The sequence below is a fragment of the Bos grunniens genome, chromosome 2, assembly GCF_055505025.1.
Source record: "Bos grunniens cultivar Pamir isolate PY7600 chromosome 2, Bosgru_T2T1.0, whole genome shotgun sequence".
Taxonomy (NCBI): domain Eukaryota; kingdom Metazoa; phylum Chordata; class Mammalia; order Artiodactyla; family Bovidae; genus Bos; species Bos grunniens.
In genome coordinates, this window is record NC_141166.1 from 41,542,758 (window position 1) to 41,686,936 (window position 144,179).

General features: G+C 41.0%; 1 protein-coding gene and 1 pseudogene across 1 annotated transcript; one reads left to right on the plus strand and one right to left on the minus strand.

Annotated features, from left to right (window-relative positions):
- Positions 1 to 18,502: 18,502 nt before the first annotated feature.
- CPO (carboxypeptidase O) lies at positions 18,503 to 82,172 on the minus strand. The gene is made up of 9 exons (XM_086323656.1): positions 82,114 to 82,172; positions 37,821 to 37,920; positions 35,741 to 35,842; positions 31,396 to 31,500; positions 30,174 to 30,284; positions 28,683 to 28,773; positions 25,760 to 25,962; positions 19,677 to 19,761; positions 18,503 to 18,864 (listed from the first exon to the last, which is right to left on the minus strand). The coding sequence occupies exons 1-9, from the start codon at positions 82,170 to 82,172 to the stop codon at positions 18,602 to 18,604; spliced, it is 1,119 nt and encodes a 372-aa protein (XP_086179782.1). The 3' UTR covers positions 18,503 to 18,601.
- Positions 82,173 to 113,487: 31,315 nt separating this feature from the next.
- Positions 113,488 to 114,046, plus strand: LOC147377962 (large ribosomal subunit protein uL14 pseudogene; annotated as a pseudogene).
- The last annotated feature ends 30,133 nt before the right edge of the window (positions 114,047 to 144,179 follow it).

A 144,179-nucleotide genomic window follows, 5' to 3' on the forward strand; every position in this document is an offset into this window, starting at 1 on the left:
GTTTTGTTTATTCTCAGCCTCAGGCTTCCATCCTCCCTACACCAATACCTTTCTAGGACATCCCCTTTTGCTTTATTTAGCTCACTAGTTTCTGTTGCCTACAACCAAATAACCCCAGGTGGATAAAGTTTCATTAAGATTGGTTTTTGTTTATTTTTTACCCAGTTCCACTGCTAAAATATTAGAGTTTGGACAGGATAATTTTCGATGTTGTTCCTAGTCCCATGTATTTAAGCTTGAAAAACAACAGGAGAAAATGCTTATTGCAGATCTGGCAGCTGACTTAATGCAAATGTTACAATCAACAGGAACCACAAAGAGACCTAGGTCAGTAATAGGCTCATGTAAAAGATTTCTCAATAGCTTTCCCACCAATCTTCCGGTGCTGGCCTCTGAAATTTAACCCTTTCTAACATCCAAATGCTGCAGACTTGCACATCTGGAACTGTGTAATCTCAGTTTTGCTTGTGAATTTCATTCTAAATTTCTCTCTGTAATGGAGGAGAAAGAACATTGTTCCGTGTGCTTGCTGAATTTGAATGAGGTTTGTATAGGCCATTTCTGTAAAATAGAGACACCATTTTTGGTGAATGATTTGTATAATCCTGGCACCACCTCCTCAGTCTTCCTGGCTGATATTTACGAGTTTAAATATGGCTAATGATATAACATTCCTGCCAGATGGTCAATAGGAACTACATGGTTTCAGATATTTGAGCATCAGACAAATGCTTGATTCCTTTGATGGAGACTCAAACATGAAGTCTTTTTTGGAAAATAATTTAAGTCTGAGCGTGCGTAAACATTATGAGAGGTAAACAGAATTAGCCAGCAGAGATAAATGTAGCAAGAATGTGCTTAGCATGGACCATACATGCTTCTCACCTGGGCTGGTAATTGGTGTCTCGTCGTGGCTGGTCCATGTCTTAGGACTCTATTTGTGTGTTTTGTCTAGAACACCTGTTGTTACATAGGTTGCAGGGTGTTACCATGCAATTCCTCTGTGATCTGCCCAATGTTCATTTATTTTGTTTATAGGACTTTGCTCTCTCCCACTATAAATGTTTATAGGTTTTGCTGATCATTTTCATTGCCTCCACGGTCTCCACCGCCTTCCTCCTGTAAAGCATTCTTTGGCTGTAGTCTGAAAACTCTGTCTCATGCTGCCTAGAGAATACTCCACTTCATTCTATCCCTCTGCTGAGTCTCCACCCTGCATGTCTGTCTTCCCAGCCTCCATCTGCCTACCTCACTCACTTGATTATTGGTAATACTCCTTGAGGGCTTCTCAGGTGGCACAGTGGTAAAGAATCTGCCTGCAATGCAGGAGATGTGGGTTATCCCCTGGATTGGGAAGATCCCTTGGAGAAGGGAATGGCAACCCACTCCAGTATTCTTGCCTGGAAAATCCCATGGACCGAGGAGCCTGGCAGGCTACAGTCCATGGGTTCACAAAGAGTTGGACATGACTTAGTGACTGAGAAACAACAATGCTCCTTGAACAGCCACCACCCACAGTGAACAGCCTGGGTATTCTCTGAGAAATATTTCTCACTCTCTGCAAAATGTTTACTTCTTCCTCCTTACCCAGAAAGCAACCTGGTTTCCACCAGGAAAGACTGACCTCTTGGAAAAATATCATCCCAATCCTCAAAACAAAATTTTGTATGTGAATTTTTGTTTGCTTGCTTCGTCGTCTAACTTTTAAAGCATCACTTGGCTGTGGCAAATGCAGGCACACTTCAAGTGCTAACAGCAAAGAGTAGAAATACTTCTGTGTGTTTCCTGCCTACTCTTTCCAGGTTCTAAGTGAGGATGACTCTTGAACTTAGGTAAGAGGGTGGAATAAGAGAGAGTTTCATGGAAGACAGGATTTGCAGAGAATACAGAACAGAGTCTAGTGGAAGAGGGTTAAGGAAAACAGAAAGCAACTAGTTTTGGACAAAAAATTAAAAGGAAGCCACACACAGACTCTGGAGGTGTTCAAAGCCGATTAAAGACTGGCCTTTTTCTCTTTAAGGATCAGTTTCCTTTGCAAGGATTTCCCAAACAATCCACCCAGCTGACCTCAGTGCTGTCTCCTCCACATGCAGGTCTCTGGCAAAATCCAAGGAGCAATAAACAAAAACTACAAATAAGTGCCCCGAAAGTAGAGGTTCAACTCCTGAACTATGAACACATCTAGTAAATTACATGACATTACTGAACAGTCATTACTGTCCTTCTGACCTTGATCTTATCAGGCTCATTCATTCCTATAAACGTGCCTATATAAATTAGCACTTCAGCCAACAGTCTCTTGCAGGGGAAAGGTATTTGCTTACCCTGTCTCTCATCCCTCTGTCCCTAGGTCTGTCCTGAGATGTCATTGTCAGGTCCTGGGAAGTACAGGATCTGCTTCATCAGTTCTGCAGTCACGTGAATTCATTTCTTACGTGTGCGTCACACAGGGCAATTCTGTCACTGGCCAGTATTCTCCAATGGCTCGTCTCCCCGCTCCATCACCCCCACACCACCATTCCCCTAGCTGTCTGGAATCTGGGGACAGCTTCGGGAATAGCCCTGCCTCTTAGGAGAGAGAGTGCTTTGCTATGCTCTTCACCCTGAACAAGGAGATCTTTCATTTCCAAAGGGAAGATGTTTTATTTTGCCCCTGAATTAGAATAATGAAACATTTCTTGTAAACCTGGAAATTAAAATGCAGACAATACATGTCCTTCAATTTCCTTTTATTGGTCTTCAGAGGTGAACCAAGGAACAGTTGTAAATATGTATCAGGGTAGCTCCTGGCCTGGAGGTATTGAAACTCCACTGACAGCAAAGCTGAGCCACTGTCTGGCGTCTCCACGGGCCCCCTCCCATGTGTCCCCACCCTCCATCTCCCTTCCATCTCTCTTCCCTGTTTACAGTGACTTTGAGGCTGGTAAGAAGCATTTTGAGGTGACACTTGAGCAGCTGTGTGGTCCAGAATGCATTATCATGTTATGTCTCAATTACAATATTCTTCAGTGGATGGGGAAGGCTGGCACAGCCAGGATCCAACCTTAGAGAGCACTGCCATCTCCTGGAAAACCCTCTATCCTTGGGGCCTGCTGTCCCAGCTCCTCCATTGCCATCAGGAGGGAAACAAAGGCTTAGTCATGGCCTTCTATCTTTAGAACCCAAGATAGGTACACAGAACCATTTTCTCCTGCCCCTTCCACTTGTAACGCTCCAATTCCCTGAAGGACATGTAAAGGTGTGGCATTGTCCTCTTAATTAAAACAAGTAACTAGGTTGGGGAGGCCACTGGTGCTGAGACAGTGATCACTGCTCCCGCCTTCTGCTCCCAAGGCTGGTAGCAGACGCCGCTTCCTGTAAATGAGTGCCTGGCACCAGTACAATCCTGCCTCCGGGATCTTCGGAAGAAGCTGTAACCTTATTTACACCGCTAAGGATGGTGCTGAGGACTTGGGACCGAAGTCACCTGCTCAGGCAGAGCTTGGGAGAGTTCTGTGGCAATTTCTTATTTCCACCTTACAGGTGTGATGGGATAACTAGTGAGATATTTTTCAGAAAGCACTGAGGACATAGAAAAGCCTCTCTGTGTTTCCACTGAAACTCAAGGCACATGAAAGCCAGCACACATGATTGTGTCTTAGAGGTTCAGTGTATCTTCTGAAACATAGCTTTATTGATTAGATCTGGCTCGTGGTCAGGCTTGGCCTAGAAGAACAAAATACATTTGGGAAGATATCAGCCTCATTGTTATGAACAAGAATGGGGAAATGGATTTGTCTACCAACAGCTTTGCTTTGAAATAAAAAAGGTTGTCAGCATAAAGACAAATAAAAAAATATTCTCATTAACTGAATTAATTGATTTCAGTTAATTAACTGAATTGTCCAAATTCAACTAGCATCCCTCTGAATCAGTAGTTCTTATCTTTTGGAAGACCCTTTGAAAACTGTGAAAATGTCCGTATCCTTTCCCCAGAAAAATACAGACACATTCTGCTTCGATTTAAAAAATTTCATCACCACCTGGACAAAGCCAGAGTGATCTTAAAAGTGAAGTGAAGTCTCTCAGTCGTGTCCGACTCTTTGCGACCCCATGGACTGTAGCCTACCAGGCTCCTCAGTCCATGGGATTTTTCCAGGCAAGAGTACTGGAGTGGGTTGCCATTTTCTGCTCCAGGGGATCTTCCCGACCCAGGGATAGAACCTGGGTCTCTCACATTGTAGGCAGACGCTTTACCGTCTGAGCTACCAGGGAAGCCCAAGAGTGATCCTGGAGACACTCAATTTAAAATGCCCTTTGTAGCTTGACTTTGCAAACCTAGGTTTAAATAGTGGGTTTCCTGATTATTTGGGGGAGAGATGGAGGCCCGAGAAATATTTACAAATGAGCTGACCCCTAGACTGGCACCTACAAGGAATGGCCAGGTATTCCCTTCTCTTTCACTCCCTGGACTCATATTGAAAGTAGGTTTAAATGCTCATCTTTTGAAAATTCTGGGCTTGTGAAAGTACACATCTGAAAAGCTCTGATAACGCCTTGTTTTCAGCCTGGCTCCAGGAAAACAAAGCTGAATCAAGGTTTCTGCCACGGCACCTATTTAGACAAGCCCTGTGTCTCTGCGCCTGGAGAGAAACCCTAATGAAAGTGATTTGGGAAAGCAGCTTTCCACTTGGCTGGAGGATGGGACACCACCTCTTCTGACACGGTCATGTCTGTAATCCTGCAATCCTTCCAGGGGACTGTTGTGTATGAAACAAAGGGCAAATTTCATGGCACCAAGGTGAGGTGAATTATCAGAACTCCATTGAAATTGCAGTAAAATATGGACACACAGGATTTATTCCCGGGATCCAGGCTTCTAACCCAAGAAGTGTCCTTGACTTCTTGTTTTTATCTTTATCATCAGTTTCTGCAGAGAAGCCTTCTCTTTCCTTTCCTGATTTGTTAGCAGATGCTGTGTGGTTACAAGGGTAGTTTCTGGTTTGAGTTTCCAAAGAAGTTTCACCCTCCAGTTTCTCTCCTGCCTGGGCCACTTCAGCAGGTCACTGGGAACTCACTTTCATTTCTGTATTTCACTATTTAAAACTCATCTCTCTCCACTTAACAGATGGAAAAGTGAAGCACACATAGATAAGGATAATGAACATAAACTCCTGGCACTTAATAATGATAATAACAGATAAGTACCAATTGGTTCTTGTGTATCAGGCAGCTTATTTAGCACTTCGTATGCTTTTTCTTATTTACTCTCCCCAACAACCCTATAAAAGACACAATTATGAGCCCTTCTTTTCAAATTATATAAAAGAAAGTTCAGACATTGAGAGAAGATTCAGTTAACTGTTATGCAATAATGCTGTATGACAAACAGCTACAAATTCTCCACGTCAGACAGCAGTAAGCACCTAGTTAGACTGTATCTCTGGGTTTACAGGAGGTTGGATTTACACTAAGCTGGATTCAGCTGGGGCAATTCTATTACTTGTGTTTTTCATCCTTTTTAGATCAATGTGCTGGCTGAGGCATGGTCTTCTCATAGGGATGGTGGAGATGAAAACAGTAAAGTGGAAACATATGAGGCCACTGAAATCTTAGGCTCAGAACTAATACAGGGACACCTTTACCTACACAAAATTAGCCAACACACATCACATGGGTGAGCCTAAAGTCCAGAAATGAAAAGGACACTCTGCCCAAGATGGAACTATGGCAAAGTGGATGTAGAAAATGGTGAAGATACCCTGAGAAAACCATAATTCAAAAAGTTACAGATACCCCAATAGTCATTGCAGCACTGTTTACAATGGCCAGGACATGGAAGCAATCTAAATGTCCATCGATAGATCAATGGATAAAGAAGATGTGGTACATAATTACAATGGAATATTACTCTGCCATAAACAGGGATAAAAGTGGGTCATTTATAGTGATGTGGATGAACCTATAGTCTGTCATACACAGTGAAGTAAGAAAGAAAAACAAATATCATATATTAATATATATATGCAGAATCTAGGAAAATTGTACTAATGAAACTGGTTGCAGAACAGGAATAGAGACACAGACATAGAGAATGGACATCTGGACACAGAGATGGGGAGGGGAGGGTGGGATGAATGGGGAGAGTAGCACTGACATATATACATTACCACTTGTAAAATAGACAGCCAGTGGGAAGCTCTACACCACAGGGAGTTCAGCTCGGTGCTTTGTGATGACCTAGACAGGAGGAGACGGAGAAGGCAATGGCAACCCACTCCAGTGTTCTTGCCTGGAAAATCCCATGGACAGAGGGGCCTGGTGGGCTGCCGTCTATGGGGTCGCACAGAGTCGGACACGACTGAAGCGACTTAGCAGCAGCAGCAGCAGACAGGAGGAGAAGGGAACGACAGAGGAGGAGATGGCTGGATGGCATCACAGACTCAATGGACATGAGTTTGAGTAAACTGCGGGAGCTGGTGATGGACAGGGAGGCTTGGCGTGCTGCAGTCCATGGGGTCGCAAAGAGTCGGACCCGACTGAGTGACTGAACTGACTGACTGAACTGAATTGAGAGGGGTGGGATGAGAGGCGTGGGAGGGAGGCTCATGAGGGGAGGGGATATATGTGTACATATAGCTGATTCACTTTATTGTACAGTAGACACTAATGCAACATTGTAAAGCAATTATGTTCCAACTAAAGAAAGAAAAAGGTGAAGAACTGGAAACAAAACTAGCTAAGCGACAGGGTTGGAATTTGAACCAAGGCAGCCTGGCTATAAAACCTAAGTTCATAACTACTGTGTTATATCAGAAAGGCCACTATTGCTTTCTTAAAAACACAGCTTGTCCCTCACAGACTAGTGGGATTAATGTAGACAAACAAATGAGAATAGGAGTGGAAGGCTATTAATAAGGAGAAAAAGTGGAAGAAGAAGAAATAGGACAGAGAGGGAGGTTGTAACTATGGTGTTAAATCACAATTACCAATATTTACCAGTTACTGACTACTTGCTTACGTTTTATATCATCATTTCAGAGTAAACAGACTCCTGAGCATGTATACTGACATGTGTCAAATGTTTTGAGACTCAGAGTCACTTTTCAGTAATTTGGGAGATGTATCCCATTGTGGTAGCAACATTCATTTGGACAGGTCAGGGACACCGTACTCTTTTGGAAAGGGTGCTGGGTCAGAAATATGAGGATCCAAGCTCGCAAGGAGCAGCAAGAGAGCAATACCAACATCAGGAAATCAGCTGAAGACAAATCGGAGGGACAATGCCTTAGAATGACCTTTGAGAACCAGCAGGATCAGACATGACTGAGCGACTTAGCAACAGCAGCAGCAGGATTGGGATAAAATAAAGGTGATGAATAAAGGTAGATGACTGAGCACAGATGAAACCTTTGCCTATCAGGGAAAGACAATCTAGTTTCTCTATATTTGTACCTCAACTCAGAGCTAGATTTCTGGTTGTTGCTGTTGTGGTTGAGTCTCTCAGTTGGGTCCAACTCTTCGACCCCATAGATGGCAGCACACCAAGCTTGCTTCCCTGCCTTTCAGAATCTCCCAGAGTTTGCTCAAACTCATATCCATTGAGTCGATGATGCTATCCAACCATCTCATTCTCATTATTCACAGACTGCTGGTGGCAACTGCAAATAATCTGACAAGGGAGAGCAATCTATGTCAAGGCCAGGTATCCAAATTCCTGGTCATCTTCAAGGAGGCCCATTCAGTCCGTATTTGGAATTTAATTGAAACTGTTGGAAAATAGAAGCACTTTTCCTCCAGTGTTGCAGAGAGGGTAAAATGTAGGCCTGGAGCTGTGGGTGGTCACTGGCGTCTATGTGGAAAGAACCTGCTTCAGTCAAACCAACAGAAAAAAATGCTGATGCAAAAGTAAAAAATGAAAAATTACTAATTCTGATAACACTTGGAATTGCCAGATCCTTTTTTTCCTGAACTCCCTCTATACATTTCTATGATCCAAACCAGTAAATCCCCTTTTATTGGTTTAAAGCCAGACCGTTTGGGGTTCCAGTCCCTTGTATCTGAAAAAAATCTCCCTAAGACACCTGTGGTTCCTTGGAAGAAGGCATGCCCCTCAGTCCTAGGGTTTAAGAACTCCATTCCTGCAAGGGCCGGATCCTGAGGATTTCCTCCTGTGACCGGGGAGAGCAGCCAACATCAGATGCTTGGCTTTTTATTTTAAGAAGCAAACATCCAGAGACAACCAGGTGTTTCTTCATTCTTCTCCCTGACTCTGAGAGAGGGTTTGTGCAGGCTTGTCCCCGCCCCACCACTCTCCTCCTAGCCCCTGACTCCCAACCATACTCCTCCTCCCCATCCCACCCTGCCTCATTCTGCTTCATAAAAGACTGAGAATACTTCCATTACAAAAGCATAACTGAATGGAAAATCCATGGCTATTCATAAGCTCTCAAATGAAAGAATGTGTCTTGCATAGAACACATATCATTGAAGCAATCAGACCCTTTCCAAGTATTGCTCCAGCTTTAAGGCAAGTAGGGGAAACCTCCCCGGGCCACTTTAGATACTGTCATGGAGCCTGAGGTCATGGCTCATCTACTCTTAGCTCTGTGCACATGGCCCATGTGAGATGTTTGCTTGTTTTTCTGTATTTTGAGCTAGACTCTAAGATCCTTGAGGGAAGAAACTTCTTCTTTTCATGCTTTATCCCCTTTTACTTAAGAAAATAAATCAAGGTAACCCTTGATTACCCAGTGGCATCTATATCCCAATGATGAGCCAAGTGCTCTTGATTAGGGTTCTGCAAAGTATGTTTCCTAGAGCAGTAGCAGCAGCATCACCTGGGAACTTGTTAGAAATGCAAGTTCTCAGGCCCTGCTTGCTGAATCAGAAACTGAGCTGAGCCCAGCAAGCCATGATTAACAACTCTTCCAGATGATTCCACTGCCCTAGCTGATTGCTATTCAGTGTGTCATGGTCCAAAGACCAATAGTAGCAGCCTCATCTGGGAGCTTGTTAAACATGCAAAATTTCATGCTCTACCACAGACATGTTGCTGTGCCTGAGAATCTGTGTTTGAACATGCTTCCCAGGAAATCTGTAGCTTCAGTCGCATCCAACTCTTTGTGATCCAATGGACTGTAGCCTGCCAGGCTCCTCCGTCCATGGGATTCTCTAGGTGAGAATAGTGGAGTGGCTTGCCATACCCTCCTCCAGGGGATCTGACCAACACCGGGATTGAACCCACATCTCTTATGTCTTCAGCATTGGCAGGCGGCTTCTTTACAACTAGCACTTACCTGGGAAACCCCATACTCTAAAGCAGTGTTTCCTATATTTTTAAGAACATCACTTTATTTAAGGAAAACTCAAGTTCTGATGCCCGAGAATTGGAATTTTTAACAAGCTGCCAGGTGAGACTGATGCTGCTGGTCCACAGACCACACTTCAAGTAGTAAGTGCCTAGAGAGAAAAAGGCAAGTTCTTCAAGACTCAGGGAAATTGGGGGCAGGGAGAGCAGAGAAACATCTCCAGACGTACTCACTAACCGTCCTCCTCCCAAGATCAGGCAGAGCAAATCTGTTTTTATCTGATTTTAATATCACACTTTAAGGAAATTTTTGATTTCAAATAATAATTCTGCTGCAAAACAAATCTTCTAGGCAACTGCATTACAGAAAGTAGTCAGCCTTTAAAGTGATAGACGTGCAAACCTAATTCTAAATTAAATGTCATAGGGCAAATTAGTATACGTGCAGGAAGAAGCTGGTGGATTGAAATGAAGCTTGCTTGTTCCTGGAGACTTGGTTTAAAGTTGCAAAGCAAACCTTAAGTTTTAACTGATACTTCAGTGAGATAATTTTGCATTTCCTATTTCCTGTCTGAAACGAAATGGCTCATCATATTTTCATACTGCTTCCTTTTGGGCTCCAGGGTTCTGTAAGTCTGTATTCAGCATTGGTCTGTTATACCTTTCTTGGTAGAGATGAGGTAAAGATGAATTAAGACAAAGTCTTATGATCTTCTAATATCACTATTTTTCTGTTTGGCCATGCCCAACAATTCAACCCTCCTTTTTCCACACCCCCATAATCAAAAAGACCCCACACTGAATCTTTCTGAACAATATCTCTGATGTCTGTTTCCATTTTTATGGCCACCAACTCAACTGAAGTCTTACTCAATTATGTATGTGCACCATACACTATTTTCTTAACTGTTTGCCTAATATGTCTCTCCTCCAACTGTCTCATTCTAATCCATCCTTTGAGACTGATCTTCATGTTAGGAAAAACACACTGACTGAAACCGCCCACCCTGGCCAGGCACCATGGTAACCATTTGCATGAGTTATTTTACTGAAAGGAGGTCCTAGTAAGGAACATGAAACTAACAAGCCACCCACAAGCGTAAGAATCTGGGAAAGGTCAAAAGGAGACGCCATATTTCCTACCATCTCCTAGAATCCTTCTCTCTGGCAACCGTTTTGGCTGAACAGTGTGTATGTCCCATCAGTAAGGACCCTGAGTTAGAGTGATTGGCCAAAGACAACCTGGAAACTAATCCCATCACCATAAAACCTGAGACTGTGAGCCACTTGGCAGAGCAGTTCTCCCGTGTTCCTTTACCTTACTGCTCTCCACCTGGGCTGCTGCTGCTGCTAAGTTGCTTCAGTCGTGTCCAACTCTGTGTGACCCCATAGACGGCAGCCCACCAGGCTCCCCCGTCCCTGGGATTCTCCAGGCAAGTACACTGGAGTGGGTTGCCATTTCCTTCTCCAATGCATGAAAGTGAAAAGTGAAAGTGAAGTTGCTCAGTTGTATCCGACTCTTCGTGACCCCATGGACTGCAGCCTACCAGGCTGCTCCGTGCATGGGACTTGCCAGGCAAGAGTACTGAAGTGGGGTGCCATCGCCTTCTCCACTCCACCTGGGCACCTTCCCAAAAAAGTCTCTTGCTTTGTCAGCTCATGTATCTCATTGGACAATTCATTTCTGAGTGTTAGACAAGAGCCCACTCTCAGGCCCTGGAAGGGGTTCTGCTTCCTGTAACATTTACACAACGTGTGTTTAATTACCCTCTTTGTGCAAAAATATGGGGACTACCTGAAGTCTATAGGGATAATGGCTAAACTATCCAGTGCTCAGGGCCTTCAACAAACTGATTCCAGCTTGACTTTCCACCTCACTCTCTCAGGATCTTCCACCTAATCAACCAGATTTTGCTGGTGGCAGGGGGAGGGGTGTGAGGGGGTGGGATTCAGCCCTGTGAACACACATTCTTCTTTGCCTCCTCTGTGTTTCTGTGGTTGCTTTTGTACCATTTATGTAAAGAGGGAGGGAGACTTTTTTTTTTAATTGGCACCATTTTTAGAGCTGACTTGCACAAGTGTATTTTTTTTTTTTAAAGAACAAATTCTCAGAAAAAAAACATAAGAGCTCCAGAGGAAAGGAACATGCAGGTAGGAAAGGAGTTAATACATTCACCATTTAAGCTCTTTAGAGCTTTGTTTTTTATTAGTATTATTTTAAATGAATGACTCCTTGGAAAGAAATAAAATTCTTTTTTCAGGGGAGCTAAGAAAAGACTATGCAGTCTTGATTATGGCATAGTGGAAAACTGTTATGAGTGGCTATTATTTTCACATAAAGTCTTATCATAATACCAGATATTTCAAAATTTACAAGTCCATAAAGGCTAATCTTTTTTTTACTGTGCCTTCAATAGAGACCAGACTGGAAATGCATATGTTTTCCTGAAGTGAAAGTCTTTTCTGGAACAAAATTCCTCATCTTCCAGAATGGTTACATCTTCAAAATAGGAAATATTTCTGTCCATATGATGTTGTAATCCCCAGGCATATTCTGAATATTAAATATAGTAATACTTTAAAAAATGTATCTCTAGGTTTTTAAAATTAAAGTATAGTTGATTAACATTCGTTTTCATTTCAGGTATATAACACAGTGATTCAGTTATATATATTTAATTTATTATATATATAACACATATGGAATATACATGGGGCTTCCCAGGTGGTGCTAGAGGTAAAGAACCCATCTGATGCAAAAGACCTGGGTTTAATCCCTGGGTTGAGAAGCTCCCCTGGAGGAGGGCATGGTAATCCACTCCAGTATTCTTGCCTGAAGGATCCCATGGACAGAGAAGTGTGGCAGGCTGCAGTCCATAAGGTCACAGAGTTGGACACGACTGAAGCGACTTAGCACATAGGCACACATATAATATACATAATACATATATATATATTATAGATGTATATGCTTTTATTAAAAGCCATTTTAGGAAATTAATAAAGTATTATGTTTTGGTAATAATTCCCAAGGAGATTGTCTTATGTTGAGTTCCCTAGAGGTAGATCCAGAAGTGAGGATTCATGTACAAATGACTTGTTTAGGAGGTACCACCAAGAGGAAGTGACACAGGACAAGGAAAGGTGGAAGCCAAGCATGACTGTAATCTCAGAGAAAGGCTTTGGAGGGTCACATCAACCATATCCCACAGGAACCCTGGGAGGCGAGTGATGCTTTGAAGTTTTTCCCAACCCACTGCCAGGGGCTGGGTTTCATATTATTGGAACCACGAGTTTCTATCCAGGCAGAAGCTGGGAGTTTCTGGTGGTGGGTAGAACTCACAAATGCATTTAAGCTCTCTGTCAGTTCAGTTCAGTTGCTCAGTCGTGTCCAACTCTTTGCGACCCCATGAATCGCAGCACTCCAGGCCTCCCTGTCCATCACCAACTCCCAGAGTTCACTCAGACTCACATCCATCGAGTCAGTGATGCCATCCAGCCATCTCATCCTCTGTCGTCCCCTTCTCCTCCTGCCCCCAATCCCTCCCAGCATCAGAGTCTTTTCCAATGAGTCAACTCTTCTCATAAGGTGGCCAAAGTACTGGAGTTTCAGCTTTAGCATCATTCCTTCCAAAGAAATCCCAGGGCTGATCTCCTTTAGAATGGACTGGTTGGATCTCCTTGCAGTCCAAGGGACTCTCAAGAGCCTTCTCCAACACCACAGTTCAAAAGCATCAATTCTTCAGCGCTCAGCCTTCTCTCACATCCATACATGACCACAGGAAAAACCATAGCCTTGACTAGACGAATCTTTGTTGGCAAAGTAATGTCACTGCTTTTTAATATGCTGTCTAGGTTGGTCATAACTTTCCTTCCAAGGAGTAAGTGTCTTTTAATTTCATGGCTCAAATCACCATCTGCAGTGATTTTGGAGCCCCCCAAAAAATAAAGTCTGACACTGTTTCCACTGTTTCCCCATCTATTTCCCATGAAGTGATGGGACTGGATGCCATGATCTTCGTTTTCTGAATGTTGAGCTTTAAGCCAACTATTTCACTCTCCACTTTCACTTTCATCAAGAGGCTTTTGAGTTCCTCTTCACTTTCTGCCATAAGGGTGGTGTCATCTGCATATCTGAGGTTATTGATATTCCTCCTGGCAATCTTGATTCCAGCTTGTGCTTCTTCCAGCCCAGCGTTTCTCATGATGTATTCTGCATATAAGTTAAATAAGGAGGGTGACAATATATAGCCTTGACCTACTCCTTTTCCTATTTGGAACCAGTCTGTTGTTCCATGTCCAGTTCTAACTGTTGCTTCCTGACCTGCATACAGATTTCTTAAGAGGCAGGTCCGGTGGTCTGGTATTCCCATCTCTTTCAGAATTTTCCACAGTTTATTATGATCCACACAGTCAAAGGCTTTGGCATAGTCAATAAAGCAGGTATAGATGTTTTTCTGGAACTCTCTTGCTTTTTCCATGCAGCTCCCTGTAGCTGCAGGCAAATCACAGGCAGTAGCCCAAAAGCAGACATTGGATAAAGAGTCACAGAGACACATCAAGGACAGAGAGAGATGCAGGAGAAGGGACCTGACAGGATCTGGAGGATGCTCTGGCCGGGGCCACTAGACAGTACTTTTAACATGGTAGAACCAGGAAGTCCCTATCCCAAGAAATTATTTCATCAATCAAGAATGATTAAGAACAGTGTGACCACATGAAGGATGCAGATGTGTTTTCTTGGACCTGTGTGGCCTTATAAAAATAAAGACATCTGGGAACTGCCCTGGTGTTCCAGTGGCTAAGACTTTGCACTCCCAATGCAGGGTTCTGGGGTTCAATTCCTGGTCAGGGAACTAGGTCCCATATGTTGCAACAAAGAGTTCGCACGCCCAAGAAAAAGACCCCTGCATGCTGTAATGAAGATCAAAGATTCTTCATGCCTCAATTAAGACCTGGAGCAGCCAAATAAATAAATAAATGTAAAAAAAAGTTTTTTTTTTTTAAATTAAAGCAAGGACATTTGATAGAAAAAAAAAAGAAAAAAAGAACAATGTGACCATAGATATGCTACTTACATTCTCTTCATCTCAGGCTCTTCATGAAATTTAATAAAAGTGCCCAACTCAGGATTCTTGTGAGTATTATGCAAAGGAATACACACAAAGGATTCTAATCACTACCTATAGTATCAAATTAATAATTTAATTTTTAAAACTCCTTTGTATTTAATATTGTAATTTTATATTCTTGGGCAGTGGGCCTCTCTTAGTGACATAATAGTATTATACTAGATTCAAATTATATGCAGAAGATAAGAATAATACCAGGCAATATGAAGAATGTATTTTCAGTAACATATCAGAAGATTGCTAAACTGTATAAGAAAAGGAAGGGAAACACAGCTTGGCTATACCTAATGTAAGCAAAAATATAACTCATTTTGACACTGAGGTAGAAAAAAGAGCTAGAAGCTTGAATACCATCTGAGTTTATCATTTTGCATTATTTTAAACTCTAAATTCACCTATGGGTCAAGAAGATCTCAATCCTTTGTAGGAATTGTTATGAGAAAAAAAGCATCAAACAAGTGTAATGGAAAGAAAGAGACAGTAAACAAAAAAGCAAAATATTTAAACAAGAGTAAGGTGTGTGTGCGCACACTCAGTCCTGTGACAGTAAACAAAAAAGCAAAATATTTAAACAAGAGTAAGGTGTGTGTGCGCACACTCAGTCCTGTCTAACTCTTTGTGACCCCATGGACTGTAACCTGCCAGTTTCTCCGGTCCATGGAATTTTCTGGGCAATAATACTGGAGTAGATTATCATTTCCTTCTCCAGGGGATCTTTCCAACCCAGGGATCTAATCCATGTCTCCTGCATCTTCTGCACTGGTAGGCAGATTCTTTACCACTGTGCCACCCAGGAAGCCCTGGAAGCAAAGGAAACAAATGTAAATATGCTGATGTTCATGCTGTTTCCTATGCTGCATGTGATAACTTCCTGTCTCTGACTCAGGGGGTTCATGTTTTCTCACAATCATGAAGCAGCAACAAGCTAACTTTCGAGCTTTAGAATGTGTCTTGTGTGTTCAGTCACATCAGTCGTGTCCAACTCCTTGTGACCCTGTTGCAGCAAGGGGGACCCCTTCCAGGGCCTGAAACTAGGCTCTTATCTAACGCTTGGAAATGAATTGTCTGAGGAGACACATGTGCTGACAAAGCAAGAGATTTTATTGGGAAAGGGCACCCAGGTGGAGAGCAGTAGGGTAAGGGAACCCAGAACAGCTCTGCCACATGGCTTGCAGTCTCGAGTTTTATGGTGATAAGATTAATTGTCTTTAGCCAATTATTTTGACTCAGAGTCCTTCCTGGTGGTGCAAGCCTTGTTCAGCCAAGATGGATGCCAGAGAGAAGGATTCTGGGAGGTGGTCGGAATGTGGTATCTCCTTTTGACCTTTCTGGAACTCTTCTGGTTGGTGGTGGCTTATTAGTTCCGTGTTCCTTAGCAGGACCTCCTGTCGTAAAATAACTCATGCAAATAGTTACTATGGTGCCTGGCAGGGTGGGCGGTTTCCGTCAGTGTGCTTCCCCTAAATACAAACCCTAAGGATTGTAGTCCGCCAAGCTTCTGTCTGGGATTCTCCAGGCAAGAATACTGGAGTGAGTTGCCTTGCCTTCCTCCAGGAGATCTTCCTGACCCAGGGATTGAACCCATGTCTTTCCTGCATCTCCTGCATTGCAGGTGGATTCTTTACCCACTGAGCCACCTGGGAAGCCCTAGCTTTAAAGTAGGGTAAAATAAAATTTCAGACCCAGCAAAGTCTCAGTACAGGCTGCTGCTGTTGCTGCTGCTGCTAAATTGCTTCAGTTGTGTCTGACTCTGTGCAACCCCATAGATGGCAGCCCACCAGGCTCCTCTGTCCCTGGGATTCTCCAGGCAAGAATACTAGAGTGGGTTGCCATTTCCTTCTCCAATGCACTCATGCATGCATGCTAATTCGCTTCAGTTGTGTCCTACTCTGTGTGACCCTATGGACAGCAGCCCACCAGGCTCCTCCGTCCACAGGATTCTCTAGGCAAGAATATTGGAGTGGGTTGCTATTGCCTTCTCCAGTACAGGATACTTTCAAAATTGCATTAGTTGCATCAACTGTGAAGTTTTTCCAAACTACTACCATTTAAGACCAGAAAGCTGAAAACATCCTTGAGAAAGATCAGTGTGGTCATTCATCACTGTTCTAGTCTTGCTTTTAGTATCCTTTCATACAGAGTAAAACACTTTCAGAAGAAGTGAAAAACATGTCATGGCCCTCGGTCTCCCATACCCTCAGAGAGATGTGAAGCCCCTGAGAAAGCTACAATTGTATCTGAAACTTTTGGAAAGATCCCTGTGGGAGGTTTCAGGCAAGCTGATGGCTTGCATTTCCATCCATTCCCTACCAGCTTTATTTGGCCATGGACTCAATCTTTAGACATGAATTGAGCTTTGTAGCTCCTAAAGTACTCAGAGGTCCAACTTGTTAACAGACAGCCTTAGAAACTAAAACACGGGCTGAATGAAAGCTAATAAACTGAGTCTCAAGCCTCAGCGCCTCAGCTCTTTTCTAGGATATGGCATTGGTGACCATACTAGTTTTCTTCCTTCACAAGCTGACCATTGATGAAACCCAACCATTTGCTCCCTGACAATGCCACAATTGTGAAGCTGGCATTTTTATGTAAATAGCTGTTCTCTGATTCATTAAGCCCCTCTGCCCCTGACATTTTCCTTTCTGACCCTTATCAGCCACACACTGGCAAAACACAAAAAAATAAGAAGGACAAAGAAAGGCAATAAAAGGGTTACAACCAAGAAGTATATTGTGACTGTGATCAACAAGGAAATTCAGAAATGGGTGACTGAACACCCAAGGATGCCTTGTCACTCAGTCACAGCGACAACATTTGTTCAAAGCCTGACAAGTGCTTAGCATCATTTCAAGGTGTCACATAGAGATACATAGGAAATGACAGTCATAGGTGCTACCTGAAGAGCATGTAAAGTGTCACAGACAAGATGGCACCATTAAACGGCTGTGTACCTGGAAACATAAAATCTGGCCCTTACTTACCTCTCTACTTACTTTTAATTTCTTTCCTAGCCCCTGTTACAAGCTGCTATGGTTAGTTTATATATTTGTGTTCTTGATTATAATGGCTCTCCAGAAAGGAGATTTGCCTGGTAAGCAATACTGTCCATTCCAGTCAATCTCACCCATTGGAACAGAAATTCTATGAGAACAGGGACCATGTCTGCTTTATTCACCATTGTAAACCCAGAGCCTAGCAAAATGTACCTCGTAGATTCTCAAAAAAAAATTTTTAATAAGTAAAATATTAAGTAAATAAGTAAAACAAGCAACAGCTATAGAGAAATTATATAACTTTATCTTCTGACTGCTGCTACTAACACAGTTACACAAAATTAAGAGTAAACTTGGGTCAAAGGCACAAGCAACATTTTCAAAGAATTTAGATGGGAAAAAATTTTCCAGACCCTAAGGCAGCTGCCTTGAAACTGACCACAGATCAGTTTCTGTGAGCACAGGCAAGATCAGAACTTCCTAGATGACCTATAGCTGTGTGAGCCACTGAATTGTAGAGTGGTAGCTGGTTGGAGAAGGCAGTGGCTACCCACTCCAGTACTCTTGCCTGGAAAATCCCATGGACGAAGGAGCCTGGTGGGCTGCAGTCCATGGGATCGCTAAGAGTCAGACAGGACTGAGCGACTTCACTCTCACTTTTCACTTTCCTGCATTGGAGAAGGAAATGGCAACCCACTCCAGTGTTCTTGCCTGGAGAATCCCAGGGACGGGGGAGCCTCGTGGGCTGATGTCTATGGGGTCACACAGAGTCGGACACAACCGAAGTGACTTAGCAGTAGCAGCAGCTGGTGAAGAATCTGCCTGCAATGCAGGAGACCTGGGTTTGATCCCTGGGTTGGGAAGATCCCCTGGAGAAGGGAAAGGCTGCCCACTCCAGTATTCTGGCCTGGAGAATTCCATGGACTGTATAGTCCATGGGGTTGCAAAGGGTTGGACCCAACTGAGTGACTTTCACTTGTAGCATTACTGTACCAATAACTAATATTATACTCTTTTAGAATTAATAAAAATTAACTACAGCAGAACAAACATGAAAATACAAAGATGATTCACCTTTATTGAAAGTATTTCTAGTTAAATTATTTGATTTCTCCATAGTTGCAAAAGCACCTGTTGGGCAGCCATGTCCATGTCACTGGGGCCGAGCAGGTCTGGGTAGGATGCACTTAGAGAAGAGACATGAAGGACATCAGCAAGCTCAGCACCAGAGCAGTAGATTTGGCCTTTCTGGCACTGTTTGTGTACCAGTACTTCTCATATACATCATCTAGGACTGAAAGCACAGCCTCCATGGTTTCCTCACAAGTGGCCTGAATCTGAGTTTCTGGCAGGACAAATCCATAGGTACCATTGTCCCTCAGTTCAAATGTGTATGAAAAGGGGATCCCAATGTCCCGAGCCCAGTCTCTTGAGGATCCTGATGTAGCATCTACAAATAAAACATGGAGGCAGAGTTAGAAGTTACCCTTGGAAAAGATAGATTTCTATAGGGACATTTAAGGGACTAAAGGTTCAGCCTAGCAAAATCAACTCTTTCATATTAGGATCTATGGACAGCTGCCTTCTTCCTCTCTTCGATATTTTCGGCTTTTGTCTCCACTTACCATTCCCACGATACCTGGCATTATGCCTGGCACCTAACAGAGGTTTGGTTAAAATTTCTCAGCTGAATCAAAGAAAAGACAATCTGATATTAGACAGTAAGAGTCAACTGACATATCAAGGACAGAAACAAAATGACCTATAGGAAAAATACTCGGAGAATACCATCTTGTTGGTTCTTCAGTGCTTGGAGGGGGTGGTAGCTGGGGATTGGGAAAGCAATGCACTGTTCTTTCAAGTAAATTGTTTTTTTAAAAAAAACTCCAAGCCCCACCTCTTTTGCTTTCTTAACCTGATAGTCCTCTGGGAACTAAATCAACTGATCAAGGATCACTGGAAACGGTCTTTCCTGTTAACTCCTGTACCTTCTCATGGCTAGCTCTTTATAACTGAAGCCAGAGGGAGTACTGATCTGAGCCAGTGTATTTTTTACTTTTAGTTAGCTTGCACCTTATCCCTAGAGAACACAATTCTGGATTTGTACAGCCTGCCTTTTATCCTTGATCATTTTGATTTGTACAACTTCCTGTTGATCCATGGAACACTTTTATCCTGTCCACCACACCCCACTCCAAAGTCCACTGATTTCTTTTGTGCCTTAGATACTATTGAAGAAGTTAAAAAAAAAAAGATACTTACATAAAATATCTGCACTCGATCCAACTCTATAATTGGTTCCATGCTTTGCTTTCAATGCATTTGCTGCCTTCTGTCCAACTTGGATCTGTAGGTGGGAAATGCAGAGACAGATATCTGGTGTTAAAAATAAATCTAACAATCCAGAGTGTTTGCTATTTTGTCCAAATCCATCCTCTGAGTTCCAGACTATCTTTCTAACTTCCCACTGAACACCTATACCTGGGTCATCTGCTGATACTTCAGACTCAACATACTCAAATCCAGTTTCATCATTTCCTCCACTAATAAGGCTGTTTTGATTTTCATCATTCTGTCTTATTACGTGCCCCATATGTAAATTCCGACAATCATCTTTGACTCTTCTTTCAAATAATGACCAAGTTGCACTTCTAACATCATCACTCTATTTCAGTTTTATTAACTCTGAAATGGACTGTTGTCATCTTCTAATAAGTTTTCCTTCCTCTTACCAATCCTTAACCCCAGCTGATCTTCCTGACTTCAGGGTGAGCTTTTGTAGAGCAGGACTGTGATCATGGTCCTGCTGAAAACCCTCACTGACTCTTGGTTTCCCACTGCGTTAGGGTACACTGCTCAGTGTAGTATTTAAGATTCTCTACAATAAGGACCTAACCCACCTTTCCAGCATCATATTTTCTTGATCCTACCCTAGATTATAGTCAAACTCCAGTTCTCCCACAGTTCCCCAGATGTGCCCCATGTTCTTCAGCCTCTCTGCCTTTTCTCAAGATATGCCCTCTACCTGGGATGTCTCATTTCTTTGTTGAAATTCTGCACCACCTCAAAACCTTCTCAAATGCTAAGTTCTCTTGAGCACCGTGACTAGATTATATCTCCTCGCTTTTTTTTTTTCTTACATAGCCCTTTCTTCATACTCCTCTTATTGCTTCCCTCTTATTTTTCTTTAAAGGTATTTGATATTTATCTTTCACTCATAGATTTTCAGAACAGGAAATGACACCCTTCTCTGTACCTATCACCATGTCACCTGACTGCATTGGAAACCCTTCAGAACTAGATGATGTCTAAGGTCTCAGCCTTGCTCTCTGAAGACCCTTTCCTGAGATCAGAAACACTAACTGAAGTCTAACTGTATTGGCTATGTTTATTGACCATGCAATAAATCTCCTTTCATACCCTATGGACAGTCTAAGTATTCCCCACCCTAGATTCCCTAGTGCTATATTCTAGCCACCTGATGACTTACACCATTACTTCCCCTTGGGTTCTACACAAGACACCATGAAAATCCCCTTAGCCACCACCTGCCTGGATCCACCATTCCTTCACCCCTTAGGGCAGCCAGACTACACTTTCAGGAGCATCAGTTCCCGACTTCTTCCCTTGATCAGTGACAGATCTTATTTTAGATTCTGTTTTTGTTTTTTTTTGTTTTTGTTTTTCCTGCTCCTGTACTGCCCCACTGAATCATAATGTGTGACAGTGTGGTCTTTGGGTAGAGTGGATTTAGGCACAGTGACATTCAAAACGAAAAGCAGGAGAGGTAATAAGTGGTGGGAGGGTTCCATGCAACAGTGGTAGGACTTAGAACTTTAAATTGAACATATTTGCAAGCTTTTTGCCTCCTCTCCACTCACTACTGAGTTTTACATTCTCTCTCTCTTCCTGAAAGATTATACATCTGCCCTAGTTCCTGGTTCCTAGTTCCTGTTCCTGTGTCCAGAACTGAAATGATGGGTAGGAAGGGTTAAATAAGTGCAAGGAATAAATCTGGTTTTAATCACTTACACTGGAAAGAAGTTGTTTTTGTTGTTCAATCGCTAAATCATATGTGACTCTTTGTGACCCGCCAGGCTCCTCTGTCCATGGGATTTCCCAGGCAAGAATACTGGAGTGGATTGCCATTTCCTTCTCCAGGGGATCTCCCTGACCCAGGGATTGGACACTTGTCTCCTTCATTGGGCAGGCAGGTTCTTTACCACTGAGCCACCAGAGAAGCCTCTGGAAAGGGGTACAAGAGCTGTCTGCAGAAAGAAGAGGAAATTATAAGAAGGAGAAGAGAGTCAGGGAGGGGATTTCTGGAGAGAAAAAATCCATTAAGGAAATCAGAAAGAAGAGTAGAGAGAAAGGAAGGATTCAGAATAGTTGCCGTGTGTGAGTGAAATTAAAACACGCACCCTGGAGAAAGAGTTGCTAAAATTTAGCAGCTCACTCCTTTTTGTAGTTCTTTGGGAGTCTCTAGTAGAGATGTAAATTGCTTTTAATTATTCTTAATTCCCATGTGTATCTGTGTTTCTTTGAATGAAACTCTGCTAACTTGTCCATGTGGGGTCTTAACCGTTATTTGGTTTGCATGAAGCAGCTCCAGGCTATATTTTCTATTCAGATAGGTTCTTGCACTCATTTTTTATTTCTTGAAACTCACTCCAGATCAAGATTCTTTCTTCTCATGGCCAAACTTAATTTTATATAGTTCCCTCTCCTTAAATCCTGCCTATTGGGTGGGAAAGAGTCTTTCCAGTTTCCTTTTCTTTATTGACAAAAGAACTTGTGATTTCTGTCTCCTTTCAACACTATACTGCAAGGCCATAGAGAGCCAATTTCTCTGCTATCCTTCTTCTCAGCCTTAAGGTTCCTTCTAGTCAAAATAATAAAAAATCTCTTTGCTAGTAGTGTGTAATTTACATTGTTAAAGACCTCATGCATGCTTAATAACTTCTTTCCTGGGCCCAGAAAGTTTCCTATACGCATATATTCACGGGCAAGTACTCAACAAGATTGATTAAGGCCCTGGCATCTGTGTGGGAGGATAGAGCTTGGAATGGGATACAGGGGTTGATGTGGAAAGAGTTCAAATGGAAAGAATGTCAGCATTTGAAACATTAGACTTCTTATAGCTATTCTAATTTCCAGAGAAGTTTCGAATGAGGCTATATATAGTTCTATTTCCCCTACTTAGTGATTGCCAAGTTGTCTATCACGCAGTATAATATTTATCATGATTTATACAAATTTTTCATTTTGTAAATACATAGAGATTAATTACTAGTCTCTGGTGGTTGTAAATATACCAGAAATGGAAAACTCCTGAAACAGTTGGTGTGATTCTGTCTTTGTGTGCTCTATCAAAGCTTACCACTGAGAACCTAAAAACACTGCTAACTAGCTTCAATGAGTTTGACACATGGTGGTAACATTTTCAGTCTTTTTATGGAGAAGTCTTAGTGATGAATGTTATGCTAACTTTTCAACACCTGATACTGTAAGAGACACAGAATTGAAGCAATCTTTGTCAATTCAGTTTTCCAATCTCTACATAGAGTATTAAGAATTGCCAGTAATTCTCATCTTAGAGTTCCACTTTCCATTAGTGGTAAAGTCAGTACTCATTCTGTGGTCAGAGGGTTCTAAGGAGACAGCCCTCAGTAGCCCAAGACCCTGTGACCTTTGAATGCAAACCTTGCAACATGGCGATGTAGTATCTGTTTTCCTGGACTAAAAAAGGGAATGAAATTACCTAGAAAAATACTGGGATATATGAGCCTCTTTTTTTTTTTTTTTGCTGGTAGAAGACCTGTCCCATCAAAGATCTATAATGGCCTGTCTGTGGTGGTTCATTTGTATTTGTCATAGAATCCTTTAAGCAGAAATCAAACACCCATGGCGAGATGGTTGGATAGTATCATTGACTCAATGGACATGAGTTTGAGCAAACTCTGGGAGATAGTGAAGGACGGGGAAGCCTGGCGTCATCCATGGGGTCACAAAGAGTCAGAAACAACTGAGCGACTGAACAACAACAACAATGGCAAATATCACAGGAACTGGGAGATAAGGAGGGGTCTGGGCTTCTTGACTGAAATCCCTGTTTCAGTACATTACTGAAGAAATAGAATTTCTGGGGTACAGAAATGAGGAGAATATAGGACACAGTGGCCCAGGCATCAAAGTCAATGACAGCTTCCAGAAGTTGCAGACCCTTCTTACGTGGAGAGGAGAGGCAGTGTCCTGTGGCCTGATAAATGTGACGCTTGGAATCTGAAGACGTGAGCTCCAACCCAGACTCCACCATTTACCGTCTACAGGGATTTTAGATATACTATTAACTCAAGGTCTTAACTTCTGCATCTCCAAAGTGAGCTTACTATATTGTCATGAGGATCAGATAAGGGTCATAAAATCTCCTTGTAATTTTTAAAGTTCTAGGTAAATGTTATTTCTACCTTGTACAAAATAATCAGGTAGTACAAATGCCCAAAAACAACTGTGGAAAGACAGTTGGGTACTATTGGATATTTTTGACTCCTGGAGGAAGTATTCCCCTCAGCAAAGATCTATAGTGGTTTTTCTTTTAGTGCCCAGACATGTGTTTTATAAGTGATGTTCCAGGGGGAGAGAAACAAGAGGAAATGACAGAGTCAATAGGCCACCCGCCTTCTGTGATCTTAAGAACAGAGCAAGCCAGGCCCCCGTCCAGCCCAGCATTTGTTGATAATGAGAAACTTGTTTAAAAAATATTTTTAAAGGGTATACAGAAACTAACAAGTGTTGGTGAGAATGTGGAGAAATTGGAACTCTTATTCACTATTGGAGGGAATGGAAAATGGTGTACTTGCTCTGGAAATGATGATTCCTCAAAAAGTTGAAGACAGAATTACAACACGATTCAGCAATTCTACTTCTGGATGTGCCATATGCTCAGTCATGTCTGACTCTTTGCGACCCCATGGATTGTAGCCTGCCAGGCTCCTCTGTCCATGGAGTTTTCCAGGCAAGAATACTAGAGCAGGTTGCCATTTTCTCCTCCAGGGGATCTTCCTGATCCAGGGATCGAAAATGTATCTCCTGTGTCTCCTGCATTGCGGGCAGATTCTGAATGGAAAGCAGGGTCTCAAGGAGATATTTGTACACTTGTGTTCAGAGCTGCATTATTTGCAATAGGTAAAAGATGGAAACAATTCAATTGCCCATTGATTGATGAATGGGTAAAGAAAATGTGGTACATACATACAATGGAATATTATTTAGCCTAGAAAAAAGAACTTCTGATACATGGTACAACATGCATGAAGCTTGAAGATATTATGCTAAGTGAAATAATCCAGTTACCAAAAGGACAGGTGCTGTAAGATTCCACTTATATGAGCTACCTAGAGTAGTCAAACTCAGGAGGCAGAGAGTAGAAGGGTGGGTGCCAGAGACAAGGTGGGTGGGTCCGGAGTTGTTTGACAGGTAGAGATATTTGATGATGCAAGGTGAAAGTTTTGAAGATTGGTTGCACAATAATGTGAATATATGTAACTACTGACCTGTCCACCTAAAAATGGTTAAGATAGTAAATTTTATATCGATTCTATCACAACTAAAAGTTGAAAAAATAAATTTTAGGAAAAGATAACAAATACTACAACAATTCTAAATTGACCCTTTCTTTGACTTATGTCTATTGTTCTCAGGTTCACAAAAGGGCAAGAGCCCAGTACTTTCCAGCAATTCTGCCCATCAGGGCTTGGGTAAACAGAGCTTCAGAAAAGGACCCCAGATAAGACAAAGCAGAATTTCCCTGCCCCGGTTTGAATTCCACTGGCACTTCCCCTTACAAATATTCCTAGGCAAAAACTAGAGGCAGAGTTCAGAGGGAAATAAAGCATTGTGTTGAGCAGAGAAGAGAGCAGATATTATTTAGCCATGTTATTTTAGATATGCCATATTCCACTAACAGCTGGCAAGTTCTTTAAAGCACGGTTCAGAAGCTATAATTGCTGAACTGAGCTTCAAGAGAATTTACAGAAATGAAAGCACATTCCTACAGATTATTAACATAATCATCTCATTTATATTATACACGAATACCTAAGATGTCTCCCAACTTGACACTTTTCGAAACAGGTAGTTAATTAACGTAGGTAAAGCAGCATTTAACCTGAAGTCTTCCCAGCAGGCGTCTGGCAAGGTGAGAAAAGCGGGAGAAAGAAAATAAGGAAAAGCAGAGGGAACAAAAGCAGGGCTGGAGCCAAAATCCTATTAAAGGAAACGAGGGGGTAAAGAAGGCAGAGTCCTACTGAGGCCTCTCAGGGCTCCGGCACTGTGTATGGGCTTACCAATTCCTCATGGTTATTTGATTTATTTTTGGTGTAGCCATAAGGCACGAGAATGAGCTGTCCATAAGAGTGCATGGTCAGGAAGCAGGCAATGTTCTCCTTCTTGCTCTCGATAAAGCTGGAAACAGCTTTCGTCTCTGGTTCAGACATGGGTCCCATTCCACAAAATGTTAAACTTTCACAGTTGTGAGATGCACCGATACCTGAAATATACAGGAAACCCCAAGGAAGGCATCATGGTCTCCGTTTAGCACCAACCTGGGTGGGGGTTGAGATCGGGGGGTGGGTTGCGAGGATTCACTCTTACTCAGGGCATCTGTGGGTGGAATCAAGGCTTGCCTTTGCTTGTCTAAGTTTGTCCTGGTTAAATGTCATTTAAGGAGGAGCACAGAAAGGCAGGAGGGCTGATGTTCAGATTTAGAAGCAAACTCCCTGCTTATGTGGCTGGGAAAGGAAGATGCAAAAAGGAAAAGCATTTTCAGCAATCTTTCACTTAAATTTTTGGGGAACCCTGAAACGAATGCTTGGGAACCAGTTCTTGGGTTCCAGGGTCAGCCTCTGTCATAGTCTTATTGTCCTAAGTGTCTCTCTTGCTGTTTTACTGGCATGAGTCTCTCTAGAGCTATTTTGCAAGGATAGAAAAACAGCTATTTTCAGTCAGTTGTCTTCACCAGTAATAATAAGGACCATCAACAGAGTACCTTTTCCATGCTGGGCACTGTGCTCAGCCCCTCCTGTGAGACATCTGAGAAATGGGATATTTCCTGCCATATCAGTAAACAAGGATATCATCAGATCAGATCAGTCTCTCAGTCGTGTCCAACTCTTTGCGACCCCATGAATCGCAGCACGCCAGGCCTCCCTGTCCATCACCAACTCCCGGAGTTCACTCAGACTCACGTCCGTCGAGTCAGTGATGCCATCCAGCCATCCTCTGTCGTCCCCTTCTCCTCTTGCCCCCAATCCCTCCCAGCATCAGAGTCTTTTCCAGTGAGTCAACTCTTCGCATGAGGTGGCCAAAGTACTGGAGTTTCAGCTTTAGCATCATTCCTTCCAAAGAAATCCCAGGGCCGACCTCATAGTCATCACCAATTGCAGCCCTTCAGTGTGAGCTGAGCCCTGGGGGAACTCGGGAAGGAGAAGAATACTTGCCATCTAGCAGCCATCAAAATGCAGCCACTCTCTGCAGTGAGCCCCAAGGAAGTTCAGGAGGTGAAAAACAGACAATACTGGCCCCAGATAGCTGAGGTGCATATCAAAGGAATGGTTTCAGTCCAGACTCTTGCATCTTCCCATACACAGAAAGGGTTAAATTCCTTATCTTGGTATATCTGTCTTCTTTCATTAACAATAATATTTTGACCTTCAGACCACCTGCTCTTTATTGCGAAACTCTACATAAACCTGGCTTTCCCCCTCACCTGCTCAGAGTAGCTCTCTCAAGGTCACTTCATACACTGTCTCCCAAGCTTGAAGTCCTAAAAATTCTCTCCGAATAAAACATAATCCTCAACTTTTAGGTTGTGAATATTTTTCAAGTTGATACATCTCATTGAATCCCCACGACAACCTCCTGATAAGATGGTATTATGTTGAGCCACATTTTTTAAAAAAAGAGAAAACTGAAGCCGAGAGAGCAATTTTTCCAAGATCACACACACAGCCACCGAATCTGAACCTTTGTCATTTGGTTTTTAACCAGACTGCTCTTATCCATCCTTATTTCTATTTGCTTCCAATCTATTGAGTCTGTTCAGATTCAGAAACATGAAAATGCCTTGATGAGAAGAAAATGTTTGTTTTGTTCTGCCCTCATGTTGTAAAAAATATCTGCAAGGATAATTCTCTGACTTTTCTTTATACCAATTCCTAAAGAGATCCTTGATGAAAGTGAAAAGGGAGAGTGAAGAAGCTGGCTTAAAATTCCACATTAAAAACTAAGATCATGGCATCTGGCCCCATCACTTCATGGCAAATAGTTGGGGAAACAATGGGAACAGGGACACACATTTTCTTGGGCTTCAAAATCACTATGGATGCTGACTGCAGCCATGAAATTAAAAGACACTTGCTCCTGGGAAGAAAAGGTATAACAAACCCAGACAGTGTATTAAAAAGCAGAGACATCACTTTGTCAACAAAGGTCCATATAGTCAAAGCTGTGGTTTTTCCAGTAGTCATGTACAGATGTGAGAGTTGGACCATAAAGAAGGCTGAGCACCAAAGAATTGATGCGTTCAAATTGTGGTGCTGGAGAAGACTCTTGAGAGTTCCTTGGACAGCAAGGAGATTAAACCAGTCAATTCTAAAGGAAACAAATCCTGAATATTCATTGGAAGGACTGATGCTGAAGCTGAAGCCCAATACTTTGGCCACCTGATGTGAAGAGCTGACTCATTGGAAAAGACTCTGATGCTAGGAAAGACCAAGGGCAGGAGGGGAAGCGGGCAACAGAGGATGAGATGGTTGGGTGGCATCATTGACTCAATGGACATGTGTTTGAACAAACTCTGGGAGATAGTGAAGGTCATGGAAGCCTGGCATGCTGCAGTCCATGGGGTCACAAAGAGTCAGACATGACTTAGTGACTGAACGATATATTTTTAAAAAGAGTGATGAGTTTCAAATATATGCACACTGATCAAAGTCATCGTTGCCCTTTTTTAGGCAATCTCACTTGAAAAGAGTCCTGCATATGAGTGTTGCTGTTCTTATTGCATAGATAATATCATCTCTTTAGACAGAGTAACACCGACCAGGAAGTCCAGAAAGCTATACAATATTAGATGTTTATTTCAAAAGTTGCATACATAAATAGTACTAACTCTAGTAATGCACCTCTTTCCTAGCTTCTCTGCTCCATTTTTTTGCTTTTTGTTATTCATCTACTTACTAATGATGTACTTAGTAAGCATGTACTTACTACACCAGGATGCATCAAAGTTTCGATTGAGATCTGTTCCAAAACATGTGCCATTATTATGGGATGAACGGGACTTCCTCCAAAGCCGATCCTGTAACAGGGAAACAAACAGGGATGTTGTCATTCTAAGGTCTCATAAATCACAGTGTTAGTGATGATGGGTGGTCCTTGAACATGAAAAATAGTTCCTAGGACTGTCTGGAAGAACCTGCCTCAACATTATGAAGCTAGTGCATTTAATTTTTAGTCCCCCAGATGGGTTAGTAACCCCCAATAACAGGAACATCTGTACAACCCTAAGTGCACATGTGTGTAAACCATCACTTTGGAGGGGTAATTTGGCCTCTCCCTCATGGGCAGATTAATAGTGCCTGGTGGATGTGATCTGCTTAATCAGGAAAAGCTTCAGAGAGTCATTTTTTTAGGTTCAAGTGATAAAGAATGAAAGAGAAATGGCTTGGCAGATGGAAAAAGGCTCTTGCAGGTGCATCAGAGATGGTTTGTGCACATTTCTGGAAGCAGACAACTGATGAGTAGAGATAGGGATAAAGACATGTTTCACCAGACAAGCTGGAAGGGAAGGGCTTGATTCATACTGGGCCAGAGAGGCCGTTACAGAGAAAGGGGTCCCTTGAAGGTCTGGGGGAGCTGGAAGAAGTGGGAGGAATGAATACTCCCTAGAAACAGGGCTCTGACGTCTGGAGCGGTATGCTTTAGAAACATTTTAAAAGAGGAAGTTGTCTATTAAATAAAAATCTTGGATTTCCCTGGTGGTGTAGCGGATATAAATCCACTTGTCGATGCAGGTTTCAATCCCTGGTCAGGAAGACCCCCACATGCTACAGAACAACTAAGCCTGTGCTCCACAGCTACTGAGCCTGTGCACCCTCGAGTCTGTGCTTGGCAGCAGAAGAAGCCCCCGCAATGAGAAGTCCACACACAGCAACGGAGAGTACCCCAAGCTTACTGCAACTAGAGAAAGCCTGCACAAAGCAACAAAGACCCAATGCAGCCAAAAAAAAAAATAATTTTATGAGATGTTCCCCTGTCCACAACTCCATATGCATGACCACCATGGAAAAATAAAGGTTGGGTTAGAATTTATAGATTATTTGTGCCACTCATGTTTCAAGAACTGATTTAAGGATACACAGTAGTGTAGGAATTTTATACCAACATAATCCTTATCAGGTGACAGGCAATCCACAAATGTTAAAGAGATGGGGTTGAAGAAAATTAAGTCTGGCTGAAACACTGGGAATAAGTCAAAAACAAACAAACAAAAATGTTCAAAAAAGGCCTTCAGCCTCCTTGATCCTAAACTTAACTTAGATTGTTGACTTAAAAATGTGGATTTTAATTCCAAATGAGGTTTCCTCCTTTAAATGACCACAAAACATTTTTATAGTTGCAGTGACTGAAGTCAGAAAATGAACCTGAATCAATATCTAGTTCGTGAACCCATCCCAGGACCAAACTCAATGTACTCACAGTCGTCCAAGTGTAGATGTAACCATCTATGTTAAAAACCGGAAGCACGTAGAAGTCCAGGTTTTTAAGGAGCCTTCTTATCCTTGAGTTGTCTTCATAGTTCTGTAGAATCTGGACATTTGATAGAAAAATATTTGGAATGATCCTGGGAAGAGGTCTTTTCTCTCAATTTTCTGACAATTTCAGCTTAATCATAGGACGTGAGTGTACACTGGCCTTTGCCCATCAATCCTGCCTCAACTGTCCTGTTCAATGTGTGGTCTTTCTGAAACCTCTGCACATATCAGAATCACCTGGAGGCTGGCTTGTTAACATACTGCCCACCTGGCTATACACCCCCCATCTCCACCCCTAGCCCCAATTCACTAGGTATGAGGTAGTGAGGTGGAAACCCAGAATTTGCATTTTGAACAAGTTCCCAGTTATGTTGATGCTGTGGGTCTAGGAACTACACTTTGAGAACTACTCCTTGTGGATGTCATCCTGTTTGGGCTTCTGAAAAGGCTTGACACAAAAGTATCTTATATTAATTTTAAAGTCTTATTCCCTAAGGAGGGGTATAGGTAATATGTGAGAATTCACGGTGCCAGGTATTGATAGTTTCTGTGTTAATCTCTTAATCCACACAACAGGCACTGAAGTAGTCATTTCATACACCTTTTGCAGGTGAAAAACTACGGGTCCTGGTGTTAGAAATTGTGCACCAGACTATTAGAAAGAGATGGCTCTGGGATTCAAATTCATCTCTGACTCCCAAGATATATTTTCTTCTCCATTTAGATTTGCTTACCTTCCAATAAAAATGATTTTGGGTGCACTAAAAAGACACCAGAACATCTAACTCAGTTTTCAGTGAACCTACTTATGAATTCCATTCACTTTGAGGTGAAGGAGCAGCTCAGTGGAGAGCTGCCTTGCCAACATGTGAAAAGAAACGTGCTCTCCAAATAGCCGAGACGTGACAGGTGTTTTGTAGGGTAGTTAACCACCTGGTGTCTCAGACAGTAAAGAATCCGCCTGCTATGTGTGAGACCTGGGTTCAGTCCCTAGGTCAGGAAGATCCCCTAGAGGAGGGCATGGCAACCCACTCCAGTATTCTTGCCTGGAGAATCCCCATGGGAAGAGGAGCCTGGAGGGCTACAGTCCATGACGTTGCAAAGAGTCAGACACGACTGAGCGACTAAGCACAACTAGCCATTGTGAGAAAGTTAAAAACACTTACTTCTTTCACAAACCACTGGCAGAAAGCAGGGGCAATCCATTCCCTGGCATGAATTCCACAGTCCATCCAGATAATCTTCTTGGGGTTACTGGATGGTTGGCTGATCTGGAGGGGACATTTGTGTTCCATTATCAAATAATTGCTTATGATTGCAAGCCACTGTGAAAAGTTATTAGATCTTTTTTTTATTCCCCTAAGGGCACCTGTCTCCCTCCATTCCGTGGTTTCAAGGATGAGGCAAGGCTGCTGGTAAAGACACCCACCAATATGACCCTCCTATAGTTATGAGATGGCTGGATGGCATCACCGACTCAATGGACATGGGTTTGGGTGAACTCCAGGAGTTGGTGATGGACAGGGAGGCCTGGCGTGCTGCAATTCATGGGGTTGCAAAGCATCAGACACGACAGAACGACTGAAATGAACTGAACTGAACTGAACTGATGGTTACGCTTGCTCTCTTATTTTTCTTAGGACAACTTACTGACTCCCCTGCGTCCCCCACACAAAGCCTGGTCTTCCCTATACCTTAAATTATTCCCTAACTTTAAATAAAGGCCAAAACTTCCAAGCCACAAACTGTGACGCTAAATCTCTATAAACTGTATAAAACCTTCCCACATAGAGTTCACTCAGAGTAAAAAAGTACACAAGCAGTAACATTCAAGAATCAAAAGAACTTAAATTGAATCCCAGTCTACATTTAAGGGCTTCCCCAATGGCTCAGCAGTAAAGAACCCCCCAGCCAATGCAGGAGACATAAGAAATGCCGGATCAATCTCTGGGTTGGGAAGATACCCTGGAGAAGGAAATGGCAACCCGCTCCAGTGTTTCTGCCTAGAAAATCACATGGACAGAGGAGCGGCGGGCTATAGTTCACAGAGTCTCAAAGAGTCAGGCACAACTAAAGCGACTTAACATGCACACATGTACTACATTTAAACTTCTTGAAAACTGAGAAAGGATCCAAATACACAATGTCCTGCAATGCTTATTAAATTCATTAATTTCCTCTTTCTTTAGAGACTCCTCCAGTCCCAGCTGACCCAGTCTTCTTTCTCCTCTTCCCACTTGTCATTCGTGTCCAGCCTCACTCAAAGCAATAGAGATCCCCTCCTCTTTTGGGGCAATTATGGATTAACCTAGCAATTACAGATCCTCTTTGGTGGAGAAGCTGTGAACATGCCCATGTTTGTAACAGTCACATCTGGTTCTGTTTTGTAAACGTCCTGGACTCTTGTTCATTGAAAGCTCCTGGGAGTTGGACTGATGAAGGTTCTCCCTCTGTATCTACGAGAAAGTTACGAATTTTGAAATATGCGGCTTGAACTCATTATATTCAAGGAATTTTTCCTTTTAGCCTCACCCATTTTCAAAGCTCCTAATGTACCTTTCACCTTAATTCTGTCTTATAATTCCCTCTTTTATGAATATATATATATGACCGTAAGTTTACCTTTATTGTCTCCTTATTACATGTCAATTCTCTTTTTTAAAAGATGTCCTGTGCAAAGGATGTTTAGATATCTTCTTGGCTGACTCAGCTCAGCTTGACAGCCTATGGAAAGTCACGTAGGTAGGTGGCCCACGTTTAACATAGCAGTCAACTCCTGGGTAAATTCTGTTTTGAAGTCAATAGACTTCTTTGTAACTGTGAGTAACTAAAATTTGAGGATGTGCTTTGCAAAATAACATGTCTATAGTAAGTAGTAAGAGGACAGCAAACAAATAATGCTAGTTTTTAATGCCAAACTGCTTTGGTGATGGTTCTTGAAGAGCAGTCCTGGGCCAGTAATATCAGCACCAGCTGGGAACTTGTTAGAAATGCACTGTGGTCCTGAAACTTGTGTGTGTGTGCTTAGTTACACAGTCATGTCCAACTCTTTGTAACCTCATGGACTGTAGCCTACCAGGTTCCTCTGTCCATGGGGATTCTCCAGGCAAGAATACTGGAATGGGTTGCTGTGCCTTCTCCAGGGGATCTTCCCAACTCAGGGATTGAACGCCGGTCTCCCACATTGCAGGTGGATTCTTTACCATCTGAGCCACCAGGGAAGCCCTCTGAAACTTGAGTGTCCATCAAAATGACCTGGGGGAGGGCTTGTTAAAGCACAGATTGCTGAGCCCAACTCCAGAGTTTCTGATTCAGTAGACTGGCAGTTAGGCCCAAGCATGTGCATTTCTAACAAGTTCCCAGGTAATGCTGATGCTGCTGGTCCAGGGCCGCCCTTTGAAAACCCACTGATTAGGTGTAGCAGTTGTCAACCCTGCCTGTACCTTAGGATCATCTAGGGAGCTTTCAAGGGGTGCCTGGGACCCATCCTGGAGCAATTAGCTCAGAATCTCTGTGAATGGGACCCAGGCATCAGTATTAAGCAATCAGGATTGAAAAATCACTGGTCTGAACCTGAGAGTCTATGGAAAAGTGGTTAATCAGCCTCAAACATTTTTCATTATGTCATATGCAAAAGGGGCAGAGAACTTTGGGAATGGCTTATTCCTCTGGCTATGCTATGATCTGGCTTTGTGACTTTGCACAAGTCACTTTACTTCTCTGGGTCTTTGTTCCCTCAGAAAATGAAAAGTGAAAGTGAAGTTGCTCAGTCGTGTCCGACTCTTCGCGACCCCATGGACTGCACCAGGCTCCTCCGTCCATGGGATTTTCCAGGCAAGAGTACAGGAGTGGGGTGCCATTGCCTTCTCTGTTAACAGCGGCTAGGCATATAATATTTACTTGGAGCTGGTATACTTGGTGACAGCCTTAGTGCCCTTGGACACGGCGTGCTTGGCCAGCTCCCCAGGTAGCAGCAAGCGCACGGTGGTCTGGATCTCCCTGGATGTGATAGTCGAGCACTTATTGTAATGCGCCAGGCGCGATGCCTCGCCAGCGATGCGCTCGAAAAAGTCGTTGACGGAGTTCATGATTCCCGGGGCCTTGGACGAGATGCCGGTGCCCGGATGGACTTGCTTCAGCACCTTGTACACGTACACGGAGTAGCTCTCCTTGCGGCTGTGCTTGCGCTTCTTACCGTCCTTCTTCTGGGCCTTGGTCACAGCTTTTTTAGAGCCCTTTTTAGGGGCAGGAGCCGACTTAGCCGGTTCAGGCATGTCTATAATGACAACACCCAACAACACAGAAATATCTTGGGAAAAAAAAATGAGGGAACCAAAAATAAAGGTTGTCCATAATGTTCAAATATTTTTATGGAAAATAATGTGTTAAAGAAAGCTGAGTGCTGAAGAATTGATGCTTTTGAACTGTGGTATTGGAAAAGACTCTTGAGAGTTCCTTGGACTACAAGGAGATCCAACCAGTCCTAAAGGAGATCAGGCCTGGGTGTTCATTGGAAGGACTGATATTGAAGCTGAAACTCCAATACTTTGGCCACCTGATGTGAAGAGCTGACTCATTTGAAAAGACCCTGATGCTGGGAAAGATTGAAGGTGGGAGGAGAAGGGGATGACAGAGGATGAGATGGTTGGATGGCATCACAGACTCAATGGACATGAGTATGAGTAAACTCTGGGAGTTGGTGATGGACAGGGAGGCCTGGCATGCTGCAGTCCATGGGGTCGCAAAGAGTCAGATACGACTGAGCAACTGAACTGAATGTGTTTAAAAAACAATTTTGTAAAAACTCAAAAGCATGAAAAGTGAACTGGGGATGTCACCCTTATGCAGACCATCCTTCCTGCCCCCACCACCCCAACTGTGGGAGCGCTAGAGGCATCAAGGCCTTCACAGAACACAGTCTGGAAACCTCTCCGCCAGAGCGTCTTAAGTCCTTTTCAACCACCATCCGTGATTCTAAGTTCCTCGGTTTTAGCAGGGACAAGTGAGGCCCAGCAGGAAGAAAACTAAGGAGTAAGTTCTTACTTCTGGGCCTTAGGTAGTACAGTGGTAAAGAATCCTAGCGCCAATGAAGGAGTCTGAAGAAATGCAGATTTATTGCTAGGTCAGGAGCATCCCCTAGAGAAGGAAATGGCAACCCACTCCAGTATTCTTGCCTGAAATCCCATGGACGGAGGAGCCCAATGGGCTACAACCCATGGGACTGCAAAGAATTGGACACAACTGAGCGACTGAGCAAGCAGGCCCGTGGTGTCACCCAGCCATTCCAAGTTCTCTTTACTTCCGAAGTTCTCTTTACTTCCGAATATGATTCCACCCAGATGATTAATATGTAAGCATTTACAAGTTGTTAATTTTAAATGCCCAGTTTAGGGTGGAAAAGTCAGCATCTCTCTGTCCTGTCTCTTTAACCTTGTCCGTACTTCTGAGTAGCCCCTGAATAGTAAGCCAATATCCTTGGATAAAGCTGTAACTCTCAGCCTTCTCACTCACCTTCAAATAGTACATGGGCCGGCTCTCATAGGTCATTCCTAGGAAATGCTGTGTCACCACTTCCGTGTACTTCTCCCTTATCTCACTCATCCACTGGTAGATCTGAAACAGCCAGGGAGGGCTGAGGTTATCAGTTAGAAGATCCTTTGCTTGCCTCTAATTAAGATAATTGTTTCTTTCATCAAGATACTGAACTCTCAGCTCTTGGCTGTTCATTAGCACACAAATGAAAGACTAAACCAATGAATTGTAACTGTCCCTTCTCCCTTATTCTTTAAAGATCTACTCTACCCCCAGGCTAGGACACCCTGTTGAACTTCACAAATAAATGATTGAGAATATCAAGTTCAACAATGCAGAATAACACTTCCGAAACATTGTCCAATCACACAATTTTCAGATAGCCATCAGACTTCTGGACTTTGCTGTGGCACTCAATCATGCCAGAAATTTCAGGATAAGCTTATTTTGTGGGATCTTCTTTGAATCCCCAAAATATCCTTTGTTAATGTCCATGGATCCAAAATTGGAGAAGAGTCTGGGTATGCCCCTTCGCAGAACAGTGAAATTTCTAAATCAAGACCAAGTTAATAACTTTAAGGAGAGAATGAAATAAAGTCCTTTAAGGGTCCTTTAAGGGAGAATGAAATAAGCAATTAACCAAGATAAGACATATTAGGACAGTCCTCAGCATATGATACCCTCCACATTCAATTTCTGTCTAGCAGAATTATCTGAATGATAAGAATTATGGTAAATGATAATAATTAATTTGGCATAACAAATTCTATTTGAATTTCTGTGTCTTAATTGACTTTGTCTCAATTTTCTCTCAATTCTGAGACAAATTTCTGTGTCTCAATTGACTTTCATCTTTGGCATGGAATATCTATGGATAAAATGCATTATTATAACAGTAATAATACTTAACTGAGGGAAGAGATTAACAACTCATCACATGGGTACTATATGCTTTTCTGTGATGAGACTGGATCAGATGCAGTGCCCTGAGTCCTGGGAGAGATATAAATAGCACATCACAGTTGCAGCTATCATTTTATTTATTGCTTCATCAGTAAAAGTGTAGCCGATTTCATTTATTCTCACAACCAAACTGCAGGAGAAGTACTGCTATTCCTTTTTCACATATAAGGAAACTGAGGAACATAGAGATTAAATGTCTTGGACAAGGTCACAGAGCAAGTAGCCGAGCCAAGTATATCTCATCTCTGATACCAGCACATACACTTCTCATGGATCTTACTGGATCTTGTTTAAAAAAGAAAATCTAAGAGACTTTAGTATTTTGGGGTGAATGTTACAGAAGAAAGTGTAAATTCTTTCTTGTACTCTTTGAAAAAAAAAAATCTGGAAAATATTAATATATTCCCCAAGACTGAGAAAATAAGTGGCAAAGCCTTGCTGGAGGGCAATTTGGGCATTTATATAAAAAATGTAAATGATTGTTTAACCCAGTAATTCTATTTTTAGAAATGTTTACTTCGAAAGAAATAATACATAATACCACATACACACACCACATATATGCATATATACTTTTTACTGTATCCAGTTTCAAAAACCATTAAACATATCTTCATAGCAATACAAATATTTCTTTCGAGAGCTGTTGCCTGTCTTTCTTGTATCCTACCAGAAATACCACCCTTTCAGCTAAACGGGAATCAATCAGAAGGCTTCTCCACCTGTGTTTTACATCCATATACACACTGATCCTGCCCTACTTAAAGCAGTTAAAAGACTTGATGAACGAGAGTAACATTTAATTTTGATCCATGTTTACACTAGAAAAACTGATTGGGGCATCCTTTTTCTTTTTTTTGTTTTCTTTTGGTTGTTGATTTGCCTTTTTATTTCTATCACTAGATTTGTATCTGTAATGTTGATGGTCACAGGATGATGTTTGTGAATCCCTTGGCCTCAGTGCACAGACAAATCTCACCTTCTCATTCTGGGGCCCTCTGGTCTGTAGATATTAACAGGGATATGAACTATCCCTTGCCCACCGTAAAGCAGTTGTAACCGCCACCAACCCCACCCCCCATGTGTCCGTGCTTACCTCCCCCATGGGGTGGTATCTGTTATAAGAATATGTCTCCAGGATCCTCCACGGACTCACTACTTTATCCACAACTTCTTGTCTCTGTTGTGTGAGGGATCTGCAAAGACAAAAAGCAGCCATGAAACCAGGATACCATGAGGGTTGGAAGGTTGATGATAAAAGCAGTGGAAACCAACATGCACAGCACCTTGAGGACGGAAGTCAGTCCTCAAGTCTCGTCTCTGGAGCTTACAAACTGTGAGACCATGGGTACCACTGAGCCCCTCTGAGCTGCAGTTTCTTCATCTGCGGGTTGGGGACTTTGCAGGGAGGCTGGGATAATTCAGAGAGATAATAAATCTCTTACTTTTTTTGGAAAACTCTAAGATGAGGTTTTTTTTTTTTTTTTTTGCCACACCCTGAGGCATATGGCGAAGGCAATGGCACCCCACTCCAGTACTTTTGCCTAGAAAATCCCGTGGACGGAGGAGCCTGGTAGGCTGCAGTCCATGGAGTCGCTAGAGTCGGACACGACTAAGCAACTTCACTTTCACTTTCATGCATTGGAGAAGGAAATGGCAACCCACTCCAGTGTTCTTGCCTGGAGAATCCCAGGGACGGGGAAGCATGGTGGGCTGCCGTCTATGGGGTCGCACAGAGTCTGACAAGACTGAAGTGACTTAGCAGCAGCAGAGGCATATGGAACCTTTGTTCCCAGACCAGGGATCAAACCCACGTTTCCTGAACTGGAAAAGGTGAAGTCTTAGCCACTGGACCACTGGTTAAGTCCTAGGATAAGGTATTCTCTTTTTAAAAAATAATTTTATTTATTTATTTTTGGCTGCACTGGGTCTTTGTGTTGCTACAAGTGGGCTTTCTCTAGTTGTTGTGAGCAGGGGCTACATTCTAGCTGCAGTGCTGGTGTTTCTCATTGCAGCGGCTTCTCTTATTGCAGCTCCCAGGTTCTAAAGCATAGGCTCAATAGTTCTGGCACACGGGCTTAGTTGCTCCACAGCACACAGAATCTTCCCAGACAAGGGGTCAAACTGCATCTCTTTTTTGCAGGTAGATTCTTTATCACTGAGCCACCAGGAAAGCCCCAAAGTATTCTTATTACTCCCATTTCAGAGATGAAGAAATTGAGTCACAGGGGAAGTATTATTAGGACTTAAACTCTGACAGCCTGAGTGAAAAGCCTGAAGTATTAACCACACTACTGTATACAGTTGTAAGAATCTTAATGCAGTGGTTTATAATTTTTAAAAACAAGCTTTGTTTTTTAGAGGAGTTTTAGGTTCACAGCAAAATTGGATGAAAAATACTGAGAGTTCTTATATACTTACTGTTCCCTGCCCCTCTCCGACACACACAACCTCCCCCATTACCAACATCCCACACCAGAGCAGTCTGTTTGTTATAATAAACCTACATAGACACATCATTATTTCCCAAAGTCCACAGGTTACATGAGGGTTCACTCTTGCTGTTGTACATTCTATGGATCTGGACAAATGTATAATGATGTGTATCCACCATTATATTAATAGTATCATACAGAAGAGCTTCACTGCCCTAGAAATCTTCTCTGATCTGCCTATGCATCTTTCCCTCCCACCTAACCCCTGGCAACCACTGATCTTTTCAGTTTTAGTTTTGCCTTTTATAGAATGTCATGTAGTTGGAATCATACAGCATGTGGCCTTTTCAGATTGGTTTCCTTCACTTAGTAATATTTTAACTTTCTTCTATGTCTTTTTAGGGCTTGATAGTTCATTTCTTTTTGTGCATGCTAAGTCGCTTCAGTCTTGTCCAACTCTGAGCAACCCTATGGACTGTAGTCTCCAGGCTCCTCTGTCCATGGGGATTCTCTAGGCGAGAATACTGGAGTGGGTTGCTGTGCCCTCCTCCAAGGGATCATCCCAAAGCAGGATCGGACCCAGGTCTCTTATGTCTCCTGCCTTGGCAGGCAGGTTTTTAGCGCTGTCTGATGTTCTACTGTCTGTATTACCACAGTTTATTTATCCATTCACCCACTGAAGGATATCTTGGTGGCTTCCAAGTTTTAGAAATTACGAGTAAAGCTGCCATATACAGCTGTGTGCAGTGTTTTGTGGACGTAAGTTTTCAATTCATTTGGATCATACCACGGAGCATGTTTGCTAGATCATATGGCAAGAGTATATTTAATTTTGTAAGAAACTACCAAGTGGTCTTCTGGAGTGACTGAAGGGACCGTGCCATTTCGCATTCTCTCCAGCGATGTGTCCTCTGTTTATCTGCCACCTGTGTATCCTCTTTGGTGAGGGGTGTCCATTCAGGTCCTTTGTCCATTTTTAAAATCAGGTTGTCTCTTTGTTGTTGTTAACAAAGAGTTCTTTGTATGTTTGAGATAACTGTGCTTTATCAGATATGTCTTTTGCAAATATTTTCTCTCATTTTGTACCTAGTCTTCTCCTTCTCTTGACATTATCTTTTGAAGAAGTTTTTAATTTTAATAAAGTATAGGTTATCAATTATATACTTCATGGTTCATGTCTTTGGTGATGTATTTAAAAAATCATCACTATTCCCAAATTTATCTAGGCTTTCTCCTACATTATCTTCTAGGAGTTTTATGGTTTTACATTTTACATTTTTTAGGTCCATAATCCTTTTTGAGTTAATTTTTGTAAAGGCTGTAGGTCTGTGTCTAGATTCACTTTTTGTGTGTGTGGATGTCCAATTGTTCCAGCACCATTTATTGGATTTTTTCAAATTTTTTTTCCTGCATCTACTGACATGATCATGTGATTTTTAAATTTTTAGCCTATTGATGTAATGGATTACATTATTTGGTTATCAAATGTTAAACTAGGCTTGCATATCTGGGATAAATTCAGTCAGTGGGCCTGGTGTAGAATTCATTTTATACATTTTTGGATTTAATTTGCTAGTGTTTTGTGGTGCATTTTTACATCTATGTTCATGAGAGATATTAATCTATAGTGTTTTTTGCCTCATGATGTCTTTGACTGGTTTTGATATTTCAGTTCAGTAGCTCAGTCATGTCCGACTCTTTGCGACCCCATGAACCGCAGCACGCCAGGCCTCCCTGTCCATCACCAACTCCCGGAGTTCACTCAGACTCACGTCCATCGAGTCAGTGATGCAATCCAGCCATCTCATCCTCTGTTGTCCTCTTCTCCTCCTTCCCCCAATCCCTCCCAGCGTTAGAGTCTTTTCCAATGAGTCAACTCTTCACATGAGGTGGCCAAAGTACTGGAGTTTCAGCTTTAGCATCATTCCTTCCAAAGAAATCCCAGGGCTGATCTTCAGAATGGCCTGGTTGGATCTCCTTGCAGTCCAAGGGACTCTCAAGAGTCTTCTCCAACACCACAGTTCAAAAGCATCAATTCTTTGGTGCTCAGCTTTCTTCACAGTCCAACTCTCACATCCATACATGACTACTGGAAAAATCATAGCCTTTACTAGACGGTCCTTTGTTGGCAAAGTAATGTCTCTGCTTTTCAATATGCTTTCTAGGTTGGTCATAACTTTCCTTCCAAGGAGTAAGCGTCTTTTAATTTCATGGCTCAAATCACCATCTGCAGTGATTTTGGAGCCCAAAAATATAAAGTCTGACACTGTTTCCACTGTTTCCCCATCTATTTCCCATGAAGTGATGGGACCAGATGCCATGATCTTTGTTTTCTGAATGTTGAGCTTTAAGCCAACTTTTCACTCTCCACTTTCACTTTCATCAAGAGGCTCTTTAGTTCCTCTTTGCTTTCTGCCATAAGGGTGGTGTCATCTGCATATCTGAGGTTATTGATATTTCTCCCAGCAATCTTGATTCCAGCTTGTGCTTCTTCCAGCCCAGAGTTTCTCATAATGTACTCTGCATAGAAGTTAAATAAGCAGGGTGACAATATACAGCCTTGACATACTCCTTTTCCTATTTGGAACCAGTCTGTTGTTCCATGTCCAGTTCTAACTGTTGCTTCCTGACCTGCATACAAGTTTCTCAAGAGGCAGGTCAGGTGGTCTGGTATTTCCATCTCTTTAAGAATTTTCCACCGTTTACTGTGATCCACACAGTCAAAGGCTTTGGCATAGTCAATAAAGCAAAAATAGAGGTTTTGATATTTGGTTGGCCTCAAAGAAACTAAAAAATATTCCCTCTGCTTCTATTTTTTGGATGAAATTGTAGAGATACAACCTTTTCCTTAAATATTTCATAGAATTCACCAGTGAACCCATCTGGGCTTGGTGCTTTCTGTTTTGTAAGGTTATTAATTCAATTTCTATAATATATATTCTTTGTTGCTTAGTTGCTAAGTCATCTCTGACTCTTTTGTCACCTCATGGACTGTTTAGCCCACCAGGTTCCTCTGTCCTTGGGATTTCCCAGGCAAGAATAATGGAGTGGATTGGGTTGCCATTTCCTTCTCCAGTGGATCTTCCCAACTCAGGTATAGAACCCAGGTCTCCTGCATTGGCAGGTGGATTCTTTACCACTGAGCCACCTGGGAAGCCCATAATAGATATAGGCCTATGAAATAGATAGCCATGTATGGCTTATATTTTAACAAACAGTTTGATAAAAGTATTCAATGCCTCTCCTTTGTGCCAGATATTGTGCCAGAACAATAATGCACACTATATGATTTATTCTCATTTCAACTCTGTGAAATGTCATCATGCATGTTTTACAAATAAGGAAACTAGGCCAAGAGAAACCAAGTAACTTGCAGACAGTCACAGAGTTAGTAAGTCATAGAGCTAATTCTCTGTCTCCAATCCACACAAATGTTTGAGGAATGTTTTGGTTCCCTAACTAAAAGTTTTTACCTAAGTTAAATATAGGGTTATATTTTCATTATAAGAGCATAGTAATTGATCATTCATTTACCCAATAACTATATTTGGAGTGATTTCTTTCTATGTTAATAGCACTCAGTTCAGTTCAATTCAGTCACTCAGTCGTGTCCGACTCTTTGTGACCCCATGAATTGCAGCACACCAGGCTTCCCTGTCCATCACCAACTCCCGGAGTCCACTCAAACTCACGTCCATTGAGTCAGTGATGCCATCCAGCCCTCTCATCCTCTGTCGTCCCCTTCTCCTCTTGCCCCCAATCCCTCCCAGCATCAGAGTCTTTTCCAATGAGTCAACTCTTCGCATGAGGTGGCCAAAGTACTGGAGTTTCAGCTTTAGCATCATTTCTTCCAAAGAAATCCCAGGGCTGATCTCCTTCAGAATGGACTGGTTGGATCTCCTTGCAGTCCAAGGGATTCTCAAGAGTCTTCTCCAACACCACAGTTCAAAAGCATCAATTCTTTGGCACTCTGCTTTCTTTATAGCCCAATTCTCACATCCATACATGATTACTGGAAAAACAATAGCTTTGACTAGATGGAACTTGGTTGGCAAAGTAATGTCTCTGCTTTTCAATATGCTATCTAGGTTGGTCATAACTTTCCTTCCAAGGAGTAAGCATCTTAATTTCATGCCTGCAGTCACCATCTGCAGTGATTTTGGAACTTAGTTAATGCTTAATGTATGTTAAAACAAAGTAGCAATTCAAAACAATGCTAAGTAAAAACCCTATTTTGCTACAATAATATTGAAAATAATAATCATATGGAGAATAATTTAGCCATCTAACTGATATTATCTTCAAACAATATCAAACTACAAAATATTTTGATAAATTAATTAAAACTCAAGTTCCATTCACATCAATATAACTCCAATGTAGAACTGACTACATTTAATATTTTAATCTGCTCAATTAACACCATGTACCATAATAATCACCCACTGTAGTAGAAATCAATTTCTCTACACAATTCCATGATTTTAATTGTTACCATATTAATAATAATAATCTGAACTTAGCAGAACCTCTTTATCTTCAAAGCTGTAAATGTTTTATTGTTAAATGAGCAGTACTTCATTTAGCCTGTCCAAGAAAAGCTCACAAGATATGATTGTCTAGATAATTAGTTAAAACAATGAAATTAATTTTGAAAGGAGATTACAAGAAACAACTGCTATTAAAATTGTAATTTTTGTGGAGCAATACACTTTTCCACTCAAGGATGAATTTCTAATGCTTATCATTTATTCGATTTTTTAAGAAAATCAGAGTGCTTCAGAATGAACAATTTCAGTTTAAAAATACTCTAAGTGTAATATGTTGAGGCTGATTATTTACAAAACATATTAACATTTTATAAAGAAAACACATACATCCCTTGGTGTTTAAAATTTTTTAAAATTCAACTTACCCATAAATTTTCAGAAGCTCATTTCATCTGCTATTATCAAATAATCATCTAGTATATATGTGTTATAGTAACATTTGTTAACCCTTATTGGGCACTATATTCTAGGCACCAGACTAAACATTTACATTATTATCTTACCTAATTCATTCAACAATCCAATAGGCAGGCACCCTTGGGACTCTATGCAAAAGTGATAACATAGTAATAGTAATAGAATGTAGATTTCTTCTTTACAGAGCTTAAAATCTACTTAAGGAAGTGAGATATAAATACATGAAAAGCAAAATAACTTAGCTATTAAAAAATATAAAGTGAGGTATGATAAGCTAGAGCCTAATTACCAATTAAATAGTGCACTAAGTATATTGAGGACAGGAGAAGGAGAATTCCAAACTGAAAAGTAGCTGGTTATAATAACAACCAATATTTTACAAGCAGTTATGTATGTCAGCACTGTTCTAACTCTATGTATAGTTCTAACAACAATCCTTAAGGTAAATATTAGTGTCCCAGGTTGTTGGATTTTTTTTTTTCTCCTCTGAAGATTTTGTTACAGAGGCTAAATTAGACATTTGTGTGCGTGCTAAATCGCTTATCATGTCTGACTCTTTACTTCCCCATGGGCTGTAGCCTGCCAGGCTCCTCTGTCCATGGGATTCTCAGGCAAGAATACTGGAGTGGGTTGCCATGCCCTCCTCCCGGGATCTTCCTGACTTTGGGATCCAACCCACAAATCTCACATCTACCTGCATTGGCAGGGGGGTTCTTTACCACTAGTGCCACCTGGGAAGTCCAATTATACATTCATTATACTCTAGAAAATATGCATAAAAATGTTTATTAGCCTTTTTTAAAAATTATTGATCTCTAATTTGGACTACAAGAAAGCTAAAAAAGTATTAGCACTATAAATGCGTTGGGACCTATTTTCAGTGCTTTTGCAGAATGGGGAGAGGAGAGGAAATGAAGCTAATGAGAAGAGTCCATTCAGCCCTTCCTTCTCACTCCTCACACTGACTATACAACTGGGAAAGGAGATCACTGCAGATGCTTTCCTGTGCGGTTGGGACCAGGGATGGTGGTTGTTCAAGGCAACATGGTTATTTCCATCACATAGTTCAGCAAAGGTCTGTTTCGATCACAGTCATCTACTTGGTAACATAGGAAAGTGAATACACTGAAAAGCAGTCCTGGCAGCTGGTGAATTTCTGTTTCAACTGAGCTGGTATTCCCAAGCAATTTTACAATATGGAAGGGAATAAATGAAAGGTCACTGGACACTATCAAGCACCGACCTTCAACTTTGCCCCAGTTAAATGTCTGGAAAATGTCCAAGCCCAGCATTGAATGACTGGGCCCATACAATATGCAAAAAAAGTGAACCATATGAGATTTGAATGAAAACCCCTAATATTAGAAGTGCTGATCATTTTACATGACATTAAACACAATACTTATATCTCAAAACCCCAAATGTTACTTAGTTCAAGCAACATATAAACCATATACTTAGAAAAGGCAGCTTCCTGTTTCCAGGCAATTTCTTGGGTGATGCATAATACATGTAGATAGGGAAGGAAAAAGCTGTCTAATCCCCCGGATTATCACCAGTCTCATCTCACGATCAAATGAAAAGATTATTGTACGTTGTGTATTCTTTTTGAATAGGAATTCATAAAATGTTTAACAGAGAAAATGATCTCTTGGGGTACATTATTAATAAATACTGCAGATCAAAGATTGTTTGATGAAATTTTTTTTGGAATGTTGAAAGAGGCAAAAAATCCTAATGTATATTGAGGCAAATTTTGTATTTAAATACTTAGGAAACAGTTACATGAATATTTCATGACAGTAATGTATTTTCAATTTTTTTTCTCTCTTACAAAATTAACATTTGCTTATAAGTGGAAAGTTAGGAAGTACAGAGAGAAGAAAAATAGAAGAGAGAAGGAAGGAATAATCCCATCTTCTTCATTCTTCAGTTAACCACTGCTGATATTTTGACATATTTCCCTTCAGGCTTTTATCAGTGCATATTTTTTAATAAACACAGTGCAAATTATATCTATATATAATTTTGTTTTGCTTCTTTTTATTATATATTCTACCAAAGACATTTCCTCAAACTAATAGAAACTCATTATAAATATTTTTATTGACTGCATAGTATTTTACAGTAATTACTGGAGCATCTCAGGTGGTGTTAGTGGTAAAGAACTCACCTGCCAATGCAGGACATGTAAGAGATGGGGGTTCAATTCCCGGGTTGGGAAGACCCCTTGGAGGAGAGCATGGAAACCCACTCCAGTATGCTTGCCTGGAAAATTCCATGGGCAGAGGAGCCTGGTGGGCTACATTCCAAAGGGTTACAAAGAGTTGGACATGACTGAGCATATGGATATCAAGCATATTCTTGATCCATAGGCTTGATCCAAATGATTCTACATATTGGGAGTATGTAATATATATAATAGACCACCTCCCTAAATGATCAAGGGAAAGATTACAAAGCTCCCTAAATGATCAAGGGAAAGATCACAAAGCTTGTCATCCTTGTTAACTGTAGATTTTCTGGACTACTATTACATCAGATATTCAAGATGGTTTTAAAAAAGGCAGAGGAACCAGAGATCAAATTGCCAACATCCACTGGATCATCGAAAAAGCAAGAGAGTTCCAGAAAAACATCTATTTCTGCTTTATTGACTATGCCAAAGCCTTTGACTGTCTGGATCATGATAAACTGTGGAAAACCCTGAAACTGATGGGAATACCAGACCACTTGACCTGCCTCTTGAGAAATCTGTATACAGGTCAGGAAGCAACAGTTAGAACTGAACATGGAACAACAGACTGGTTCCAGATAGGAAAAGGAGTATGTCAAGGCTGTATATTGTCACCCTGCTTATTTAACTTCCATGCAGAGTACATCATGAGAAATGCTGGGCTGGAGGATGCACAAGCTGGAATCAAGATTGCCGGGAGAAATATCAATAACCTCAGATATGCAGATGACACCACCCTTATGGCAGAAAGTGAAGAATTAAAGAGCCTCTTGATGAAAGTGAAAGAGGAGAGTGAAAAAGTTGGCTTAAAGCTCAACATTCAGAAAAAGAAGATCATGGCATCCAGTCCCAACACTTCATGGCAATTAGATGGAGAAACAGTGGAAACAGTGACTGACTTTATTTTTCTGGGCTCCAAAATCACTGCAGATGGTGATTGCAGCCATGAAATTAAAAGACGCTTACTCCTTGGAAGGAAAGTTATGACCAACCTAGATAGCATATTGAAAAGCAGAGACATTACTTTGCCAACAAAGGTCTGTCTAGTCAAGGCTATGGTTTTTCCAGTGGTCATGTATGGATGTGAGAGTTGGACTATAAAGAAAGCTGAGAGGTGAAGAATTGATGCTGTTGAACTGTGGTGTTGGAGAAGACTCCTGAGAGTCCCTTGGACTGCAAGGAGATCCAACCAGCCCATCCTAAAGGAGATCAGTCCTTAGTGTTCACTGGAAAGACTGATGTTGAAGCTGAAACTCCCAATACTTTGGGCACCTGATGTGAAGAGCTGACTCACTGGAAAAAACCCTGATGCTGGAAAAGATTAAGGGCAGGAGGAGAAGGGGACGACAGAGGATGAGATGGTTGGATGGCATCACCGACTCAATGGACATGGGTTTGGGTGGACACCGGGAGTTGGTGATAGACAGGGAGGCCTGGCAGGCTGCAGTTCATGGGGTCGCAAGGAACTGGACACGAATGAGCGACTGGACTGAACTGAACTGATTACATCACACAAAGTATGTAAGGAGAATCAAAAATGGCAGCTAACCTATGTTTTGAGTTGGTAAGAGCCATACGAAAGTGGGCATTATTTTATGTCAGTAAATAATAATGAAAATGAAAATGAAAACCATCAACAAGGACCAGGACTAGGAGATTTGAAATGTTTTGCTCAAGAGCTGGGATGAGGAGCTGTGCACTGGAAGCCATCTTGTCTGGATTCCCCATATCTGAGCCAAATCACTTCCATAATTTAACTTGGGCTTGTCAATCATTTTTAAAATAAAAATTTTATGTATCTCCTTTGTAGATATTTGCAAAATGAAGAATAATTGAGGGAAAAGGAAAGGAATTACCAGCCAAAGATAACAGTGTCCGTTTTGGTACATACCTGGTTTCTTCTATTTTTTTAAAGTATTTTTTATTACATTTTGTATTCTGCATCTTTCTTTTAGCATAAAACATGTCTTTTCCCATGCTATTAATTTTTTCATAGTTATTATTCTAGTGGATAAATAATATCCTACTGTCATATGTCATGTATCAATATTTACATACCTTAATGTGGGGCACACAGGTTGTTTCCAAATGTTATAATATTTAATATCATGTTTATCTTATAAATAAAGCTATATCTCAGTGCATATGATTCTTTCCATAGTTTGTTTTCTCAATATAAATTTACAGAAGAAGGAATACTGATTCAAAGAATATGTAAGTTTGAAGGTTTGTGATATTTTAAGCAAGTTTTTTATTCCAATCAAAGTCCTGTAACATATGTAAGTCTTTGTCTCTGATTTATGAATGAAGAATCTCAGAAGAGAAGATAAATGCAGTATCTATATGAAACCCAAGTAAAGTAATGAAAACATGAGATGGTGATGCAAACAGCTTTAGGTATCACTAGATCCTGGACTTCCTTTATATACCTGAAATCAGACTGTCTATGAAGCTGAGGGACAGGCTGAGGTCATACAGTTAATCTGGGGCAAAAATTGGACTGGATTTCTCTGTTCAGTGAGAGCGTGTTTGCTGTAGGATTAGAATAAACATGGAACTAAAGAAGAAACACTGTTTATAACCACACATGCATGATGAGATATATTAAATGTGCAGAACAATAAGCTATGTATAATATTAATACAGGAAAATATACTTTATTTTGAACTATACATACACGCAATGTTTATATATATTATATATTCAAAAAAGTTCTTCATTATGAGTGGAGAAAGAACACAAAATGGGCAAATGACATGAATGAGCAATTTATAAACATAAAATGAATAATAAATAAGACAAAATACTTAACCTTATAAGAAATCAACAAAATGAAAAATAAGTAACTGTGGGTATTTTTCACTTGTCAAGTTGGAAAATGCTTAAAAAGTGCTTTCATACACTGTAGCTGGAAGTGTAAACTGATGCAGCTTTTCTAGAGGGCAGATGTAGCAAGATTCTTGAGCTTTTTGCAGCTTCTAACCCAGTGATTCCACTTCTTATAACTTATATTAGGGAAATAATAAAATATTTGCAAAATAACAACAAAAATTATCATATGGCTGGATGTGCATCACAGCATTATGTACCCAATGACAGTAGGAATCACTCTGCCTTGTAGGGTAGCAATGATGAACTGTTATTAGTGATTGCATTATGCTTTCAAGAAGTTATGAATGCCATAAGAAGTTTTGTATAAGACAACTTAACTGAAAAATGTTTGCAGTAGTACTATATGCTTAATTAGCGATCTCACTATCTATTCAAAAACATCAACAGTAATTATGTCTGAGTGAAATTGTTTGGTAGTTTTAAACACTTGAAACATTTTCTGAATAATTAGAATAATGTGATTTATAAATGGAGAAATTATGTAAATGAGGGATATAGAATTTTCATTACAGTTTTCTTTTTTCAATTACAAAATATGACATATCTATTGGTATTTATCATACACTGTGCTAGGAAATCTTTGTTGAAGATCTATATATTTATTTAAAGATTATTAGAGTAATGTTCTGGAGAAGGGAATGGCTCACTACAGTATTCTTGCCTGGAGAATCCCATGGACAGAGGAGCCTGGTGGGCTACAATGCATGGGGTTGCAAAGGGTTGGACACGACTGAAGTAACTTAGCAGCAGCAGCTGCAGAGTGATGCTCAGTTCGATTCCTGGGTTGGGAAGAGCCCCTGGAAAAGTATTCTTGCCTGGAGAAGTCCATGGACAGAGGAGCTTGGCAAGCTGCAGTCCATGGTGTTGCAAAGAGCCAGACATGACTGAGCAACTAACACACACACACACACACACACACACACACACACACACACACACAGTAATGCTCAATGATAAAATTTCAGTCATTATTATTCTCATTTCATGGTGGTGTGTGTAATGGGTAGGAAGAGTGGAGAATCCAACTGCACTGATATTAAAAAGAAGCTTTCCATTTAGACAATCCAAATCATACCAGTCACCCCTCCTTCCACTTCATACTCACCTATCATATCCCAACCAACCAGGAACCAGCATACCCAACAGATAAAAGGTTCCAAGCAGAGGTTTCATTCTTCTGTAAAGAGAGCTAGAAAATCCTGTGCTTCTCGTGCAGATCAGTCTATCCTGTGTCTCTGAGAATGCATAAGGGCATAGGCTCCCACAATCAAGATAAGATAAGTCAGTTACTAGATGTCTCAGCAGAAGTTAATATGTGAGCAGTTGCTTCATTTACTCCATCATGTCTTCAAACAGCTTTTTTTAAATAGTGGAGAATTACTTGACTTTTTTCTCCTTTAAAACCAACTTTATCAAAGTTCTTGGCTCCCCCAGATCCAGAAAGAAGTTTCTTCCCTGTGTAAAGTCCTCAGTTCTAGGAATCCCCATCACCCATATTCAAGAGCAGACTACTCCTGCTCTTTCTTCCACACAGGTCATTGAGTAAAATAGGGGGTGTGTCTTCTGCTCTGGCCATGGTGGGCATGATTATTATTCAGGATCTTCACTTCACTCTGCAATCTAAGGCTTTATCTGGGGTCAAATGTCTTCTCTTGTTCTGATGGACCACATCATCAGCTCCTTAAACCCGGGCCTCTCCATATATGAGCAATGAAAATGTTTTAAATCCTTTCCCAAGTGGATTTCCCCATACATTCTTCTTACATAAAGGACTCTTGTCAGACACTGCCTCCCACCCCCTTGTTTTAGACAAACCCAGGATTCGGCTCGAATCTCAAACAGTGACCAATAAAACAAAGGTTCAAGTTAAGATTACCGATAAAAATCTAACTGAGCTAGGCAAATTTTAGTGCAGAGACGTAAAAGGTTTAAACAGAGTTCTTAGCATTTGGGTTGTGTGTGTTCGTTGTTCAGTCATGTCCGACGCTATGCAGTCCCAACGGGTTCCTCTGCCAATGGAATTCTCCAGGAGATCTTCCTGACTCAGGAATTCAACCCAGGTCTCCTGCATTGCAGGCAGATTCTTTACCATCTGAGTCACCAGGGGAGCTCAGCAGTAAAGAATCTGCCTGCAATGCAGGAGACATGGGTTCAATCCCTGAAACAGGAAGATCCCCTAGAGGAGGAAGTGGCAATCCACTTCCTGAAAAACCTTGCCTGAAAAATCACATGGACAGAGGACAGTAGCTGGCTATAGTCCAAAGGGTCACAAAGAGTCAGACACAACTGAGCCACTAAGCATCTCCCTTCATGGTGGGGGTTAGGGTTCTAGCATTCCGGGATCCTTCTAAATCCTTTGCCATGTATGATCATTCATCCATTCATTTATTCTACGAAAATGTCATGAGTACTCACCAGGTACCAAGCACTATTACAAAGATCAATACATACAAGATGAATGAGGTTCTTTAAATGGAATTTACAGTAGAATTGAAAAGAGAATAAGCAAGTTTACAAACAAATAATACAATTTTGAGTAAAGGAAATCAAAGTAAGGAAATATATGGGCCAAGAATATATTGAGATAGAGAGCCATTCCTGACTGATGTAAGACAGTTCTGAATGATGTGGTTCTTCAAAGGTCTGTAGAAAAGGTATTTTAAGTAAAGGGGGCCAAATATGTAGGGAAGAAATGAGCTTGGCGTGATAGAGGAACTGGAAGAAAATCAGTGTTTAAGTGAAGTGGGAGCAAGAGAGAGTGATGGAAAACGAAGTCAGAGAGATAGGCAAGAGCCAGATCTAGTAGAAACCATGGGCCACAGTATGGACTTAGGGTTTTATTCTAAGAAATCATTGAACAAGTTGTGTTTTGATATTTTTATTTTTAATTAATCTTATTGATGTAAAGTTGCTTTACAATGTTGTGTTGGGCTACCCAGGTGCCACTAGTGGTAAAGACCTGCCTGCCAATGTGGGACACAAAACAGACATGGGTTCCATTCCTGGGTCAGTAAGGTACCTTGGAGGAGGGCATGGCAACCCACTCCAGTATTCTTGTCTGGAGAATCTCCATGGACGGAGGAAAATGGCCAACTAGAGTTCATAGGGTCACAGAGTTGGACATGACTGAAGGGACCACACACGTATGCTGTGTTAGTTTCTACTATATAGCAAAATCAATCAATCATATTTATACATATATACCATCCCTTTTGGCTTTCCTTCCCATTCAGGTCACCACTATGGATGGAGGTTCATAACACTGGACAGGAGGTGGTGATCAAAACCATCCCCAAGAAAAAGAAATGCAAAAGGAAAAAGGTTGTCTAAGGAGGCCTTACAAATAACTGAGAAAAGAAGAAAAGCAAAAGGCGAAGGAGAAAAGGAAAGATACATGCATCTGAATGCAGAGTTCCAGAGAACAGCAAGGAGAGATAAGAAAGCCTTTTAAAGTAAACAATGCAAAGAAATAGAGTAAAACAATAGAATGGTAAATACTAGCGAGCTATTCAAGAAAATTAGAAATACCAAGGGAATATTTCATGCAAAGATGGGCACAATAAAGTACAGAAATGGTATGGAAATAACAGAAGTAGAAAATATTAAGAAAAGATGGCAAGAATACACAGAAGAACTACACAAAAAGATCTTCATAACCCAGATAACCAAGATGGTGTGACCACTCACCTAGAGCCAGACATGCTAGAATGTGGGCCTTAGGAAACATCACTACGAACAAAGCTGGTGGAGGTGATGGAATTCAGCTGAGCTATTTCAAATCCTAAAAGATGGTGCTGTGAAAATGCTGCACTCTATATGCCAACAAATTTGGAAAACTCAGCAGTGGCCACAGGACTGAAAAAGGTCAGTTTTCATTCCAATCCCAAAGAAAGGCAATGCCAAAATATGTTCAAACTACTACACAATTGCACTCATCTCACATGCTAGCAAAGTAATGTTCAAAATTCTCCAAGCTAGGCTTTAACAGTATGTGAACCGAGAACTTCCAAATGTTCAAGCTGGATTTAGAAGAGGCACAGGAACCAGAGATAAAATCGCCAACATTAGTTGGATCATAGAAAAAGTAAGAAAATTCCAGGAAACCATCTACTTCTGCTTTATTGATTTCGCCAAAGCCTTTGATTGTGTGGATCACAACAAACTGTGGAAAATTCTGAAAGAGACGGGAATACGAGACCACCTTACCTGCCTCGTGAGAAATCTGTATGCAGGTCAAGAAACAACAGTTAGAACCGGACATGGAATAGCAGACTGGTTTCAAATTGGGAAAGGAGTACCTCAAGGCTGTATATTGTCATCCTGCTTATTTAACTTATATGCAGAGTACATCATCAGAAATGTTGGACTGGATGAAGCACAGCTGGAATCAAGATTGCCCGAAGAGATATCAATAACCTCAGATATGGAGATGACACCACCCTTATGGCAGAAAGCAAAGAGGAACTAAAGCGCCTTCTTGATGAAACTGAAAAAGAAGAGTTTAAAAGCTGACTTAAAACACAACATTTTAAAAATGAAGATCATGGCATCCAGTCCCAACACGTCATGGGAAATAGATGGGAAAACAATGGAAACAGTGATTCACTTTATTTTTTTGGTCTCCAACATCACTGCAGATGGTGTCTGCAGCCATGAAATTAAAAGATGCTTGCTCCTTGGAAGAAAAGTTATGACCAACCTAGACAGCATATTCAAAAGCAGAGACATTACTTTGCCAACCAAGTTCCATCTAGTCAAAGCTACTGTTTTTCCAGTAATCATGTATGGATGTGAGAGTTGGGCTATAAAGAAAGCAGAGTGCCAAAGAATTGATGCTTTTGAACTGTGGTGTTGGAGAAGACTCTTGGGATTCCCTTGGACTGCAAGGAGATCAAATCAGTTCATCCTAAAGGAAATCAGTCCATCCTAAAGGAAATCAGTCCTGAATATTCATTGAAAGGACTGATGCTGAAGCTGAAACTCCAATACTTTGGCCACCTGATGCAAAGAACTGACTCATTGGGATAGACCCTGTTGCTGGGAAAGATTGATGGCAGGAGGAGAAGGGGATGACAGAGGATGAGATGGTCGGATGGCATCACCAACTGGATAGATGTGAGTTTGAGCAAGCTCCAGGAGTTGGTGATAAAAAGCGAAGCCTGGGGTGCTACAGTCCATGGGGTCACAAAGAGTTGGACATGACTGAATGACTGAACTGAACTGAACTTGCACCTTGGAAGAAAAGCAATGACAAACCTAGACAGCATGTTAAAAAGCAGAGACATTAATTTGCCGACAAAGGTCAGTACAGTCAAAGCTATGGTTTTTCCAGTAGCCATGTACAGATGTGAGAGTGCCAGAGAATTGATGCCTTTGAACTCTGGTGCTGGAGAAGACTCTTGAGAGTCCTTTGGATGACAAAGAGATCAAACCAGTCAATCCTAAAAGAAATCAACCCTAAATGTTCATTTGAAGGACTGATAATGAAGCTGAAGCTTCAATACTTTGGGCCAACTGATGCAAAGAACTAATTCATTGGAAAAGACCCAGATGCTGGGAAATATTGAAGGTAGGAGAATGGGGCAACAGATAATGTGATAGTTGGATGGCATCACTGACTCAATGGATGTGAATTTGGACAAGCTCTGGGATATGGTGAAGGATGGGGAAGACTGACATGCTGCAGTCCATGGGGCCTCAAAGAGTCAGACTGAGTGATTGAACAGCCTCAGTAGGTCACCACAACTGAACAGCCTCAACAGGTCACAACAGGTACTGAGTAGAGTTCCTTGTGCTATACAATATGTTCACATTAGTCATCTATTTTATACAAGTAGCTCAATATTAAGAAAAAGTAACCAAATCAAAACGTGGGCAGAAGACCTGAACAGACATTTCTCAAAGAAGATACAGAGATGGCCAATAAACACATGAAAAGATGCTCAACATCACTCATTATTCAGTTCAGTTCAGTTGCTCAGTCATGTCCGACTCTTTGCGAATCCATGAATCCCAGCACGCCAGGCCTCCCTGTCCATCACCAACTCCCAGAGTTCACTCAGACTCACGTCGGTCGAGTCGGTGATGCCATCCAGCCATCTCATCCTCTGTCGTCCCCTTCTCCTCCTGCCCCCAATCCCTCCCAGCATCAGAGTCTTCCAATGAGTCAACTCTTTGCATGAGGTGGCCAAAGTACTGGAGTTTCAGCTTTAGCATCATTCCTTCCAAAGAAGTCCCAGGGCTGATCTCCTTCAGAATGGACTGGTTGAATCTCCTTGCAGTCCAAGGGACTCTCAAGAGTCTTCTCCAACACCCCAGTTCAAAAGCATCAATTCTTCGGTGCTCAGCTTTCTTCACAGTCCAACTCTCACATCCATACATGACCACTGGAAAAACCATAGCCTTGACTAGACGGACCTTTGTTGGCAAAGTAATGTCTCTGCTTTTCAATATGCTATCTAGGTTGGTCATAACTTTCCTTCCAAGGAGTAAGCGTCTTTTAATTTCGTGGCTGCAGTCACCATCTGCAGTGATTTGGGAGCCCCCAAAAAATAAAGTCTGACACTGTTTCTACTGTTTCCCCATCTATTTCCCATGAAGTGATGGGACCGGATGCCATGATCTTCATTTTCTGAATGTTGAGCTGTAAGCCAACTTTTTCACTCTCCACTTTCACTTTCATCAAGGGGCTTTTTAGTTCCTCTTCACTTTCTGCCATAAGGGTGGTGTCATCTGCATATCTGAGGTTATTGATATTTCTCCCATCACTCATTATTAGAGAAATGTAAATCAAAAGTACAATGAGATATTACCTCACACCAGTCAAAATGGCCATCATGAGAAAGTCCTAAATCCTAGAGAGGCTGTGCAGAAAGGAACCCTTTTACACTTTGGTGGGAATGTAAAATGATATGGCCACCATGGAAGTCAGTATGGAGATTCCTCAAAAAATTAGGAATAAAACAACCATATGATGCAGAGATCCCACTATTAGGCTTGCACACAGAAGAAACCAAAATTGAAAAAGACACATGTTCTCCAGTGTTCATTGCAGCACTATTTACAATAGCTAAGACATGGAAGCAACCTAAATATCCATCAACAGTGAATGGATAAAGAATGTGGTACATATATACGGTGGAATATTACTCAGCAATGAAAAGGAATGCATTTGAGTTAGTTCTAATGAGGTAGAAGAACCTAGAGCCTATTATACAGAGTGAAGCAAGTCAGAAAGAGAAAACAAATATCATATATATGCAATCTAGAAAGATGGTACTTATTAACCTATTTTCAGGGTAGCAATGGAGATACAGACATACAGAACTGACTTATGGACTTAGGTTGGAGGGAGGAGGGAGACCTGGGGACGAATGGAGAGACTAACATGATAGCATATACCCTACCATACGTAAAATAGATAACCAATGGGAATTTGTTGCATAACTCAGGGAACTAGATCAGGGGCTCTGTAACAACCTAGAGGGGTGGGAAGGAGTGGGAGATGGGAGGGAGGTTCAAGAGAGAGGAGACATATGTATGCCTATGGCTGACTCATGTTGATGTATGGCAGAAACCAACACAGTATTGTAAAGCAATTATCCTTCAATGATAAATAATTAAATTTATAATAAAAAATGAAGACAGAAAGAGCAGTGGGGAAGGTTACCACAGCATTCCAGGGGAGAAATGATGGGGCCCAGTGCTAAATGTTATGGACCACATGGTAAGCCATGGTTGCACTGGGAATTTATTTTAACAGCAGACTAACACATATGCTTATGGAGTAAATACAAAGTATGAGGGGATTAGGAAACTCAAGAACACCTCCTAGACTGAAGGGCCACGAAATGGACTGAATAGTAGTGACTGTTTATGATATGGGGGAAATCAACGGAAGAGTGACTCTGAGGGGATGGAAAGTCAAGATTCGATTTAGGGTTGATAATTTTGAGATGTTTCTTAGACACCCCAAGGACTTAGAAATGGGCAGCAGCTATAGCAGGCTGGATCTCAAAGGAAAGCTGGAGTGAAGTGCATACATTTGTGGCTCTCTGGGATGAAAGAGCTGGTGTTTGAAGCCACACAGAGGAGCCCTTCTAGGGGCCAAGTATAGATAGATTGAGAAGGGAAGAACAAGGACTGAGGTGTAGGTCAGTATGACATTTAGAGATCGTGGTACAGAAGAGGAGAAATCAGCAATGGAATTAAGAAAAAACAGCCAGTGAGGTATATAAAAAACTGAGAGACTGTTGTGTCCCAGAAGTCAAGTGAGAAGAGCATTTTAAGAAAGTGAGAGTTACCCACTGGGCCAAATCCTGTAAAGAGGTCAAGTCTGATGAGGGCTGAGAACTAGCTGGATAGAGATTCATGGAGACCTTGAAAAGAGCAATTTCAGTCAGTACATGGCATGTGATAAGACAAAAGTCAACTAGAGTTGGTTCAAAAAGGACCAAGAAGAGAGAGGAGGTGGGGAGTACAGAAAATTCTGCAGCATGCTTCTGTGGCCTAATAGAAACTTCATGGTTAATAATCTTCCTTCATCCCCCTGGGGAAATTGTCAATTTGGAAATCTTGAATTTGAATTTTGATGGTGTTCAGAATGAGAAGTAAAATGCAAGCCCTGTGATATTCTTCCCCTCACCTGGTGCAGAGACAGGTCAGCCACCTGGGTGGTCCTAACTCTGAAGCAAATGTTTTCATGGAGCTGAGAGCTCCACAGAGGGAGAGAGGAACATAGGAGATAAGGGTGTTTTCTTTCCATGCTTCTGCTAATTGGAAGGGGACCCAGATGGACTCAGGGATGCATGGGTAGTTTAAATAAAAAGCAAGATTAAATAGGCTTTTCCCCTCAATAGCTATGCAATCCCATGCAGTCATTCTGAAGAAAAAGAATATAAATAAGAATAAGAAGTACATGAAACGCATGATCAAATAATGCATACAAATTGTTAATGGAAACCTGCAAATAATTTTTAAGAATACATTGTGAGGACGTTTGGCAGTACTACACAGGGTTTTCACTGATAATTGGATTTTCCTCAATCCCCATGTCCAATTTCACTGTAATATGTAGTCTCCTGCCAACCCAATGGTCAAAGATTATCTTTCTGCAACCTATGGAATGCAGGCAGTAACCTAGAGCACCCGGGGCCAATGAACTGGAACCATGGACTCCTCGCTAACAAGCGTGAATTATTATCATATCTTTTCTGGTGATTAGATTATTCCTTATCATTGTGTTTTATAGCTTTCTAGTTAGTCATCTCAACACAATTTATTCACAATAATAGTGTTTTTTATTATTGCTGTTTTATAGTTCTTATAGCAGTAAAATTTATTCTCAACTCTATTATTACAATATTCAACTACTAATGGAATTCTTGTTTTTATTTGATTGTGTTTTAAAGCCATAACAATAAAATTTACTCCCCAAAATTATTACTGCAAGTTTTATGTTCTCTAAACTACTTGATAGAATGCCTGCAAACACATGTGATTCTTTAAACCATGTGAGAGAAGGCCTGCCAAAATGTAAACATTGTTTTAGAAAGAAAAAGGGAGGAATTAGTTCCTATTATGGTGAGATCCATGACCTTTGATGGAATAAGTAATAGGGTGAAAGAAATGCAAAGGACCTTAGAGACTGCTGATTTAGTGAAAGATATATTTCTAATTGGCAGGAATATCTCTTTAAAAAATCAACCTCTTTTTATTATTTGCCAAGCCCTAGACAATCCCACCATCTTTATCCTCCAAAATAATATGCTCTCAAAATCAAGTCCATGATTTCTCATGGCTGGTGGCCGTATTAGTTGGAAAGAGGATGCTATGAAATATTATAACCAAAGGCCATGGTTATCTTGAAGGTAAACAGTTTCAGTGACCTCAGAACTGGAAGGCACACAGCCAAGCTGTCTCACTACCTCTGCTGTCCCTTAGCTGTTCTTATTGACCCTGAACCCAAGGACATCACAGTGAACCTCATCACTTGCCAGGCACCTTTTATGCCTGCAACACTGAGTCAAAAGTCCATAACATAAATTATGGTCTATCCAGTGGAGCAAAGTATCATTAAGACTCAAGAAAGAGGTGTGTCTGACTAGTAGAAATTAGGGTTTATTAAAGGACTTCATCTCAGAAGTGTAAGTTAAATTAGGAACAGAAGCAAATTGGGTAGAGATACAGGCTAGTTGTCACTCACAGATTGTGGCTGTGGTAGCAAAGAGGCAAAATCTAGATTTGGTTTCTGAGGTAGCACCATGGATAAGTTTCATGTTTTGAGAGAACCTTCAGAGATTGCTGCTGTCAGGCGATACATGAGTGTATGGGTGGATAGTTAAGTGGGTGGATCCATGGATTCATGGATGGATGCATGAATCTGTATCCATGTTCTTGTCAAATGACACAAATCTTGGCTATGTCTACCATCTCATGTATACAGCTAGGCACTTAGCTCTCTGTTTCTATCTGCTTCCTTTTACCAGCTATAGCAGCTATGGGAGCACCCCCATTGAGATTTACTTTCAAAAAGGAAACTTCTGCCAATCTCTGGCTGTGGATGCCTTCAGAATCTTACTCAGTATTCAAGCTAAAACTATGCGCTACCTGGACATTTCCCAACCAATGATAAAACACAGAAATGGTGTAAGAGCTCTCCCTTGTATATATGCAGGGTTATTCTATGAGCAATATTCTTGGAACTGCACTATGGTCTATTCAATCCTCCTTTCTTCCCTCTCTCTTTAATGAGTGTCAGAACTGCATCAAGTTCTGAAGGTTCTCCTGCTTCCTATGCCTTTTATCTTTCACAAGGACTACCCCCTATAAATCTTTTCCACTTCTAAGTCCATCTTGGCATCTACTTCTCAGATGATCCAGCCAACACACCAACCAGATTCCAGGACAAATGAAAATAAGTAAACACAATTGCTCTTAGTCTTTTTGGACTTGGTGAATAATTAAATGCAGAAACAAGGCTGAGGTTTGGAAGAACGGGAGCAATCCTCCATGGCCAGATCTTATCAGGCTTCCAAAACACAGCCAGCAAACTACAGAAAATTATACGCTAGCTAAATAGCACCACATACTAGTTGGCTTCAAAAAATGTTTTTTTTTTTTTTTTTATCTCATTGCTTGCTTGCCCTGTCTACTTTGTTCCCAATACTGTATGGCAGGTCCTCTATCTTTTTGTGGAGATAACAAACTGTTCTTTATTTCTTTTTTGTGCTAAAGTATCTTCTGTTTAGGTCATTAGGGGAAGAAAGTGGAAAAGGAAGGAAATACAGGCTCTCAAGTGCCAGGAGTATAGATAGGAGGGTAAGGAGACTGAAGAGCTACTAGTGAGGAGTTTGGGTTTCCTCCAGAAACCCCAGCAACCTGCCTGGAGGTGAGATGGGCATAGAACCAAGGTATGGCAAGGGCAATTAGCATAGGAATTAGCCCTTTGGATACTCTTCCATCTCTTTCACGGTTGGATAGTACCTCATTCCATATCAGCTACCAAGTGATTTTCAGAAACTGTTTTTGCTTCTTATGAGTTTAAACAAATCAAATTAAAAAGTAAAAAATAACACTTCTGATTTATCACGATCGGGGCTTTGTCAATGGTGATATTTAAATGGAAGGCATTCAAACGGGAGGCAAAAGATATGGAGACAACCTAAGTGTCTGTCAACAGATGAATCAATAAAAAAGATTTTATGTAGATAGAGAAATATATAATGGAGTATCATTCAGCCATGAAAAAAGAAAGAAATCCTGCCACTTGCTATAACTCAGATGGAACTTGAGGGCACTAGACTAAGAGAAATAAGTCAGAGAAAGACAAATACGCTCTTACTATATGTGGAATCTAAAATAGCCAAACTCAGAGAGTAGAATGGTGGTCACCAGGGAATGAAGGTTGGGGAAAAAGAGGAGATTTTGGTCAAAGGATTCAAAATTTCAGTTAGAAGATGAATAACTTCTGGGGATCTAATGTACAGCATGGTCATTATAGTTAATGATATTGTGTTATATGCTTGATAGCTGCTAAGAGAGTAGATCTTAAATGTTATACCACAAAAAGAAAATGGTAATTATGTGACGTGATGGAGAAGGAGATGGTAGCTAACGTTGTTTGCCTTAAACTTACATGGGTCAATTATATCTCAACAAAGCTGAATATATATATATATATGTATATAAAACAATATATTTAGAACAATCCTCCTCCCTTTCTCTGGATTTTGCCTCAAGGTCATTTCCCTGCATCTTTTAGTTTCCAATTACTATATTTAGCAGGATCATTATAGATCATTATGGATTACTATGGTCACTGTCAGAATCTCAGTGCAATATTAGGTGGGCCAAATGCAGAGCACTGAGTTAGAAATCAGAAGCCTTGGATTCTAATTTTTATTCCAGTATTTATCAGCCGTGTAATTTGGGGCAAACCTCACCAGCCTTCCTTCATAAACAATTATCCTTGTCTGGCCTGTCACTCAGAGTTGTGGAACATATTAAAAGAAATAATGTATGTAAAAGCAGTCTGAAGATTATAAAAACCATCAAAAATGTATAGTGTAATTATTACTGACACTAATAACAAGGATCTGTAACTAGATTATAGTTCTACACAAGATTATTCCAATATGATAACCACACTATAGAGAAGAGAAAAACTAAATTCCCTCCAAAAAAAAAAAAACGCAACTATTTACCACAAAATTTATGAATGTAAAGTTCACTAAAGTATTTTCATGGGACAGAGGTTAGAGGGGTTTCTCAGCTTTATATATATTAGAAAACCAGATTTTTGAAATGTATCATCTGTTGAAAAAGAGCTTTATCTTAGCTGCTAAAATCAACTGTATATAATCTGTATGATCCTTGCTTCCTGTTTATAAAATAAGAAAATTCAGCATAATTACTCCTTATATAAAAATACTCCCAACTTAATGTCATTCCCATATTCCTATTCCTGTGTATTTCCCTATTTCTCTGAAACAATATCTATAGAAGGATAGAAGTGAGACTCATACCTTATTTCATAAACTGAGATGCATTTTATACACAGAAAAGTAAAATTGTTAGTAAAATTGTGATGGGGTTTAATAAACCCAAATACATTCAGCAAGTTCAATTTCACACGTGTACACTAAAACCACCAAACTCCACAAGGCTCCTACTAGTTCTTTGCATACACAGAAATCATATTGTCAGTAAGGGTGGAGTGCCTTATGCCAACTTTCCTATGTCCCCCTTGCTCCTATTAGCACTTCCTTAATTCCCTAGACAGACACCATGTTACTCTGATGAGAAATATCCTAAATTTTTTTAAAAAAATTAAAGAGTTACAAAGACAGTTTATAGAGTAATTGCTATGTTCCAGACATTGTGCTTTCATGCACAAACTACATGGTGGGATCGATTATTGACCTCAATTACCGAAAAGGAAGGTAGCCCAGCTGGTAAAGAATCTGCCTGCAATACAGGATTCCATTGGATTCCTAGATCAGGAAGATCTCCTGGAGAAGGGATAGCCTACCCACTCCAGTATTCATGCTTCCTTGGTGGCTCATACCACAAAGAATCCATTTGTAATGTGGGAGACCTGGGTTCAATCCCTGGGTTGGGAAGATCCCCTGGAGAAGGGCATGGCAGCCCACTCTAGTATTCTTGCCTAGAGAATCACCATGGACAGAGAAACATAGGTTCCATAGAATCCATAGGATCACAAAGAGTCGTACATGACTGAGAGACTAAGCACCCAGAAAAGGAGACTAAGTCACAGAGGTCTTCATTGACCATTTTATCTGAAACATAAAATAAAAATAACTGTGGGCTGGAGACCAGCAGAATTAGCACTGTCTGGCCCAAGCACCATTAGAAAGGCAGAGCCTCAGACCCTCATCCCAGATTCTCCATTTTAACAAGATCCCTAGATGCGTGCTTTATCGAGCCCATCTTTGCATGAAATGTTCCCTTGGTATCTCTAATTTTCTTGAAGAGATGTCTAGTCTTTCACATTCTATTGTTTTTCTCTATTTCCTTGCATTGATATCTGAGGAAAGCTTTCTTATCTGTCCTTGCTATTCTTTGGAACTCTATATTCAAATGGGTATATCTTTCCTTTTCTCCTTTGCATTTCACTTCCCTTCTTTTCACAGCTATTTGTAAGGCCTCCTCAGACCTTTTTTGCTTTTTTGCATTTCTTTTTCCTGGGGATGATCTTGATTCGTGTTTCCTGTATAATGTCACGAACCTCCGTCCATAATTCATCAGGCACTCTGTCTATCAGATCTAGTCCCTTAAATCTATTGCTCACTTCCACTGTATAATCATAAGGGATTTGATTTAGGTCATACCTGAATGTTCTAGTGGTTTTCTCCACTTCCTTCAATTTCAGTCTGAATTTAGCAATAAGAAGTTCATGATCTGAGCCACAGCCAGCTCCCAGTCTTGTTTTTGCTGACTGAAAGGACAGAAATGGTAGGGACCTAACAGAAGCAGAAGATATTAAGAAGAGGTGGCAAGAATACACAGAAGAACTGTAAAAAATAGTCTTCATAATCCAGATAATCATGGTGGTGTGATCACTTACCTAGAGCCAGACATCCTGGAATGTGAAGTCAAGTGGGCCTTAGGAAGCATCACTATGAACAAAGCTAGTGGAGGTGATGGAATTCCAGTTGAGCTATTTCAAATCCTGAAAGAGGATGCTGTGAAAGTGCTGCACTCAATATGCCAGCAAATTTGGAAAACTCAGCAGTGGCCACAGGACTAGTAAAGGTCAGTTTTCATTCCAATCCCAAAGAAAGGCAATGCCAAAAGAATGCTCAAACTACCGCACAATTGCATTCATCTCACACACTAACAAAGTAATGCTCAAACTTCTCCAAGCCAGGCTTCAGCAATACGTGAACCGTGAACTTCCAGATATTCAAGCTGGTTTTAGAAAAGGCAGAGGAACCAGAGAGAAAATTGCCAACATCCGCTGGATCATCGGAAAAGCAAGAGAATTCCAGAGAAACATCTATTTCTGCTTTATTGACTCTGCCAAAGCCTTTGACTATGTGGATCACAATAAACTGGAAAATTCTGAAAGAGATAGGAATACCAGATCACCTGACCTGCCTCTTGAGAAACCTATATGCAGGTCAGGAAGCAACAGTTAGAACTGGACATGGAACAACAGACTGGTTCCAAATAGGAAAAGGAGTATGTCAAGGCTGTATATTGTCACCCTGCTTACTTAACTTCTATGCAGAGTACATCATGAGAAACGCTGGGCTGGAAGAAGCACAAGCTGGAATCAAGATTGCCAGGAGAAGTATCAATAACCTCAGATATGCAGATGACACCACCCTTAGGGCAGAAAGTGAAGAGGAACTCAAAAGCCTCTTGATGAAAGTGAAAGTGGAGAGTGAAAAAGTCAGCTTACAGCTCAACATTCAGAAAATGAAGATCATGGCATCTGGTCCCATCACTTCATGGGAAATAGATGGGGAAACAGTGGAAATCGTGTCAGACTTTATTTTGGGGGGCTCCAAAATCACTGCAGATGGTGACTGCAGCCATGAAATTAAAAGACGCTTACTCCTTGGAAGAAAAGTTATGACCAACCTAGATAGCATATTGAAAAGCAGAGACATTACTTTGCCAACAAAGATCCGTCTAGTCAAGGCTATGGTTTTTCCAGTAGTCATGTATGGATGTGAGAGTTGGACTGTGAAGAAAGCTGAGCACTGAAGAATTGATGCTTTTGAACTGTGGTGTTGGAGAAGACTCTTGAGAGTCCCTTGGACTGCTTGGAGATCCAACCAGTCCATCCTAAAGGAGATCAGTCCTGGGTGTTCATTGGAAGGACTGATGCTAAAGCTGAAACTCCAGTACTTTGGCCACCTCATGCAAAGAGTTGACTCATTGGAAAAGACTCTGATGCTGGGAGGGATTGGGGACAGGAGGAGAAGGGGACAACAGAGGATGAGATGGCTGGATGGCATCACCAACTCGATGGACATGAGTTTGAGTGAACTCTGGGAGTTGGTGATGGACAGGGAGCCCTAGCATGCTTCGATTCATGGGGTTGCAAAGAGTCAGACACGACTGAGGGACTGAACTGGACTGAACTGATCTTATTTATGAGTGAGTCAGTAAGATGTTACAACCAGTCCAAAGAAGAATTTAAAGAACCACAGATATGTGGGTAACAAGGAACTTTGAAACGAATTTACAGACAGATGCAAAATTAGTCACTTCCACTCCACCAAATGCTCTTCATTTCTTTTTTATGGACAAGAACCATTTGGATTATTATTCATTTTCTATGATGTACAGAGTTATAAAGCAGATTAAAAACAATGAAAGTCGGAGACAACCACAACAGTGCTCTAGACAGTGTCTCATTTTTCCACTGTGGATGTCTCATGACTTTTGTGATTCATTTCATAGCTTTTCCCAATTTTTCCTTATAACACTCAGTGTTTTTATGGTCTGTTGAATGTTGGGACAGATAAAAAGGTTAGATGGAAACCAACTAAAAAGCCTCACTTCATTAGGAATTTGATTGAGATTAATTTAGCTACAGGTATCTTCAAGTAACTACAGGCAAGGTGAAGCTCAAATCTAAGTTTTAACTGGAGTAGCCCTGACTTTTGTGATGCCTGTTCAAATTTTATTAGTAAAGAGATGAAACTTCTGATACTGGAAAGGAGTTATCATCAAGCTGGCTATCCTGGGAAAGAAGGAGAATATGCACCAAGAAGCTCATTCAAGTCTGCATATAAGAAGAAACATTTGGGAAGGAATTGGGATGTCTAAATTTATAGCTCAGTTGGTAAAGAATCTGCCTGCGATGCAGGAGACCTCCATTCGATTCCTGGGTTGGGAAGATCCACTGGAGAACGGATAGGCTACCCACTCCAGTATTCTTGGGTTTCCCTTGTGGCTCAACTGGTAAAGAATCTGCCTGCAGTGTGGGAGACTGTGTTCGATCCCTGGGTTGGGAAGATCCCCTGGAGAAGGGAAAGGCTACCCACTCCAGTATTCTGGCCTAGAGAATTCCTTGGACTGTATAGTCCATGGGGACGTAAAGAGTTGGACAGGATTGAGCGACTTTCAGTGGTTTGTGTAATGCCTCATTTCAACTTCGTAACAACCCTAAAAGGCAATCATCTTATCCCTGTTTTCCCATGAAGAAATGAAAGTTCAGAAGTACAAAGGGATTTGCCCAACTAAGGGCAGGGATTTGAACCAAAACCATCTTTGCCAAGATCCACACTCTCTCCTATAGTTTAAGGTTGCAGATTAACTTTGTTCTTTTATTGTGTCTTCCAGAAAGCTTCAAAACTTTATTTTTTTTTAATGAAGCTATAGTTTTACCCTGAAAAGGAAAATTTGATTATTACTCAATGTGGTCTAAATTTATTCTAGGAGATTTAGCAACAACTTGAAATTTCATTTTGGGTCACCAAATTTCACTAACATTTTACAAATTGCTTTCCAAATAACTGATTTTTTTCCAGATCTACCTCTGACTTCCATTTTTTATTAAGCTGAAATATTTGAGGTGCAATCACTTTCCACAGGCATTTTGCAATTGTAGGACAAAGATGCTATAAAGTACCAGAAACTTGGAACATACAGTTATTACCATGATGATGCTAAAGTTGAGCATTTGGATTGAGGATTTATGTATTACAGCCTTACTTCTGGGAATGTGTGACTAGCAGATCAAGTACAAAGATATGGTACAGGAAGTGCAGTCTCTCAGCCTTCTTTGGAGAGCCTGTTTATTCCCAATCCTACTGCTAAACTCAAGAGTTACTCTTAAATCTTTCAAGTACCCAGGCCAGAAGAACAATTTCAATTTCTCTTCTGAACTTTGTTCATGAGTTTTCTGTAGTAATACATGTGCTGCCAATAATTTGGATTCAAATTGTGTTATACTTTACATCTTCACATCCCTTATACTTTCCTGCTGTACATAGAAGCTGTGCAGGATCTCTTCATGTTGAAATGGCACAGCCCAGTTAGTTAGTTTCCCTAGAGTGTAACATGAGGTCAGGGGCAACCTGGCCGCAGTACATGGATTTCTAAAATTAATCATGATAAAGTAAGTATGGCTTCTTGGTTTTTGGAACTATATATGAGGTGGACCTAGAGATTTTCATGCTTAAACTAAGTCAGAAAAAGGAAGAGAAATACCATGTTGTTGTTCTTCAGTTGCCAAGTTGTGTCTCACTCCTTGCGACCCCATGGACTGCAACACGCCAGGCCTCCCAGTCCATCACCATCTCCCAGAGTTTGCCCAAGTTCATGTCCATTGAATCAGTGATGTCATCCAAACACCTCATACTCTGTTGCCCTCCACAAATACAATAGGATATCACTTAAAAGTGGAATCTAAAATAAGAAACAAAAACAGATTTATAGACAGAGAACAGACTTGTGGTTGCCAAAGGGAAGGTGGGGTGGGAGTGGGAAGGACTGGGAGTTTGGGATTAGCAGATGCAAACTACCATACATAAGACGGATAAACAACAAGACCCTACAATAGAGCACAAGGAACTATATTCAAAATCCCATGATAAACCATAATGGAAACGAATATGAAAAGAATTGCTGCTGCTGCTGCCAAGTCGCTTCACTTGTGTCTGACTCTGTGAGACCCCATGGACTGCAGCTTACTAGGCTTCTCTGTCCATGGGATTCTCCAGGCAAGAACACTGGAGTGGGTTGCCATTTCCTTCTTCATGAAAAGAATATATGTGTATAAATACAAATAAAAAAATATATGTATAACTGAGTCTCTTTGCTGTACGTAGAAATTAAACATATTATATATCAACTATGGAGAAGGAAATGGCAACCCACTCCAGTGTTCTTGCCTGGGGAATCCCAGGGACGGGGGAGCTTGGCTGGCTGCCATCTCTGGGGTCGCAGAGTCAGACACGACTGAAGCAACTTAGCAGCCGCATATCAACTATAGTTCAATAAAAAATTTTTAAAGAGCATATATGGATTTTACCACTGACTCAGCTTTTTAAAACTCATTTAATCAACTTTATTCATTCTGAAATGTATTATTATCAGTATAATGTTAGTCACTGATCATTTTTGATCAGTGTACTGTCATTTGGGGTATATTTCCTTAGGACTCACCAAGATAGAATTAGTAGGTCTACAGTTGACCTGCCTCTTGAGAAATCTATATGAAGGTCAGGAAGCAACAGTTAGAACTGGACATGGAACAACAGACTGGTTCCAAATAGGAAAAGGAGTATGTCAAGGCTGTATATTGTCACCCTGCTTATTTAACTTATATGCAGAGTACATCATGAGAAACGCTGGGCTGGAAGAAGCACAAGCTGGAATCAAGATTGCCAGGAGAAATATCAATAACTTCGGATATGCAGATGACACCACCCTTAGGGCAGAAAGTGAAGAGGAACTCAAAAGCCTCTTGATTAAAGTGAAAGAGGAGAGTGAAAAAGTTGGCTTACAGCTCAACATTCAGAAAACGAAGATCATGGCATCTGGTCCCATCACTTCATGGGAAATAGATGGGGAAACAGTGGAAACACTGTCAGACTTTATCTTTGGGGGCTCCAAACTCACTGCAGATGGTGATTGCAGCCATGAAATTGAAAGACGCTTACTCCTTGGAAGGAAAGTTATGACCAGCCTAGATAGCATATTCAAAAGCAGAGACATTACTTTTCAACAAAGATCCGTCTAGTCAAGGCTATGGTTTTCCCTGTGGTCATGTATCGATGTGAGAGTTGGACTGTGAAGAAAGCTCAGCACTGAAGAATTGATGGTTTTGAACTGTGGTGTTGGAGAAGACTCTTGAGAGTCCCTTGGACTGCAAGGAGATCCAACCAGTCCATCCTAAAGGAGATCAGTCCTGGGTGTTCATTGGAAGGAATGATGCTAAAGCTGAAGCTCCAGTACTTTGGCCACCTCATGCGAAGAGTTGACTCATTGGAAAAGACTCTGATGCTGGGAGGGATTGGGGACAGGAGGAGAAGGGGACGACAGAGGATGAGATGGCTGGATGGCATCACCAACTCGATGGACATGAGTCTGGGTGAACTCCGGGAGATGGTGATGGACAGGGAGGCCTAGTGTGCTGCGATTCATGGGGTCGCAAAGAGTTGGACACGACTGAGCGACTGAACTGAACTGAATTGAACAGTTACTTTATGGAAAATTGAACTACTTGGTAGACTATAGATTGCTACAACAGTCTTCTGATTTATATTTACCTGCAGCCATTCCCTCTCCATGCCAGTCTGTTCTCTACCCCAATCCCAGAGAAACCTTTTGAAATCCCAACTTTGGCCATACTTTTCCATGATTTTCCATTGCTTTAAGGGTTAAGATAATCTCCTTGTCAATTCATGCAGGAAAAGTGTCTTTTGATACTTTCTTATAACCCTACCTGGTCTAGACAGTGATCCATTCAGTTCAGTTCAGTTCAGTTGCTCAGTGGTACCCGACTCTTTTCGACCCCATGAACTGACCCCAATGAGTCAACTCTTCGCATCTGCTGGCCAAAGTATTGGAGTTTCAGCTTTAGCATCAGTCCTTCCAAAGAACACCCAGGACTGATCTCCTTTAGGATGGACTGGTTGGATCTCCTTGCAGTCCAAGGGACTCTCAAGAGTCTTCTCCAACACCACAGTTCAAAACCATCAATTCTTCGGCACTCAGCTTTCTTCACAGTGTCCACTTAATACCTCAACCCATTCCTTTCTGAAGGTCTTTCTTGCCCCCTCCTACTCTCAACTGGATCCTATCTTCCTATTATATGCTCTTGTATGAGCAATAACCAAGAATCCTTTGTAACATTAATTAAGGATGTAATTTTGTCACTTAATTAAGGATGCAATTTATTGATATGATGATTTGGTTGTTGTCTAACTCTCACATCAGACTCTAAGCTCCATGAGGCCTTTTTCTGTTCATCACTTATTTCCAGTGCTTCACAGAGTGTCCTGCCCAGAGGGGCACCCAATAATTGTGGAATCAATAACTGTATGAAGTCCCCACTTATACACAGATGTAGCAATTGCTTCTTGGCAATTGCTTCAATAAATTGTTTTATTTATTTCTTTGCTGATTGCTTTGTTTGGGCTTTTTGTTTTACTTTGCTTTTTTGCTGCTTTTACAAGACTGCATCAGAAACATGGGAAGGAAGAAGTGTGAACTGAGCCAGTGTAGAGTATTTTCACATGATCTCATTTAATCTTCATAATCTGTGAGGTAGCTGTTTTTCAATTTTATGGAAATAAGCTGAGGCTTAGAGATACTATACAAAATTACACCATTGGACATGGCAGAATAAGGGCGAGCCCAAGTTTCCCTTTTACTGCTGGGCTTGACATCAGCGACCCTGCTTTGTCTGCAGGCTGGGAAGTCACCCGTGGCACCATCTTACCAAGGCTTTGGGCCTCAGTTTCCTTCTCTACAAAATGAAGACTAAAGGTCTTTATTTTTTACTCTTCTTTAAAGAATGTATGCTTCTTTGATCACCAGTAACAAGGTAAAGTTTCTACGTGATGACCTGCTATTCTCCGTAGCTAAGCAGTCTCCTTTACCAATCACCGATGCATGGTAAAAATGGTCACAAACCTGCCCCTTCCCCACTTCCATACTTCAGTAGTGCCCCCGGGTCACTGGCTCTGAGACTGACCGTGGGACTCCTTTGGTTCATATGGTAGCCAATGTAGTGTAAGCAAGATACATGCCAAATGCATGTGCTTCGGAGTTTGCCCTCTGGCTTCACTTGGAAACTTTCTGCCATATGTGCAGAAAGCTTGACTAGACTTTCAGATGATGAGAGCATGGGACCCCACGGCTCCAGCTGACAGCTCGCCATCCCTTAGAGGCCAGACCATAGATGCCAGAGTAAGTTGGTAGAGACAGGCAGAAGGATCGCTGAGCCAGTCCAAACCCATGGACTCAAGTGTCAAATAAATGGTTATCATTTGAAGCCACTACATTTCAAATATTGACTTTGTATGGGGCTTCCCAGGTGGCTGTAGTGGTAAAGAACCCACCTGCCAGTGCAGGACACACGAGAGACATGGGTTTGATCCCTGGGTTGGGAAGTTCCCCTGGAGAAGGAAATGGTGACCCACTCCAGTATTCTTGCCTGGAGAATCCCACAAACAGAGGAACCTGGCAGGCTACAGTCCATAGGGTCGCACAGAGTTGGACAGGACTGAAGTGTCTTAGCATGCATGGAATATATATATATATAATTTCTCTATTTTTAACAGTAAGTTTCTAGCATATATGGCAACCCACTCCAGTATTCTTGCCTGGAAAATCCCATGGACAGAGGAGCCTGGTGGGCTACAGTCCACAGAGTAGCAAAGAGTCGGACACGACTGAGCAACTTCACTTTCACTTTCTATCATATATTAGTCCTACAATTTTTTCATTCTGAGAGAAATGTGTCATATCTCCTATATTTATTCTCTTAAATGAGGTAAAATGTGTAATTTAATAGACACATATTTCTTCTTTGTAGGTGGGAGAAATACACTTTTATTTTCTTCTAATTTTGCCACCACTTAACTCATTAATTCATTTGAAATTAATGAGATTTTAGGGATTAGGCTTCTTCCCAGGTGGAGCTAGTGAAAGAGACACAGGTTTGATCCCTGTTTTGTGAAGATCTCCTGGAGGAGGGAATGGAAACCCACTTCAGTAATCTTACCTGGAGAATCCCATGGACAGAGGAGCCTGGTGGGCTATGGTCCATGGGGCTGCAGAGTTGGACACGACTGAGTGACTAAGCACACACATAGGGAAGAGACATGAATTTAAATGATTTTTCTCCACATTAATATCAAATTGTGACATTCTTTTATCATTTAATAACTCCTTTCTCAATTATTATAGTGCTTCTTGATTTCCAAGCATTAATTTCAAATAACATGTTAGTTATATTCTTTGTAATTGGTATGGCATCCTATGAACTGACTTCTCTTTTTATAATTTAATACCATATTTTTATTACAAATGTACAATTCAGAAATATAAAATATGTTACTAATATACAGTTGTTTGTAATAGTATAATTAGTGAAAGCTCTTTATGTATCACAGACAGTAGTTTCTTTCTCCTTTCTAAATTTCCACTGCCTTTCCATCTTTCTTCTGATTCCTTCACAGCTCTGTTTTCTCTTATAGGTCTTTGATTCATTTTCATCATTCTCTGACTTTAAACTTTTTGAGAGCAGGAAGAGTATCTGTTTTCCCTTGTTCACTGTCTTCCACAGAGTATTCAGTCACTGTTAGAGTGATGTGAAATTCAATTATCCCAGCAGTCCTTAGTTTCGGTTATTTATTTATCTGTTTACTTAGCTGTGTTGGGTCTTAGCTCAGCACGAGGGCTCTCTAGTTGAGGTTCACAGGCTCAGTAGTTGCAGCAGGGTCTTAGTTCCCACACAGCCTGTGGGAAATTAGTTCCCAAACTAGAGATTCAACCCATGTTCCCTGCATTGCAAGGCAGATTCTTAACCACTTTACCACCAGGGAAGTCCCTCAGTCCTTAGTCTTAATGCAGTCTTCCTGAACCTGTGAGTTTTCCCTCCTTATAAAGTTCCCAGATCTTCTCTGGGTTATCTAAATGGCATGGTGGTGGTTTAGTCACTAAGTCATGTCTGATTCTTATATCCCATGGATAGTAGCTTGCCAGGCTTCTCTGTAGCTTGCCAGGCTTCTCTGTCCATGGATTTATCCAGGCAAGAATACTGGAATGAGTTGCCGTTTTCCTTCTCCAGGAGATCTTCCAGACCCAGGAATCGAACCTGGGTCTCCTGCATTGCAGGCAGATTCTTTACCAACTGAGCTACTAGGGAAGCCTAGTCTCTCAATGGCAGAGGCAAAAGGAATAGGAAACTCTTAAGTAGCTCAAAAAAGACTGTTAAAACAGGCATGTAAATTTAACTGATTGGGATGTCCTTGGAAGTAGGTTCTAATTACTAGTAAAATAAATGAATGCAAGACCTCGAGACTTCATGGCAATGTCAGCCTTCTGGACAATATCCTATTTGCCAGGCCCAGGGTCTACAAAGATCACTTGGGTGTGGCCTCTGCTTTCCAAACCAGGATAACAGTGACCAAAAGCTTTCAACCTTTAACCACATGACAGTGCAAATCTTATTTTCACTACCTTAAAAAAGTATCTGTACAAATTTAATGTCAATGTTGTCATTTAAAAACCAAGTTCTAATGTCCATTCCCTTCTCCCACTCACAAATCTACTTCCCAAGTAGAATCTATCTATTGTTTAGATTTTTCTCCCCTCCTTATCCTTGATGGATGGGAGGTTCCCATTGGATTGTGAGGAATGCTCTGAGAAGTAGAACTGTAAGGCCAGAAGCACTTTTAGACCTGGCAAGGTCACATCCCAGCCCTGCCTCAACCCTAATGCTTCCCATAAGCCCTCCACTCCCTTGGCCTCACCCCAGACCTCTCCCCTATCTTGACAGGCACCACCTCTCACATCTTACCCAACCCAGCCCTTCTGGAACATTGTGTCAACAAGGCTCCTGCGAGCATCCTTAACATCTTCACCCCAGGTGACACCACCCTGCAAACCTCTTTATAATGCTAGATCATTTATTTAATTCCTTTGCTTTTCTACTCTGCCTTCTGAGAGCTATGGGTGAAGCCTCATAGCTACCATCTTGCTGATGCTTATTAATTAGTATTTATTGAGCATCTAGAATGCACTAAAAACACTAGAAGAATCTATAGTTGGCTCAGAAGAATGTAACAGTAAATGAAGCTGGATCTACTCCCTCTTAGAGAATAATGTCTGATGGGGCAGGAAAGCTCAACATTCACACCATCATGAGATAAGGATCTTCAGGATGGAATTACAGAGAAAACCCATAGGAGGGCACCTAACCCAGAGATAGAGGGGGTCAAAGGAAGACTATGTCAGTTCAAATTCATGGTCTTCAATTCCAGTGGGGTCCCCGGCACCACTCAGCAATCTTCTGTAGCTGTCTGAGTGTGTGCTAGGTCACAACAGTTGTGTCTGACTCTTTGACTGTAGACAATCAGGCTCCTCTGTCCATGGAATTCTCCAGGCAAGACTTCTGGAATGGGTTGCCGTTTCCTCCTCTAGGGGATCTTCCCAACCCAAGGATTAAACCTGTGTCTCTTAAGTCTCCTGGATTGGCAGGTGGGTTCTTTACCGCTGACCTATCAGAGAAGCCCCTAGTTATCTGCTGCTGCTACTCTAAGTCGCTTCAGTCATGTCTGACTCTAGTCAACTGCAATTCCCCTGAAAGAATGGTTAAGACCTCATGGTTCTCCTCAAGACACCCAGATTACTTTCACCTTTCTCACCTCTCAACAAATGAGATAGCCTCTGTCTACAAGGAGCAAGTGCACTCCATGTTGAAAATCCATTTCCATTTCAACATCTCCCCTCTTGACTCAGTAAAAACAGAAACAGTGCTCTTCTCTTATCCTAGTTGTTTATCATTATCCCCCAATTAATTGGGGACCAAACCTGAAAAAAATTGGTTTATTTTCACCCTCACTTTTATCTTAAGTTCAAGCTCTTCCTCTTAATTACTCAATAGTAAACATATACATCTCTCTTACACACACACACAAATACACACACACACGCACATACACACTAATTTATAAATAAATTTTAATATAAAGCAAAATAAATGCTCTTCAGTTCAATTCAGTCGCTCAGTCGTGTCCAACTCTTTGTGATCCCATGAATCGCAGCACGCCAGGCCTCCCTGTCCATCACCAACTCCTGGAGTTCACTCAAACTCATGTGCATGGAGTCGGTGATGCCAGCCATCTCATCCTCTGTCATCCCCTTCTCCTCCTGCCCCCAATCCCTCCCAGCATCAGGGTCTTTTCCAATGAGTCAACTCTTTGCATGAGGTGGCCAAAGTATTGGAGTTTAAGCCTCAGCATCAGTCCTTCCAAAGAACACCCAGGGCTGATCTCCTTTAGAATGGACTGGTTGGGTCTCCTTGCAATCCAAGGGACTCGCAAGAGTCCTTCCAGCACCACAGTTCAAAAGCATCAATTCTTCAGCACTCAGCTTTCTTCACAGTCCAACTCTCATATCCATAAACGACCACTGGAAAAACCATAGCCTTGACTAGACAGACCTTTGTAGCCTTCATCAAATTTCAGATTAAACCCAGATTGCACAAAGTAAAAAATAACCCATTGGTTACAAACATTTTCCTGCACCTTAACAAGTTTCCTAACCCCAACCTCCACCTACTTCTGCCTCTAGGTATATCTGAGATTCCCAAATGGGAGGAAGAGGGTCTTACTTGCGTTCTTAAAAAAGGTGTGTTTGTTCCTTGCTGCCACCTAGCTGGAGACCTGCCTCTGCCAAACCACTGCCAGACCCTGTGTTGAGGTTCTATCAGCCACCACTGGTGAGGTCCTAGCATGGCTGCCCTGGGCTCAGTAGCCCCTCAAGACTCCTGTTGAATCTTCAGTATGGCTTATTGCCGGCCTCCCCTCAGCTGAGCTAGGGCTTCATGTTGGGGTGCAGAGTTCCCCTGAGGGTTCTGCCCACAAATGTTCTCAAAATGGACTCTAGCCCCATCACACTGCATGATGTCTGGACAGTTGTGATGTGCAAACAGAGGGGAAGGTAATTGCTTCCACTCCTCTGCCCTAGTGTCTGTTAAGAAGCCCCAGAGCAAGCATGTCCTCTACACACATGATGCTTGAGCAACACCAGGGACCCCGTGCACATTCTTTTCTATGTGAATAACATACTCAGAACAAACTCTTTAGAGTCCTCTTTTGGGGGCAGTGCTGTCTAATATTCCAGGCTCTGCTTGTGACCCCATGGGCTGTAGCCCACCAGGCTCCTCTGTCCATGGAATTCTCCAGGCAAGAATACTGGAGTGGGTTGCCATTCCCTCCTCCAGGGGATCTTCCCAACCCAGGAAGGGAACCCTGGTCTCCTACATAGAAGGCAAATTTTTTACCATCTGAGCCACCAGGGAAGCCTCTGCTTGCCCACCTCCAGTCAAAACCCATCTGCTAGGCATGTCTATATGTGTCTGAATTCCCATTGTGGTTACAGCTCAGCTTCCCAGGAGGGTCCTCAGCTTCCTGTAAACCAGTGGCTGTCAACAGATACCTGGATAGTTATACGTGTCACAGCTCAATACAGTAGCTGTAGGGGAGAAAAGTGTTCCTCCATCCTCTTAAGGGCCTTGGGTGTGTACTGTCCAAGACAGAGTAACAAGAGAAAAGTATACACATTTATTTAATGGAAGTTTTATGTTTTATGACACAGGAAGCTTCATAAGAAAATGAGGACCTGAAGAAAAAGTGTTTTTTTGTGCTAGGATTGATGAAGAGTGGGCAGTCATGTAGAAAGGTGACAGGTCGGAGAGTATGAGGTATGCATAATAAACTGGAGGAAATATAGCAAGCCCTCTTTGTTAGGATTCTTCTCAGCATCCACTTTGTCTTCACAGATAAAGATGTTCTTTTCCTCTGGGTCTAGGGAGGGTACCTCTCGCCTGAGGGTTTTATGACCTATCTCAGGGGAGAAAGTCAAAGTAAAATTCCTGTTTCTTCTGTTCTCTCAAACTCTCTTAGTTTAAAATATTGAACATGCCAAGGTGCCATATTCTGGAGCACTGTGTCCTCAACCCCACCACCGCCTTACACAAATTATGGACTAGTCATGACTCTGCTACAAAAAAATAAAGTGTCACTTCTCAATCCTGCATCCAGTTCTAGCTCCTGCCTTCTCTTCTCTTCACAGCCAAGCTCTTTGAAAGAATAAGCTATAATTTTTACTTCCTTATTGCACATGCATTTGCCAGGAGAAATATCAATAACCTCAGATAGGCAGATGATACCACCCTTATGGCAGAAATCGAAGAACTAAAGAGCCTCTTGATGAAAGTGAAAGAGGAGAGGGAAAAAGTTGGTTTAAAGCTGAACATTCAGAAAAATAAGATCATGGCATCCAGACCCATCACTTCATGGCAAATAGATGGGAAAACAATGGAAACAGTGAGAGACTTTAATTTTTGGCTCCAAAATCACTGCACATGGCGACTGCAGCCATGAAATTAAAAGATGCTTGTTCCTTGGAAGAAAAGCTATGACCAACCTAGATAGCATATTAAAAAACGGAGACATTATTTTGCCAACAAAGGTCGGTCTAGTCAAAGCTATGGTTTTTCCAGTGGTCATGTATGGATATGAGAGTTGGACTATAAAGAAAGCTGAGTGCCGAAGAGCTGGTACTTTTGAACTGTGGTGTTGGAGAAGACTCTTGCAAGTCCCTTGGACTGAGAGGAGATCCAACCAGTCCATCCTAAAGGAGATCAGTCCTGGGTGTTCATTGGATGGACTGATGCTGAAGCTGAAACTGCAATACTTTGGCCACCCATTTCTTTTTCTTGGGGATGGTCTTGATTCCTCTTTCCTGTACAATGTCATGAACCTCCATCCACAGTTCATCAGGCACTCTGTCTATCAGATCTAGTCCCTTAAATCTATTTCTCACTTCCACTGTATAGTCATAAAGGATTTGATTTAGGTCATACCTGAATGGTCTAGTGGTTTCCCCACTTTATTCAATTTAAGTCTGAATTTGGCAATAAGGAGTCATGACCTGAGACACAGTCAGCTCCCGGTCTTGTTTTTGCTAACTGTATAGAGCTTTTCCCTCTTTGAAAGAAGAAAGAAAAAAATCACAGCAAAAATTAAGTCATAAGGGCTGAGGAAAGTATGAAAGACCAGTTGGAATAGAAATAGATATACCTTAATAGAAGGTAAATCAGGTGAGATATCCCCTGGTCATGAGAGAGACAGATGCGTGTTTCCAAAAAACTTGTGAATGATCTCAAGGCAGAATGAAGTTAAAAAGTCTACTACAGTCAAAAGTGGTGTTGGTCAAATAGGTATTTCTGCTACCTCACTCCTCTCTCCCTACTCTTCCCACCTTGCAAGAGTCTGAGATCAGGTTAGAAAGATAAGAGGAATGTTAGAGAAAGCCAGTGGTACTCTCCTGCCCCATCTCTCCAGCCTGCAGTGAGCCAGAAGTGAGAGAGGGGAGAAATAAAATTTTAAGGATTTCTTATTATATTGGAATGAACATTTGAATGGCTTACTATAAGAACTTTTTATTAACTGAAAGTGATCAGAAAAGTCACAGGGCTAACACTAAGTTTCATGGAGATTGTTCAGTTCAGTCGCTCAGTTGTGTCTGACTCTTTGCAACCCTATGAACCACAGTATGCCAGGCCTCCCTGTCTATCACCAACTCCCAGAGTTTACCCAAACTCATGTCCACTGAGTCGGTGATGCCATCCAACCATCTCATCCTCTGTCGTCCCTTTCTCCTCCTGCCCTCAATCTTTTCCAGCATCAGGGTTGTTTCAAACGAGTCAGCTCTTCGCATCAGGTGGCCAAAGTATTGGAGTTTCAGCTTCAGCATCAGTCCTTCCAATGAAATCAGGACTGATTTCCTTTAGGATGGACTGGTTGGATCTCCTCAAAGTCCAAGGGACTCTCAAGAGTCTTCTCCAACACCACAGTTCAAAAGCATCAATTCTTCGGCACCCAGCTTTCTTTATAGTCCAACTCTCACATCCATACATGACCACTGGAAAAACCATAGCTTTGACTAGATGGACCTTTGTTGGTGAAGTATTATCTCTGCTTTTTAATATGCTATCTAGGTTGGTCATAGCTTTTCTTCCAAGTAGCAAGCATCTTTTAATTTCATGGCTGCAGTCACCATCTGCAGTGATTTTGGAGCCCAAGAAAATAAAGTCTCTCACTGTTTCCATTGTTTCCTCATCTATTTGCCATGAAGTGATGGGACCGGATGATCTTATCTTTCTGAATGTTGAGTTTTAAGCCAACTTTTTCACTCTCCTCTTTCACTTTCATCAGGAGTCTCTAGTTCTTCTTTGCTTTCTGCCACAACGGAGGTGTCATCTGCATATCTGAAGTTATTGATATTTCTCCTGGAAATCTTGATTCCAGCTTGTGCTTCATCCAGCCCATCATTTCTTACGATGTACTTTGCATATAAGTTAAATAAGCAGGGTGACAATATGCCATCTTGGCGTACTCCGTTCCCGATTTGGAATCAGTTTGTTGTTCCATGTCCAGTTCTAACTGTTACTTCTTGACCTGCATACAGATTTCTCAGGAGACAGAGCCAGAGAACTTCCTAAATCATGGCTGTAGGTGTTTGCTTCTTTTTTCGGTTAATTTTTTAATTGGGTGAAAGTCACATGACACACCATTTTAACCACAGTTGACTGTGCAGCTCAGCGGCACTAAGTACACACTGCTGTGCAACTCTCACCATCACCTGTCTCCCAAGTTTTTCACCTTCTTACACCGAAACCCCATCCCCATTAGACCCTAAGCCCCCAACCCCTCACTCCCTGGCCCCTGGCATCTAACAATGTACTTTCTGACTCTATGAATTTGTCTATTCCAGCTATCTTATAAGTGGAACAAGTATAAGTGGAATCAAACTGTATTTTTCTGCAGTGTGTGTTTACATAGAAATCTAAATAAGCTCTAAGTTCCAGAAAGTGATAACCTCTCCTAGGAGAAAAGAGAGCCATGACTTTGTTCCTCCCTGGCAGAGTGATAAAAGTGGGAAAGTCTGATATAGGCAGGGTTAAGGAAAAAAAGGCAAAATCTAAATAAGCTTTGAATGGCCTTCTGTAGATTGGCACAGTAGATTTAAAACCCAAGGATCTAGAAGACAAACGTACAATGCAATAATTTCAAACTTGTTCTGAATTGACTGAGAATGTATGTAATTTGTATAAATTATACGCAAATTGTCTTCTAAATCAGAGGGACCATAGGAGATAGAAACAATAAATAAATACTATTTCATAATAATAATCAAAAAATAAAACCCAAGGATTAAGTATGCACTGTTAGCAACTCTTTCCCTCAGTTCTTCACTAAATTCTAGGGGTTAGTGTTCAGAAGGCTGGGACATGGCAGGAGAATTGAGAGAAATCACCTCTGAGGAACCACAAGGAAGAATGAGGAGCAGCTGAAATGGTAAATATGTTGAGATCATTCTATCTACATATAATGCACACACATACATTACTATTTATTGTCTAAAGCAAAAGTAGTAACAATATATATTGGGACTTAGAGCATTTGTAAAAGTAAAGTTTTTAACCATAAGAACATAAAGAATTAGAGGAGGGAATTAAGTTTCTTTACACCAATGTAGGGTTCTTTACACTTTGCAAGATGTAATTTAAATATTGTTCAAAGATAGACTCTGTTAAGTGAAAGATTCATACTGTAATATATAGAGCAAACAGCCAAAAATGCTCACATAAAAAGTCAATAGGGGAATAAATTTAAGCAAAAAAAAAAATTATAATCAATTTAGCCAATGGGAGTCATCAAAGAATGGACAGAAAAACAAAGAGTAAATGCAACAATCAGAAACAAATAGCAATATGGTTAATTCAGATCCAACTGTATCACAAAGCTATATTAATTTTAAATTAAACTATCCCATTAAAAGACAAAGATTGCCAGACTGGATTAAAAGTACAGGATACAACTCGATTTTTGCAAGAAACCTACTTTAAATATAAAGACAAAAATAGGTGAAAAGTAAAAATGTGCTATCAGATAAAAATGTAAACATTAAGCATAACAATGGCTATATGGCTAATAATCATATCAGACAAAATAGGTTTCAAGATCAAGGAGATACCAGAGGGATGTTACTTAACGACAAAAGGGTCAAATCATCAAGAAGACATAATAAGCATGCACCTAACAAGATAGATTCGAAATACATGGACCAAAAGCCAAGAGAAGCAAAGAAAAAATTGAGAAATCTATCTATATATTTTTTCTTTTTTTTAATTTTATTTTTTAACTTTACAATATTGTATTGGTTTTACCATATATCAGCATGAATCTGCCACAGGTATACACGTGTTCCCCATCCTGAACCCTCCTCCCTCCTTCCTCCCCTTACCTTCCCTCTGGGTCGTCCCAGTGCACCAGCCCCAAGCATCCAGTATCGTGCATCGAACCTGGACTGGTTACTCGTTTCATATATGATATTATACATGTTTCAATGCCATTCTCCCAAATCATCCCACCCTCTCCCTCTCCCACAGAGTCCAAAAGACTGTTTTATACATCAGCGTCTCTTTTGCTATCTCATATACAGGGTTATTGTTACCATCTTTCTAAATTCCATATATATGCATTAGTATACTGTATTGGTGTTTTTCTTTCTGGGTTACTTCACTCTGTATAATAGGCTCCAGTTTCATCCACCTCATTAGAACTGATTCTATATTTAAAAAGGTAGAAATAGGAAGTTTTGACACCTTTATGTCAATAACAAAACTAATAGACAAAAATCTGTAATGAGATAGAAAACTGTGAAAACTATTATCAGTCCTATAACTAATTGATATTTTAGAACCATATACATAATAACTGTGATACCTCAAAGATACATTCTTTTCAAATGCACGCAGAGCATTCACCAAGGTGGAAGTACAGAGTATGTCCTCTGACCACAATATTATTAAATAAGAAATTGATCATAATAAGACATCTAGGGAATGTTCCAATATTTCAAAATTTAGCTATACACATCTAAATAACCCATGGGTTAAAGAAGAAATCAGTAGGGCCGCCATCTTGCCAGCCCCTCGGATTGATGTGTCATGCCTCACGTGGGAGGGACAGCAATTGCAGGGGAAAGCTGCCATTTTGGAGACATTGTCTAGCCTTCCATTCCAGAAAATCCAGCACAGCATCACAGCGGAGGACTGTCAGCCCACACCCGACATCTGCACCATCAGCATGGTTGTGGGCCAGCTCAAGGCCGATGAAGACCCCCATCATGGGGTTCCACCAGATGTTCCTATTAAAGAATATCAATGATGCTTGGGTTTGCACCAATGACATGCTCATGCTTGCCCTGCACAACTTTGGCTGACCTCTTCCCAGCCAGGCACTCATGCTGTTTCCTCCTCCCTCCTCTTCCCAATACTATTCACATGCTTCCAGATGTTCCAAGTATCATTCACAAATGAGCAGGGCTGCGGTGGGCATGGGTGCAGTGTGCTGCTGCTACCAAGATGTTGTGCATGAGGTTTGGACGCTAGAATAGTTGCATCTGACAGGAGAAGTTTGTGTTGTACCAGCGCATGCCTTGGAAAGACATAAGTAATGCAAAAGGTTATCTTTTTCTTTTTCAATCTACTGACAAGTTGCTCTAGTAACCCAAAGAAGTGAAGGAGAAAGTAGCTGCCTCACTGCCCAGGTATTAATTTGTTCAGATGTTTCAATGCCTCATGAAACAATAAAATCATGGAAATTTTCTTAACAGTAAAAAAAAAAAAAAAAAAAAAGAAGAAGAAGAAGAAATCACTAGGGAAATTAGAAAACAGTTTTAACTGAGTGGTAACGAAAATACCCATATTAAAATTTGTGTTACATTAAATCAAATCTTAGAATGTACTTTATTACTTTAAACACTTTTATTAGAAAATAAAAATGATGTTGATCATCTGAGTTTCCTCTTTGGAAGCCAGAAGAGAAGAAAACATTAAAGCCAAAATAAATACTGTAAAGGAAATAATATATATGAGAGTAGAAATTAATTAAAAATTAAATTTTAAAAATTGGTAATTAAAAAAGACCAAATAATAGAGAAAATCACTGAAGTCAAAGTTGCCATTTAAAAAACTAATATAATTGATAAGCTTCTAGCAAGATTGATCAGAACACACATACACAGGAGAGAGAGAGAGAGAAACAATGGTAACAAGAATAAAAGGCAGATTTATCACTAATCCACATTCAAAAGATAGTAAGGGACATTATAAGCAATTTATGCCAATTGTCAAGAACTGTAAAGATTTCACTATATTTGCAAGCTAATGAGTTAGCCTGCCAGTCTCTTGTGACTGGCAGAAGACACAAAATTCTTGGGTCAGAGACAAAGTCTGTTATTATTCATAACACAACAAGCCTTGTGAGCTTCAAGTTTGAGTAGGTTCTTCCTTGATCCTTAAAATCGACTGGGTGACACAAGCAGTTCAGGTAGATGATGTACACATGGTTGGCTTATGTCATAGCTGTGTAATCTCAAGGTTAGGAAACTCCAATCATTGATAAAAAGCAAACCCGCCTGCCTTTTGCCCAGACGAAGACATTGTCTTTATTACACTGGATGGCAAACAATCCTGCCCTCTGTTCCAGACAAAGAAATGATCTCATAGTCTTTCAAGGCTATGTACCATACAACTATCTTGAAAAGATAGCCTGGAGCAAAAAATTTGACAAATCCATGGATAATTAGCTTCCAACACAAATTAGATGAACATGGCAAATTCCTTAAAAAATACAACTTACAAAGACTATCACAAAAAGCACCCTTTATCTAGTAAATAAATCGAATTTGCAGTCAAAAACATTTCCACAGAGAAATTCCAGGTTCTGTCAGTTTATTATATTAAAAAAATGTTAAGAAGGAAACTCAAAAAATAGGAATAGACATTTACCATTTTTAGGATGCTAGCATAACCTCAACAACAATACTTGACAAAAATATTTTTTAAAGTTACATATCAATATCCCACATAAACATATATCTGAATAGACTGGAAAAAAATAAACAGCAAATGCAATCCAGCAATGTATTAAAAAGCATGCTAAAGTGTGTTTTATTTCAGAAATATAAGCCTTTGACTGTGTGGATCATAATAAAATGTGGAAAATTCTGAAAGAGATGGGAATACCAGACCACCTGACCTGCCTCTTGAGAAACCTATATGCAGATCAGGAAGCAACAGTTATAACTGGGCATGGAACAACAGACTGGTTCCAAATAGGAAAAGGAGTACGTCAAGGCTGTATATTGTCACCCTGCTTATTTAACTTCTATGCAGAGTACATCATGAGAAATGCTGGGCTGGAAGAAACACAAGCTGGAATCAAGATTGCCAGGAGAAATATCAATAACCTCAGATATGCAGATGACACCACCCTTATGCCAGAAATTGAAGAGGAACTAAAAAGCCTCTTGATGAAGGTGAAAGAGGTGAGTGAAAAAGTTGGCTTAAAACTCAACATTCAGAAAACGAAGATCATGGCATCTGGTCCCATCACTTCATGGGAAATAGATGGGGAAACAGTGGAAACAGTGTCAGACTTTATTTTTCTGGGCTCCAAAATCACTGCAGATGGTAACTGCAGCCATGAAATTAAAAGACGCTTACTCCTTGGAAGGAAAGTTATGACCAACCTAGATAGCATATTCAAAAGCAGAGACATTACTTTGCCAACAAAGGTCCATCTAGTCAAGGCTATGGTTTTTCCAGTGGTCATGTATGGATGTGAGAGTTGGACTGTGAAGAAGGCTGAGCATCAAAGAATTGATGCTTTTGAACTGTGGTGTTGGAGAAGACTCTTGAGAGTCCCTTGGACTGCAGGGAGATGCAACCAGTCCATCCTAAAGGAGATCAGTCCTTTATGTTCTTTGGAAGGACTGATGCTAAAGCTGAAACTCCAGTACTTTGGCCACTTCATGCAAAGAGTTGACTCATTGGAAAAGACTCTGATGCTGGGAGGGATTGGGGGCGGGAGGAGAAGGGGACGACAGAGGATGAGATGGCTGGATGGCATCACTGAATCAATGGACGTGAGTCTGAGTGAACTCTGGGAGTTGATGATGGACAGGGAGGCCTGGCGTGCTGCTATTCATGGGGTCGCAAAGAGTTGGACACGACTAAGCGGCTGAACTGAACTTAACTGAAAGTTAATTTATTATTTGAAAAATCAATGATTGACACTAATAGACTAAAAGATTAAAATAATGTTAATAAATGCAGAAAAACATTTGACAAATTCAGTGTCTATTTGTAACAGAAATTCTCAACCATTGAGGAATAGAGGAGAAATTTTCCAATGGAGTAAAGGTTAGATATGGAAATCTGTAAGTAATATCACATAGCATAAAACAAAAACCACCTTTGCTCTATGATCCAGAATAAGGCAGGAATATATACTCTTACCACTTATATTAAATAATGTACTAAAGTCTGCTGCTGCTAAGTCGCTTCAGTCGTGTCCGACTCTGTGCGACCCCATAGACGGCAGCCCACCAGGCTCCCCCGTCCCTGGGATTCTCCAGGCAAGAACACTGGAGTGGGTTGCCATTTCCTTCTCCAATGAATGAAAGTGAAAAGTGAAAGTGAAGTCGCTCAGTCATGTCTGACTCTTTGCGACCCCATGGACTGCAGCCTACCAGGCTCCTCCATCCATGGTATTTTCCAGGCAAGAGTACTGGAGTGGGGTGCCATTGCCTTCTCCAGTACTAAAGTCTAGTCTACGAAATAAGAAAAAGAAATAAAAAGCATAAAAATTGGAGACATAAAAGTAAAACTCTTGCTATTTACAGATTACATATTTCTAAGTGTAACTGTAACTTAAAATACTTTGAAAATTATGAAAAACTAATAGAACTATCAATTAAACCTAAAGTGTTGTGGTACATGACCAATTTGCAAATCCATTTTATTTCTATATAAAATAGCAATAAAGAATTGGAAAAGTAACTGAATTTAAAGTGCTATTTATAATAGCATCTAAACCTGGGACTTCTTTGGAAGGAATCCAAAGAAATTTGGCCACCTCATGCAAAGAGTTGACTCATTGTGATGCTGGGAGGGATTGGGGGCAGGAGGAGAAGGGAATGACAGAGGATGAGATGGCTGGATGGCATTACTGACTCAATGGATGTGAGTCTGAGTGAACTCCGGGAGCTGGTGATGGACAGGGAGGCCTGGCGTGCTGCTGTTCATGGGGTCACAGAGTCGGACACGACTGAGCGACTGAACTGAACTGAAACACTAAAATATCTGAAAATCAAACTAATGAAGGATATGCAAAACCTACATACTGTAAATTACAAAAGACTGCTGAAAAATTATAGAAAACACAGGGGGAGATGTATATGGTGTTTATCACTGAAGGACTCAATATATCTATTCTCTCCAGATAAGATAAGATATCTGTTAAGATATCTGTTCTCTCCAAACTTATCTACAGATTCAATAGAATCTCAAACAAATTCAGCAAAGTTTTTTTGAAGAAATTCAAGTTGATCCTATTTTTTTTCCTTGAAAACACTAATGATCAAGAAGAGACAAAACAACTTTGACAATGAACAAATTTGACAGTTTGGAAGACTTACAGTACCCCAAACCAGCAATTGTTATCAAATTATAGTTACCAAAATAGTTCAAGATCACAAGGATAGACAAATAAAACAATGCAACAGAATATAGAGCAGAGGTTTTGACCTACACGATTAATTTCTGACCAAGGCACTGAGTCAATTCAATGGGAGAAAGAAACGTCTTTTTAACAAATTGTTGTTCAGTTGCTAAGTTTTGTCTTAACTCTTTGCAACCCCATGGATGGCAGCATACCAGATTTCCCTGTCCTTCACTATCTCCTGGAGTTTGCTTAGACTCATTCCATTAAGTTGGTGATGCCATCCAACCATCTTATCCCCTGTCATCCCCTTCTCCTCCTGCCCTCAATCCTTCCCAGCATCAGGGTCTTTTCCAATGAGTTGACTCTTTGTATCAGGTGGCCAAAGCATTGGAGCTTCAGCATCAGTCCTTTCAATGAATATTCAGGATTGATTTCCTTGAGGATCGACTAGTTTGACCTCCTTAACAAATAGTGGGAGGAAAATTGAATATCTGTATAGAAAATAAAGCAAAAAGAACGTTGTAACGACTGCTGTGGTATACCATACAGATTCCTCCTTCAGACTCATTTTCTCTACCACTGGTGTGCTGGCTGCTGACGGCTCACAGCTGAACCCCTTATTCTCTGGGAATTGTGGCCAACCAATGTTACACCTTCTTTCTGGTGAAAGCTGGGATCCAGTAATTGGGTAATATAGAGGTACAATGGCCATCCCTATTGAATCACTGGGGACAATGCCAAAGAACCACCGAAAATTCCAAGCTCCTTCTAGGAGTGACTGAGGCCCCTTTGGCGTCACGGTTCACTTTGTCCTTCTGCTCAATTCTGCTTCTTTCACCTTTTACAAGTACTTTTCCTGACATAATGCACTAATAAACCTGCATGTGAAAATGTTTCATGGAGAACTCAGTCTACAGCAGACTCAACCCTTACTTTATTTCATATCAACAGAAATAATTTGAGATGGATTACAGATCTAAGGGTAAAAGTAAACACTAAAACTTCCAGAAGAACTCATGGGAGAATATCTTCATGATTTGGGGCTAGTCAAAGATTTCTTAGGACATAAAAGGCATTTTATGTAAGAGGCAAATATTGATAAAATTGGATTCCATCAAAATTAAAAGTGTCTGCTCATCAAAAGACACCATCAAGAAAATGAAAGACAAGTCACAATTCGGACGTGGGGTGGTGTGGGGGTGGGGAGGGAAGAATACTTAAAATGCCTGAAAGAAATAACTTATATCCAGAAATACAAATAACTCTTTACAAATCAACACTATAAAGACAAATAGTTCAATAAAATGAGTAGACTAATAGAGGTTTATGAAAAGCGCATATAAAGATGTTGAGTAACAATTGTTATCATGGAAATACAAATTAAAATCAAAACAAGATATTGTTTCACAACCACATAGAATGGCTAAAATTTTAAAAAACTAACATAAAGCAAGAATGTGAAGCACCTAGAACTCAATTGTTGGTGCACTATAAAATTTTATAAAAACTATGAAAAACTGTTTTATACAGTTTTTTATACACTTAAAGGTACATCTACTCCCATGACTCAACAATTCCACTTCTAGGTAGGAAATGACATTTTATATTCATACACACACAAAATGTGTACAAATATGTTCCTGTTCCTTCCTGGTGGCTCAGATGGTAAAGAATCCGCCTGTAATGCAGGAGAACTGTGTTTGACCCCTGAGTCGGGAAGATGCCCCAGAGAAGGGAATGGCGGCCACCCACTCCAGTATTCTTGCCTGAAGAATTCCACGGACAGAGGAGCCTGTCAGGCTACAGTCCATGAGGTCACGAAGATTCGGACACAACTGAGCAACTAACACTTCACTTTCACAAAAATGTTCCTAGTAGCCTTATTCGTAATGGTCAAAAGTTGGAAACAACCCACGTGAGCATCAACAGAACAGAAATGAGTCTTTAAAAAATGTGTTGAATGAGAAAAGCCAGACTCAAATGGATCATGGTGTTTTATTTCATTTATATGAAGTCTACAAAGAGAAAAATTAATCGATAGTAATAAAAATTGCATCATGTTTTCAGTTGTGGTTGAAATGTTCTAAAGTATTTTTACTTGCACAGTTTTAAAAAGATTTTTTTAAAAAAAAGGCTTCTCCAAACAAAAGACACAGTAGGTATTTTTTAAAAAATTCACAATGGACTATCACTCGGCCATAAAAATGAATGAAAAATGCCATTTGTAGCAAGGAGGATGGACGTAGTGATTACCATATTGTTGTTGTTTAGTCACTAAGTCGTACCCAACTCTTTGGCAACCCCTGTAGCCCACCACGCTCCTCTGTCCCTGGGATTTCCCAGGCAAGAATACTGGAGCGAATTGCCATTTCCTTCTCAAGGGATCCTCCCAACCCAGGGGTCAAATCCGTGTCTCCTGCTTGGCAGACAGATTCTTTACCGCTGAGCCAATTATCATATTAAGTGAAGTAATTCAGACAGAGAAAGACAAATATATGATATTGCATATATGTAGAATTTTTTAAAATGACACAAATTAACTTATTTACTAAATAGAAATAGACTCACAGACATAAAAATTAACCTTACGGTTACCAAAGGACATGTGGGGAGACATAAATTAGGAGTATGGGATTAACATATGTACATTACTGTATATGAAATAAACAATCAAGTCCTACTGTAATGCACAGGGAACTCTATTTGATATCTCATAATAACTTATAATGAGAAGAATCCCAAAAAAATATTAACAAGGTTATATTTAGTCTTTTCAGAGTAAGAAAAGCAGAAGTTTCCTCACACTATTATGTCTTCAAGGTATCATATACCTGACAAGTTCAGTATTGTAAAAATCAAGAATACCTTTTTCCTAAAGAGTGAACACCTTAATAGAAAGGACTCGAGACTTCATTTATTTTGAAGACTAGTGCTAAACAGAATGTTGCCTCGTTTTCTTTCTTTTGTTTGATTTGGTGTATCTCAGGAGGCAAAGTGTTTGTTGTTGTTATTTTGTTTGTTTCTTCACTATGGTATACAAAGCATTAGCCATTTGGTGGCAAGACAAGGGATCACTTTTGCTTTCTCAAAACAAAAGAACCCCTTCCTGACCCTGTAGATTCTTGGGAAGAATATCAAGGTTGTTCTTTGTTTGTTGTACCACACTATCTCACTCTTGATAAGTGCAAGCCCTCCCTGACAGTTGCTAAGAGATCAAGAAATATGATGAATCTTATTTTAATTATAGCAGTCTTCTTAATAGCTTCCTTTTGTGGTTTTCTTCCGGGAACAGTGCTATTCCCACTAAGGGGCACTTAGAGGTGTGTAGGCACATTGTTTTGTTGTCATAGTGACCGAGTCGCACTGCTGGTGTTTCATAGTTGGGGACCAGAGATATTAAGTATCTTGTGACTTACAGGATGTGTGAGTGCTAAGTCGCTTCAGTTGTGTCCAACTTTTTGCCACCCTATGGACTGTAGCCCTCCAGGCTCCTCTGTCCATGGAATTCTCCAGGCAAGAATACTGGAGTGGGTTGCCATTTCCTTCTTCAGCAAATCTTCCCGACCCAGGTTCAAACCCAGGTCTCCCACATTGCAGGAAGATTTTTTTTTTTTTACCATCTGAGCCACCAGGGAAGCCCAAGGAAGCACCTATTCGTCTTTACAAGCCTTAGCTCACATGATCCCCTCTTCACAACTTTTTCTCACTACCATCACCACTATCAGAATTAATTTCTTCTTTAGAATGTTTTGAAATTACTTACAATCTGCTCCACTGAAAGAATTTGATCTTTATAGCTGCAATATCTAACAATACAAAGTGTACACTCAACAAATATTTCTTGAACCACTTTAAATTTAATTGATGTAAATTGTGACATTATTTATTTTTATCTACTTCCAACTGTGCCATGTATCTTTTTTTTTTCTTGGCTTCCTGTTGTAGAAAATTATGATTTAGCCCCACTACCACCCTTCATGCCTTCATTTCTTCTCTCTCCTAATAATATTAGGAGAATGTTATAATTCTCCTAATATTATTATGTTACAACTATTTACAAAGTGAATATTCATTGTTTATAATACTCTATGTACATACAGTAATGAATGAGTGTATCTCATTCCTTAATTTTTTTCTTGTGGATAGATAATTTTGCTCTACCAAGTGCGTCAGCTGGCCAATTTTTTCCTTATATATTTTTGATGACCAACTACACCTTCTATCTGATTCATAGTTGTCCTTGTCTTGGACAAGTTATGTCATATTCCTCAAAACTCTTCACTACTAAAATTTCAACAATGCTGGCAAATCCTCTCTAAGTACAAATTCTGACTTTCTCAAAATCTACAGTGATCCTTTTTGTTGAAGGATGAAATGTGAAGCAAAGAAGCTAAATGTATTGCTTATTTAGCTATTCTTATGTCTCAATCTCTCTGTACAAAGCAAGACTTGATATCATAAAGGGTTTTAGGAACCATGGAGTTCAAGGATTGGCAGAGTTTCTGAAGCAGGAGTGTTTATAGATTGGCTGACTTTCAGCCGTGGAGTTTAGGGATTAACTGACTTTCAGAAGCAGTTCCTGGAGTGATGCTGTTGCTGGCTGGCTGGCTGACCTTCAAAGCGTGGGACTATCACTAATTGATTAGTATGGGTTTAATACTTGTTCTGTGGTTACTTGTTTATTACTCTGGACTAGGACCAAAGAACAGTCTTTCAATCTTCATTTCCAAATTAGGAGGCAAGATTTTCCCAGTTAGGGCATGCATCAGGATCACCTGGAGTGCCTGTTAAAACACAGATTGCTGGGCACCACCTCAGAATTTATTATTTATGAAGTTTGGAGTTGCAACCAACAACGTGCATTTCTAACAAGTTCTCAGGTGATGATGTTCTGCTCCTGGAGAACTATTCCCTTAGAATGGTAAACAACGGTTTACTGTTGTTACAGGTTGAAAGAACCATAGTGCTGGTAACCTACAAGATGAACAGGGCTGTAGTTTGATAGAGGTATGTCAAGGCAATGGATAGAGGCATGGACAGTGCAAAGGCTAACTGTGGGGGCTTTCTCGGGGGCTTTCTCAGGGGCTCTTGGGTGGCCGGGCTTGAGAACTGTTAGTGTGGAATGGAATGTCTGCAAGAAAGACATCAGAATGCCAGCTTTTGCTTTCCTCCTTCCACATAATATATGAATGCCTTTTGTTTCTAAATTGTCAGTTAGATAAAGAAAGTCACTTTACCATAATTTTTTTTTCCTTTTTGTATACATAAAGTACTTAAATAAAATATAATTTTAATATCTCCTTTCTTCTTGGTGTATGTACATAAACGTTGCCCTTGCTAATTAGCAAATCCATTCCAGGTAGTAGACACCTTATACATCTCAGCAGGCAATTTAGTGCCTTAAGGAAAGGAAGATCTCAAGGGGGAAAAATGTGCATCATCAGTTCCTACCGCATGAAAGATGTATGTTGAAAAATCAAGGTCCATGCCCAAATGTGCAATGTATTTTTGTCTCAAATCCATTTTCAGCATAAGAAATATGGTTCCGACTAGATGGAGGATTTTTCTTCTCTTAAAAAATGTGATAGTTGCCAACTAGTGATGGAGTTTCCAGAATTCTTTTTCTGATACTTAACAGATGAATTTATTGGATGGAAAAGTTAGAGCAAATCCCAGTCTCTTTGGAAGGATGTCCAAACTCAGCAACAGTGATATCAGCTAAGTGTCACAGGGAAGCATGTACAAAAGGCAGGAAAAGAGTGGAGCAAGCATAAAACCACCAAAAAGGCAACAAGGTAGAGCATCTCCAACCTTGATGGAGTATTAGAGTCAGAGTGTGAGCCTCACCAGTTCATCAGCGCTGCTCGGTGGCTCATCAAGGTAACAATAACAGTGTTCAAGGTAACAACAGTGTTCTCACTGAAGTCATGATGCTCAAGACCACAGCACTTGGTCCTCTCTGTTCTCTACAAAGCCTGTGACAACTCTTATCCTCCACATTACAGGTTTCCTCTACCAAATGTTACAAACCAATCATTTCTGAAAGCACCAACAGCTTCAAGAGAAATCCCCCCTAATCAGGGACTGCCAATCTCTATATTTTGAAATGTTAGAATCATTTGTAATGATGGGAGAATATAAGGAATTGAGCACAGAAATTCACACTCTTTCCTACTTTTAACTCTAAGCATTTGATCAATAGTTAGTGCCTTGCCCCAAGTTCTCTATACTGATTTCTGCCTCCCTAATAGAGTGACTCATTTACCAAATGTGCACATTTTCAGCCAGAATGACATCTATTTTAACAACATTTTATTTTGAGGTGTTTTTTTTTTTCCCATGGAGAGTGAGCGAGCACCCTGTCAGTAGGATGTGTTTTTTAAGTTTCTCGAATGAGTCTCCCAAAGAACTCCAGAAGGTTCACAATAGCACAGATTTTCTGTGCATGTACAATTTATACTCTTTCTTTTCACTGAGGGATGTGCTAGACTGCTCTGACTTCATTGATTCAACAAACATGTCTGTGTACCTACCTTGTCCTGGGCACCGATCTTGGTGCTGTGCTTACTAAATGCGTCAAGTCTATGGTCACCTTCAACTGTGGTCTCCCGTTTCCCTACTGGTTTCTTAAACCTGGCATCACACAATTAGAGTTCTGTTCTTTTGATTCAAAATAAACACAGGCTTTCTTCCTTGTGTAAAAAATGCAAGCAGTATTGAACAAGTAACATGGTCATTTAAACTTGTCTACCATTAGCCCAGGAGTGTGAATACTTTCCAAGAAATAGATTTTTGATTAGGGAAGATGATTAGTCCAGGATCTAAAGGGTGGGAAGAAAAGCAAGCAAGTCTGGATGGAAGAAGAAGTCCATGTAATACTCATTTCACTTCTACCCTACTCAGGGCTTTAGTTGTGGTGCTCTATTTTTTATTTTTCGTCTATTGTCGAAATGTCTAGTCTTGCTTCACAAAGTATGGTCCCTTAGCAAATGCTATCAACATACCTGGGAGTACTGGTTCAGATTCACAGAATGCAAAGTATAACAGACAGGTGGAAAATCTATATGTGATTAACTGCCATCACCACCCCCATGAACCCAGCACTTTGCCAGTCCCTCCATTAAACATCTGTGGGATGTCTGCTATACCTGCCATTGCCAGGTACTGCACACACAGAATTAAACACATGTCCCTCCCCAGAGTTTATACTCTAGTGATGAAGATAGATTTGAAAAGTAGTCATTTCACTATTTTGTGATGAGTGTTAAAAAAAAAATAAGAATATGCCTGTATCACAGGACAAAGTTAGGGTACCAAGCCTAGTCTAGGGAAGGCTATGAGAGAAGACAAGTAGGAATGAGTTAGATGGAGGGGATAAAGGCCGAGTGAGAATATCACTTGAAGCAGAGGGAACAACACATATGAAGGTCTAGGGTGAGAATGGGCGTGAAATGATAAAAATATATTGGTCTCTGCCCCAGGTTCCTGCTAATGTTTGGTCTTTGACCTTACTTCCTCACACAGAGATCCTAAAGTCTTAGTAATTCCTAAAGTTTTGGGGGTGAGAGGAGCATCTTATACAGGACTCCTAAATCCCTAAAAAATTCCTGGGTTCTAGGAGCATCTTTTGTTCTATAGAACAATTCTTACTAGGCTCCAAGATGGCAATTGGTCACCAGAAAGACCAATCATGACTAGAAGCTTGCAACTTTCAGCTCCATCTCCCATGTTCTGGGGAAAGAAAAGGGGCTAAAAATTGAATTAATAATGGATTGAGCCTACATGATAAAGCCTCCATAAAAATCTGCAAAGTACAGGACAGGAGATGCTTCAACCCATTTAGAATATATCCATTGTATGCACAGAGAGATGTTTAGAACTTGACAATCATAATAAAACCACTTGGCAAAAAATCTACTCATAATTTTGAGGACTCAAAGAAGAAATTAAAAACTATTTTATTATATTAATGGGAAGGCTGTTAACTCTTTTCTTTCTAGTCCACACTACCTTTCTGTTTCCTTAGCCATCTGGAAGGCCTTCAGCATGTCCAGTGAAACTAACCTGTATTTCTAGAAAACTACAATAAAAATCCAGTTGAGTTCTGCTAGTCTGGCTCCAATGATGGACTGTTCTTCCTCCTACATTTCTTCTTCCTTCTGGCAATGTGTGCCTTCCCTAAAAATGAAGGTGAATATTATTAGGTGAATGTAGAGTCTACAAAAAAGCATCAGCTTGTATCAGTAGGTCTATTTTGTTGTTGTTCAGTCGCACAGTCATGTCCAACTCTTTGCAACCCCATGGAGTGCAGCACGCCAGGTTTCCCTGTCCTTCACCAACTCCCAGAGTTTGCTCAAACTCATGTCTGTTGAGTTGGTGATGCCATCCATCCATCTCATCCTCTGTCATCCCCTTCTCCTCCTGCTTTCAATCTTTCCCAGCATCAGGGTCTTTTCCAATGAGTCAGCTCATTTCCAATGAGTCAGCTCATCAGGTGGCCAAAGGATTGGAGCTTCAGCTTGAATGAATATTCAGGGTTGATCTCCTTTAGGATTGCCTGGTTTGACCCTGCTGTCCAAGGGACTCTCAAGAGTCTTCTCCAACACCACAGTTTGAAAGCATCAATTCTTCAATGCTCTGCCTTTTTTATTGTCCAGCTCTCACATGCGTACATTGGGAGACAACAATCTCAACAGTTATTTTATTATTTTTAAATTTTCAATTGGAAGATAATTGCTTTACAATGTTGTGTTGGTTTGTGCCATACATCAACATGAATCAGCCATAAATATACATGTGTCTCCTCTGTCTTGAACCTTCCTCCCACTCCCCACCCTATCCCACCCTCTAGGTCCTTACAGAGCACTGGGTTGAGCTCCCTGTGCTCAGCAACTTCCCACTAGCTGTCTATTTCACATATGGTGGCATGTATATTTCATGCTACTCTCTCAGTTCATCCCACCCTCCCCTCCCCTCACTGTGTCCACAGGTCTGTTCTCTGTGTCTACCTCTCTGTTTCTGCCCTGCAAAGAGGCTCATCAGTGCCATTTTTCTATATGTGTGTTATTATATAATATTTGTTTTTTTCTTTCTAAACAGTTATTTTAAAGGAAGGAATTTAATATTGACAATTGTACATTAGATAGAAAAGAATTGTTACCTGAAAGAAAGCTCACAAAGGTTCTCACTAACAACTGCAAGAAGCAGACATCACTCCTTCTTGTTTAAACGTAAACATAAATGAACATAAATACACATTTTTATTTTCTAAATGAAAGAGGTTGGAATAATTAAAACTTAGATGCCTGGAATAGGGGCTCTTCTGAGGTGGGAATGCTACTCAGCTAGTTGCTGTGAGCATCGGAAACACTACAAACTATATTCAACACCAGCTGCTGGAATGAACTGCTGGGTAAAAACGCTTTCCTGGGTAACTCTCGAAAGACATGGAGCTGAAAGGAAGCCCACAGGAAGCCAACACGAAAAAGAAAGTCCATACTTCCTGCTCTAGCTTCATAGTCGATCCACTCTAGCACTTCCTACTGGCAAAGCCAAGCAAGAAATCAGGAGGCAAAGCAAAAGATGATCTGCAGAGTTCCAGTCTCAACATTAGAAAGAAGTAGTTTAAAGTTGAGAATAGTTAACACTTCTACTGTTTGGTGGGGAAAAGGACGTCTTTAGTGAAAAGTGGACTGTGCCTCTGAATTTCAAATCTACATCAGTGTTTAAAAACATAGAAAAAATAAAACGTCAACTATAAGTACAACAGATTTTATGTTAGCCAGCCCTTGTACAGGCACAATAACTCATGATTTTCACTGAGATGGTGAATCTTTAAGCCAAATGTAGTAGATTTAATTATTGGTCCTAAGTGTTTTCTCCTTTATGATTGAATCATACAGCCACACCTCTGCCTGGCTTTATGGTGGGCAGAATGTACTCTTCTACCTCTTGACTTTGGGCTCTGACATGGGACTTGCTTCAGTCTGTGAGATTTTAGGGAATGTGACCAGGCTAGAAATGAACTCGTAAAATTGAACTTTTGTGCTTTGGTGCTTACCATGAGAGTAACATGCCCCAGTGTAGCTGCTGGCCTTTTAACCTTGGCCCCAGAAAGAGATAAATGGATTGTACCCTATGCTCTGGGTAACCACAGGTCCAAAAAAGACAGACACACGAGACAAACCTGAACTCAGCCAGAAGCCTGGAGTTCAGGCTAACCAGCCAAGCAACATGCAGCCTGCACACTCTCAATGTCAGAAGAAAATCTATTATGTTAAGTTCTTGCATATTGGAACCTGTTATGCAGCACTGTTACGGCAATAGCTGACTCAAGCATTAGGTTTCCCAGACTTCACTGATGTATCACTAGATCTAATCAGGAAGCAGAAAACACACTGATTATTTAATAAAAAGAGATTTCATAAAGAGAATTGGTTATACAGTTGATAGAAAAGGCTGAGAAAGTCAACCAGAGGACATTGAGACAATCTAGAGCTTGATAACAACAAGAAACTGCTTCTATCCACTAGGCTGCAAGGAAAACCAGGGAGATGAGGATCACTCAGTGGAAACTGAAACCTTGACAGGCTTCCTGGTGTTAACTGGAGCCAGAGAAGATACATGGCTACTGCCAGAGATGCCACCTAAGGCACAGAGAATTTAACAAGATATAAACAAGCCGGCCTTATTAAACGTTGAGATGATAATTTTTCTCCCCTTGCTTCTCTGAGTCCAAAACCTATTTGTTGATTTCAGTTCAGTTTAGTCAGTTAGTCGTGTCTGACTCTTTGCGACCCCATTGACTGCAGCACACCAGGCCTCCCTGTCCATCACCAACTCCTGGAGTTCACTCAAACTCATGTCCATTGAGTCAGTGATGCCATCCAACCATCTCATCTTCTGTCATCCCCTTCTCCTCCCACCTTCAATCTTTCCCAGCATCAGGGTCTTTTCAAAGGAGCCAGCTCTTTGTATCAGGTGGCCAAAGTATTGGAGTTTCAGTTTCAATATCAGTCCTTCCAATGAATATTCAGAGTTGATTTACTTTAGGATGGACTGGTTGGATCTCCTTGCAGTCCAAGAGACTCTCAAGTGTTTTCTCCAACACCACAGTTTGAAAGCATCAATTCTTTGGCACTCAGCTTTCTTTTTAAAGTCCAACTCTCACATCCATACATGACCACTGGAAAAACCATAGCCTTGACTAGATGGACCTTTGTTGGTAAAGTAACGTCTCTGCTTTTTAATATGCTTTCTAGGTTGGTCATAGCTTTTCTTCCAAGGAGTAAGCGTCTTATTTTCATGGCTGCGATCACCATCTGCAGTGATTTTGGAGCCGAGAAAAATAAAGTCTGCCACTGTTTCCACTGTTTCCCATCTATTTGCCATAAAGTGATGGGATTGGATGCCATGATCTTAGTTTTCTGAATGTTGAGCTCCAAGCCAACATTTTAACTTTCCTCTTTCACTTTCATCAAGAGGCTTTTTAATTCTTCTTCCCTTTCTGCCATAAGGGTGGTGTCATCTGCATATCTGAGGTTATTGATATTTCTCCTGGCAATCTTGATTCCAGCTTGTGCTTCATCCAGCCCAGCATTTTTCATAATGTACTCTGCACATAAATTAAATGAGCAGGGTGACAATATACAGCCTTGATGTACTCCTTTTCCTATTTGGAAGCAGTCTGTTATTCCATGTCCAGTTCTAACTGTTGCTTCCTGACCTGCATACAGATTTCTCAGGAGGCAGGTCAGTTGGTCTGGTATTCCTATCTCTTGAAGAATTTTCCAGTTTATTGTGTTCCACACAGTCAAAGGGTTTGGCATAGTCAATAAAGCAGAAATAGATGTTTTTCTGAAACTCCCTTGCTTTTTCTATGATCCAGCAGATGTTGGCAATTTGCTTTCTGGTTCCTCTGCCTTTTCTAAATCCAGCTTGAACATCTGGAAGTTCACGGTTCACATATTGCTGAAGCCTGGCGTGGAGAATTTTGAGCATTACTTTACTAGCGTGTGAGATGAGTGCAATTGTGCGGTAATTTGGGCATTCTTTGGTATTGCTTTTCTTAGGGACTGGAATGAAAACTGACCTTTTCCAGTCCTGTGGCCACTGCTGAGTTTTCCAAATTTGCTGGCATATTGAGTGTAGCACTTTCACAGCATCATCTTTTAAGATTTGAAATAGCTCAACTGGAATTCCATCACCTCCACTAGCTTTGTTCGTAGTGATGCTTTCTAAGGCCCACTTGACTTCACATTCCAGGATGTCTGGCTCTAGGCGAGTGATCACACCATCGTGATTATCTGGGTTGTGAAGATCTTTTTTGTACAATTCATCTGTGTATTCTTGCCACCTCTTGTTAATATCTTCTTCTTCTGTTAGGTCAATACCATTTCTGTCCTTTATTGAGCCCATCTTTGCATGAAGTTTGTTGATATAGGGGTTTAAAAATTCTGATTAGTAAAACCATATTGAATAAGATAGCTAGGACTTGAGGCCAATATAGGCTTCCTAATAGTCTTCCCTCCCCCACTCACACACCCAAGAGCTCAGGTCTACAGAGCAGACACTTACCACCCACTCACCCCCAGCTGTATAAAGGATCCTGGCCTGCCTCATCCTCTTTGAATGCAGCCATCCTATTAGTAGAGACAAAGTGAAGGAGGCCACCAGTGCATACCACCCTTCACACATTAACTCCACCCAACAGCAGACCACGGAGCACCCAACCCTCACCATCACACTGCATGGAGGCACACCACGCATCTCTTTGTGGGGAGAAGCCAGAAAAGGGAGAAACAACGACAACAAAAAATCTTCTTCCTTTGCCTTAAACAGGCCAGGAAATGTCCAGTTTATTGGCCAGGAAGAGGCAAGAGGGAGAGAAGGTTTCAGCCATAGGTTCACACCCTCCATAAAACTCCTTCCAGCCACTCCAATCAATGAGGAGGATTTGGCTTTGGGTGTACAGTGTGCTGCCTTTAGCTGTGTCCACAGAGGCTGCCCCGACAAGGCACTGAAGTGTGCTGTGGAGTGGAGGCCGTGGAAAAGATGTCAGTGGCTGCCTGAGCCTAGGTGGACCCAGCCAAGAGAAGTTGGAACAGGAAAATCAAGAGAAAATAAACACCAGTTGATCAAAGAGCAGATGTCTAGGGACTCTAGTCATTTCCTATATGGTTAACTGGAATTTAGGGTTTGGAAATAAAGTCCTTTCTCCCCCTTTTTGATAGATAAGAGAGTGGATCTTCACAATATTCAAAAGGGAGCAGCTGCCTGTTTTGGCAACCCTTTAGAGGAAAAGAGTGAATATGTGAGGTATTACTGCAAGAATATGAGGGAGAAATTTGAGTAGACAGCCAAGAAAGTGAAGAGTGGAGAACAGTAAATTTAGGAGCTCTCCATATGATGTGGTTTCTCAAAGATGATGTATTAAAAAAAAAAAAAAAAGCAGGGAGCAAAGAGAGAGGGGTAGAAATGAAAGGCTTGGAACCGTGAGCATCAAATTGAGGACAAACTTTCCTGAGAGACATTTAAAATGTAATCTGAGAAACAAGCCTAAGACCCAGAAAGGGCAGTTTATCTGGAGCTTGAAATGGAAAGAATCACAAGGAGATTCCCCTACTGTATCAGACTCTCAATGGACCGAGAAATCTGCTGTGCTAATAGCTATGAACCAATTGCTTTGCATGAGATCCAGGCTAGTGCAAATGACTTTGTCAAACTTCAATTTCCCATTTTAAACACAGACCAAGTAATTTCAAGGTGTATATAGCCTATTAAGTTGACTCATTGCAAAGAAGCCAAGTGAGTTTATACTCACAAGGGTTTTCTCCTACAATTCTGAGAAAGACTGAATTAGCCACTTCAGACACATGCTCTTCCCTCTTGGCCCTTCTCACCTTCAGGCTGCACTTTGCCTCCTGTCATCGCTCAGTTCTGGAGTATGCTGTGTTACCCTTATCTGGCATATCTACCAATAGATTCGATGTAGCTACAGAGAATTAATTGTTGATATAAATTTAAAAGTTTCTGTGACTTTCGATAACTCTGTTCTAGACTTAAGCTGACTACTTATCACACTTGGAAAAGAGCTGCGCCAATTCTTAGATAATCAAGTGGTATATTTTGCTGAAAGCAACCCTAAAAATTGCCATTTGGACTTGAAATTAAAACTAAATCAAATCCCAGCTGATAAAAGCAACAATCGTTAAAAGGCATTAACATTGAACTATGGCTAAGGAATCATTTAATCAAGCCTTACATATCTGAATTTCTAAATGATAACATCTGATAGCAGGAGGAACTCAGCCCGGTGCTCTCTGATGACCTAGATGGGTGGGATGGGGGTGGGGGAGTGATGGGAGGGGAGCTCTAGAGGGAGGGGATATATGTATGCATATAGCTGATTCATGCTGTTGTACAGCAGAAACTAACACAACATTGTGAAGCAATCATCCTCCAATTAAAAATAAACACATTTTTAAAAATGATAACATCTGAAATAGATTGTCCTCTGCTCCTCAGTCAGATGGAGGGATAGAGAGGCAGGCTGGTCAAAATATTCTGGACTGTCTTCTGGAAGCAATGGAAAGAAACTACAATTTAAAGTGTCTTCCAAATGCTATACACTTTGCACACTGGTTTTTGTACTCTTTATCTCATTGTATCATTGGTGTCACTACTTTTATTTTAAAAATACAGAAATTTAAAATCAAAGAGTTTGTCATTCATTCAAGTTCATACAGCTGTTATGTGGTGCGTCCAGGATGTGTGTTCCAGGCTATGTAACTTTAAATCCATTTGCATTTTATTTTTCAGAAGTTAGTTCTTAAACATTGTTCTGACGGATTTCTTTTCTCTTTAAGACACAACTCCTGGTCTCATCTCATTGAACCTCCCAGGAAAAAGTCACCACCCACTCAAAGAAGAGATACTTCTCACAGATGTAAAAAACAAACTTAGTTTACTGGGGGGGGGGGGCGGGGGGGGGCGGGGGAAGGGTGGGGAGGGATAAATTGGGAGATTGGGACTGACATATACATACCATTATATATAAAACTGACTCGATAGACGTGAGCCTGAGTGAACTCCCGGAGTTAGTGATGGACAGGGAGGCCTGGCGTGCTGCGATTCATGGGGTCGCAAAGAGTCGGACACGACTGAGCGACTGATCTGATCTGATCCGAATAAGACTGATAAATAGATAAAGAAGGCTGAGCACTGAAGAATTGATACTTTCAAATTGTGGTGCTGGAGAAGACTCCTGAGAATCCCTTGGACAGCAAAGAGATCAAATCAGTCAATCCTAAAGGAAATCAACTCTGAATATTCATTGGAGGGACTGATGCTGAAGTTGAAATCCCACTACTCTGGCCACCTGATGTGAAGAGACGACTCATTGGAAAAGACCCTGATGCTGGGAAAGATTGAGGGCAGGAGAAGGGGGTGACAGAGGATGAGATGGTTGAATGGCATCACTGACTCCATGAACATGAGTCTGAGCAAAATCCAGGAGACAGTGAAGAACAGGAAGGCCTGGAGTACTGCAGTCCATAGGGTTGCAAAGAGTCAGAGATGACTTAGCAGCTGAACAACAACATCTATATAGCACAGGGAGCTCTACTCAGTACTCTATAGTGACCTATATGGGAAAAGAATCCAGAATGGAGTAGATATATGTATATGTATAACTGATTTTCCTTGCTGTACAGCAGAAGCTAACCCAACATCACAAATCAACTATACTCTAATAAAAAAAACAAAAACAAAAACAGAAGAGAGATTTCTGCAAGCCAGGAAGAATTCAATTAAGTCCAAAGTGTCTAAGAAACTAAAATAGGTGTTGAGGACAGGGAACAGAGAATTAGGAACACAAATACAAATATGACATGGTTCTAGCCCTTTGTCTCAATTGTTCTTCTTATGAAGTCTTTTCTGCACCTCCCTTCCCAGAATCTACTTTTCTACAGTATCTATAGTGAGGTCCTCACTGTCCTGGGACATCTTCTCCCATAGCATCTATAATGTTTCATTGCACTTTGAACCTATTAAACAAAGGAGAACGCAGCAATTGATCCTCCTTAGGCAGGAGGAGAGGAAAAAATTGCAAATGAAGTTAACACATTATTCTCCCTACATCTGAGTGTCAGCTCCTTCAGGACAGGAAACATCACTGTACTGAATGTCTAGTACACAGTCTGGAACACTGTCAGGGTTCAGCATGAACGAGAATGAACCAAAATGAATGACTTCAGTAATTCAATCTAGTAGTCTAAAGAAATAAACAACTAAGAAACAGGGCAGATTAAACAAAGGACCAACTCAACAGATAAGATTTTTCCAAATGGAAGTGTGCTGCTGAAAAAATATATGCTAAAACAAGCCCCGCAAAGTTGAAATATCAGAGAGAAGAATCCATAAAACATGCAGTATAACATTATCTTTTACCTTTTTCTTGTCTTCTGAAAGCATCTTGTAAAGATCATAATTTATTCTGCCCCAGTGTTCCATAATCACAAACCACAGGCAAGGTACACAGTGTTCACTGTAAAAATATTTGTATTTGAATCTCTTCCCCCTCAGCTCATCTTCTGTTATCCAGCTTCACATCTCCTGATGCTGCATCTGGGAATGCTGCATGAAAGGAATCAGACACTTTATTGTATTCATGGAAATATTAATGGCCTGGTAGGTCAGACAGTAAAGAACCTGCCTGCAAAGTGGGAGACCCAAGGTTGACCCCTGGGTCAGGTAGATCCCCTGGAGAAGGGCATTATTCTTGCCTGGAGAATCCCAAGGACAGAGGAGCCTGGTGGGCCCCAGTCCATAGGTTCACAAAGACGCAAACACAACTGAGTGACTAACACTCTCACTTTCTATTTATCGAGTACCTCCTATGGGTCAGGCACCCAGCATCTTCACAGTTCAGTTCAGTTCAGTAGCTCCGTTGTGTCTGATTCTTTGCGACCCCATGGGTTGCAGCACACCAGGCTTCCCTGTCCATTACCAGCTTCTGAAACTTGCTCAAACTCATGTCCATCAAATCGGTGATGCCATCCAACCATCTCATCCTCTGTTGTCCCCTTCTCCTCCTGCCTTCAATCTTGCCCAGCATCAAGGTCTTTTCCAATGAGTCAGTTCTTAGCATCAGGTGGCCGAAGTTTCAGCTTCAGCACCAGTCCTTCCAATGAATATTCAGGACTGATTTCCTTTAGGATTGACTGGTTTGATCTCCTTGCAGTTCAAGGGACTCTCAAGAGTCTTCTCCGACACCACAATTCAAAAGCATCTGGGTGACAACTTACAGCCTTGACGTATTCCTTTCCCAATTTGGAACCAGTCTGCTGTTTCATGTCCGGTTCTAACTATTGCTTCCTAACCTGCATACAAATTTCTCAGGAGACATGTAGGGTGGTCTGGTATTCCCGTCTCTTTAAGAATTTTCCACAGCTCGTTGTAATCCACACAGTCAAAGGCTTTGGCCTAGTCAATAAAGCAGAAATAGATGTTTTTTTGGAATTCACTTGCTTTCTCAATGATCCAACGGATATTGGCAATTTGCTCTTTGGTTCCTCTGCCTTTTCTAAATCCAGCGTGAACATCTGGAAGTTCTTGGTTCACATACTGTTGAAGCCTGGCTTGGAGAATTTTGAACATTACTTTACTAGCATGTGAGATGAGTGCAGTTGTGTGGTAGTTTGAACATTCTTTGGCATTGCCTTTCTTTGGGATTGGAATGAAAACTGACCTTTTCCAGTTCTATGGCCACTGCTGAGATTTCCAAATCTGCTGACATATTGAGTGCGGCAATCATCATCTTTAGATGATGATTTCACAGCATCATCTTTTAGAATTTGAAATAGCTCAACTAGAATTCCATCACCTCCACTAGCTTTGTAGTGATGTTTTGTAAGGCCCACTTGACTTCACATTCCAGGATGTCTGGCTCTAGGTGAGTGATCACATGATCGTGGTTATCTGGGTCATGAAGATCTTTTTTTTCATCTTCAGAACAACCCTAAATACACGGGCATCAGATTTCCTTTTACAGATGGTGATTTCCAAAACCAGGTTAAGTAATTTTCCCCCAAACTCCACAGTAACAGGAAGCAGAGTGAAGAAGTGAATTTTAGTTTTTCTGACTTCAGGGCCAGGGCACTTAAAGACCCACCTGATCAATGGCCTTAGAATTAATTTTTCAGGAAGTAAAGGATATTAAACACCAACTCAAATTCTTCATTCTCAGAGAAAAGGGATCCTCCTTGTAGTGGGTTCTGCTGCTCTAAACTGCCCTTTTGAGGAGAAGTGGCAACTCTGATATACAGTTTCAGCCCAGCTCATCTGCCTTCAGGAACAACATTTGTCCATAGATACAGTTGAGAAGATGGGGCTGAAATGAAGTGTCGCTTTGCTTTGGAGGGCCATATTCTGTGTCAGAGAAAAAGGTCTTATATTTTGCACTGAGTCTACAGCAGGCTCAGGAGGAAGCGTTTTCCCCTCTCACAGTTGCAAATGCTCTACCCAAATGCAGGCATGTAAATAACCAGAATAACTAGAGTCAAACTCAAGCCTCCAGGGAGGGAATTCATAAGCACTGTGCAAAGTGGTTTATAAATGTCATGTTATTATTTCTTAAAATGGGTTAGGCAGGTGTTTATCCACGCTTTTTTATAGACCAAAATGATTCTGCATTCTCGAATCTTTCTCCCGTAGACTGGAAATGGTTACAGGCTGTCTCCAAAGGAGAAAATGAATGCATAAAAGCACATGGTGTGTTAGAGCTGGCAGGAGCCTCAGAGTTCAGCTCACCCAGCCATCATCGCCGTGGCCAGGAGAGCTGGTGACTTGCCTCGGGACACATCCTGGACGCATCAATAGATGAGCTCGGCCGGAAACCCAGCTCTGCTGCTCTCAATCCAGGATGACTTTTATCACACCCCGGGGGGAAGCACTGTTAATTCAGGGAAGCAAGAGTCAGTGTGTCATAGACTGACTTGGAATGCTAATGCAAAGTCAATATGCCATGATGTTTTTTAAAAGAGTATGTGTAAAGATTTTTACATAAACAATGCAAGGTGATTTTTTTTAAATATAGATAAGGAAAATATGAATGGATGGGGAAAAACAATCGTCTTACCACCAGAGACAGTCACTGATTAAACCTTGGTATCCATGCCTCCGGACGTTTCTATGCTTGTGTGTGCTTATAAAGTGATTCGCTTACACACATGGGACCAGGCTATAAACATTCTTTGATAACCAGCTTAGTAGCGTATTTCAGACATCTCTCCAAGCGGATGTATCTTCATTTATGTTATTTTTTATGGCTGACTAGCAGTCCCTGGCATGACTACATAATTTATTAAGCCAGTTCCCTAAGGTAAGACTCTGACATTTTTTCACTAACAAAAGCAACAAAACATGATAACTAAATGGCCTCAACCCCCTGCCAGGGCTGTTTCCTCAGGGCTGTGTCTGCATAGACAAGTTACTAACCTCCCAGCCACTTCCTCTACTGGCCATCACGCCTCTCTCGCAGGGGATGTGTGCTGTCTTAGTGGAGGGAACACAGCCAACACATTAGTCGCTTTAGTTCTTATTATTCAGTTGTATGGAATGTTATTATTATTAACAAAAATCTTTTTTAAAATTTATTTTATTGAGGTATAATTGAATTACAATGCAGTGCTGAATTCTGCTGTACAGCACAGTGATTCAGTTACGCTCTTACTTACAGTCCTTTTTATATTCTTTTCCACGATGGTTTGTCATAGAATATAGAATACAATTCCTGTGCTATGCAGTAGGACCTTGTTGTTTATCCATCCTATATATAATAGTTTGCATCTGCTAATTCCAAACTCCCAGTCTTTCCCTCCCTCACCTCCCCCATCTCTTGCCAACCACAAATCTATTTTTTATGTCTGTAACTGCTTTTGTTTCATAGATATGTTCATTTCTGCTATATTTTAGATTCCAAATGGAAGTGATATCATATGATATTTGTCTTTTTTTTAAATTTTACTTATTTCACTTAGTATAATATCTCTAGGTCCCTCTTTGGTGCTGCAAATGGCATTATTTCATTTTTTTATGGCTGAGCAGTATCCTATTGTATAATATATATGTACCGCATCTTTATCCATTCATCTCTCGATGGACATTTAGGTTGTTACCATGTCTTGGCTATTGTGAACAGTGCTGGTATGAACATTGGGTGCATGTATCCATTTGTCTGGATATATGCCTAGGAGAGGGATTGCTAGATCATATGAAAACTCTAGTTTTTTGAAGAACCTCCATACCGTTTTCCACAGTGGCTACACAAATTTACATTCCCACCAACAATGTAGGAGGGTTATAAAAATCTTTCTAGCTAGATTTTTGTTCATACTCTCAATTATTTCCTGAGAGTAAGTCCTAGAAATTGCGTGGCTAAATAAAAAAATATTAATAGATTTTTGCATTTAGTGCCAATTGCCCTCTTAAAAGATTGTACCTATTTACTTTTCTGTGGAAAAAAAAAAAGTGCTCATTACCTTACATCTTTTCCACAGCAGTCATTATGATTTTTTAAAAATAATTTTTACCAAATTTAGTGGTTATAAATCTAGATCATTACTGTTTCAATTTTATTTCTTTGTGTGTTGAGAAGTTAAACAGTTTCCATCTATATTTTGGACATTACATCTCTCTTCCTTTCCTTCTCTCTCCTTTTTTGTTTCCTTCATTTAACTTGTCTCTAACACAATTTGATCTCTCTGAAATTGGTCATAAGTTTCAATTAGCAGCTGCTTTAGCCCTTCAGATAAGAAAAAAAAAAAAAGTCCACTGGACTGTTATAAACACCATGAGGACAGAGATGTGGACTGTTTTCCTTCCTGCTATCAATCTTCATAATGCTTGGTTGTGAAATGTTCCCAGTAAACCCTGATGGAATGGCTGAATGAATGGATGCCTGGATGATGGGTGGAAGACTGTAAGAATTATTCCCTAGAGCAGCCTGCAGCAACTGTTATGGCCTAGGTGCCAGGTGTTCCAAGCCTTCCCTTCATTCATTTAAAGAATGATACCCAAGCTGGAGTCACCCCTCTCACTACCAGAAACTCCTTCCCATCCCTTTGGGAGAGTTATCTTGTTATGAGACCACATATATCATCAAGCACACAAGCAACTCAGATTCAGTTTACCTGAAGAGGAGAGCCTGAGTAAGCAGTAAGTATTCATCAGATAGCTGATCTTACCTTTCATGTTCATCAATAAATCTATATTGTGAGTCTACCAAGTGAAGAAACAAGGGCCCAAGGAGAAACAAATATAGGAAGCACATGGAGGTGGGGACAAGCTGTGAAGCTGTCTTCATCCTCAAGGACAGGAGTCCATCCAGGTGATACAAGAGCCAGTAGGTAAGTAACTGTGGTAACGCAGCTGAAAAATGATGGAGCACAACCTTGATCTTAAGGGGGCAGTTACTCCACTGCTCTAGCCCATTGCTGCTGTACCAAGAATGTGGGTGTAGAGTTGCCAGAATCTGGAATGTGGTGTGAAATAGCCTGATTGAATGTTGGTTTAGTTTTGCAACCATTATGTAGGGCCAACAAAATGTTAGATCTGTCACTTGTTGGCAGCCTACACCCAGGAAACTGTTCAACTTCAGCTTCTTCAGTGTCAGGGCATAGACTTGGATTACTGTGATATTGAATGGTTTGCCTTGGAAATGAACAGAGATCATTCTGTCATTTTTGAGATTGCATCCAAGTACTGCATTTTGGACTCTTTTGTTGACTATGATGACTACTCCATTTCTTCTAAGGGATTCCTGCCCACAGTAGTACACATAATGGTCATCTGAGTTAAATTCACCCATTCCAGTCCTTTTTAGTTCGCTGATTCCTAGGATGTCAACATTCACTCTTGCCATCTCCTGTTTGACCACTTCCAGTTTGCCTTGATTCATGGACCTGACATTCCAGGTTCCTGTGCAATATTGCTCTTTACAGCATTGGACCTTGCTTCTATCATGTCACATCCACAACTGGATGTTGTTTTTGCTTTGGCTCCATCCCTTCATTCTTTCCAGAGTTATTTCTCCATTGATCTCCAGTAGCATATGCCAAAGCCTTTGACTGTGTGGATCACGATAAACTGGAAAATTCTGAAAGAGATGGGAATACCAGACCACCTGACTTGCCTTTTACGAAACTTGTATGCAGGTCAAGAAGCAACAGTTAGAATTGGACATGGAACAACAGACTGGTTCCAAATAGGAAAAGGAGTATGTCAAGGCTGTATATTGTCACCCTGCTCATTTAATTTATATACAGAGTACATCATGAGAAATGCTGGGCTGAAGGAAGCACAAGCTGGAATCAAGATTGCCAGGAGAAACATCAATAACGTCAGATATGCAGATGTTACCACCCTTATGGCAGAAACTGAAGAAGAACTAAAGAGCCTCTTGATGAAAGTGAAAGAGGAGAGTGAAAACACTGGCTTAACACTCAACATTCAGAAAACTAAGATCATGGCACTCGGTCCCAACATTTCATGGCAAATAGATGGGGAAACAGTGGAAACTGTGGCTGACTTTATTTTGGGGGGCTCCAAGATCATTGCAGATGGTGATTGCAGCCATGAAATTAAAAAATGCTTACTCCTTGGCAGGAAAATTATGACCAGCCTAGACAGTATATTAAAAAGCAGAGACATTACTTTGTCAACAAAGGTCCGTCTAGTCAAGGCTATGGTTTTTCCAGTGGTTGTATGGATGTGAGATTTGGACTATAAAGAAAGCTGAGCACAGAAGAATTGATGCTTTTGAACTGTGGTGTTGGAGAAGATTCTTGAGGGTCCCTTGGACTGCAAGGAGATCCAACCAGTCCACCCTAAAGGAAATCAGTTCTGGGTGTTCATTGGAAGGACTGATGTTGAAGCAGAAACTCCAATATTTTGGTCACCTGATGCAAAGAGCTGACTCATTTGAAAACACCCTCATGCTGGGAAAGATTGAAGGCAGGAGGAGAAGGGGACGACAGAGCATGAGATGGTTAGATGGCAGCACCAACTCAATGGACACGGGTTTGTGTGAACTCTGGGAGTTGGTAATGGGCAGGGAGGCCTGGCATGCTGCAGTTCATAGGGTTGCAGAAGGTTGGACACGACTGAGAGACTGAACTGAACTGACTGACTGACCCAGGAAACTGACAACTCAGAAAATAAAGCAGCCATGGTACAAATGAGGGGTGCAGGTGGTAAAGAGAAGAGGTCACCAGGGAAGGAGGAGTGCTTATGGGAGAGGCAGCTGAAGGCAGAGGAAGGCAGGGACCTCATTTTGTAGGACAGATGTTTAGATAGGTTGAAAGGACCATTGAATGAATCCCTCAGTCTTTCAAAAGCTATAACCAACAAAGAACTGGTGTGCAGGGCATGGATGCTAAGTTAGGCAGAATTCATTAGGCCAAGTGGATCTATAACTATTGTGAATATAGGATTTGGCAAATTCAGTTAGACCTTACAGGGCTACAGTTTGGGGAAGTTGGCAAGCCTCAGTCTCCGCAGGATGGAAAATCCTCTCCAACCTCCACCGAATCACAGGTGCACCTCTTACCCTATTTTTTCACCCTGAAAGTCACCCAGGATACTGCCAATTTTGGACACCCACAGGCAGGGATGCCATGGCAGCCTCAACCAGCCTCACAAGAATCAGAAGACTCGCGAGCCTGACATTGCAGAATTTATACCAGGAGGCTCCCATTTTAAAAGCTGCTGCCCATCCTCTTCCCCTTTAAACAGCAAACTCGTGTATGATGTTCCATTTTTTGGCTTGAAAATGCTCCAGCTGAGTACTTGCATGGTTACCATGGCAACTATCAGGTAGCATCGTCTTGTGCCTGAAGCTGAGACTGTCAGCAAGAAAGCCAATACAGTAGTATATTGTTTCTTCCTGGACTAATCTTTTAAACTGTAGCCTATAGAGTTCCCATAATATATTCAATCAGAAGCTTGAGTGGTTTATTGAATTTAATGTGTCATGGCTCTCCTTTGACGGTGCAATCCATTCAGCAGTCGGCCTTTATTTTGAATTTTCTCCTTGGCAGTGAAAAGTGCAGAGCTTACTGTGGTGCACGTTTTGTGATTTCGGAGACTTTAAGAAAGAAAATGGATTTGTACACACAGACACTGTCTTTTGAATCTCACACTAGTTGAAGAATTATTTATCTTATTTTGACTGGACCCAGGTGGACTATTTGCCAAACATCTGATTTCTAGATATCGTATATATCACCAGGGAAGAGCTAATATATTTCTGTGATTGGTGAACCCTCTAAGGAGACGAGAAGTAAAAGTCAGCTGGTTCAGTCAAACAGTGGCTGTCAATTCCAAGTCCTCCAGGGTGTTCCCTCCATCCATTTCCTAAGAGAGAGGCCACATTCCCCACCTCCCCACCCCAGCCTCCTGGGTGTGAGAGACAGGTAAGGTAAGCAGAGGGTGTGACCACACTTACTGTGGAAGGGCCAGCATAATAAGACATCATGATTGGAAGTGCTCTTTGGGGTCAAAAACATGAGAGGTTCCATCGTTCCAGAAACTTTCAGAGTAGATGAGAAACTAGGCTAGAAGATTTAATGAGTTGCTGTGCACTTGTGCTCAGACCTTTAAAAGTCTGACAGAATTGTGTGTAAACACTGGAATCACTTTTTGTGTTATGCTTCTTTGAGTGTGAAACAACTCAGCATGGGATTGGACTGCATGGACATAGCTTGGTACATATTACAATTTTTTAATTGAAATTTTAAATGTTTCTAGTAAGTTAATAGTGTTATCAAACTGCTGTGCCTAGTCGCTCAATTGTGTCTGACCCTTTGCGGTCCCACGGACTGTAGCCCACCAGGCTTCTCTGTCATGGGGATTCTCCAGGCAAGAATATTGGAGTGGGTTGCCATTCCCTTCTCCAGGGGATCTTCCCAACCCAGGAATCAAACCTGCATCGCCTGCTTTGCAGGCAGATTCTTTACCATCTGAGCCACCAGGGGAGCCCATCAAACTACTGACTAATTATAAAATCTTTACTATTAGGATTTCATTCAGTGAATGTTAACTGAACACCCACACTGTTTTAATTTTTTTTTTAACTGAGAGGCACAAACACCTCCATCATTGATCCAAGCATGAAACTTTTTGGTAGTTTATTATTTACTTACTTACTAATACCTTACGAACTCCCGTGCACCCATCATTCTCTAGTCACAGTTCTAGGTGTTGTGGGAAGTACAGAGATGAAGGAAACAGGTCACACCTTTCAAGATGTGAAATTTGATGTGATAAGTGTGATAATTTGGTGTGATAGGCTGATAGCGGCTTCCAAAGACTATGTCCAAATCCTACTCCTAGGAACCTACGACTATCATTTCATTTAGAAAAAAATAAAGTCTTTGCAAATATAATTATGATAAGGATCTAAAAATGCGTAGATAACTGAATTCTCTATTGTTGTTAATGTTCAGTCTCTAAGTCGTGTCCAACTCTTTGTGACTCCGTGGACTACAGCACGCCTGTCTTCCCTGTCCTCCACTGTCTCACGGAATTTGCTCAAATTCATTTCCATCGAGTCAGTGATGCTGTCTAACCATCTCATCCTCTGGCGCTCTCTTCTCCTTTTGCCTTCAATCTTTCCCAGCATCAGGGTGTTTTCCAACAAGTTGGACATTCACATCAGGTGGTCAAAGTACTGGAGCATCAGCACCATTCCTTCCAATGAATATTCAGGATTGATTTCCTTTAGGATGGACTGGTTTGAACTCTTTGCAGTCCAAGTGACTCTCAAGAGTCTTCTCCAGCACCGCAATTCCAAACCATCAATTATTCAGCACTCAGCTTATTTTATGATCCAAATCTCACATCTGTACATGACTACTGGAAAAACCATAGCTTTGACTATACATACCTTTGTCAGCAAAGTGATATCTCTGCTTTTTAATAAGCTAAGTTTGTCATAGTTTTTCTTCCAAGGAGCAAGCGTCTTTTAATTTCATGGATGCTGTGCTCATCCGCAGTAATTTTGGAGCCCAAGAAAATAAAGTCTGTCACTGTTTCCACTAGAATTCTCTGAGTGAACCCTAAATATCATCAGAGAGAGACGGAGCTTTGTCTCACCCAAACAGAAGATAAGGCACTGTGAAGACAGAGGCATAAATTTGAGTGATGTCAGTACAAGCCCAATGAACACCAAGAAATCCCAGCAGACATCAGAGGTTGGAAGAGGCATGGAGAAAATTCTCCTCTAGAACCTCCAGCAGAAGTATCGCCCTACTGCTACCTTGGCTTCAGACTTCTGGGCTCCAGAACTGTGGGAGAATATATTTCTATTGTTTCAAGCCAGCATGGTTGTGATAATCTGTCACAGCACCTACAGGAAAGTAATACATTTGGTATGATATGTGAGGCATGCATATGAGCAGCTCTAAGGGCAACAACTATAATAACTAGCATTTACCAAACACCTCTACGCTAAGCATTTTATGTGCGTTATTTCTTTAGTTCTCCAAACAATACTATGGGGCAGGGACCGTAATCACCTCCATTTTATATATGAGGTAATTGAGTCTCAATGTGTTAGAAAACCATCCCAAAGTCTTAGATCAAATTAGGGACATTCAAGAGATTCAAACACTAAATACTGAAAAATATATCAACTCACCCCCAAGGTAATGAAAACATACTCACACAACTTGATCTCTAAAGTACAGATCATCTATGTGTGTTGAAATCAAGGATGCTTCTTTTTAGACTTTCTGATAGAAAAATTCTGATTTGTTTAACAGAAGCCTCACTTTTCTCTACCATTTGGGCCTTTATACTGGTACTCTAAGCCATACTGCATCTACCCAATAGGAAAATTGCTGCGTTTTATCTCTTTCTGGCATTCAAGATGTCAAAGTAGGGACATGGTAACTCCTCTGGTGCAAAATTCCAGATTTCCTTGTCTCTTCCAGTTGGAGCCATGACCAACCATGCTGGCAACACAGGAGCCAAAAATTTGTATATCATCTCTGTGAAAGAGAACAAGAGATGACTAAATAGACTTCCTGCTGCTGGTGTGGGTGAGATGGAGATAGCCACAGTGAATAAAAGCCAACCAGAGTTCAGAAAGAAGGTACATCCAGCAGTGGTAATTCAACAATGAAAGTCATACTGGAGAAAAGACAGTGTGTTTCTTTATTTTGAAGATGACATAGGAATCATACACAGTAAACAATAAGGGAGAAATGAAAGGTTCTGCTGTCACAGGACCAGACACTGAGGAGTGTGCAGACTTGTGGCCCAAGATTGCATCCAGCACTGACAGCGCTGCATGATTCTTCAGTGTATTTGTAAAAAAAAAAAAAAAAAAATTAAAATTAAAAATGATTTGCTCCCTGCCCACACCCAACCAAAAAGACAAGAAAAGAAAATAGCTATGTTTGTCTAACACAAAAATGTGTAAAATACCTTCAGGAAATATGGAATCAACCAGTTTTGCTGAAGCAAAGCTGTTTATATCAGAGTTATAAGAAAGGAAAGCAGAATTTTGTTCCAAGCCCAAAGACTGCAGAGAACAAGGGGAATCAGACCTGGACTTGATCCAGTCAGAAGTTGGTGGAGATGACTAGGAAAGAATACTTAGATTAGTGATCGGGGTCACGGGTGACTTTGAACCTACAGGGTTTGGGTGAGAATAATGGTAGTTGAGGGACTTAAGGAAGAACTGGGAGGTGTGGAAACAGAAGCAGCTGAAATAAGCTTCTTCCTGGAGGTGCCTGGCAGCAGAAGAAAGAAGACAAACAGAATGAGGGTGAGGGGGCAAGTGGGTGGGCATCAGAGGGTCAAGCCTCTCCTCTGCAGGAGAGAACTGGTGAGGGAGGGCCTGAAAGAGACCGGAAAGGAAGACAGTGATTTCTTTTAGCCCAGGGTGTAAGCCAAGTCTAGCAAGACCAGTAATGCTGAAGAATCTGAAGTTGAACGGTTCTATGAAGACCTACAAGACCTTTTAGAACTAACACCCCAAACAGATGTCCTTTTCATTATAAAGGACTGGGATGCAAAAGTAGGAAGTCAAGAAACACCTGGGGTAACAGGCAAATTTGGCTTTGGAATACGGAATGAAGCAGGGCAAAGGCTAATAGAGTTTTGCCAAGAGAACGCACTGGTCATAGCAAACACCCTCTTCCAACAACACAAGAGAAGACTCTACACATGGACATCACCAGATGGTCAACACCGAAATCAGATTGATTATATTCTTTACAGCCAAAGATGGAGAAGCTCTATACAGTCAGCAAAACAAGACCAGGAGCTGACTATGGCTCAGATCGTGAACACCTTATTGCCAAATTCAGACTGAAGTTGAAGAAACTAGGGAAAACAACTAGACCATTCAGGTATGACCTAAATCAAATCCCTTATGATTATACAGTGGAAGTGAGAAATAGATTTAAGGGACTAGAGCTGATAGAGTGCCTGATGAACTATGGAATGAGGCTCATGACATTGTACAGGAGACAGGGATCAAGACCATCCCCATGGAAAAGAAATGCAAAAAAGCAAAATGGCTGTCTGGGGAGGCCTTACAAATGGCTGTGAAAAGAAGAGAAGTGAAAAGCAAAAGAGAAAAGGAAAGATATAAGCATCTGAATGCAGAGTTCCAAAGAATAGCAAGGAGAGATAAGAAAGCCTTTCTCAGCAATCAATGCAAAGAAATAGAGGAAAACAACAGAATGGGAAAGACTAGAGATCTCTTCAAGAAAATTAGAGATGCCAAGGGAACACTTCATGCAAAGATGGGCTCGATAAAGGACAGAAATGGTATGGACCTAACAGAAGCAGAAGATATTAAAAAGAGGTGGCAAGAATACACAGAAGAACTGTACAAAAAGATCTTCATGACCCAGATGATCACGATGGTGTGATCACTCACCTAGAGCCAGACATCCTGGAATGTGAAGTCAAGTGGGCCTTAGAAAGCATCACTACGAACAAAGCTAGTGGAGGTGATGGAATTCCAGTTGAGCTATTTCAAATACTGAAAGATGATGCTGTGAAAGTGCTGCACTCAATATGCCAGCAAATTTGGAAAACTCAGCAGTGGCCACAGGACTGGAAAAGGTCAGTTTTCATTCCAATCCCAAAGAAAGGCAATGCCAAAGAATGCTCAAACTACCACACAATTGTACTCATCTCACATGCTAGTAAAGTAATGCTCAAAATTCTCCAAACCAGGCTTCAGCAATACATGAACCGTGAACTTCCTGATATTCAAGCTGGTTTTAGAAAAGGCAGAGGAACCAGAGATCAAATTGCCAACATCCGCTGGATCATGGAAAAAGCAAGAGAGTTCCAGAAAAACATCTATTTCTGCTTTATTGACTATGCCAAAGCCTTTGACTGTGTGGATCACAATAAACTGTGGAAAATTCTGAAAGAAATGGGAATACCAGACCACCTGACCTGCCTCTTGAGAAACCTATATGCAGGTCAGGAAGCAACAGTTAGAACTGGACATGGAACAACAGACTGGTTCCAAATAGGAAAAGGAGTACATCAAGGCTGTATCTTGTCACCCTGCTTATTTAACTTATCTGCAGAGTACATCATGAGAAACTCTGGGCTGGAAGAAGCACAAGCTGGAATCAAGATTGCTGGGAGAAATATCAATAACCTCAGATATGCAGATGACACCACCCTTATGGTAGAAAGTGAAGAGGAATTAAAAAGCCTCTTGATGAAAGTGAAAGAGGAGAGTGGAAAAGCTAGCTTAAAGCTCAACATCCAGAAAACGAAGATCATGGCATCTGGTCCCATCACTTCATGGGAAATAGATGGGGAAACAGTGGAAACAGTGTCAGACTTTATTTTTTTGGGCTCCAAACTCACTGCAGATGGTGATTGCAGCCATGAAATTAAAAGACGCTTACTCCTTGGAAGGAAAGTTATGACCAACCTAGATAGCATATTGAAAAGCAGAGACATTACTTTGCCAACAAAGGTCCATCTAGTCAAGGCTATGGTTTTTCCAGTGGTCATGTGTGGATGTGAGAGTTGGACTGTGAAGAAAGTTGAGCACCAAAGAATTGATGCTTTTGAACTGCGGTGTTGGAGAAGATTTTTGAGAGTCCCTTGGACTGCAAGGAGATCTAACCAGTCCATTCTAAAGGAGATCAGTCCTGGGTGCTTATGGGAAGGACTGATGTTAAAGCTGAAACTCTAATACTTTGGCCATCTCATGCGAAGAGTTGACTCATTGGAAAAGACCCTGATGCTTGGAGGGATTAGGGGCAGGAGGAGAAGGGGACGACAGAGGATGAGATGGCTGGATGGCATCACTGACTCAATGGACGTGAGCTTGAGTGAACTCTGGGAGTTGGTGATGGACAGGGAGGCCTGGCATGCTGCGATTCATGGGGTCACAAAAAGTCAGACACGACTGATCTACTGAACTGAACTGAACAAGACCTAAATTTCAAGTGTTAAGTGTTAGTCACTCAGTCGTGCCTGACTCTTTGTGACCCCATGGACTACAGCCCACCATGCTCCTCTGTCCATGAGATTTTCCAGGCTAGGATACTGGAGTGGGTTGCCATTTCCTTCTCCAGGGCATCTTCCCAACCCAGGGATTGAACCCTGGTCTCCCGCACTGCAGGCAGATTCTTTCCCAAGTGAGCTACAAGGGAAGCCCCCTAAATTCCAAAGCACATGGATTAAACTCAGCTCAGAAACTCTCAGAATGTTCCAGGGAGGTGCTGGAAGGCCCTGCAGGGGGCCTAAAGTCAGGTTTCAGAAATACTAATGCTTTGATGATGTCTGTTTTTTAGTTTTTGCATGAGTCAATACCTTCATTCAAAAAATATTTTACTAATATTTAAAGTAGCTAAAACAGAATTTATGCATTTCCTTCTTACCCTGGCACAGAGGCCGTGTGTAATAAACATGAGCTGAAGGAAGGCGTGGTGTCTAATAGCATAGTTCTGCCACGTGTGTGAGCTCTGTGACCTTGGGCAAGTTACCCAGGCCGCTTCCCTGATCTCCAAAGTCCAGATAGTAACATCTCAGTCACAGAGTAGTCACAAGCACTGATGGAGGTAACAGTGTGAAGCATGTAGCTGAACAGCCTGCAGCTCATACACAAAGGTCTTCTCAAGTTGTTGAGACCATGTTGTGAAAGCTGTGCAACAGAGTGGTCAGGACAGAAACTGTGAGGCAAGCACGCCTGACCTCCATCCAGTTCAGTAGCTCACTGGCTACATGACCATGGACCATTGACTTCACCTCCATAAAGATGGTATTTCATTGGTAAAATGTGGATAATAATATTCATGTTTTTACGGGTATTGTAAGGATTGAATGAGCTATCACATGGAGATCTGGCCTCTCTCTCCTTTGACATTAATATGCAAATTTTAATATAATATTTCACTTTTAAATGGAAAAAGAAAATGAACCCTCTAGTAAAAGCTATTTGGATGTGTTCTCTTATGTTTTAAATAAACATTGCTCTGATTTCTTTCTTTAGTTTAAAAGATAAATATTAATAGATCCAAACCCATAAATTTAATGTCATTCCTTTCTGGATGAAAAAGCATTCCCAATCTCTCTATTCTGAATGAGGTAGAACTTGAGAAATTTACATGTATCTGTGACAACATAAAACTCCATAGTGTTCCTCAGTCTAGTCTCTCTTTGGTTGGTTTCAGTACCTCCAGGTGTGTCAAATGAAAAAGGTTCACACTTTCTCTACCCCAGATGATGTGAGATAAATTGGAAGGATAGCAAGTAAGACTTGAGAAGATTTGAGAATGTACATTCTTACAGTTCACACAGCCCCTGAGTGTCAATCCACTCAGAATTTCATTTCTAGATGCTTATTGAAGACAAGAAAATTAAAATATAACAATTAGATCTGATACTTCAGGGTCTAAAATCCCACGAGATTCTGCTTGACTAAAAATGGTCCATGCAGAAACTTTCAAAACATGAAATTAGTTTGAATATATTACAAACTCTTCTCACACATACTAATAACATACAAATGAACTTGATACCAGATCACAGAGACAGTCGTAGCAAGCATGCTAATTCAATGTTTTGAGTAATAAACTGGAAACAGCCATGTGTCCTAACCACCACTCTATGCACACGTACAGTGCATAGTGACTGAGTGTTCATGAGACTTGGAAATGTTTAAAATAAGATCCCTGACATATAAAGGCTCAGGGTTCAATGGGGAAGAAAAATTCATAAGGGTTCAATTTACACGTGAAATAGAGGGGTCATGGGTGATTGGAATACACAGTTTATGTAGAATGAAGATCTTAAGCTGAATTCGCTGTTTTGCAAAATATTTAATTATTTGGCTTTTAATTCACTAGCTACAGATTGAAAATAACGGTTGATGGAAATCAATTTTTAGCAAAATTGTTGTGTTGTTCAGTCGCTAAATTGTGTCTTACTCTTTGTGACCCCATGGACTGCAGCACACCAGGCTCCCCTGTCCTTCACTTACTATCCCCTAAGTTTGCTCAAATTCATGTGCATTGAGTCAGTCATGCTATGTAACCACTTCATCCTCTTCCATCCGGTCTCCTTTTGCCTTCAATCTTTCCCAGCATCAGGGTCTTTTCCAATGAGTCGGCTCTTTACATCAGGTGGCCAAAGGACTGGAGCTTCAGCTTCAGCATCAGTCCTTCCACTGACTATTCAGGGTTGATTTCCTTTAACATTGACTGGTTTAATTTCCTTGCTGTCCAAGGGACTCTCAAGAGTCTTCTTCAGCACCACAATTCCAAAGCATCAATTCTTTGGCACTTAGCCTTCTTTATGGTCCAACTCTCACTCTTGTATATAACTACTGGAAAAACCTATACGGATCTTTGTTGGCAAAGTGATGTCTCTGCTTTTTTAATACGCTGTCTAGGTTTGTCATAGCTTTCCTCCCAACGAGCAAGAATCTTTTAATTTCATGGCTGTAGTCACCATCCACAGTGATTTTGGAGTCCAAGAAAATAAAACCTGTCACCGGTTCTACTTTTTCTCTATTTGTTTAAAGTGATGGCAGTGGATACCATAATCTTAGTTTTTTGAATGTTGAGTTTTAAACCAGCTTTTTCACTCTCCTCTTTCATCCTCATCAAAAGGCTCTTTAGTTCCTCTTTGCCTTCTGCTATTAGAGTGTTATCATCTATCATCTGTATATCTGAGGTTGATGATATTTCTCCTGGCAATCTTGATTCCAGCTTGTGTTTCATCCAGTCTGGCATTTCACATTTAGCAAAATAGTAAGCCCTAATTCTGAATTCTTCCTTTTAAAGATATCCATCTCTTCTGCCTCTAATGGGAAATTAAGGTCTCAGTGCTACATCATTTTGAAAAATCTACTGAAAAATGGATTTGAAAAATAAGTCTGTTGAAAAATATAAATTCAGACAACCTATTGTTTAGTTGTTCTCAACTGCACCAAAATAACAATTTGAGTGGTGGATTGTTGCCAGGTTTGTTTCTCATTAACTTGGTTAGTAGGTACACTAGTTACAAAATAAGTGAATTCAGAGACAGCAAAAGGCTGCAAGAAAATAAATCACTCAAGAATTACAAACAGTAATATTACTGGAACAGAGGAAAGAGTCAATTAAACAGAAATTTCCAAGAAGTCAGCACTTTCTTTCTTTTTTTTTTTGTAAATTCAAGGTTTAGATGTATTTTGAAAGTGTTTGAACTGGAAAGCTCAGAAGCTGGTTCTAATCTTGCCTCTGACTTTATCTACATCTGGACAAGTCACCACATTTGGTGTCATTTTCCAAAGCCTATAAAATGAGGGGTTGGTATTGATCAGAACTCTTTTGGATGCCAGTAAAAGAAATCCAATTCAAACTGGCTTAATTTACAAGAGGGGAGGCTTTATTGATTTATACTACTGAAACGGGCATAACAGCTTCAGGTATAGCTGGATCTAGGAGCTTTAAATTATGCCACCAGGGAATGATAGCTCTCCTTTTATTAGCTCTAATTTGTATGGTGTTGGCTTCATCTTCGGGCATGTTATCCCACTATGATGACAAGATCTCTCCTCTCAGCTCCAAGCTTACTTCCTAAAACTTAAAACCCAGAGAAAAGAGTTTATCGCTCACCATAGCGCCAGAAAAAAAAAATCCCACAACTGAATTTCATTGAATTTGATTGACTTGAGTCATATTCCTAAATCACTCACTGTATGAATAGGGAATGCAGTGTTTCAGCTGGCCAGACCTAGGTGCAATGCTGTGCTTTGGAGCCAGGAGTAGAGTCAATACCTACATAGCCTGAGAGTGAGGGAAGATTGATTTCCAGAGAAAAACCAAGGGTCAGCTATAGAATAAAGGGAAAGTGGAGTTTGAAAGTTCAAAACAATAGATGTCCACTGTAGGATAAAGCAACTGCCTCTAAGGCCCCTTGAACCCCTAAAATTGCCCCTTGAAACTTTTTATTAGGTAAGGAGATCATTACCCCCAAAATTGGAATAATTTGCCCATCTCACAGCTAATTAATGACAGACACTGAATCCTGATCCCTTAACTCACCATATTGTGTTTTAATATCTTTTCAAGGATTCTAATCCCAGGGATCACAACACACTCAACATAAGATGGTTCACAAAGTGTGAACTCTACCACCTCAGGCAAGTATCATAATGAAGATCATTTCCTATATTTCTTCTGAAGATGCTGTCAGGAACCTCTGATCACTTATCGTAGGTGTAACAGAAAGTCTCAGCCTTGCCTAATTTGGTTGGCTGAGCCCACTTCAAATGCTGGCACCTGTTTCTAGTCCAGCTGAAGATGCCTTGAGTTCTCATTTTAAATGTCTAAGAAGAACACGTTTGTGGTTACCATAGCAACAGTCTAGCGGTGACTCGTGTGTGGAGATGGGAATGCTCACAACAACACTGTTTCTTCTTCTTGATCTAGACTAGCTCTGCAGTGGACCCAGGCAAGGGTGATTTTCTTTTTTAAGTTTCTCAGATGATAATGCATGGTCAGTGTTAGGAGCCCTGATCTAGCCCTTTAAATTCTTATTAAGGCAGGTTTAGCTGAGAGTTCAAATAGTTCATTCAATCCCACACCTTTTGTTTCACTTCAGAGCTTCCCCTAGTGCATATCTGGTGACTTATTTTAAATTGCATTTTTTCTGTCTTCTCAAAGGAAAGGATATTGTCCACTCTGGGACATTATGTGATTTCTGGCTTTCCAAGGTGCAAACTCATGAATATTCTTAATTAGAACTGTGGTTTCTCCATCTCTTTCAAATTGGGCTGTATTGGAACTTAATTGCAGCAAGAGACTTGGAACATCTGGCAGGTCTGAAACAGCCATGATCTGTGGTTCTGAATATACGGTATGAATTACCAGCAGAGTGATGCATCACTGTGATTGCTGATATGCTGTGGAGATGCGGAGGAAGAAGGAAGCAAAGCAAATAATGACCTCTCAATTAAGTTTTCCAAAAGGCTCAGATGATTAACTGGCTACAGGCAAAGTTTACTTCTCAATCACAAACATAAGCAACAACATAAAACAGGCACACCTGCCATCTCAATAATTTAGGGATGGTGAAAAGAAACATCTCATTTTTTTTTTAACATTAGCAGGCTGCCCAATGTTTGGCAGCTCTTTTTCAAGGGATTTTTATTTTTCTTTCTTCATTTGTGTGGAGCTTAAAATAAGTTCTATTCAGTCTTATATTATTGACTTGATTTATGTCAAAACATTGTACTGGTGATGACCTTGGAAGGAATAGACATCTTCAAGGGAATATGGCTTGTTATTTAAGATGTGATCCTTAGAAACTGGGTGAGAAATGTTTAGTAGAGAAATTCCACCTGATGTTTTAGATCTTAATGGATTAAATTTAAATGTTTATGATTGAAAATCGTGTTGAGAGTTTTGGTAAACCGTGAGAATTTGTTCAATAAATATGGAGCATACACTATTTGCAAACTTTTAAAATGCTACAAGGAATATAAAGATGCATGTTCTTAGGATGTTTACAATATGTAAGAGGAGATGGGAGAGCCATTATTAATCAGAATACTAGGCCAGATGTGATAATGTATGATAGTATTTCAAAATAGGTAGACTTTGAACTTGGCAGAGGAGAGCAAATCATGTAAAAGGACCAGTAGAGGCAAAAATTCACAAGAGACAAAGAGTGTGGCAAGAAAAATCCACAAGACGAAGGGTGTGGCAAGAAAACTTCACAAGAGACAGGGAGTGGCAGATAAGACTCATTAAGTGTCTATAGTGTGAGAAGCAAGGTACAGATTTTTTTACACGTTATCACAGTTCATTCTTGAAACAACCTCCTGAGCTTATTTCCAGATAATTCTCACATAAATAGATCGAAGCTCTTTTAAAAAAAGTTATTGGAATATCATTCTTCACAATGTTGTGTTAGTTTCTGCTGTACAAAGAAGTCAATCAGCAATATGTATACATAAACGCCCTCCGCCTTGGACCTCCCTCCCCACCACATCCCACCTCTCTAGGTCACCACAAAGCACCAAGCTGAGCTCCCTGTGCTATGCAGCAGCTTCCTAGCAGCTATACTACCCATGGTGTTGGCATATGCCAATGCCACTCTCCCAATTCATCCCACGCTCCCCTTCCCCGCCATGTCCACACTTCTGTTTGTTATGTCTGCATCTCTATCCTGCCCTGGAACTAATTCATCTGTACCAGTTCTCTAGATTCCACATACCTGAGTTAATATGTAATACTTGTTTTTCTCTTTCTGATTTATTTCACGCTGTATGATAGACTCTAGCTCTGTCCACATCTTGACTCCCTTTCTGACACGAATCCATATACTTGGGTGGGTCTTTGGTGCTTTGTCTTCTTCCCCAATACCTTGTGAGATATCTTTCCTAAACCAATGCAGGGTTCTTGTTGGAAGGAGTTCAAGTAGGATAGATAAATGCAATTGAGTGAGCCTGGAAGTGGGGAGATATGTGTTGAGGCCATGGCCCAGGCGCAGCATGAGCTGATAATGACTTGACCTAGATTTCAGCAGTAAATGTAGAATAGAGGGTACACATGAGACATTAAGAACAAAACATTTTCAAAAGATAGCAAGGAGAGCTTTTCTAGCTTGTAGATTTGTTTGTACCATGAAAACGACTTCTGTTCTCAATGAGGTTTAGGGTAATTTTTTCCTTCCTCTTCCAAAAGCTATAGTTCTATCTAAGTTTTGGCCAGAAGGCTGTATTCTCTCTAGTTATAAAATAGAATATCAGCAGGTGGTCTCAGAAAAGAATTTTCCTAACATGCTGTACACTTTGTCAGGAAAATTTTTTCAGACTGCTAGATTTTTTTTTTCTTAAATCATAACTTCGTTTCCAGATATTTAAACCTTTATTTCCATTTAGCTTGCTTTGAAAAGCAGCAGATTAGCTGGAGCCCAAGATTGTCTATGATGAGCTGAGCGGCAGAGAACGGCCACAGTATGGGAGCTGAGAACGCGAGTCATTTGTCTTTTAGCAGGCACACACAAATGATCCTTTCCCTGCCATATGTTCCAGAGAATTCTTTTATTTCCCTTCAGGTATTTGACCCCCTATTGAATAGAGGCATTGATCAAAGTTGAAGCTGCCAAGTGACTGATAGAATAGCTTCAGTTTTCAGTAAATCAAATGTTAAAAAAGAATCAAAAGTAAAATTCTTGATGTTTAATTCCTATTCCTGAGTCCCTGGCTTATGTGAACATGAGGATATTGCTTAACAATCTTATGCTTCTGGTTTCTTTTCTTCCTTTCGTTTTAAAAAATGCACATAGCCAAGGAATTCTACAATAAGAAATTTTTTTGACTTCTACTGACCTTGGAGATGGAACTCCTTAAGTAAAAATGGTGATTTGAAATAAAGCTCCTTGTGTCTATTTCTAAAGAATTACGACTTGGAAGGTTCATGTGAGGTGAAGGGGAACAAGAAGAAATAGACATCAAGTTGAGATGCTGTGCCAAACATCTGGAGGAGAGAGTGAGAGCATTATGGGAAAACAGATGGCGGGAAGCTTGGCCAGATAAAATTAAAGGCAAGGCCGCACAGCATCTGATTAGCTAAGAGAATTCTCTTTAAAAGGAAAATATCTATAAAACCTGTACTTTGAATAGTCTCTTGACACAAAAATGCTTAAAAAAATTATACAGTTCTTATCAGGCCTTGAGGTTTACTTTGACGGTTTTCATTTACTAATTACTGTACGTATTGCTTTGTTTTGCTTTTTAATTAGAAACAAGACCCTAATTGATAACCAAAAGGCTTAGAGATAAAGACCTACACTAAAAATTATTTCTATGCTATTTTAATTAACCTACTGAAATCCTATTTGTAAACTCAGGGTCTAAGTCATTTTTGGATGTGAGTGAAATATCTGTGTTTGTCAAGGTAAGCTGATAACACTTCTTTGGGAACTGGCTTTACCTCTTCAAGAAAGAGCTTACTTTCATATATGAACATTTTATCCATTAGCTAAAGCAAGCACAGGGCTGAAGGCTCATAAGCTTTGCAAAGGTACATTAAAATATTTAAGATCTGATCTTAAGAAATGTGTTGGGTCAAGAAAAAAAAACCCACTATAAAAGGTAAATTAATAATTATGTCAAGAATGTATAATAATATTAAAACAAGATTACCAAGATGGCTTCACATTTATACAACAAAATACAGAGTTATATTTATTGTGACAATATGACTTGAGCCCTCCAAAATCAAGATGCCCAGGATTTAGAGATGTCTTAAAATAGCCCTGCTAGTAAGAAAGCACACACGTTCTTCTGCAATACAGTACATCCCTTTTGTTGCCTGAAAGGAAAGAAGTGCCTCTTCCTTTAACGTCCAAGTGAAATAGTTGGCGTCTTCAATCCATGAACTGGGAGATGTACAGCCCGCTCCTCCAGATTCCGGGGTATCCCCCAGAGGTCCCCCAGAGGTAGCATCCTGGTTACCTCTTGCTCAGACTTCCTGCTTCTTCTGAATTCTTGATCCCTACTTAATTGTCCTTCTCCTGTGACTTCTCTCCTTCTTCCTGTGCTATATGCAGCCACCTTGGGCTTCATTTCTTCCAAAATACACCGCTAATGAAAAAGCCATTGTGCACAACAGACTCTTCTGAATGTTTGGGAAGAATGAAGAGGAACTAGCCTCCCGTGGAATAATAAACAACTGAATATCAGATGAAAGAGAATCGTGTACTTGCAGTTCCTCAGCCATCTCCACAGGGGAAATTTTTTTACCATCAATTTCTCCCCTTGTGGCTCAACTGGTAAAGAATCTGCTTGCAATGTGGGAGAACTGGGTTTAATCCCTGGGTTGGGAAGATCCCCTGGAGAAAGGAAAGGCTACCCACTCTAGTATTCTGGCCGGGAGAATTCCATGGACTGTATAGCCCAAGGAGTCACAAAGTGTCGGACACAACTGAGCGACTTTCACTTTCACTTTTTCTTGCCTTGGGTATCAGCACCTGCTACCAAATTGGCAGGACTTCCATCCCTATCAAGATTCCCATTTTCCAACTCTCCTTCTCTTCCAGCTCCCAGCATCTGGCCTACCAGAGAAAAAGTGAGCATTCCTGTTACAGACCACCTGGCTCACCCCACCTGGTGCTTTCTTTTGCACACCAAATGATGCCCATTATTGGATGCTCTTGGCAAAGACATCTTTTGCCCTTTGTTAAATTCTGCTACATCCTTGAAATGTAGAAGATGCTAAATAATCTTTTTTTGAATGGTAATCATTACCTTCCTAAAAGATTTCTAAAGAAGAACCACGTGCTCAAATTAACAAATGGCATATGTTCCAGTAAGCCTTCTTCCTCTGATTTTTTGCAGGGGAAAGGCTAAGGCCAAAAAAAAAAAAAAAAGCCCTAGGAGATTCAACTCCTTTGTTGCTTAACAGAAAATACAGAGTGGAAAGAGCCACAAGACACAGCTTTTGGTTTCCCAGATCAACATATTTTAACTCACAACACTGACTGAGTCCAGGGTAGGGAATTAGAGAATGGGTTATACAGTAGAGCCAATCATCATTAGAAGAGTTAAATAAAAAGAGGCAAACACGGGAATGAGAAGCCAACTAAAGCCCCAGGGAGAAGATGATGTGTGAGCTGGGCCTTGACAGAGAAGTGGGATCATTTCCCAGAAATGCTGGGGAACCATTTTCTTCCGTTTCGTTTGATTCTGGACATCTTGACTGAAAATGTAGCCTTAAAAGTCCATTTTATCTAGATATGGTTTAAAGGACAAAACCACAGTGTTGGTTTATTCCACAAAGACTAAAGAAAACATTCACTGATTTTCACCAAATTTGCTAAATTCTCTGAGACTCAAGATACTCTTTGACTCCAAAGTGGGCTAAGTGCACTGATTTTCCCCATTTAATCAATGATGATCATTTACAACTGGCTACAGACGAGCACCAGAGAAGGCAATGGCACCCCACTCCAGTACTCTTGCCTGGAAAATCCCAGGGACGGGGGAGCCTGGTAGGCCACAGTCCATGGGGTCACTAAGAGTCGGACACAACTGAGCAACTTCCCTTTCACTTTTCACTTTCATGCATTGGAGAAGGAAATGGCAACCCACTCCAGTATTCTTGCCTGGAGAATCCCAAGGCCAGGGGAGCCTGGTGGGCTTCCGTCTATGGGGTCGCACAGAGTCGGACACGACTGAAGCAACTTAGCAGCACAGATAAGCACTCGGAGAAGGCAATGGCAACCCACTCCAGTATTCTTGCCTGGAGAATCCCAAGGCCGGGGGAGCCTGGTGGGCTTCCGTCTATGGGGTCTCACAGAGTCGGACACTACTGAAGCGACTTAGCAGTAGCAGCAGCAGCAACGGACAAGCACTAGGCTTGGAGATAGGATATAAGGGAACATACACAATAAGACAAGGGCTCTTTGAGAGCTGAGTGACGGATGATACAGATGCAAATTAAAAATTGCAAGACAAGGTAGTAAATGGTGACTCAGAGACGGGCAGGGAGAACCCAAAGGGTGGACCAATCCCTTCACAGGGATTTTGTGATGGTTCTAAGAGGAGGTGACATCCGAACTCCTTCTCAAAAGATCAGAGGAGATCATTGGATAGAGACAAGGTGTAGAGCATTCCAGAAAAAAGAGGCAGCCTGTGCAAAGGTGGAGCACACAATGAGTGCTCTGGAGTTGAAGCTGTGCAGAAGGAGAACTGAGAAGGAGGCTGGAGGGTGCTCATGCTCAAAACAGGTTCTAGAGGATCCTGTGGATGCCCCTGAGAGGACCGAAACTGGTCAAGGTCAATGAGGTGAATGATTTCAAGAGGTAGACTGAACGTGCCCATACTCTGTCCACACCCACACCCACTTCAACAGAGCAGGGCTGCTTCAGTTTTTTATATAAGATTCCATATTACATTTCATTTAGGGGGAAAAGGAAACCAAAGGACACTACAAAAGCAGGTGACAATGACAATTGTAGATGTGTGGTTGAGAAAGACAGTTCCAGCATCAGTTACAAAGAGAAGGGAAGACACAGAGACCAATAAGTTGTTTATTCCTGTGGTTCAGGCAAGAGATGATGAAACCTTGAACGAAGGTATAACAGAGATCAGAAACAAAATGTAATCGTTACAGGATTGTCAAGTGTATTTCAGGGCCACTTTGTAGAGTAGGAAAATGTTCCAGAGGGCTAATATTGTGCTGGTGAGAAGGGAGAAGTGCATAGTGCACAAAAGGGCTTATTCCTTTCACTTAGACCTATGCACAAGAGAGGCCATATGGTTTCACGGTCAACTGGTTAGACGGTCCGTTTAGGACTGTCTTCATGACCCAGGCTCCCTTACTGATGGAATCCAGCTGACAGCTGTCACTGGGGATGGAACAGTCAAAACGTATCCAACGTGGATTGCGAATCCTCCCCATTCTCTGCCTCAGATGCGAATAAGTTTCTCCATGCAGAACCAGGGGATACTGTGCTCTGGTAAGTGGCCTCCTAAGTCTATTTAAGGCATGGCCATCCTCTGCCTGCTCCAAGTATACCTAGTGCCTATCCACAGCCTGCGCTAGGCCTGTGCTCTCTCTCCCTCAGTCCCTCGACCTTGCTCCCTCACCTCCCCTTCCCCAAGATCCCTGGTCCTCATGTATTACCAGTCATCCTCTCCCACACAGTCTGTTAAAGACTCTAGAACTAAAGGATGGAGAAGGAAAAGGGAAGGGAGCCCATCACTGTAGCCGAGCTTAAGGTTAGAACTGTGAAATACAATTAGACACTCAGTGAACTACAAAGATTAAACTGCTAGCCAGCCTCCTATAGTTCACATTGCTAAAGAGTGCTTCTCAAATTTGTCACATTTCAACATAGATATAGAAGTTGATATGCATGTACATGGAAAAAACTGCAAGTGTTAGTCACTCAGTCATGTATGACTCTTGCGACCCCATGGACTGCAGCTTGCCAAGTTCCTCTGTCCATGGGAGTCTCCAGGCCAGAATACTGAAGTGGGTTGCCCATTCCCTTCTCCAGGGGATTTTCCTGACTGAGTGTCTCCTGCATTGTAGGCAGATTCTTTACCCTTTGAGCAAGCAAAATCTAAAACAGAGCAAAAGAAATCTGGAAACCAAAAAACAAAAGAATCACTATGCAATATATTTGAAACTAACACAATCCTGTAAATCAATTGTACTTCAACAAATCCATATATGTGTGCAATCAGAAAAAAAAAATGTTCTAAATAAAACAGAGCCGAAGAAACCAAGGCCCAGGATACTACAGGAGATTCATGGAGGGGCAGGAAATGTTTTTGACCTACAGACCATCCTTAGTGATCCATATCCTTCATCTGCTATGTCTTCTTCACTGGAGGGAAGATGAGTCTGGTTGACAAGAAAGTAACCCCAGAGGTGGTATTTGGTAAAGGGGAACATTTTGTTAATTTAAGAGATCTTCCTCTATCAAAGCCAACAGTCTCTATTTCTTTTTCAGTAATTTCTACTCCATCCTTCAAATGCTCTCACATTCTCTGTAAATCTCCCCCCTTTTCACACTAATCCATAATGATTTACTGCTCTCCGAACTACCATTATGCTGAAGTGGTTAAGATCTGCGGGTCTTGGGATCACTCAGGTTTGAGTTTGAATTCTCGTCCTGATATAAATTTATTGAGTGAATGCTGGCAAGTTATTTAACCTCTCTGAGCCTCAGGGTCATAAAACCTAATATTCATAGACCATTGACTCCACATCAGGCACCGTTTCAAGCAGGATACTTACTTTTTCTCATTTAACATCAACTCTATAAAGTAAGTTCCATGATGATTCTTATTTCACAGATGAGGAAATAGAAGCAAAGGGAGGGACATCAGTGCTCAAAGAGTCCCATTGCCAGTAACAAAGGCTGGATACAACAACCAGATGTCTGGGGGAAATGGTTCTCTCTCTGCAGCCGGGATAGGCCAGGCCGCAGCTGGACCCAGGACCTTGGGATCTGAATCTGGAGCCTGGCCCACCCACCATGCCCTACTGCCTCTGCACACCTGTGCACCTTTGGTTGATGGTTAGGATTCAAGAGGTGTGCACGTGACATCCTTAGTCCTTAGCATGGTGCCTGGCACATAGCAAATATGTTTCAAATGGGAACTGTAACGACTAGGAGTCTGATTATGATGATGATGGTTATTCACTCAGTCGTGTCCAACACTTTGTGACCCTACTCATGTTCTGACTCTTTGTTAGCCTGGCAGACTCCTCTGTCCATGGAATTCTCCAGGCAAAAATACTGGAGTGGGTTGCCATTCCCTTCTCCAGGGAATCTTCCCAACCCAGGGATAGAACCCACATCTCCTGAGTCTCCTGCATTGCAGGTGGATTCTGTACCATCTGAGCCACCAGGGAAGTCCTTGTGGATTTTATTATTGACTACTTGACACTTAGATATTCTCTTAGCTGTATATCTGTTCCATCATCTTCCTATCTTGTAGTGTCCCTGGAGAAGGAGCCAGTCTCCTAATTCCCCATAATGCAATACTAGGAACATATGTGCCAGCATCCATGGATTACCGATAATTTTAGATTGAGGCAGTGTGTGTTGCTGTGGGTTTTCCCCAGTTTAATCCAAAAGGATCAGTATTATGTCAGAGTACGTGCCTATACAATTCCTTTCTTGTGTCTTCATAATATGCCCTGGCTTGAAAAAGTAGATGAGTCACTGACTCTGCCATAAACCCAGAAGGAAAGAAAGATAGAGAACAATAAAGGAGACAGCAGTGGAAGAGGGAGGAAGAGAGAGAGGTAGAGACAAAGAGAGGAAAATCTGCCTCCTTTTTAAGTACCTTTAAGCATCCTTAAGAGAAACTGATACTCCTCTGTTTGATGACGTTTCCTCTATCTGTCCCAAACCCTGCCTTCCAAGGGTGATTGCAGTTTGTACTAAGCACATGTAGGGAAAATTTTGATCCCTTTAAACATCAGGCAGTGGTAAAAAAAAAAAAAAAAGAAAAAAAATCAAGACTGTGGCAGTCATGAAACTGCCATTCTGCTCTAACAGAATCAGTATTACCACCTTAGGAATTGAGGATGGAAGTCCTCTGCGAAGTTGTCAAGGAGGTTCTATTTTTGGCCCCCAGTCTGTTTCCGCAGTGATTAGAAAAAGCCAGCCAGAACACAAAAAAATGGTTGAGGGCATCTGAAATATCCATGAAAGGGACACGGAAAGCGCTTACATGTGTCAGACAGAGGAGACAATTTGAAACAAAGGGAAAATCTGGAGGCAGATTATTTAACATTCATTTATGCATTCATTCAACAAATATTTGCTGAGTGCCTATTTGGTGCAGAGCTCTGCATGGGGTGATCCTATGGAGAGTATAAATATTAAACAGGCTCAACTTCTGCCCTTATCTTACAGTCAAGTGGGGGAGATAAGACATGCACATATTTATTATTTAGTGGTATCGTGTAAACGTCTGAGGTGGAAATCTGTGGGCTAAAGGGCTGTATTAGTCATTCGACCGAGAGTGAGGACACAAATCAGCCTGGCCCACAGTATCATCAGCCAGCACATGGCCTCAGCCTTCTGGCCTTTCCATAAACCAACAGCACACAGGTCCTCTGCAGCAGACCCAGACTCTCAGGAAATGCAGTTACTCAAGTCCTCACTCCTTCAGAGGAAGCAATGGCTGCATGAATTACACTCAAAAGGCTGTATTCAGTGGCCAAGGATTTTGAGACCCTTAAAGGGGCAGATTCAGAATTTCAGAGAGGCGGTGTCCCAAGGTGGTTCAGCACAGAGGCTTTGGAGGTGCCGTCCTGGGTTTGCTCTTAACCCTGCCTGCTGGCTTCTTGACAATGAACCTCTCGAAACCTCCGTCTCCCCCTCAGTAAAATGTCAGTTATGAAGATTCCATGATACAATGTGCTCTGAAATAGAGTACACAGGAACAGACGCCTGGTCGGAAAGTGCTCTAAAGACAGACGTAAAGTTGACAAGGTCATTTGGGTTCACAGCATTCCGTACTACCATACTAGACTCTAGTCCTGCAGTCTATTCTTAGCTCCTCCTTTTGTGATGTGTGATACTAGGTTAGCCATTTCATTGTTCTCTTCCCCATCTTTTTTGTTGTGGTAGCAAAATATAGTTAACATACAATTTGCCACTGTAGCTATGTTTAAATGCACGGTTCAGTGGCATGGCGTACATTCACACTGATAATGCAACCATCACCCTCATTCATCTCCAGAACTTTTCATCTTCCAAAATTGAAACAGTACACCCATTAAATGTTAACTTCCCATTCCCCTCTTCTTCCAGCCCCTAGCAACTATCATTCTGCTTTCTGTCTCTATGAATGTGACCATTTTAAGTACCATATATAAGTAGAAATGTACAACATTGATCATTTTATGTCCATCAGTTTTCATTTAGCATAATGTCAAGGCTTATCCATGTTGTAGCATGTATAATAATTTAATTCCCTTTTTAAGATGGAATAATATTCCATTGAATAATATTTATCGCATTTTGTTTATTCATGCATCCACTCATGGGCATTGGGGTTATTTCCACCTTTTGGCTCTTGTGAATAATGCTGCTATGAAAATTAGTACATAAATATCTGTTCAACCACTCTTCATTTTAAAAATATATTAATGCTTTATTTTAAAAATATCTTTTATCCCTTGGAGTGACAATATATGGCTTGTTAAGGTAGTTTCTCATTAAACTATTCTGTGATCTTGGTGGGAGTATTAGGCAAGTTATTTTATTTTGGCCCTATAGTGTAATTCTTCAATAAATCTCTATAATTGTAAGGCAAACACCCTTACAACCAGCATGTTTTGTCAATACAGATTGGCTATATTTTAAAATAAATTACTAAATCTAAAAAATGTTGAACATATACTATTGCTGAACTTTAAGAAGTATTACATGTTTTCTTTAGAAGTAAATAGGCTTGTAGAAATAGGAATTGACTAACAATGTCCCATGGGCCAAAATCCAGCCTACTGCCTGTTTTTTCACTAGCTTGCAAACTAAGAAAGGTTTTTTTAATGGTTGAAAAAAATTATAAGAAAAGTAGTACTTTATATGACATGAAAATTTCAAAAATTCAAATTTAAGTGTCCATACATAGTTTAATTAGGACACACCGACATTCACTCATTTCTGTATTGTCTATGGCTGCTTTTGAGCTGCAATGGCAGAGTTGAGAAATTGTGACAGAAACTTTATAGCCCTCGAGTCCTAAGTATTTATGATCTAGCCCTTTAGAGAAAAAAAAATTTGCCAATCATTGATATAAATCACTGATATACTCTCACTTCCTCATTTATAGTTGAGAAAACCGAGGTCCAGTAAGCGTCCTGTCGGACTGGCAATCACAAAGCATAGAGTCACTGTGAGGAGTCCAGCGGTCCCAACAGCCCAGCCCAAGTTCCTAAACCACACCCCAGTATGTTCCTGGGGTAAAGCTCAGTGTCTTACCTTCCAGCTGTACATCATGAACCAGTATCATCATTGTATCACAGTAATAGTGCAAGAAAGTCTGTCTCTGTTCTTAATTTCCTCTGCAGAGTGCTAGGGGGAAAAGAGATATATGCTTAGTTATTAACTTCTTTGTGAGAGTCACACCGGTTCATATCTTTCTAGGAGGACCTTTGTCTTTAATTTCTTAAGCACTATTTCATTTGATGAAATACTTCCCAATTACTTTCAGGATAAAGCTTAAGTGACTAAATATGTTATAAAGCTCTTCCTGACCCTGCTCCAACTTAACCTCCCCAGTCTTATTTCTCTATTCTTGCCTTCCTTGCTGCTCTCTTTGTCTTCCGTGCTCAGAAGAATTCAGCAAACTCTCAGTACCCACTGCAGATGCATCTTACCTTTGCATCTTTGTTCATGCTCTCCCTTGACCACGGAAGCATGAGTCTGCTCATCCATCCAGCAAGGTCCTCTTCATCTTCCAAGATCCACCTCAAGTGCCTCAGCCTTTGAGTGGCCTCCCCAGTTCCTGCCACAGGCAGAAGTAGTAACTCTTTCTTTCACTGCAGATTGTGGTCCAAATCATTTGAGTAATTCTGTATTAAAACATCTGAATTTATTATGGGATTAGACAAGACGTTATCTCTATAGATCAGCAGACAATATGACATCAAAGGGGTGGGCCCACAGACATTTCCCAAGCTTTTAATTCACAGAGATATTATTTAATGTATATGCAGAGTACATCATGTGAAATGCCAGACTAGATGAAGCACAAGCTGGTATCAAGATTGTCAGGAGAAATATCAATAACCTCAAGATATGCAGATGCTACCACCTTTATGTCAGAAAGCGAAGAGGAACTAGAGAAAGTGAAGGTGAAAGAGGAGAGTGAAAAACTGGCTTAAACTCAACATTCAAAAAACTAAGATCATGGCATCTGGTCCCATCACTTAATGGCAACAGTGAGAGACTTATATTTTCTTGGGCTCCAAAATCACTGTGGTTGTTGACTGCAGCCACAAAGTTAAAAGACGCTTACTCCTTGGAAGAAAAGCTATGACAAACCTAAAGAGTGTACCAAAAAGCAGAGCATATCTTTGCCAACAAAGGTCTGTATAGTCAAAGCTAAGGTTTTTCCAGTAGTCACATATGGATGTGAGAGTTGGACCATAAAGAAAGCTGAACACCAAAGAATTGATGCTTTTGAACTGTGGTGTTGGAGAAGACTCCTGAGAGTCCCTTGGACTGCAAAGAGATCTAACCAGTCCGTCCTAAAGGAAATCAGTCCTGAATATTCATTGGAAGGACTGATGCTGAAGCTGAACCTCCAATACTTTGGTCACCTAATGCAAAGAACTGACTTACTGGAAAAGACCCTGATGCTGGGAAAGATTGAAGGCAGGAGGAAAAGGGGACGACAGAGGATGAGATGGTAGGATGGCATCACTGACCCAGTGGACAATAGTTTGAGCAAGCTCCAGGAGTCGGTGATGAACAGGGAAGCCTGGTGTGCTGCAGTCCATGGCGTCCCAAAGAGTTGAACACAAGTGAGTGAGTGAACAACAACAAAATGACTCCATGCCATTTGGTCATCATTAGTCACAGAAGCTTGTACTGTCCTAGTGTGCTCTTACTGCGGCTATTGCCATAACGTGTAGATATTGTAACTACAATTTTGAGCCATGTTGCTTTGTACTAATATGTACAAAGCAGTATGTTATGAAAATAAAATATTTTATAAATGTGTATTTTGAATAAACATTCTAAAAACTAGAATAGTAAACTCAGAGCCTCATTTTGATTGGTTCTCACCCAATAAATAATCCTGCCAGAACTGAACTGTGCATTTGAGTTTTCTTCATTCTTTTTAAAAATTTACTTATTTATTTATTTTGACTGTGCTGGGTCTTCGTTGATGCAAGGGCTTTCTCTAATTGTGGTAAGAGGGGGCTTCTCTCTAGTTATGCATAGGCTTCTCATCTAAGTGGCTTTTCCTATTGCAGAGCATGGGCTCTGGAGCACAGCTCGGTAGTTGTAGCACGTGGGCTTACTTGCTCCAAGGCATGTGGGATCTTCCCGGACCAGGGATCGAACCCATATCTCTTGCATTGGCAGGCAGATTCTTTACCACTGAGCCACCAGGGAAGCCCCATGAGTTTTCTTCATTCTTGTTGAACTGATAAGACTTCAATGTCAACACAACTCAGTTCATAAAAAACTTCTTAAAGACGACATAACATACGACTGAGACTACAGGGAAGTTTGGTGGGTTTTTTTTTGGGGGGGGAGGGGTTGGTATAAATTATGGATTTAGGTCTTGATGTGTTACAATAAGTTATGTCATTATAGAGACTAGAGGCTTCCCAGGTAGGGCTAGTGATACAGAACCCACCGGCCAAAGCAGGAGACAGAAGAGACTCGGGTTCAATCCCGGGGTTAGGAAGATCCCCTGGAGGAGGGCATGGCAACCAACTCCAGAATTCTTGCCTGGAGAATTCCATGAACAGAGGAACCTGACGGGCTATACCGTTCAGTCTATAGGGTCACAAAGAGTGGGACACGTCTGAACTGACTTAGCAAACAAGCATAGTGACTGGAGGGAAAACATCAGTAACATGTTCAATAAGCTCTTTAGGTCATTTCTACCATCATGTCATTGCCACCTTGTTGATTGTCTTTCTCTTCCCTTGTGTGCATTGACCACAGAGATGATGGAATTCCCACTGGGGTGAACTTTGGAACTGCCATCCATGTTTCACTACTGTTAAAATTTTCTCTAAAGATAATTGTAGAGTTCAAAAAAATTGACTTCCTGGCAGAACACCTTGGATCCAGGCTTTTATTCTTGCCATTGACGGTTAGTTTGTCAAGTCAGTCTCTTTTGGCTATTTTCTTACCAGTAAAATAGTCATAGCAATTCTTATCTCCCAGTTTGTTTTTTGAGAATTAAGTTATATGATTTTTTCTCAGAGTTGGGCATGCCAATTAGGAGTATGACACTTATTCAGAGAGTAATTCATCTCAAACACATCCTGCCAAATGGCCACCAAATGCCAACGAAGTGCCATCTGCATTTTGCCTAGTGATGAGGAAGTGACCATCCCACCTCCCGCTAGCAGAAAGACAGAAAAGGAATAAATGTCCAAGTACAAATTGTGGTGGACAACACAAAGGAACAGACAAGCCCCTCTGAGGGAGAAAACACCTTTGAGGGGTTGACCTGTAAGCATCAGCCACAGAAAGGAGATGGGTTCCAAGTGAATGATTAAAAAATAACCAAAGCCATCCTCTAGTGGGGCCAGAAAGACATTGCTCCCTGTGACAGCAGAGGTGTCTCCTCGTCTATGCCACATATAGAGGGAGGGCTTGCACGACTTGTCTGCTTTTTCTAGGTGAGACTTCAAGGTAGGAGTGGGGAGTAGAAGTATTGAAAACATCATGGAGCATGCCATCCTCATACAGCACTACCTAGGAATCAGGTGTGAAGAAGGATTATATATATACTCTATGTATACCTATGTATACTCTATGTATACATAGGTATACATTGTCTATAGCATAATTGTTGAGAGTAGAGAATCTGTCTTTCCAAAGCAACTCCAAGTCATTACTCCATTTGAGATAGTGGAGCTACACTTTCTAGATTCACTCAGTAAACATTTATTTGGGGGCACACATGATGGATGTCTGGTACTGTGATTGGCACTGGAGAAAGACAGAATCCCTGCCTCCTGGCAGCTCAGAACCCAGCCTAGAGTAAATGAGTCACAGAGGGATCCAGTGGAACACAGAACAGTATGAAGGAGGAAGTGAGCTCAAAGCCTGATGGATACACAGAGGAGAGAATTGGCTCAAAGCAGAGGGGATGGCAGTTGGCAGGAGGCTTCCCAGAGCAGACGTGTAAACATGAGCGAGCACAACCATTCAGGATATTGTATCTGGTTCTGTACAGTTGGAGCAGAATCTTTGCATTTTAGAAGACAAAGAAGAAGAAAAAGCAGCTCATCGAGATGGGCCTTGTGTGTCCTTCTAAAGATCTAGGATTGTATCCTAAGGGTTATGGATTCCTAATAAATCATTCTAAACAGAGTGATGGATCGCTTTTGTATCCATGAAAGTGTTACCTTTAATTTTTAAAATTTCTATGTACATATAAATGTATGAACCATAAATGTGCAGCTCAATAATCTACAAATTATATTGTAGAAGGGCATTTTGTGATTCTATAGTAATTTACAGTCATTTTGGCTGCTATCTCCTGCCTGCCTGCTAAATCTCTTCATTCGTGTCTGGCTCTTTGCAACATTATGGACAGTAGTACGCCAGGCTCCTCTGGTCATGGGGTTCTCGAAGCAAGAACACTGAAGTGGTTTACCATGACCTTCTCCAGGGGATCTTCCTGACCCAGGAATCGAACCTGCATTTCTTACATCTCCTGCATTGGCAGATGGGTTCTTTACCACTAGTGCCTCTCTGGAAGCCCTGTTATCTCCTTACTTGTTATTATAGGTGTTTAGTTCTTCCTCTGAAGACAAGCTTAAATCTGAAGCTTCAACTGCCAATGGAGACATATTTATTCTGGTCTAAATTATGATAGATCCCTCCTAAATCTGAAGGATGTAGAAGAACTCAGTAAACATGATATTCCTAAGGGCAGTGTGGTTGTCAGATTTCATTCTGGCAAAGGGGTAATGAAGGTGTGGGGGGAGGCACCATCCTGTTTGCTGGGGGGTGGGTAGGACAAATGAAGAAATGAGACCACCAAGGCAGAGAATCCAGGCGGTGTCCTGCATCCAGGCCTTCTAGAAACGGATCACCCTGGAGGACCCTACTTTCCCCTAGAACCAGGTCCTTTTGGTTTTTTTCAATTCCACTTCCCAGTGGCATGAATTAATTGACTCCATTGATAAACAGCAGTATCTTTTTGCCTTGGCTCCCCCTCTGCTCTGGGCATCTTCCTCGGCCTTTTATGCTTACCTATAAGTTCTGCTCATTTCTAACCATCCTTGCAATATTACTCTCTATGTGAGCTCCTCCTCCCGCTACCATCTGCTGCTGCTTCTGCCACAAAACGCACTCCATTTGGAGTGGTTTTTGCTCTCGATCACTGACCTTATTGGGCTAGGTGGGCCACTTCCCTAAGCACTGCCAGCCTGTAGTCTGACTTCTCTGGTGTCTCTCTTGGTCTAGTCACTGGGTCCAGGGTGATAGGACAGGTGAGGCAGAATGTAATTCCTCCATGTAAGGGGTTGCTTGGGCTGTTCCCTATGCGGGGTCTGTAAGCATGACTTCCCTCCAGATCTGGGATCGATGCAGAAATTCATAGATCCGTTTTCCACAGTGGCTACAACCCACCTTAAAGTAGTTCTATGTCAGCTTTAGAGTCCAAAAAATAGCAGGACAAGAGTTTAGGGCCAATGATTGCTTCAAAGGAAGAAGTAGAATGAATCCTATTACTGCATTTTTATCCCCTTACAAGGCTCTCTGAGTGTTGCTTTAAAAGTATGTGAACCAGGTCAGGTTTTCCCTGCTTAAAGCTTTCTAAAGCTTTTGCACTGCACTCAGAATAAATCTATCCTCCTCCCCATGGCCACTCAGGCGCTGCCTGATCCAACCCTTCCTCTTCTTCAACATCAGTGTAGGAGTCTTTTCCGCTCACTCACCAGCCTTCAGCCAGGCCAGCCTCCCTTCTGTTATTCAAACACTAGAGCTCAGAAAACTTGTACCTGCTGTTCCCTCTATCTGGAACTCTTCCTTCAGCTCCCAGGGGATTAGATCCTCTATGTCCCAACTTGAATGTCACCTCCCCCAAGAGATCTTCCCTGACCAGCTGAATCAGAAACTCAGAGGGTGATGTGAAATGAAATTCAGGCTTTATGTCAAGACAAGAAAAATTTAAACTTAAAGAAATATTGTCTCTGCCCTCTGGCCTCCCCTCACCCCTCCGCTGTGCATCGTGTTTCTCCATTATGCATCTACTCATCAGCAGAAATTCCTGCTCAACCATGAAGAGCGGCTTCTCCTAAGACAATTCCTTAAAGATGACATTCTTTCTTGATAAGAGATCACTGGCATTCGGATCTGGATCATGCAAACTGTCAGTAGTAAGTCATTTGATGTACAGCCCTCTGTCTCAAAAAAGCTTATACGACAGTGTCTTGACTTCTAACAGGCGGTACAGTTCTCGGAGTTCTCTGAGTTGCTATTCCTGGGTTATAACCCTCAAATTTGGCTCAAATAAGAACTCCACTTCTTTCATAGATTGACTACTGATAAATTTTCATCAACAACGGGCACAACACACACTGAATTCTGAGAATTTTGTCTAAGAGAGCACATGGAAAGAATTCTTGTTAAAGTCAGGGAGAGTCTGAGTTCTAAAGGATGCAATACTATAAATTTATCAGATAAGTAAATATCTTAGATAGATAAAGATATATACATATATATCTTTACGCACTGTTTACATGATAAGTGCTATAAAGAAAACAGGATAAAAACAGAAACCAATGATGCTAGTGTGCTGTGAACCCTGCTGCTATTGCTACTGCTACTGCTAAGTCGCTTCAGTCGTGTCCGACTCTGTGTGACCCCATAGACGGCAGCCCACCAGGCTCCGCCATCCCTGGGATTCTCCAGGCAAGAACACTGGAGAGGGTTGCCATTTCCTTCTCCGATGCATGAAAGTGAAAAGTAAAACTGAAGGCGCTCAGTTGTGTCCGACTCGTCACGACCCCATGGACTGCAGCCTATCAGGTTTCTCCGTCCATGGGATCTTCCAGGCAAGAGTACTGGAGTGGATTGCCATTGCCTTCTCTGAGTTTCCCCCAAATCTATTCATTCATTTGTTAAACAGGGCCCTGGCCTTAGCCGAGTGTAATTGAGGTAGGACGGTCAGAGAAGACATTCTGGGGTCCTGAATCTGCACTGATTTGAGATGTGAGTCAGGAGCAGTCTGAGAATCTGAAAGGAGGGTGGTCCAGGCAGAAAAGTTTAACTCAGCATATTTGAGAAACAAAAAGGAGACAAACGTGTCTAGAGCACAGAGCCAGGATGCAGAGAGAAGGATGAGAGTGCAGAATGAGGCATGAGCCATACTGACATGGTCACGGTGGGTAGTTTGCATTTCATTCTCCTTGCAATAGGCAGTCCTCAGAGTATTTTAAGCAGTCAGGTGGCATGAATGGATTCTTGGTTTTAAAAGATCATTGTGGATGCTCTGTGGAGAATGGATCATGAAGGTAGAAATGTAACTGATAATTTTTGCTTAAATATTTAACTGTTTAACTTTGGTTTTTTGGAGTATAGTTGACTTTCAATGTTTCAGTATATAGCAAAGTGATTCAATGATATGTATGCATATATAAAAATACGTACATTTTTTATCAGATTCTTTTCCATTATAACTTAGTATAAGATATTGAGTATAGTTCCTTGTGCTATACAGGAAGTCCTTGTTGTTTATCTGTTTTATATAGAGTGGTGTGTATCTGTTAATCCCAAATTCTCAATTTATCTCTCTCTCCCCTTCTTTCCCTTTCAGTAACCACAAGTCTTTCTCTATGTCTGTGGGTCTGTTTCTGTTTTATAAGTAAGTTCATGTGTATCCTTTTTTTCAGATTCCACATATGATATCCTATGATATTTTTTATAACGCATTCATGAGGTTTGCAGTGTACTCAGCACTCCTTTAAACCCTTTGTAAGCTGTTATTCACCAAATCCAATAACACTGCATGAGGTAGATACATCACTCATTCCATTTTTTGAATGAGACAACTGAGATTCATAGAGTCAATAACTTTTCTCAGATTGGACAGCTGGTAAATGGCAGACGCAGGACTCAGACTTAGGCAGCAGGAATTCAGAGTCTGGGCTTGTAACCACCATGCTTTAAATAGGTATACTATTCCCGCCTTCCCTCCTGACAAAGGATGGCTTTGAGCTTAAAATAGTATGCTCTGGTAAAGTGCTTTGAATATTAAGAAGGGTACTATATGACTTTAACAATGCCATTATATTGTATAAATGTAACTCATTAAACAAAGTATAATGAATTGGCTGCTAATCTTCTGTATATTGTGGTTAAAAGCAGCACTAATATTTGCAGCAAGAAAAACAATTAGCACGTTCATTAAGTAGAGTCCTGCTTATACACTTCACTCATTAACTTTAATCATCTATGAGATGCTTAAACTAAACTAACCTGTCAGCCCCAGAGTCATTAGTGCCTGTCTTCAAAAGATGATGCTTTAATTTTTAGGGCATGTTTTAATTTTACAGACTAACAAAGAAGCCAGCACAGTCACTAATTTCCCTTAATGGTACTCATGATCAAGATATTGAATATTATTTAAGCTAAGAAATCATTATCCTTCACAATAGCATCATTAACTGGATCCTAATTAATAGCTGTATTTCTTTCCCTTCACTTTTCCAAATCTTATATCTCCTATTTGGCCTTTAAATAGTAATACACATTCTTAAACAGAATATATCAATATTTCTAAGATGGTATAATTCTTAAGTCTAAATCAACACGAAGAGCTCCATATATGACACTGGAAAATGAAGAAAATTTACGAAAGTAACTCTTAATGTTTTGAGTATGATAGATACCTTTGGTGGACTTCCTTACAGCTCAGATGGTAAAGAATCTGCCTGCAATGCAGGAGATCTGGGTTCCATCCCTGGGTCAGGAAGATCCCCTGTAGAAGGAAATGGCAATCCACTCCAGTATTCTTGCCTGGAGAATCCCATGGACAGAGAAGCCTGGTGGGCTACAGTCCATGGGGTCACAAAGAGTCAGACATGACTAAGTGACACACACAGATACCTTTGAGAATCTGAGTATACTATGGACCTCCTTCCAAGAAAAAAATGTACATGTATACAATTTCACTAGATTCACAAAACTTCTAAAGTGTATCCTTGCATCACTAGGAATCCCAGGGTAAGAATCTATGCTCTAATTTAACTTGCCTGTTTAGGAGCAACTAAAGTTTATATCTAGCTGATGATTAAAGCCAATCTTAGAAGAATACTAACTAACAGACATAGAAGGGAGAAGTAGAAAACTCAGTGCTAAGAAAATTTGAATATGGAGTTGATATTGGATGGTTTTCATAGGATTGTATCTTTTCTTGAGTGATATAATGGTATTTGTTATGCAGAAGAATGCTCTTATTTTTAAAAGATATTTGTTAAAGTATTTGGGGATAAAAGGTCAAAAGACTGAAATTTACATTGAAAAGTTTTAATAAGATAGATGATAGATGGATAGAGACATACATATATACATACAGTTATGGACTGAATTGTGATTCCCCTTTAAATTCACATGTTGAAGCCATAATCACCAATGTGACTGTACTCTGAGATGGCTTTTAAAGAAGTAACTAAGGTTATGTCATAAGAATGGGGTCTTTATCAAGTAAGACTGATGTCCTTACAATAAAAGGAAGAGACAGGAGTAGACATGCACAAAGAAAAGACCATATGAGGACACAACTGAACGGCAATAAACTTCACAATTGAGGAAAATAAACTTTGTTGTTTAAGCCACCCAGTTTACGGTATGTGTCATGGCAGTTCTAACAGAGTGAGGTAAATTGGACGGACAGGTAGATGATAGATGGAGATATCAAATGTGGGAAAATATTAATAACTAAAGAAACTAGATTGTGGGTATGTGGTTGTTACTTTACTATTGCTGCAAATTTTCTGTTTGGAATTTTGCTAATAAAAATTAAGAGGGGGGACCTCCTTGCTTTTAAGCATTTGGGATATTGGAAAAGAAAGCATGAATGTAATATTAGAGTCTAGGGGGGAAAGTAGGATTTACATGGATATTCTTGAAGCTGATATGAGAGGACTCCAATGGAAAAGAAGTTTCAGAGTTGTTCTAGAAATAAGATTGGGGAAGAGGTTAATAAAAAAGGAATGCCTCAGGTTAGAATCCTCATTGTCTCAAGCCATTTTAATTTCAATAAACGGAAACTTATTACAGATTTTCTTTATTTAATATGTTCTGTGTACAGCTATAACTATCAACTTTGATCACCAGAGTATTAAATTTTGAAGAAGCTGTTTAAAAATATTGATTTGATTTATGGCTTGCCAGAGTTTGAGGATATTACCAGTAGATAAGGCAAGCAGAACTGATGTGGAATGAGGCCCTTCCACGGCAAATGTAGGATCACTGGATAAAAGGACTTTAAATACACTGCTAGGATATAAAAGGAAATAATGCATAAATGGAGAGATGTACTACAGTCCTGAATGGAAAAACTATTGTAAAGACATCAATTTTCTCCAAATCTATACATAGGATCGGAGAAGGCAATGGCACCCCACTCCGGTACTCTTGCCTGGCAAATCCCATGGACTGAGGAGTCTGGTGGGCTGCAGTCCATGGGGTCGCTGAGAGTCGGACACGACTGAGGGACTTCACTTTCACTTTTCACTTTCATGCATTGGAGAAGGAAATGGCAACCCACTCCTGTGTTCTTGCCTGGAGAATCCCAGGAACCGGGGAGCCTGGTGGGCTGCCGTCTCTGGGGTCGCACAGAATCGGACACGACTGAAGCGACTTAGCAGCAGCAGCAGCAGC

What these genes read in the sequence shown, in the direction of transcription:
- CPO (XM_086323656.1), bottom strand. Translation starts at nt 82,172, where the DNA reads ATGGGGGTCTTCATCGGCCTTGAGCTGGCCCACAACCATGCTGATGGT. An exon ending in GGCCCATGTACTATTTGAAG is followed by an intron (nt 31,501 to 35,740) that starts GTGAGTGAGAAG and finishes TGTCCCCTCCAG; the next exon opens with ATCAGCCAACCATCCAGTAA. An exon ending in ACATCTACACTTGGACGACT is followed by an intron (nt 28,774 to 30,173) that starts GTGAGTACATTG and finishes TCCCTGTTACAG; the next exon opens with GATCGGCTTTGGAGGAAGTC.